General features: G+C 36.6%; 5 protein-coding genes across 5 annotated transcripts in view; all 5 read right to left on the bottom strand.

Annotated features, from left to right (window-relative positions):
- Positions 1 to 11,884: 11,884 nt before the first annotated feature.
- LOC128239134 (uncharacterized) lies at positions 11,885 to 24,232 on the bottom strand. Its single transcript, XM_052955626.1, has 8 exons — positions 24,138 to 24,232; positions 23,587 to 23,761; positions 22,081 to 22,254; positions 21,546 to 21,655; positions 17,919 to 18,020; positions 16,107 to 16,208; positions 15,007 to 15,204; positions 11,885 to 13,982 (listed from the first exon to the last, which is right to left on the bottom strand). The coding sequence occupies exons 3-8, from the start codon at positions 22,211 to 22,213 to the stop codon at positions 13,665 to 13,667; spliced, it is 963 nt and encodes a 320-aa protein (XP_052811586.1). The 5' UTR covers positions 22,214 to 22,254; positions 23,587 to 23,761; positions 24,138 to 24,232; the 3' UTR covers positions 11,885 to 13,664.
- A 48-nt stretch (positions 24,233 to 24,280) lies between these two features.
- On the bottom strand, positions 24,281 to 55,551 carry LOC128237904 (neurogenic locus notch homolog protein 1-like). The gene is made up of 33 exons (XM_052953482.1): positions 55,444 to 55,551; positions 55,213 to 55,326; positions 54,600 to 54,714; positions 53,919 to 54,032; positions 53,604 to 53,714; positions 52,051 to 52,164; positions 51,827 to 51,940; positions 50,899 to 51,012; positions 50,122 to 50,229; positions 49,380 to 49,493; positions 49,160 to 49,273; positions 47,989 to 48,102; positions 47,636 to 47,746; positions 47,036 to 47,149; positions 46,058 to 46,171; positions 45,191 to 45,304; positions 44,773 to 44,883; positions 43,286 to 43,399; positions 42,773 to 42,886; positions 39,193 to 39,306; positions 38,631 to 38,744; positions 36,566 to 36,697; positions 35,575 to 35,745; positions 35,167 to 35,280; positions 33,524 to 33,637; positions 31,039 to 31,152; positions 30,282 to 30,395; positions 28,847 to 28,978; positions 28,061 to 28,232; positions 27,229 to 27,342; positions 25,479 to 25,650; positions 24,748 to 24,897; positions 24,281 to 24,312 (listed from the first exon to the last, which is right to left on the bottom strand). Exons 2-29 carry the CDS (start codon positions 55,240 to 55,242, stop codon positions 28,120 to 28,122), a joined length of 3,186 nt encoding a protein of 1,061 aa, XP_052809442.1. The 5' UTR covers positions 55,243 to 55,326; positions 55,444 to 55,551; the 3' UTR covers positions 24,281 to 24,312; positions 24,748 to 24,897; positions 25,479 to 25,650; positions 27,229 to 27,342; positions 28,061 to 28,119.
- A 2,725-nt stretch (positions 55,552 to 58,276) lies between these two features.
- On the bottom strand, positions 58,277 to 88,023 carry LOC128237903 (fibropellin-1-like). Its single transcript, XM_052953481.1, has 16 exons — positions 87,826 to 88,023; positions 85,464 to 85,592; positions 84,487 to 84,642; positions 84,018 to 84,194; positions 82,636 to 82,803; positions 81,817 to 81,987; positions 80,441 to 80,611; positions 79,339 to 79,509; positions 67,271 to 67,399; positions 66,525 to 66,638; positions 63,282 to 63,395; positions 61,403 to 61,516; positions 59,888 to 60,001; positions 59,218 to 59,332; positions 58,482 to 58,595; positions 58,277 to 58,298 (listed from the first exon to the last, which is right to left on the bottom strand). Coding segments are annotated over exons 1-15 (1,938 nt in total). The 5' UTR covers positions 87,920 to 88,023; the 3' UTR covers positions 58,277 to 58,298; positions 58,482 to 58,594.
- Positions 88,024 to 100,042: 12,019 nt separating this feature from the next.
- Positions 100,043 to 117,398, bottom strand: LOC128237902 (complement component receptor 1-like protein). The gene is made up of 13 exons (XM_052953480.1): positions 117,376 to 117,398; positions 116,855 to 116,985; positions 116,071 to 116,241; positions 115,258 to 115,371; positions 113,748 to 113,918; positions 113,012 to 113,161; positions 112,414 to 112,587; positions 111,864 to 112,037; positions 110,360 to 110,533; positions 109,825 to 109,934; positions 104,386 to 104,487; positions 103,285 to 103,482; positions 100,043 to 102,263 (listed from the first exon to the last, which is right to left on the bottom strand). The coding sequence occupies exons 1-13, from the start codon at positions 117,396 to 117,398 to the stop codon at positions 102,018 to 102,020; spliced, it is 1,938 nt and encodes a 645-aa protein (XP_052809440.1). The 3' UTR covers positions 100,043 to 102,017.
- An 886-nt stretch (positions 117,399 to 118,284) lies between these two features.
- Positions 118,285 to 119,455, bottom strand: part of LOC128237901 (neurogenic locus notch homolog protein 1-like) — a 171,427-nt gene continuing 170,256 nt past the window's right edge. Inside the window, exons 60-61 of the mRNA XM_052953479.1 lie at positions 118,583 to 118,696; positions 118,285 to 118,415 (exon numbers count right to left, since the gene is read on the bottom strand). Coding sequence (XP_052809439.1) covers positions 118,285 to 118,415; positions 118,583 to 118,696 — 245 coding nt within the window. The remainder of the gene's footprint in view (positions 118,416 to 118,582; positions 118,697 to 119,455) is intronic.

Raw genomic sequence — 119,455 nt, 5'->3', positions numbered from 1 at the left:
TGTTTAAACTAATTTTAATAAATATGGATTCAGGTGTGCTACGTACTTTAAAACACGTACGTTTGAAAATTACATTGCTATCAAAACAATAATAAACGTATCTGTGAGGTAGTTTAGAAACGTTAATTGCAATCCGGACTATGCAATGAATTATTTTCTTTCATGCCTTTCGATCAAATATGGATTTTTATCAGTGAAATAACAGTAGTGAAAATATCAATTTGATATTTTCACTGCAAAATAAGGAGCGAAAATATCAACTTTCAGAACTACTTTTAAAATCCTTTGTAGTCACTTCCCTTTTATCAAACAGAACACTTCAATTTGAACCAAAAAATGTTGGCAAATGAAATATTTAACACTTAAAGAAATGTTACATAAGTTTAGATAAAGATATATTTGGAAAAAAAATGGTTATCCCGTTTTTCGTGACAATATGTTTTCCTATATGACACTCGTGAAATAAAACAAGATCTTACACTGAAATAAAAAAATATCCTCTATGTATTTGTGTTAATGGTTATGCCATTAATTATAACATGTTTGGTAACATTAAGATAAAAGATCAAACTGGATTGAACTTATTTGTATATAATGAAACAGGTAATCATTTTTTCCCAATTGCATCGTTTACAGGTTGTGAACTAATGACTGACCTATTCGAAACTAAGAACTGACATCTATAACAACAGAAGCTAATCATATATAAATCATCAATTTTGATATTTTTTTTAGTTTTGTGTGTCTTGAAAGGTAATGAACTTTTTTTAGTCCCAATTATTCAAGTCATGTTTCAAGTCAAGTTTCCTTTATTTCACTCATTCCAATCAAAACATGGATAAATGAGGTAATATCATATGATAAATGGTCCAAAGACGAACGAGTGAAATGCATACATGTATAGATTTGATTTCTTTTCTTACAACAGTATGGCAATGTATTTTATACATATCAAATTGCCAGTGTATTTAATTTGGGTAAATTCTTGTCGCATACATAAAATTATAGATAGATGATAAAAAGCGTAACAGTGTCACTTATTTATTTCATTCACCATGGATTCTGTTACGAATAAAGTGTAAACAAATGATAAGCCGTTTTAGGAACTTATTTATATCCTTTTATTATAAATCGTTCTACGTTGTGACAGAGTTGAGCCGGTGTCAGTGTTATACGAATGTGAAGCCTTTTATTACCAATCAATTTACGTTGTGACGCAGTTGAGCCGATGTGTGTTATATGAATGTGAAGCCTTTTATTACCAATCATTCTACGTTGTGACGGAGTTGAGCCGGTGTGAGTGTTATACGAATGTGAAGCCTTTTATTACCAATCATTCTACGTTGTGACGGAGTTGAGCCGGTGTGAGTGTTATACGAATGTGAAGCCTTTCATTACCAATCACTTTACGTTGTGACGCTCCTTTGGAACGTTCCAATGAGAGGTAATCAATACAGACGATGTCCATTGGAGCTGTTGACGTTATGGGAGACATCTTTGCAACAGATGCGCGGGACTTCCGGCGAATGCAACGACCACAGTTTCTGACAAAGTCCGCAACAAAGCTGCCCGATCCAGGCCAGTAGAACCTCACTTTGAAGAGACTCGTGGTTCTATCTCGTCCCTGATGTCGTAGGTCATCATGTAGGGCTTTAAATACTTCACCCCTAAGTGCTACAGGCAACAGCAGCTGCATCCGATCTTCTCCATTCACCGTCGTCTTCCGATACAGTACACCTTAAAGCATCGTAATATTCTACCACTCCTTAACATAGGCTGACATCTGCCGGTCCATCGGCTTAGCAGGTTTGGTTCCGTGTGCAATATGGTCTGCAATGTTAGAAATGGTTAATCTTTGCGCTGTGCCTTATGCCAATCGTGGGAAGATAAACTGTATGAGTCAAGGATATCATTTGGTATATCCAAGTGCTGGCTTGGTGGCGACGACTCCGGATCACGTACAGTTTCTGATAGACTGATTGCCTGAATAACTTCGGTTGGCTAAGACCATCTCCATCTGTGTGATTCTTTCCCTTCCTATAGGTGATGCTGATGTTATAGTTGGATAGGGCAGCAAGCCATCTGTTACCAGTAGCGTCCAACTTGGCGGTAGTGTTCACGTAGGTAAGCGGATTATTATCCGTCACAATCTCGAATTTCCCGCCATATAAGTAGTCATGAAACTTTTCAGTAACAGACCACTTCAAGGCAAGAAACTCAAGCTTGTTAACGGGATAACTGTGCTCACTATGCTTCAATCTTCGACTCGCAAACGCTATCGGGCGCTCCTTGTCGCCTTGCCGAGCCCAACAAAGGACGCATCTGTATGTAACGTGAAGGGCTTTGTATAATCGGCATATCCCAGCACTGGTGGGTATGTTAGCTGTTCCTTTAGGCCATCAAAGGCCTTCTTTTTTGACTCCTCCCACTTGAAAGGTAATTTATTGACTTTCTTCGAAGGAGTAGTGCCCTTCTTGCGCTTGGTTGGCTGTCCTATGAGGAGGTCATTCAACGGTCTAGCTATGGTTGAAAATCCCCTGATAAAGCGTATGTAATAACCTGCAAATCCCAAGAATTGCCTGACTTTTTTGGTGAACTTTGGAGTAGTCCAGTTCTTGACTGCCTCCGTATTCTTTCGATCGGCCATTAACCCCTCTGCCGACACAACGTGGCCAAGGTAGGTAGTTTCTTCTTGGAAGAACTCGCAGTTGCTGGGCTTAATTTTCAGGTTGTATTCAGCGAGACGTTGAAACACAGCATCGAGGCGATCGAGGTGACAATCGATGTCTTGGCTGAAGATGATGATATCATCGAGGTAGATAAGGCAGTCTTTCAATTTGATATCTCCCATGCAGCGTTCCATTAAGCGTTGAAACGTTGCAGGGGCGTTGCAAAGGCCGATGGGCATGCGATTACACTCATAAAACCCGAGACCCCACACTTGAAAGGCTGTCTTCTCCTTGTCATCCTCTTCTAATTCCACTTGCCAATATCCTGACTTAAAGTCTAGTTTTGAAAAGTACTTCGCTCCCGCTAGCATGTGTAAAGTGTCTTCGTCGCGTGGAAGAGCATAAGCATCATTCTTGGTGCAGAGTTCAGTTTTCGAAAATCAATACAAAAGCGTATTGTGCCGTCCTTTTTCCGAACAATAACCACATTTGATGAACACGGACTATTGGACTCTCTTATGGGATCGATGTCAAGCATATTCTGTAAATGTTGCTTCACTTCTTGAAACAGGGCTGGAGAAATTCTTCGTAATGGTTCCTTAAATGGCTCAGGGTTAGTCAACTCTGCCCGGTGCTTGACCGCTGAAGTGTTTCCAAGGTCCAACGACGTTTTAGGAAATATGACCTCCCATTTGTCAAACAACTTGGCGACCGTCGTCTGCTGGTCAGGTGTCAAAGACGATGTGTTCAAGTTGACTTCATACTTGATCTTAATTTCACTCTCTGTCTTATTGTCTTTGTTTTCTCTTTCAGATGCGGTTTGCTGATGGACAGTTGCTGATGGATCTTTAGAGTAAGTATTACTTTTTTAGGTTCATTTCTTTCAGGGCTACTCTTCTCGAATAAGGGTGCCGATCTCAAAACACTCACTTCCTGTAGCTGGCAAATTGGTGTCATAGCCTTCACCACCTTTGTTGTAAGGTTACACACTCTTACCGGAACTCTTGTCGTTTTCCCCGGGTTATTAAGAGAAACCACTCTTGGACCAATGCTAGGGTTATCAGGGCCAGCATTCTCAACATCCTCAGCTGAATCAACACCGTTAGACTTTCTAGCTTTACCTGTTATAGTTTTCATCACCATTGGTTGCAGTGAAGTATCCTTCGTAGCCTTAAGCATTCCAATCATTACTTGTCATATTAAAACCCACTTTCCAATCCTTTGGAATATTTTCAACCGTCTCACACCTGCACCATCTTGCACACTCTCGAATTATGTTCATGCCGACTATTGAAGGTATATTGCGGTTGTAATTCGTACCTTTTACAATCAAAAACGGTATAGTCAATGTTGCATTTTAGTGTCAGGCAACCTAATATTGGCTTCTATATAGCCACTATATGGAGTCCATTTGCACCTGAAACAATGAGTTCAAAGTCATCTAAACTCTTTAAATCAGGCTTTTCTTCCATTGACATGTAAAACTCCCCAGACAGCGTGCTTATCATAGATCCGGTTTCTATTAAGACTTTCTCACACTTCCCTTCAATCTCAATAAAATGTTCATTCGCTGGTCCAACTAACCGTTCATGTAACTTATTCTTTATCACTGTATGGCTATCTACCTCTTTGCTTCCATCATGCCCCCCGATGAAAGCTTCTGTCAGTTTGAATGTTCCTCTTTATTTTCAGTTCTCTTTTGATTTTCTCCCGTTGGCTCTTCTTTCCGATCTTTATTCTGTCTTCCTCTGTTTCCCCTATTAGCTCCTCTTAAGGGTCTTCTATAGTTACCGTTGTAACTGTTTCCCTGAGAGTACTGATTCTGTCATTTTATCCTTCCTAGTTCACTTTACAGCGACTTTATTATTCTTTGCATTAATTCCTGCATCACACTATCTTCTTTCTGTTGATAGACAGTAACTTCAGCCTCTTTTGATCCATCTTTCTTTCTTTCGCACCTTGCCTTCCTTCGTAATGACTCAATGGTACCCGTACTTTCATATGCCACTCTCGTAGTCAATTTTAACCTTTCTGATCTCATGCCTCTCCAAAACCTTTCTTTAAATTTTCTATCCCTCTTTCGTTCGTCTATCTCACCCTTTTCAACGGCCTGTTGAAAAAGCGTTTCAATTCTCACACCCCATGTTGAACATGGTCGCCTTCCTTCTGCTTTGCAGAATAAAAATCTTGCACTACCCTGTCTGCTGTTTTCACATCCCTATAAATTTCACTAAGTTTCATCATTATCTCATTTGCGGTGGCCGATGGCTTCAAGGTAAGTAGGACTTGTCTTGTCTCTTGTTTTTTTGTAAACTGCTCAGGTTTAGTATCTCATGATGCATTTCAACACTCTTTTCTCCCTTTACTTTATAACCACCTCTTTCACTTCTTTTGCTCTCACTTCTTTCTCTAAGTATTGGCTCCTTCTCTTTTAGCAACTTCAGTCTCCTGTTCAATTTCTGTTCATGGGCTCTTTTCATTTCCAAGTCTCTTTCATTACGTTCGTTTTCATTCCGTGTATCATTTAAGTCTTTCTCCTGTTGTTCAAAGATTCTTATTCTTTCTAACAACTCATTTTCTGCTCTTTCCTTCATTTCAAGATCATGTTTTAATCTTTTTCTACTTTCTTCATCTACAATGGGATTGTCCCTGATTCCATAACTATCAACAGGTCTATTTGCTATTACATTTTCCTTCTACTCATGATCACTATCTCTTAACTCTCTCAATGTGTGTTCTAATTTCTCAATATGATCGTCCAAGAAATCTTAATGACTATCCTTCACATGTTCCTTCACTCTAGTCTGTGAACAAGAAGTATGTTCCAAATCAAGCATCTCTCTAGAAGTCTGTTCATGCAAATATTCATCGATCGTATTCAAATCTGACATTTCACTGTATATATAGATATCATGATCATAATTCACATATCCCTCTTCACCTCTATCACTTTTCTCATAATCAATCAATCTTCTTTCAATCTCAAGCTCTGCACGTTCTCTGTCTCTTTTCTCCTTTTCACTTAACTGAGCATCTCTCACTGCACCCCTCCATACCCTTCTGAATTCACGGTCACTTAACGCTTCCGCCATATTTCACTATGTTCACGGCTCTTTCTATGTCTAATTTCACTAGCACAGTTCTCAAACAAATGCTATATAAACACTAAATCAATCTAATCACACTTGCACTTTCACAAAAAATCAATGCACCAAGCTATAACAAACAAAATGCAAAATATACTTTGTAAAAACAAATGAAATAAACACAATCAATAAATGCATACAATGCACAAAAATTCAATCAAGAATTATATATACACAATTAACAACAATCTTTCACGTGTTAATCATCTCTGTACAATTGTCATAGAATGTATACGTAACGATCTATGGGATATACTACTCGTATACTTCTACTCTAAATGTTACTATATATCCATATGATAACTGCTATATCAAATACCCCTACTACTAATACAGTTCTGAGATACCAACTTACTTTAAATGAACACTTTTTTTTATTTCAAACTACCTACAGGGTAAATTCCATATCAAACGGCTACTCGTGATATATCCTATACATATAATATTCATTCCTAAAAATAGAAAAGCTATTGTTAAACGCACATTCCAAAATAACCTCAATTTTATCAGTCTGTATAATTTTATCAATCTATGTTTTTTTTGAAAATATGGATAGTACAAGTATGAAATGCATCAAAAACACAAATTAAGTTTGATCACTTAGTTATTCACTCATTGTTAATAAACTTTAGATTCATTTTCATTCATTCTTTAAAGGTATTTGTTTAAGTATGCTTTAAAGAACATAAACACACTTTTTTAAGTAAACCATTGTTCAAAAAGAGGACATGGACACGGTTTATACATAAAGAAAACGTTTGTGTATTTTAGACAAATGCATTGATCTATTGATAAAAAACAGAGTAGAAACTACTAGTATATCTAAGATAAGATATCTAACTAGTAAGAATGATATTTTAACACTAATCACGCCGCGTGTAAAGTCTGAATAGTTAAATGTACAGGTATTTCGAATAATATTTATTTCTTCTTATGTTTTTGATAACTCGATTGATAAATTAAGCCTTTATCAATATTCATTATATATGTGGTATATCAAGCGATATATTTGCCATCGTTGTTGGCGTGATAAGGTGTACTCAGATTAGTATGTGAAATATAAATTATTATATAGTTTGACGTACAATGGAGGTATCCGGTAAAAAAATCCTGGCAGATGCCTCAGTCGTGGACGCGACCTACTGCCAACCCTGCTCCAATGATGGGGGAAACTGTTCCAGCCGAGGCATATTGTACTATCTGCAAGGAGTTCATGTGCTCTACCTGCACAAATGTCCACAAGAAACAAAACATATCGAAGTTTCATGCACTCTTGGATAGGAGTAGTATGCCTAGAGCTGTGAAGAATAAGCCAGATGTATCACACAACACAGAGCCTTGCGACATCCATCCTGAAGAGTTTACTAAATACTTTTGTTCATTCCACCAGGCACTCAACTGCGGACATTGTCTAGTTAAAGATCATAGAACATGTCATGTTGACATCATCACTGAAATATCAATATGCTTTCAAGATTGCCAGGGGTATGGAGACATAAAGAAAAACGTAAAACGTTTTCCTCCTTTGGATAATTGTTCACAATTTGAAGATGTTCTCACTTGTTATAGTCACAGGGATCTTTTTGGTCGTCTTAGATGTCCTTTGAATGACGATTTTCCATGAAACTACTGGGTGTTATGAAAGCGGAAGAAAAACATTGTCTTGTGCGAACTGCAAGGTCCGATCTTTTTAGTTTTTTTTAACATGATTTACCTCTTTTTTATTATAAAAATGCATTTAGGTAATTACTTAACTAGTGCATGTACAACAAAAATGCGCATATTGATCATGCAAATTGTCACAGTAGACTAAGATTTCAATTGATAACTATTTCAATTCATAAATGTAGAAAAAATGCAAGATAACATATTATGGATAGAGAAAACTGATCACATGAAGAAACAATATAGGATGCACTTATTTCACAATTACTTTTCTATAAAAATGTCTCTATAAACTTAGAACTCAAATCATAACAAAGATAAACCGTAGCATTTTATTTCACAATAAGATATTTTGCTTCTGTTGTCTGATACATTGCTAAACAAGCTTTCATGAGCACTGACAAGTTGGCAGGATAAGTTATAGTGTAACCAGCTTAAATCCGTCAACCGCCTTAAACAAATGCCCTAATATCTTGTCCACAACAAACGTGCCTTTTTTCAAACAAATTTCACAAAACTGTATCTGATCGTCTTTAGTTTTCTATCAATAAAGTGTTGCCAGGAAGAGTACTGGTTCCTTTGACAACCAGAAGATAAACTTTGTCTTGATCGAAACCGCAAGGCCCCTAATATTGAAGGAATATTATGAACGAGTAATTTTATTACAAAAATGCGTACGAAAAACGATTATGGGATGTAACAAAGAACACATTTAATGTTGAAAATGATATACTTGTTTAATACATTTCTTTATCTCTCCATTGAGGCTGTTTTGATCTGCCTGTATTAGGTTACATGCAAGCCTTGTATTTCAGACATCCCTGTATCTCACTTTCATAATCTTGTTAATTGCTTTATGAGCTCCCATGAGCGCTTACAATCGCGCATGATAATCTTTAGTGTGACCGACCTTTATACGTCATCAGCGGTAGGCAATAACACATTCTCCCTAACCACATGTTCATTTTCCAAATTTCACAAGCTATATCGTGACCGGTTTTAATCCGTCACCCGCTTCAAACGAACGCAACAATATCCTGTCCAAAACCGACTTGCCCTTTTCAGCCAAATTTCACAAAAATGTGTTGGATCGTATTTGGTTTCTTATAAGTAAAATTTTGCCATGAAAAACACTGGTTTCCCTGCTAGCCAGAAGAAAACCATCCTCTTGTCCGAAACATAAAACCCCTTACCTGAGTTTAATGAGATAGGATTTACAGTAATGTTTAGTGTATTTCTTTGTTTATCAATTGTGGCCGTTTTGAATTTTACAACTTTGGTACTGGACATAAAACATATATTGACCGTAAAACATTAAGCCTCTACATTTAAATTGTAACTTATATGAAGATATACTCACCTGTTATTTATTCGGTACTTTTTATCTCAAACATATCGCTACTCTGTCTGTTGGTACACAAGAAGAGGAAGAAGCAATAATAGAAGATCCTGGTGTGTTCAACTATAGTAAGTTTTAATGGATTCTATTCTCAAATGTATTCTCATATTATACAACAATTTAAGATTACATGCAAGCCTTGTATTTCAGACAATCATATATCTCACTTTTGTAATCTTGTTAACTGCAATATGAGCTCGCATAAGCGCCTACAATCGCGCATGATAATCTATAGTGCGACCGGCCTTTATCCGTCATCAGCCATAGACAATCACATGTCCCAAACCACTGGTTCATTTTTAGCCCACAAGCTATATTGTGATCATCTTTAATCCATCACCCGCCTCAAACAAAGGCATTACTATCCTGTCCAAAATTACCTTGCCTATTTCAGCCAATTTTCACAAAACTGTGACTGATCGTCTTTGGTTTCCTGTAAATAAAGTTTTGCCATGAAGAACAGTAGTTTCGCTGATAACCAGAAAAGAACCATCGTTATGCACAAACCGCAAGACCCTTAATTTTGAGTTTAATGAAACATAATTTTCTAGTAATTTTCTTACAAAAAGCGTATGATTGGGAAGTAAAAAAACTCACATTTAATGAAGAAATATCTCTATTTAGTATATTTCTTTGTTTATCCATTGCGGCAGTTTTGAACGTTACAATTATGGCCTTAAAATAAATTGACCGTAAGATGTTTAAACTCTACATTAACATTGTAACTCGTATATGAAGATATACTCAACTGTAATTTATTTGATACTTTTCATCTTATACTTATTGTTCCATTGCCTCCTTCTCTTGACCTACCAATGGTGGAGGATTCTGGAAAAATATGAATGAGCCTTCTGTGTCGATAAATAGTGTTTTCTATTATGAAATATATGCTCTTATTATACAAGAAAAATACATGCAAACCTGGTATTTTGGAGATTTAAATATTTTATTTTTGTTTTCTTGTAAATTGAAGTTAAACAAATGGTCATGTCAAAAACCACAAGAACACAAACTTGGAGTGTAGTAAAATCTTATTTACTCTTAAATCCAAAACAAGATTAATAAGCCTGCTGTTTTGAAATATGGTGAGATTTATTGGTTTCTTTTTTCCTATAATTAAACAATTTACGATTATATGCTGAGCTTAAGTGGTTTCAATTTTCCTACTATTAAACAATTGAAGGTCATACGCAAGCCTCGCAATTTAGAATTTTATACGTTTTGCTTTTGTTGTCTTGTAGAATGAAGTATCAAAAATTATCCTGTCCAAAACCACCACAACCTGACCTCTGAGTGTATTCAAACCACTAAACGATTACATGTATTCATGATAAAAGTAATATCTTTATTTCCAAAAATTTTGCATACTATATTTGATTCATTTCATCTTTAACTTTAAGTTCCTCTGCCTGCTAACGTAATGGTTTACAGGTATTTCATGGTGTGTTTTGGTTTTCATTTGACATAGGTAATTCTCTGATTGATATTTTTGTTCTCTGAGACCTCGCAACGGGAAAAGGATACTGGGAAAATTTATTTAACTGTTGTGTTAAAATATGGTGTGGTTTCTATTTGTGCTTTCTAATCTCAAATATATGCTCATATTAGAACATTTAAAAATTTCATGCATGTCTTGTTTTTAGACATTTTATTAAATATCAAAGATCTTGCTTTTGTAATTTTGTAAATTGCTATATGAGCTCTCATAAGCGCTTACAATCGCGCATGATAATCTTTAGTGTGGCCGACCTTTATCCTTCAACAGTCGTATACAATAGCATATTCTCCCAAACCACAGGTTATTTTTCCGCCAAATTTTTCAAGCTGTATTGTGATCGGCTTTAATCCGTCAACCGCCTTAAACAAATGCATTAATATCCTGTCAAAAACCACCGTGCAGAACTTGTCTTGGGAAATCCTACCAAGGTGATATTAAAAAGGTTTAGAAAGTTCTCCTTTATTACTGGGGAGAAGGAATGGACGAAAGAACTTGTGCTCGAGATATATGATGACGACATTTTCTAAATAATCACTACAGACGATTGTACACTCACTATAATGAAAAGCTAATGATAATTGAAAGCATCTTATTAATCAAAGTCAAAACTCTCTATTTCGAAGTCATTTAAACATCGGAAACTTCTTAAACTTCGAGATAACGAATATTCGATATAACCGAACTACAAAACATATCATACAACACCCATGTCATTCGAAAAAAGTTTAACATTACCAGAACATCGAGATAACAGAGTTCGGCATAGCAAGTTTCGAAGGAAGCCGAGGCCATCCTAAAACATGTTTGTTTGAAATGGCTTGACCAGATAAGTTCGTAGATCAGATATTTTGTTTAATATAGAGGTAATGAATGGACACTTCACGCGAATCAACTCGCTGCATGCTGACAAAGAAATTGGTTCAGGAAATGTTTGGCGAGTATGTAAGGCAGCTTTAAAACATATTCAAATGATTGAACTATTTACTTGATTTGACTAAAACACCGCAAGCCAGTACTTACCTTCGTTCAAGGTGCATAACTCGACATTTTTGAAGACTAATGTAGAGGCTTTGCTAATCTTGTGTGTTTGTACTAACACTATGTATACCGTATTGCAAGTGACTAAATTAAGACGCTATTGAGCTATGGGCATGGTAAAGGTTTTCGCACGACGTTTCGAGATGTCATGAAAATTATCAACCCTTCCTACAAATAGCGCCATAAAAACCTTTTTGAGAAACAGACCTGATAAATTGGTGTACCTTATTATTCGTACTTTGCATCGTTAAAGTTGCTGTGGTTTCTTTAACGAAAAAAAAATAACGAAACATTTTGAGTGAAATGGTCTGATGCTCATTTAGATTAAATGGGAAAAACAAAGCCAAACAAATTCATCAGCTATGTATTTTGTCCGTTTACCTGCTGTATACAAACGAAGCCCCATACTTCCTATCCATACACCTACATAATTCAAAATTGTAACATAGTAGTAAAGCAGACGACTGGAAACATGTATATTGACTGTAGTATGGTTTAAAGAGTAAACAAGTACATACTAACAAAAAGCAATAGGAAACAAGAGATGTTTGTCAAACATTATGCCCCCCCCCCCGAGCGCCATGTTGTCAGGATTATATGGACAATTGAATGAACTTTTCTTGGACCGAAATGACAGCTGATTTTGTCACTGATATTGGATGCCATTAAGGCATTTTTAAGATTATGACCAATCAAAGTGTGAGGATAAAGTGTGTTATGACCATGACGTTTAACTCTATTACCTCAAAATCATCAGCAAGTCACCAAAACCCTAAATGTCAAGTTTGAGGCCCATAAGCTCTTTTCATTCAATGTCGCTGTGACCTTGACCTTTGACCCCTTAAATCTCGGACGCAACCCCAAGTCAAGTTTGAGGGCCATGGGTGCAGGCATTGTCGAGTTATCACTCAAACAACATTTTCGCATTCACATCACTGTGACCTTGACCCGATTACTCCTTAAATCAATAAGGGCCATATACTGGTCAGGCGCAATTTCCAAGTCAAGTTTGATGATCATAGAATCAGGCATTATTAAGATATCTCTGGGAGAAGATTTGTTACATTTTTGTGTTAAAGGTCACCTTGACCTTGGCCCAATGACCCTTAAAGTCATAAGGGGTCATCCACTGGTCAGGTCCAACCTTCATACCAAGTTTGAGGACCATAGTTCCAGGAATTGTCGAGTTTGCTTTCAAGGTCAATGTTACCTTTACCTTTGAACCCTAAAAACAATAGGGGTCATCTACTGGTCAGGCCCAACCTCCAACTCAAGTTTGAGGGCCATGGGTGCAGGCAATGTTGAGTAATCACTCGGACCTCTTATCATTCAAGGTCACTGTGACCTTGACCTTTGACCCAATGACCCCGTAAATCAATAAGGGTCATCTACTGGTCAGGTCCAACCTCCAAGTCAAGTTTGAGGGCCATGGGTGCATGCATTGTCACTTTATCACTCAGAAACCTTTTACCATTCAAGGTCACTGCGATCTTTGACCCGATGACCCCCATATAATTTATCTACAGGTCAGGCCTAACTTCCAATTTAAGTTTGATGACCATAGGTCTAGGCAGTGTTGAGTTATCACTCGGACAAGCTTTAACATTCTTTTACTTTCAAAGGTCACTGTGACCTTGACGTTTGACCCATGGTCATGTACTGGTCAGGCCCAACCTTCATATCAAGTTATATAAGAGGACCATAGGTACAGGAATTGTTGAGTTTCATTTCAATGTCAATGTGACCTTGACCTTTGACCCAAACATCAAAAGGTTCATCTACTGGTCCGGCCAAACCTCCAAGTCAAGTTTGAGGACCATGAGTGCAGGCATTGTTGAGTAATCACTCGGACCTTTTATCATTCAATGTCACAATGACCTTGACCTTTGACCTCTTAAATCATTAGGGGTCATCTACTGGTCAGGCCCAACCTTCATGTCAATTTTGATGACAATACGTCCAGTAATTGTTAAGTTATCACACGGACAAGCTTGGGCTACCGACCAACCGACCGACCGACCGATTTAATTTAAGTTATATAATTGCAATGTTCAAGAAAGTTAACAAAAAATGCTGAAAAATGTTGCAGTTACTGTTTCTTCACACAAATACTAAAATAAGCGACGGACTAATGAGTTACAAAAATCTACGACAAAAATATGAGTCACCAATATTTTGTAAATAAGCAGGTAATCGTCAGCATTCTGAATAAATAACACAACGTTACGACAACAGGCAAAGCCTTCATGTTAAAATTTGTCCTTGAATATTGGCATAGTGCTTTTTGCTCGTTTAACCGAAGGAAGCGGCAGATCTGTTTCCTTAAAGAGCGACTCTGTGAGATTTGCCGGCGGTTCGCGCATAGGGAACAAGTAGCGATCATCTCCCTCCTTGACTTCCTTTATTTCCGAATCGTCGAGATTGAGTTTGCGCCTCTCCCTCGGATTATCCCCAGAACCAGGCGTAGATTGGATTTCAATTAGTTTGTCAAAGTCATCCGAACGCGTGACCTCCAACGAGTGACTTCCACCGGTGACGTATCCATTGTCGTTCATCTGTTCACCGTCCTAGAACAACAAATACAGCAAAGAATGGTAAATGAAAGATTGACTTACGCTCACGTTGATATGCTATTCAAGACCAAACAGTAATTAAACAACGGCTTTCAACAACACTCATTCGCAATAGTAACTGCTTGGCCGGTTATCTTTGAATAGGTTCTTGAACGAACATTTGTTAAAACCCTACACTAACAATATGTTCTATTTCGACAAACAATATCAAAGATGCATGTGTTTTTATGCATTAAGAAAAAGGACAATTCGATGTTAACAAATTCGCAAGATCAAGGCTTAAATGTACCAATAACAATATGTGAAATGTACATATCGATGCTATTAATGAGGTTTATGAAGCATGTACCGCAAACACCTATATTATCGCAAGAATGGACGTAAGGGAGATTATAAGAATCTTCCATGGCCGAGAGTGTAAGACCCTGCGCGAGGGTTGGGGTGAACCTATCTTACAGGAGCGGCTATGATAGATGTTTTTTCTCCCACCTCAGTTTGACAAAAGTAAGATAAAAATGTATGGATATGTGATAATTTGTGGTTGTCATGGATATGCGCGCAGTGATTAAGATTATGTTAATAGTCAAATCGGTCTTTAAATTGTTCTAAGGAGAGTGAAGCATTATTTCTTGAAAGGTGCGTGAAAACTGTTTTATGGTGACATTTGAAGAGAGAAATTATTAATTAGCATTGTAAATATTGCCACAAGACAAGGTTTCTATGATGCTACAGACGACAGTCTTCAGCAAGGGAGGTGATTACAATGTAATGACCATTAAAAAGGGGTTCCATACCGGTATGTGTTTTATCTTTGCCCCTTGGCAAGAAAAGCATTTCTAGCATTGTTAAATTATGGGATCTACTTATCTGAGGTGGGAGAAAAGAATTTCTAGCATGGTTAAATTTTGAATCTACTTATCTGAGGTGGGAGAAATGAACATTCTTAACACACTTGGTCAAGTCTTAAAGATTTGCACGAAGGAGAGAAAAAAACTCTCATAGGAAGTTTATCACTCACCATGTACGGCGTCGCCGCCCTCCCCTCATCCTCAGGCCGCTGGTACTTGCTGCCTTTTGAGAAAAGGTTCCCGAGCACCGAGTTGCTCATCTTCATGGTGGACCTGTACACCACGTTCGACTCTTCCGATTTAGTTGGCGGTGGGTGTTGATCATCGGTCTCTGGCACCACCTTAGAGAACTTCTGCTTCCGGGTGTTCTGTGTTACAGTCAAAGGGCAAACACTTTATATGGGGCTAGATACTTTGTGTGTTTCGGATTTCAAAGAACTAGATTGTATTTGGTGACAAAATTTGATAACATGAAATATAAGCATAATTTCGAATATAACTATAGTGTCTATATATTCAAACCAGGCCGATTTTTTGAGTGACAGAAACTTCATTTGATAAAATATCAGCATTATTTAGAATATAAATATTTAAATGGAATATCGGCATAATTTCGAATATAGATATAGTGTCTTTATTCAAACCAGGACGAAATTTTGAGTGACAGAAACTTGATTAGATGATATATCAACATAATTTCGAATGTAACTATTATCTCTATATTCAAACCAAGACGAATTTTTGAGTGACAGAAACTTAATAAGATAAAATATCAACATAATTTCGAATGTAACTATTATCTCTATATTCAAACCAAGACGAATTCTTGTGTGACAGAAACTTAATAAGATAAAATATCAGCATAATTTCGAATGTAAATATGGAGTCTATACTCAAACCAGGACGAATTTTTGAGTGACAGAAACTTCATTAAATGAAATATCAGCATAATTTCAAATATAAATATTCAGATGAAATATCAGCATAATTTCGAATATAAATATAGTGTCAATATTCAAAACAGGACGAATTTTTGAGTGACAGAAACTTGATTAGATAAAATATCAGCATACTTTCGAATATAATTATTATCTCTATATTCAAACCAGGACGAATAAGATTGGTGCACTTACTATAATTTTGATTTCGAACTTGAACTGTGCTGCAAGCAGATATATTTACCAACATTCTTGTTTAAAAGTGAATATCCGAATTATTTGGTTAGCACGAAAAGTGTATCATACTGTTAAGGAAGGAAATGACAACTAACCGCTGGCATCGAACTTTCCATGGGTGGAGCTCCACTCTCACCATCCTGTCCAAATATATCCGAGTACTTTTGCTTTAATCCCGAGTCTGTCGGCGTCTTTCCCTGGTGTAAAGGAAACATGAAAGGTTGATGCAGAATTTGCAATATTTTTAACAGGGGGAAATCCTCCCATCAGTAAATACAGCGTGTACAGTGCAAGCGGGGAACCATATCGGTCACGTGACCTATCGTGAACGAATTTTGGAGGGCAGGTGACATTTATTCTGAAGTGCATACTCATTGTTACATACCTTATTTCTTCTATTTGACACATGACAGTGAATCAAAGCATGGTTATACCATCTCAGACCATTGGCTCCTTTCATTTTTTAAAGATTTTGAAGCGGAATGATTTGTTATTTCAAAATCTCAAACCTTTCAGACTGAAAATGCTTGATCAAAATTTTGGTTTACAATTTCACCACATTGTTTGTACACCTACACCGGTGTTTGTCACTTTAGTGATTACACAGTGATTACGTTCAACTAATTTCATTTTTCTTCTAAGATATGTAACTTGTTTTCGTGTTTTTAAGAACACATGTGAAGCTTTCTCCCCAAATATGGTGTTTGTGGTGGTGAAGCACTAGAAATCAGTGTTGTTTCGTATTGGTCATTTGTCTATTGAATATAAAGGGAATTTATATAGTAGTCTGTGACCTGGATTGAATTGAACATAAGGTTTCTACGATAAGGTGAAAAATGAGGTTTATAAATGACCATTTTCTGTATATAGAAACAGCATAGCATAAGGCAATCACCGTTTAGAAAATACTCGTTTTTTGGCTTAAAGGGGCACCCTTTAGGTGCAAATGATATATATTATAGTGTTATGTTTAATAAATTTTAATGCATTATTTTGTTTTACTAATTTGGCTTTACTGATCAAATAATAAACAGCTTTGTGTATCGATAAAAAAGTAATTATGAGCAATGTTTCAGCGCGTGCAACGGGGTAATTTGTGGCCGTATTAACTAATGTATTTTTTTCTTATAAACACTTATATCTTTCATATTATGTGTCAGTAAATAACAACAATAACCTCTGTTTTGTTTTGATCACTAATGATCAACCTTTAGTATGGCCCTGTAAAGCTGACAGTCGCTCACGTAAGCAACTGTTTGTATTGTATCCCTACGATATCGTAGTGCTAACAGGGCAAGCGACAGAAACTTGATTTGATGAAATATCAGCATAATTTCGAATATAAATATAGTGTCTATATTCAAACCAGGACGAATTCTTGAGTGACAGAAAGTTGATTAGATGAAATATCAGCATAATTTCGAATGAAACTATAGTTTCTAATTTCAAACCAGGACGTATTTTTGAGTGACAGAAACTTGATTAGATGAAATATCAACATAATTTCGAATGTAACTATAGTGTCTATATTCAAACCAGGACGAATTTTTGAATGACAAAAATTTGATTAGATGAAATATCAGCATAATTTCAAATATAAATATTAAGATGAAATATCAGTATAATTTCGAATATAAATATAGTGTCAATATTCAAAACAGGACGAATTTTTGAGTGACAGAAACTTGATTAGATAAAATATCAGCATAATTTCGAATATAACTATTATCTCTATATTCAAACCAGGACGAATAAAATTGGTGCACTTACTATAATTTTGAGTTCGAACTTAAACTGTGCTGCAAGCTGATATGTTTACCAACATTCTTGTTTAAAAGTGAATATCCGAATTATTTTGTTAACGCGAAAATTGTATCATACTGTTAAGGAAGGAAATGACAACTAACCGCTGGCATCGAACTTTCCATGGGTGGAGCTCCACTCTTCCTATCCTTTCCAAATATATCCGAGTACTTTTGCTTTAATCCCGAGTCTGTCGGCGTCTTTCCCTGGTGTAAAGAAAACATGAAAGGTTGATGCAGAATTTGCAATACTTTTAACAGGGGGAAATCCTCCCATCAGTAAATACAGCGTATACAGTGCAAGCGGGGAACCATATCGGTCACGTGACCTATCGTGAGCGAACTTTGGAGGGCAGGTGACATTTATTCTGAAGTGCATACTCATTGTTACATACCTTATTTCTTTTATTTGACACATGACAGTGAATCAAAGCATGGTTATACCATCTCAGACCATTGGCTCCTTTCATTTTTTAAAGATTTTGAAGCGGAATGATTTGTTTTTTCAAAATCTGAAACCTTTCAGACTGACCATGCTTGATCTACTTGATCAATTTTTTGTTAACATTTTAACCGCATTGTTTGTATACCTACACCGGTGTTGGTCACTTTAGTAATTACACAGTGGTTACGTTCAACTAATTTAATTTTTCTCAAAAGATATGTAACTTGTTTTCGTGTTTTTAAGAACACATGTGGAGCTTTCTCCCCAAATATGGTGTTTGTGGTGGTGAAACACTAGGAATCAGTTTGGTTCCGTATTGGTCAATCGTCTATTGAATATAAAGGGAATTTATATAGTAGTCTGTGACCTGGACTGAATTCAACATTAGGTTTCTACGATAAGGAGAAAAATGAGGTTTATAAATGACCATTCTTTGTATATAGAAACAGCATAGCATTAAGGCAATTACCGTTTAGAAAATACTCGAATTTTGGGCTTAAAGGGGCACAATGTGGGTTCATGCAAAAATTATATATATTTTTTTATATATATTTAATGCATTATTATGTTTCACTCATTTGGCTTAGCTGATCAAATAAGAAACAATTTAAGCAATATTTTAGCGCGTTGAACGGGGTAATTTGTGGCCACATAGCTATTAATTAACGTTTTATCATATAAAGACTTAATTCCCCGCGATATCGTAGTACTAACAGGGCTAGCGGGGAATAAAATCGGTCACGTGATCAATTGTGAGGGAAAATTATACTTATCTGAACACTAGGCGTCAACGATGTAGGGATGGATGAACTTAAATTATCAAAACAAAAACATATCCATATGATATGCTTACAGATAAAATTTGTTTAAACTTTATTGATTCTTTCTTCATTTATTTTCAATTAATAGCTACGTGGCCACAAATTCCCCAGTTTAAAAAGCACCAATATATCGCATATTTGATAATCAAAGACAAAAACAGCATATAATTTGTGTACAGATAAATGTATGCGATATTTTGGAGCTATTTTAACTGGGGAATGTGTGGCCACGTAGCTATTAATTAAAAAATATTTAAATAATGTTTTGCATCGACCTATAATACGTCCCTTAACCGGCCATACAGGAGCGGTAGGACGGTACCACACCAAGCATTAATACGTTGGTAATGATAATGTAAACTAGATTCATTTATGACCCAGTTAATAAAAACAGCCTGCCAGCTGGAGTTGTATTCAATAAGCTACTTAGATTGAACTTAAATATAAGATTATAAACTAAGTGTTTTGATTGGCCTGTACTTTGAGCTGACCAATAGGCTGAATTGAATCAATGAGGCATGTCTAAAGATAAGGATAAGATCAATATTGAATACTGGCCCAGGCTTTGGCCTTAAATATATCTAAGTATGACCATCATGTTCATATATAAACAGCATAGCCCTTGGCCATTAACCGGTTGTAAAATTCGCTCACGATAGGTCACGTGACCGATGTGGTTCCCCGCTTGCACTGTACACGCTGTATTAAATGATGGGAGGATTTCCCCTTGTTAAAAATATTGCAAATTCTGCATCAACCTTTCATGTTTTCTTTACACCAGGGAAAGACGCCGACAGACTCGGGATTAAAGCAAAAGTACTCGGATATATTTGGAAAGGATATGGAGAGTGGAGCTCCACCCTTGGAAAGTTTGATGCCAGCGGTTAGTTGTCATTTCCTTCCTTAACAGTATGATACAATTTTCGCGCTACCAAATAATTCGGATATTCACTTTTAAACAAGAATGTTGGTAAACATATCTGCTTGCAGCACAGTTAAAGTTCGAACTCAAAATTATAGTAAGTGCACCAATTTCATTCGTCCTGGTTTGAATATAGAGATAATAATTGTATTCGAAATTAGGCTGATATTTTATCTAATCAAGTTTCTGTCACTCAAAAATTCGTCCTGTTTTGAATATTGACACTATATTTATATTCGAAATTATACTGATATTTCATGTTAATATTTATATTTGAAATTATGCTGATATTTCATCTAATCAAGTTTCTGTCACTCAAGAATTCGTCCTGGTTTGAATATAGACACTATATTTATATTCGAAATTATGCTGATATTTCATCTAAATAATCAAGTTTCTGTCACTCAAAAAGTCGCCCTGGTTTGAATATAGACACTATATTTATATTCGAAATTATGCTGATATTTTCTCTAAATAATCAAGTTTCTGTCACTCAAGAATTCGTCCTGGTTTGAATATAGACACTATATTTATATTCGAAATTATGCTGATATATCATCTAATCAAGTTTCTGTCACTCAAACATTCGCCCTGGTTTGAATATAGACACTATATTTATATTCGAAATTATGCTGATATTTTATGTAAATAATCAAGTTTCTGTCACTCAAGAATTCGGCCTGGTTTGAATATAGACACTATATTTATATTCGAAATTATGCTGATATATCATCTAATGAAGTTTCTGTCACTCAAAAATTCGTCCTGGTTTGAATTTAGACACTATGGTTACATTCGAAATTATGCTGATATTTCATCTAATCAAGTTTCTGTCACTCAAAATAGGGCATGTCTACAGATAAGGATAAGATCAATATAGAATACTGGCCAAGGCCTTGGCCTTTTGACTAACCAGTGCTCGACAGAAGCGGTATTAGAGGCACATACCGAGTACAGAGTCAAGGGTGAATTTACAGAGGCAATATATCTAAGTATGTCCATCGTGACATTGTGCATATATAAACACCATGAACCTAGGCCAATAGCCGGTTGTATTGTTACCTGTTATGAACTTACCGGTACTCGACAGTAGCGGTATTAGAGGCACATTTCGAGTAAAGAGTATACGATGAACAAAGGCAACATATCTAAGTTTGACCATTATGTGCATATATAAACAACATGGCCCTTGGACGTTTACTGGTTGAATGGTTACCGATTATGGACTTACCGGTACTCGACAGTAGCGATATTAGAGGCACATACCGAGGACAGAGTCTACGATGAACATAAAATATATATTAAGTATGGCCATCATGTGAATATGTGAAGAGCATGGCACTTGGTCAATAACTGGTTGTATGGTTACCGGTTATGGACTTACCGGTACTCGACAGTAGCGGTATAGAGGCACATACCGAGTAGTGGAGTCTACGATGAGCATACGTAGTCAATATCTGTATGACCATCATGACATTGTGCATATATGAACAGCATGACCCTAGGTCATTAACCGGTTGTATGGTTACCGGTAATGGACTTACCGGTGATCGACAGTAGCGGTAGTAGAGGCATATACCTACTACAAAGATATCTACTATGATCAGTAGAATTAAGACAGCACCAAACGCCAGAATTATATCCGGAAACATCGCTGGAATGAAATAAAAATTATAGGTTAATCATGTCTTATAGGTAAAAGGGTATTAGAGAAATTCCCTGTCCGAGACTCCGGCCCATTTTTGCAAAGGCAATATATACATGTTAAAATAGTTTACATATATATGGAATACCTTTACAATGCATGCCAGGTAAATGACTTAGATAAATAACCATACATGATGGCAGTATTAAGTATCAGACGGTACTTCGCTGCTTTTGAAAATATCGGTGTTGTCGTGGGTTCCAGGACAAAATTAGTCTGTATCACGAGTAAAAGTGTATGGTATGTTGGTTTGTACCATGCAAACAAATGCAGGCACTATCTTGCAAACTGTATAATACTATTATGAGAAAAAAATATGTATAAAGACAAGGTTTCTAAATTTAAGTCAAAGTGCCAAACATTATATTTAATACCAAACACGCAGGTTGGCTGTATTCCACCCCAGACGCCTGTAGACTCGCACGAGATAATGGGGTCACCGACGAGGGCGTAGTTTGTGTTACAAGCAAATGATGCGAGCGAACCCTCGTGTCGACCCCAGGACATGTCCACTTTGCCGTTCTCGATACTGCCAATGAGGGGACATTCTGGGGGTTAGAGCATTTTATTAAAAATAGGAGCATATCGGGCCATCGACCAGCGTATAATTTGTGTGACAACCGACAACACGTGTTCTCTTTTCCGACATTGCCAATAAAGGGACATTGTTGGGAGTAGAGCTTGTTATAAACAATAGGAGCATATCGCGCCATCAACCAGCGTATAATTTGTGTGACAACCGACAACACGTGTACTCTTTCCCGACATTGCCAATAAAGGGACATTGTTGGGCTTGTTATAAACAATTGGATCATATTATATCAACCGGCGTATAATTTGTGTGACAACCGAAAGTTGTGGCGACCCCGACACATGTACTCTTTCCCGTTCTCGATATTGCCAATAAAAAGGGACATTCCTGGGAGGACAGCATGTTATTAACAATAGGAGCTTATTGCGTCAGCGACCGTTGTTGTGTGAAAACTGGCAGTTTTAAGAGGCCCTTGAGGCGACCTCAATACATGGACACATTGCAAATAAATATATATATTGGGGTTTAGAGGATGTAATTAACAATAGGAGCATATTGTGCCATAAACCAGCATATTGTTCGAATGACAACTGAAAGAGTCATGGCGACCCAAACACATGTAGTCTTTCGCGTACTCGATATTGACAATAAAGGAACGTTTTGGGGAGGAGAGCATGTTATTAACAATAGGAGCATATTGCGCCATCAACCGCGTATTGCCTGTGTGAAAATCAAAAGTAGCACCTGACGCATTGCGGCGACCAATATACATGTTTACTTTCCCGTTCTCGAAATTGCCAAACAAGGGACATTTTGGGGAGTAAAGCATGTTATTAACAATAGGAGCATATTGCGCCAGCGACCGTTGCTTGTGTGACAAACGAAGGTAGCAACTGTCGCCTTGAGGCGACTCTAATACATGTACATTTTTCCGTTCTCGATATTGCCAACGATTGGGTATTCAGAAGTTATTCAAATATAGGGTCTTTTGACAATGAGTAAGTTTGGATAATACACATATTTGGCAAGAATATCCGTGTCGCGACTTAAAGACACGCCCGCTTTTCCGTCGTTGTTGGTACCAAGTATTCGTTCAAAAGATACACTTGTTAAAAGCTGTCGGTTCAATCGAGGTTAAGTAGAACTTATCGGATTTTAAAACATAATGGAATTAAATAAACCGGAGTATCTTAAAATATTCAAATGATAAGGCGCGTGTGCACTGTGTCGCTCAACATGTATGACGCTTCACAAATTCTCTCCAATTAAGAACCGTCTACGAATGTGTGTATATTAACAAATAACTATAAAAGCAAACAAGTAAATCCAACCTTAAATCAAAACGTACTTATAAGACACGATGGTGCCGTGCCGCTCCACGTGGACGAGGCCTCGCAGATCCTTTCCGCCTGGCCGACCAACTCGTACCCGTCAACGCACGTGTAATATATAGTGTGACCCACGGCCAGCCCCTCCGTAGTGTTTACGCGTCCGTTTGCGGGGAAACACAGGCGCTTCGCATCCTTTTATGGGTTAAAGTAAAAGAAGCCTTGACTTTAATATTGATTTGATGTATGAGCTGTTGTCTGCAGTATTAACATTGTACAAAAACAGTCCAAAACAATTCTCGAATTTTACCCATATAACATGCAATTTATTTCATTAAAAAAACTTTCTTAAAGTTTCACCAATCATTGTTTAACGCAAATGTGATTTGGATTATGATGATATTCAAATTAAGTTAAATTCAATACAACATAACTGAAATACGGGAGTTGGAAATATTCAAATTATTCCAATAAGCAGATTCTTCTTAACTTTTCAAATAGATTTAAACGCCGATTCTAAAAAGCGGTATAATCTAGTCAAAAGCACAGTGTATCTTTGAAAACCACAAACCGAACACGCAGATTGGCGCGGCGCCACTCCACGCGCCGTTCGACTGGCACGTGCGCACTTTGGAGCCGACGAGACCGTACCCGACAAAGCACGAGTACGTGGCTACCTGTCCAACAGAGGTTACCGACGGATTCATAACCTCTCCCGTTGGTTGGGTTGGTCAGGGTACCACAATCTGAAAAGAGGGGAGGAGTTTGATGGTACAAGGGTACCACAATCTAAAAGGAGGGGAGGAGTTTTATGGTACAAGAATACCACACTATTAAGTGAGGTATTTAGGTGGGGGGGGGGGGAGTGGTACATTATTTTTTTTTTTAATTTTAAATTGAAAAAAGTTCCTTGGCTAATGTATAAATGGTAAAGACCGTGCTCTTTGTAAAATTGATAAAATTACAAAAAGGTGGTATAATATTCTTCTTTTTTTAAATTAAGTATAAACATAACATCTATTAAATGAATGATTATCTGGACGAAGCATTTACTAATTCCGCATACCTCCTAATTGCATATAGAACTGTTTTTTCATTCTTTAACATTTATTGTTTCTAATGAAGATAAAAAACCCATTCCTTTTCTCCATCACACGTAAACCACCATTAAAGCACCCTACCTAAGAGACATCCATCTATATCCGGGTCATAGAATTCACCGGAAACTGCGCACAGGCACCGGAGGGAGCCGAGGCCGTCGTTACGACATGTGGCGTCTGCGGTGACGCACTGTGCCGTCACGCGACAGATCTCGTCGTAGATAACACCCACTAGTGAAAATATAAAATATTTCTATTAAAGTTGCACTCTCACAGATTGACCGATTCGACAACTTTGTCATTGTTTTTGTCTCAGAATCGGCTGATTTTGGCATCAGTGTTTTCAAATCATTCATTTAGTATAACAAGCATTAGAACAGATCTTAATTGTTTCGAAAAAAAAATTAATTTTTCTTAAAGCATCCGTAACGCATTAAGCCATAAATTATCAATATTCGAGCGTAAATAATATTAAAAATAATGTTATCCGATATTTTGTCAGCCGTCTTTTATCACCAGTTTTCAGACAATTTGTACCGAAATATGGGTCATGTCAAGAAAAAATATTAAAATCGTTGTCACAACGGTCACTATTTGAGACTGTAGCTTTGACAGTGTCGAGAAACACATTCTTTTATTCAAACAACCATCCTGATATACGCCAGAATATAAATGTCGACAAGAATTACAATTACTTAAATTATTCGCAAAATACACCAAGTCCAAGTCTACGACAATACATCGATTTCGACAAACAGAAGAGCTAAATTGGGAAAATCTTATATTAACATGAAACGGTTTGGGAGACTTACCCACAAAGCAAACACCGTGGTCTGACCACGTCCCGTCCGTCTGACAAACGCTGGTCGCAGAGCCACTTAACGTATACCCTTGAGTACATGAATACGTCGCCGTTGCACCTACTTAGCGTTACGTCGGGATAGCTGACGTCGCCGTTTGCGATGGACACCGGCACTCCACAATCTGTGAAATGGCGTTGAAATTATCAATGAAACGGTCCTCATGGTGCATAGACGTTGCTACACGCGTGCGAACCAATTCATGATTAGTTTAAAGATATACTCTTATTCCCCAAAAAGATGTACCACAACTCATTGAATTGTTATAATTCACCGAAACAGATGAAAACATATCACAAAACAATGGTTCTTATAAAGGATATCGTGTAAAATTTGAAAGAGAGGTGCAGAAAACTCGGTATTTCTTCCTTTTGAGACGAAAGTAGATTACAGTAAATCTTTTAGCACTCACCAACCATTTACTATTAGTGCGTTTTCAGCTATTAAATGCACAGTTACAATCTTATAATCAATAATCAATATTTTCCATAAATGCATTATTTAGTCAGAAGTTAAAGTTTTATCACTTTAATTGTTTGTCATATTTGTTTATGTAATTAATTTTAAATACGAGTGTCACTTTAAAGAATCGAGCTCATATTCGACTAGTTTTCTATGAGATAAGGCACTCTTCTGGTGGTACCACCAAAAAGCAAGCATCGCAAGTTAACAAAGAAAACTTTCATTGTTCAGATCATTAAGTTCCCAAAAAGTTTTTTTCTTAAAGACAACACAATTTACAATTATCTACTAACAGGTTCCCGCCAAACCAACCCATGAACGTGCACGTTTATCCCTTTTCAACAGCTCATTAACACGTCCACAATGCCATTATAAAAGTTTTTGAACGCCGGGTAACTGGTACCCGTTCAATACACCATCACACGGGCCGACTATGAATTGACCTTGATAACATACTGTGACCTCTACAAGTTAAGCACGTGTACCATTTCAAAATGCCATTGCATACTGTTTCTGTATTAACCCTTAATATTCAGGGTCCTTTCAAACCCACTCCGATACGTGACACGTGTACGTTATCCAGTTAAGTATGCCATCACACGTGCCGACACTAACTGATCTTGAATACAAATGACTGCCCGTTAAAAAAGTCATAACACGCCCCACCATTATGAATACCCTTTAAATTATGGGTCCATTCAGACCCATTTCGATACGTTTCATTTGCACGCTTAGCCATTCAAAGGCGTCATAACACGTGCCGCAACTGGCCTTACATGGTAAACACAAGGTGCAGCCAAATCATTGAGCCCTGTCAAGCACTTGCACGTGTATCATTTCAAAATTAACTTAAACATGCCGTCATTTGACTGACCTTGAAAACACAGGTTCCATCTAGCATACTCAAGCACCTGCACGTGTACCCGTTCAACATGTCATGTCATATGTCGCCCGTTTACTGACATTGTGTATACAGTGTACAGCCAAACCCTCGAGCTAACTCAGGCACTTGCACTTGTCATTACAAGTGCCGCCATTTTACAAACATTGAATACACTGGAACCCGACAAACCCACACAACCACGTGTCACGTGGACGACTACCTGTTCAACATATCACTACACATGTCGCTGATCTATTGTCTTTGAATACAAAGGATCCGCCGAACATACTTAAGTACTTGCCATGATCACGGTTACCCTTTTCAACATGTTATTACACGTTCAACTATCATTATTACCTGGACCACACAGGGTGCCTCCGAACCCACTCAAGCACGTGCACGTGTAACCGTTCAACATGTCATTACATGTGCCGCCATTTTTGCAAGGATTCGAGGCACACTCGTCCACCTCTGGAAAAAGAAGAAGAAAAAAGATATATATTTAAATCCATACATTGATGGATGATAAATTGTGATACATTATACTATTAAAAGCAACCCTTAAAATAAGGCAAGAATATTAAATGTAAAACGAAGTGAAATTTGAGTGCAGTGTAATAAATCGAATCGTTGGGTTAGTTCTTGTTTAAATGTGTGATAAGTTGTGCTGCGAAATTCAAAACTGAAAAAGCACACTGTGCCAATGTTGGGAGACATTGAATCTCATAAAGATAACTTCACTAGTTCTTTACAATTTTAAATGAAACAAACAAAGCGCAGTCAGCGCCGCTTACAGAGCCCCCCCCCCCCCCGCCTTCGGTCTTTTAACAGAGTTTGATTGATGAGTTTAGTTTCTTAAACACTTCGACAAACAATTTCACAATACGGCCGCCTGACGGAGCACTGTCAAAACATTATTCTGGAAACAGATTTGTCGAAGTGTTTGATGAAACTAATGACCTTATCAAACTTCGGTAATAAAATAAAGGCGGGCCTCTTTAAGCGACATGGACTGCCCTTTGTTTTATTTAAAATGGTGTAGTGAAAGAAAAGTTATCTTTGATTTAAGTCTTTATTTTTAGCGAAATGTTGCTTTCCGACGTAGCATTTATGACGTTATTTATCACGTGGTATACACACACACTATATCGAGGAAAAGCTCTTTTAAACGTTGTTTAGGTAACACTACCTTCACAAACGGTCGCCGTGCTGCTCCACGAACCATCGCTCTGGCACGTGACAGAGGCGTCACCGTTCAGCGCGTATCCCGTATTGCACGAGAAAACTGCGATCTTCGTAACCGTCGTGCCAGTCGGTCTGGTCAACAGCGCCGTTATTCGGGGATGACAGTGTCCCGCAGTCTGAAAAGTATTTTAGTAAATGATAAAAAAGTATCAAAAGCAACCTTGATACTTGTGAAAAGCACGATGCTGGTGTTCGCGGCGCCTGCATTTTTGTCAACGCATATCAATTATCCGTGCTAATTTTTAACAAATAAAAAGCTGACTTGGACGGTTTATTATGTTCTCGGTAGTTCCCGGCCAGGCTGACACAATTAATACTTCTATATTTCATTTGATCTATTTTCACGCTCAAACTGGATGCCATCAATATATTAAAATACCCATTCATTTATCCTACCTACGGGGATATACGTGACAGGTCTAGTCTTGTAGGTCCCTGACTGACCTTCCGTGTGCACAATGGTTGCGCAGAATTAAGCACAATCGTCTGTACACGTGACGGGTGTAGTCTCTTAGTTCCCTACCTTGCCGGTATATTGCCTGTGCGCTATGCTGCTTGCCCTTTATCTTACCTATGAGGCTGCACGTGACGGTTCCAGTCTTTTAATACCCGGACTGACAGTGCCGCTACACATCCCGTACACATTAAGGGCGTATTTAGGGCGCATTTTGAGCGCATACTTGGGCACTGGAATCTTTGTTATCTAAAGTACACGCGTATTCCATTTTACCTATGGGGCTGCACGTGGCGGGTCCAGTCTTGTAGTGTCCAGACTGACAGACACATTCGATACCGCTACATTCCCCTAATACAATATTCGCACAGACGCCCGAATCTCCCGAGCATGTGTCGCCAAGCTGACCTTAAACGAAAAATCATATATAAGACATCTGAGTCAATACACAACTTATCGTGTACTTGTATGTCTAACGGACACATTAAAATCTATAAGTGGTTTGCAATTTACTGCTTTACACGTCAATCTATTCAAGAGCTGTCGTAGGACAGCGCACTCGATTTCACGTCGCGTTTTCTTAGAAATAATGTAATAATAATGAAATATGTGCCTGTCAAAAAAGTATAAATAAAATAGTCAATCAAGGGCCATAAATAGAATTTAAGGTTACTATATAGTTATCAAACCTTAGAGCGTGATAGGCATGAACAGCTGTATGGAGTTTGAAGTCCATTAAATTAGCGGTATTTGAGATCGGAGTTAATACCCCAATTTGCCCTGAAATTTTAACCCACTTTCTGAGTCGATTAAGGGCCATAATGCGTATTTGGGATAACACTGAATGATGTAACCGAATTGTTTAATGGCCGTCAGAATTTGTGTGAAATATGAAGTCAATTTAATGAAGGGTATATAAGGTATTTGCGAAAATCCAAACTTGCCCTTAACTTTTACCGGACGCCGGGGCGAGTAGTTTAGACCTTATTTTTTGAATTTTCCAGCTAAAAATGGCTCACTGACACTCGTTCGTTATCATTATTTTGTCTATGTAATAATCGAGTTTACCAACATAGGTAAGTGCGCACGTATCTATGAATGCAAATGTTTCTAAATGTGACATTCAGAGCGAAATTGATCTGGTGGAGGACAAACGTTACACGTTAATTTTTGGAATAACAATTTCCCTCAATATTAGACAGTGGTATCTATTTTGGACCACTTTTAAAAAACATCACTGATTTTATAATACACAAGTATACACTATGTACGTAATTAATTTGCAAAAATCGTTATTAACAAACGTACGACTGTATATCGAAAGATGAGTTTCAGTTTGATGTCCAGCGATTGTCACACTTAATTCAAAGGTTCGCTTGGAAAATCAAATGAACATTTTCCTAATCCGACTTATGACGCTTTTTGTTTTAAAAAATACTCGATAGCAACATAATAATCTAAAAATCGATCGTACGATACGTGTGTTGATAAGGTAGCCCGAATAAACGTAACATTGTTTTCTATTACCAATCCGATGACATGGGTAAGCCTATCATTTTTCCTCCACAGCCTCCATAAAACCCAACCATATATTTTCCGTTTAAGGGAAACCGTTTACGTATACCCCGTTCACATGGAACCCACCTGTCTGGCAGTATGCCCCTGTAGAACCATTTTCAAGCAAAAAATCCTAACTAATTCCAGCTCTTACTAGTTCTACATGTGTCGCCGGTATGTCCGTCCGTACACAAACACTCGAAGCTGTTCACCCTGTCCGTACAGGAACCCCCATTCAGGCAAGGATTCGAAGAACACTCGTTAATATCTGGAAAAGAAGATCGGTGAAACTATGAAATTTATGATTTGTAAACGTTGGGAATTTCATTTGGTACCCACCTGTTTTGCAGTAAGTCCCTGTATAACCATCTAGACAGATGGCAATTAACCTGGTCAACACACAATGCCCCGTTCACGCGGTACCCAACTGTTTGGCAGTAAGTCCCTGTATAACCATCTAGACAGATACACACGTAGCCATTAATCTGGTCCACACAGTGCCTCGTGTCAAGTGGTACCCACCTGTTTGGCAGTGTGTCCCTGTATAACCATCTAGACATATACACACGTAGCCATTAATCTGGTACACACACAATGTCCCGTTCACTTGATACCCACCTGTTTGACAGTAAGTCCCTGTATAACCATCTAGACATATACACACGTAGCCATTAACCTGGTTCACACACAATGCCCCGTTCACTTGGTACCCACCTGTTTGGCAGTAAGTCCCTGTATAACCATCTACACATATACACACGTAGCCATTAACCTGGTTCACACACAATGCCCCGTTCACTTGATACCCACCTGTTTGACAGTAAGTCCAGTCCCTGTATAACCATCCAGGCAGATACACACGTAGCCATTAACCTGGTTCACACACAATGCCCCGTTCACTTGGTACCCACCTGTTTGGCAGTAAGTCCCTGTATAACCATCCAGGCAGATACACACGTAGCCATTTATCTCGTCCACACACGAAGCCTCGTTCAGACACGAGTTAGTCACACAATCGTCAATGTCTGAAAAAATGAGACCCTTGACAACGTGTTGACAAAGTGAACCAGTGTCGAGTGACATAAATTCAATCTTACCGTAACTTTGAGCAAAGTAATATTAAATGTATGTAACCATTACGACTTCATGCAGGTTTTAACGCGAGGCCCATTGCTCCAAGCGTTCATTGAATATCTAGGTCATCGGTCATTTAAGCTAACTCACACATATGTGCAGGGTTTCAACATAAAATGATGTTTGAATGATGAAAAACCATTCTTGCTATTACCCAATGTTTCCTCAAACTTCGGAGATTTTCGGTATTGCAATGTCACGTGGTGACTAATCACATGACAAATCACATGACTGTGTTCGCCCATTAAATGCTTATAATACCCGCTAGTAAAATATACATGTGACATACTAGACATATGATTAGCCGTGAATAGTACACTTACAGGGACTTATGAATGGCACTGTGGGACACGTATGATTTGCCCTACTTGACACAGTGAGTCATAAATGGCACTGTATTGAACACTTACATAGACTCATAAACGGCACTGTATGGCAAACTTATCTGGACCTATGAATGGCACTGTATTGCACAGTTTAGGGACTAATGAAAAGCGCTGTACGATAAGCTTATAGGGACATATGACCTTCGCTTCAATGGCACAGTGACTTATGAATTTCCCTGCATGGCCTACCTAAATGGCACTGTATGACATATTCACAGGGACTTATGAATGGCACTGTATGGTACACTAACAGGGATTTATGACGTGCCCTGCATGGTACACCTAAAATGAGTTATGACACACTTACGTTGACTATCAAATGGCCCTGTACGTCACACTTACAGGGACTTATGAATGGCACTGTATGGCACACGTACAGGGACTTATGACTTTCCATGCATGATACACTAACAGGGACTTTATAGATGACGCTCTATGGCATACTTACAAGGACTTACAGGGACTTGAGAATGGCACTGTGTGGCACACGTGCAGGGACTTATAAATGCTACTGTATGATACTTACAATGACTTGTAAATGGCATTGTATGATACACCTATAGGGACTAATGAATGGTACTGTATGACACACGTACTGGGAATTGTGAATGGCACTGTATGCCACACCTTAAGGGACTAATGAATGGTACTGTATGACACACGTACTGGAAATTGTGAATGGCACTGTATGACACACCTAAAGGGACTAATGAATGGTACTGTATGACACACGTACTGGGAATTGTGAATGGCACTGTATGAAACACCTAAAGGGACTAATGAATGGTACTGTATGACACACCTACTGGGAATTGTGAATGGCACTGTATGACACACCTAAAGGGACTAATGAATGGTACTGTATGACACACGTACTGGGAATTGTGAATGGCACTGTATGACACACCTAAAGGGACTAATGAATGGTACTGTATGACACACGTACTGGGAATCGAGAATGGCACTGTATGACACAGCTAAAGGGACTAATTAATGGTACTGTATGACACACGTACTTGAAATTGAGAATGGCACTGTATGACACAGCTAAAGGTACTAATGAATGGTACTGTATGACACACGTACTGGGAATTGAGAATGACACTGTATGACACACCTACTGGGACTTATGAATGGTTATGTCTGGCACACGTACTGGGAATTTGGAATGACACTGTATGACACACTTACAGGGACTTATAAATGGTACTGTTTGGCACACTATCAGGGACTTGAGGATGTCACTGTATGGCACACGTACAGGGACTTGTGAGTGACAAGGTATCACACACTTACAGGGACTTACGAATGATTCTGTCTGGCACACGAACAGGGGGACTTGAGAATGGCACTGTATGACACCCATACAGGGACTTGTGAGTGGCACTGTATGACACACTTACATCAACTAATGAATTGCACTGTATGGAGCACTAACAAGGGCTTATGACTTGCCCTGCATGGTTCGATTACAGAGACTTATGAAAGGCACTGTAAAGCAAACTTGAATCGACGAATGACCTGCCATGCATGGTACACTTATATGGACTTTATAGATGGCGCTCTATGGCACACTTACAAAGACTTAGAAATTATATATTAGAAATGATAATGTTAGTCACACTTACATATACTTATAATTGACACTGTATGGCAAACCTATAGGGACATATGAGTGACACTGTATGGAACACTTACAGGGAATTAGAAAAATCGCCCTAAAATGGCACACCTACAGGGACGTATGAATGGCAAATTATGACACACTTACAGGGGCCTAGGAATGAACCTATAAGGAACACTAACACGGACATAAGTCAGGCACTGTATGACACACTTAAAGGGACTTTTGGATGACACTGTATTGCACACTTACTTTGTTCACAGAATGTCCCATCATAGCCGTCCACACACTGGCAGGTGTATGAGTTCACTTCATCGACACACGTGGCTCCATTCTTACATAGATTGGATAGACATTCGTTGATATCTGTAACAAGGAAGGTATTTTTTCTAACCCGACCCTGGCCAATTCAATGCCATGGACTGGTTTTACAAATTACAGTCGGATAAAAAACCAAGCCTACGTGAACTGATTAGATTTCAGTTTTAATCATTGAATTATAAATTGCAGACGAAAATGATTTTTGAAGCTGGCTCCTGATCAATACGTCTATAAAGTGTCAGTCACATCATAACAGCCACCTTAAAACATGTGCATATTAAGTACACACCTTAAAAGGCCACCGATGTGCTTATAATGTACGTATTCTGCCTTATCATGATATAATTGTTAACATAGAAGTTTGCGATAAATAAGACTAACAAACAATATAAACTTCCTTCTTTGGGGTAAATGTACAGCTGTCAAGAAATCATCCTTTATATTATATTATGTCTGAATGAAAAGTAGTGAGGAAGTGAAAGGAGTTCTTTGATTGGTTAAGACTAATAAGGAAGTGAAAGGAGTTGTTTGATTGGTTAAGGATAATAATTGTTTGATAAAACATCCTCTGACCTACATCTGGGTGTAACAAAAATAAAATCATTTTTCTGACTACAACTTCTACCTCTACTACAACTGTTTCTAATAATAAATTCGCTGTCAGAGTGGCCATTACAAGATGGTGTGGCCAGGTTTGAAGTACGATGACTATTGGCTTACTTCCCTCCCTTACAAGATGTTGTGGCTAGGTTTGAAGTACGATGACTATTGGTTTACTTCCCTTCCCTTACAAGAATTTGTGGCGAGGTTTGAAGTACGATGACTATTGGTTTACTTCCCTTCCTTTACAAGAATTTGTGGCGAGGTTTGAAGTACGATGACTATTGGTTTACTTCCCTTCCCTTACAAGAATTTGTGGCGAAGTTTGAAGTACGATGACTATTGGTTTACTTCCCTTCCTTTACAAGAATTTGTGGCGAGGTTTGAAGTACGATGACTATTGGTTTACTTCCCTTCCTATACAAGAAGTTGTTGATAGATTTGAAATACCATGAGTACTGTTTCACTGGCTCGTATTCCTCTTTTGGGAGTCAAAATTCTGAATGCACAAATGTAATACATTCGGAGCTCCTCAGTCAATTTTATCGAAAACAACCTCGGATATATGCTGGTACATCACTAGAAATAGTCCGTAAAATTTGAATTATATCATTAATTACATGTAGTGTTTTAGCTTGTATTTATTGATCTAAGTTTAAATAGATTGCACGTGACGTAGATAATTGAAAACATAAGTAAGATTCCCAAGAGTAAACTCATTAAGTTTAACTGCTTAAATAAATTACCACGCGATCTACTTGCAGCGGACTGACACATACCGATTTCTGAGTATGCAAACCGTCCATATACACCCGATGATGCGTTCGATAAAAATGACTGTGGAGCTCCGAATAAAAATCATGAACAATTCAGTTTTGATGTATAGAAAATATCCGTGTTATTTGAAATTTGTGAATGCCAAACACAAACCAAATGTGTTCAACAAATATGTATATAAAAAGCTAAGATCCAACCATTTTCACAGTTGTCTCCATCAAAGCCATCAGCACACGCGCAGGTGTATCCGCCTACAATGTCTGTGCACACGCCACCGTTAATACATGGAGAAGGCAGGCAGTCGTCAATATCTGGAAATATGATTTGACATCACTGGAGTTTGGTGTAGCTTTAATAACTCATGTTCTACTGGTACTTGCACAAGCATGGCCTAAAACACGTGAAGCCAATTGTATAGCAATGGATAAGGCTTTACCAGCTGTTATTTTTTTGTTTCTTGGTTGGATTATATTATGCAGAAATTAAATGAATAAAAAGATGGATGAAAGAAAAGGGTATTACATTTTGGTACATTCAAGTACTAGCAGTGGAAATTGTCATAATATAAGCGAATTGGAACTCATACAACATGTCTTTGTCACTACCTTCACAAACGGGCGTGGTGCCGCTCCACGTGATATTGCTCTGGCACGTGACAGAGGCGACACCGATCCGCGCATATCCCGTATTGCACGAGAAAAGTGCGATCTTTGTGTACGTTGTGCCACCGGTCTGATCAACAGCGCCGTTATCTGGGGATGACAGTGGCCCGCAGTCTGAAAAGTAATTTATTTTTCGATATTTTAAGTAAACGGTTGGAATTTACAACTATAACCTTGATGCAAATGAAAAGTGCGATGGTTGTGTACGTGATGCTTTCATTTTTGGTCAACAGTAATGTTCCTGGAAATCAAGTTTCCGTGCTGATTCTTAACATAAAGGATACTGCATGAGACATTCATTGGTATGTAACACCGACCTGGCAGTCGCATTCCGCTTCAGTTCTGTGCGGTATATAAACGACACTAGTGGCTGCAATACAATACCCATGCATGGCTCCAAACCTCTAGGGGTGCACGTGGCAGGCCAAGTCTTGAAATACCCTGACTGACACTAACATTCGTGGTTATAATGCCTGCCGTATTTCAAATATCCGTATATTCTTTTTTATTTACGGGACTTCACGTGACGGGACCAATATACTATACGGACCCAGACACATTCTGTGCCTCTACATTCCCAGTATTCAATGTTTGCGCAGAATTGAGCACCGGTATGTATATATTATAAGTACCCGTGTATTCAATATCACCTACGGGGTTATACGTGGCGGGTCCAGTCTTGTAGTAGTCGGACTAACACACTCATTCTGTGCCGCTACATCTCCTGTGCAAAATATTTGCGCTTATTATGCATGCACTGTTTTAATTACCCGTGTATTCCATCTTACCTACGGGGCTGCACGTGTCGGGTCCAGTCTTGTACTACCCGGACTGAGAGACACATTCCGTGCCGCTAAATATACTTACACATTATTGGCACAGAGTAGAGCACTGGTGCCTGTACCATCTAAAGTACCCGTGCACTCTATCTTACCTACGGGGCTGCACGTGATTGGTCCAGTCTTATAGTACCCGGACTGACACACACATTCTGTGCCGCTACATTCTCCGAACACAATATTCGCACAGATGCCCGAATTTGCAGAGCATGTGTCGCCAAGCAGACCTTAAATAAAAATATACATAATAAGAAAGGTGAATAATTACGCCACTTGAACCTGAACTTTTTGTCCAACTACGCGGAAACATTTACATCCAGGTCCATTTTATAAGAGGTTTGCAGTAATCTAGTTTAGTTTAGACATATTTAATTCAGCATCATTATCAAACACTGCAACATTACATGTCGTATTATTATATACATGATATATTGAAACGGATTAAAACAAAAGCTTAGCTTTTAATGTTGTTTTTCTGTGGATAGTTTTACTTACAATAATAAGCGGTAGAATGAACACTTTTGATTATGTATGTTTGAATGAAAAATTCATATGTTAACAAGAATATGTTACGAAAAAAAGACAAATGCAAGGCATCATAAAAAAAGACGTAGATTGGTTGAGTAAGTGTGAAAAGATATACAGATTATTAAGGGAGATAAACAAGAGAAAAAGAGAGGGAGAACAAGATTAGGTATACAACAATAGGATTAGGAAAATAAGATTATAAGTATCTTCCATGGCTCACAATTCTTCCAGCGTCGTTTTGATTATTTTGCAATTATTTTTTGTTGTAGTCAATGCAATTACCTAACTAATATCAGTCTATAGAAAACTCAGGTGAAATACAAGGTTGTCATTTACAAGAGAACAGAGTTGACATTGTTTTCGGTGGATATAAGGCTACAAGCCATTTGTCAGCCTAAGCACGTATGCTATTGATGTCTCTTTGAAGTATTTCATTTGCCCTTCAGTGTTCTTACACAATGGTATAAATACTTGCTTTATTTGCAAATACATGTAGTCTGATATTACTCCAGATGAAATCAACAATCTCGTTTACTGAAACCAAAAATAGTTAGAGACATAAAATAGGTCTCTGTGGAACTCAAGCCTCAAGAAAGACTCAACTTGATTTAGAAACGAAGATAACAGAACTTTGCCTGGTGATTGATGAGATAATTAGGAAACCATAACAGTTAGTTGCCGCAATCACCAGATCCTTGTAACTTGACTAGCAGACTTTTATGCCAAACTTTGTCAAAGGCTTTCCTGATATCAACTAACGACCTGACTTCAAGACCGCATCTAAAGCCTTATAAAATGTTTTAAAGAGGAAAGTAAGCTGATTGACAGTGGAATCGGCTGGAGGAAAACTGGAGGAAAACTGGACTGAAAGGATGTACAATGTTTTCATGACAAAGATGTGCTTGTGATAAACCCGTCAAAACAGCTTTCCTATTGTTTTAAGTAAGGAAAATAGCCGATAGAGCATAGAACGTGACGTGACAACAGCATAGACAAAAGCATCTTTCTCTGCCATGGGAAATACCAGTAGAGAGTGGCATATTCAATTGAGAGTCATTTCTATTAAGGATAACATGCGATTAGGTAACTTTATTTGGTGATGGCCATGAACACGTATAAAGTATGTGAATTACCTGAAGGGTATTTGAGTTATAAACTGGACGTCAACGCCTAAGGCAACAAAAACACTGACGCCGGAGCAAGTAGAAAAGCCCCCCTTATTCTTCAACAAGTCGAGCTAAAAATGACTCTCTTACGCACGTTATTTATAGCAGCTGTGTCCATTTTATTATCGATGTTTCCAGAATGCACACGTAGCTATGAATTTAATGGTTTCTTATTGTGACATTGTCTCCTGTGGAGTTAAAACGCGACACAGCTTTGTCTCATAGGCAGACAGCAGTAGCTGTCTTGAACCACCTTTGAAAATGATCACTGATTAAGTAATAAGCTTTGTTTCAAAATACTGACTTCTGAAAACACAGCCTTAAATTCGATAGTACGATATGTGTGGTTATAAGATGGCCCCAGTTAAAGCCATGATTGTATTATTTCAATCCGATAACATTGATAAGCTTCACTTTTCCTCCTCAGACTGTTCACGAAAACAACGACACTTATTCAAGCTCTTACTTGTTCTACAAGTTGCCCCCGTGTGTCCGTTCGTACACGAACATTCGAAGCCGTTCACTTTGTCCGTACAGGAACCCTCATTCTGGCAAGGATTCGGGGAACAATCGTTGATATCTGATAAAGGAGATGGTGAAACATGTATTATATGTACAAATTAGGAAATTGTGATATTTATTTTGTAGTGAAGTTGTCTTAACACATTTTCTATGACCAGTAGAAATTTTATTTTGACAAGGGTTAAGGGTTATAGGACATATTTTATGTCGTTCGGCTCATTAGAAATATATCCATGATTTCCTTCGCAAACGACTTTTAAATAAAATTATTAAAATAAGCATTGCAGTCGAAACTAGTTATGTCGAACTTTGTATCTCGATATGCTGGGTATGTCGATTGTTTTAGACATTATTTCGGTTAAGTTTAATACGGTTTGTAGTGTGGTTATATCGAAGGCTCGATATCTCGAAGTATTTATCGAGGTCATAAGAACTTCGACATAGCGTGTTTTGACTGTTCTTCGAAGTACTGCATAGTATTCATTCGCTTGTCACGTCGAACCCACCTGTTTGACAGTAAGTCCCTGTATAACCATCCAGGCATATACAGACGTAGCCATTAACCTGGTCCACACACAATGCGCCATTCTGACATGAGTTAGCCGCACACTCGTCAATGTCTAAAAAGAAAAATGTGTTGTATCCCAATTCCCTTCCGATACGCCAAAGACGAACATTTAACAATGCGTTGACAATATGAGCTACTGTGACGTTAAGTAAATCTAACATTAATTTTGAGGAAAGTGATACTTAAAGTATGCCACCATTATGACGTCATTGTGTTTTCTATTATTTTTGTTGACTTAACAATATCATTTTTGCATATCATTCACTGTATGACACATTTACAGGGACCTGTAAATTAATTTGTATGACACACGTACAGGGACTTGTGAATGGCACTGCATGACACATGTATAGGGAATTATGAATGGCACTGCATGACAAACTTACAGGGACTTGTGAATGGCACTGAGTGACACACGTACAGGGACTTGTGAATGACACTATATGATGCACTTACAGAGACTTGTAAATGGCACTGTATTGCGCACTAACAGTAAGTTGTGAATGACACTGTATGATGCACTTACAGGGACCTGTGAATGGCACTATTTTGCGCACTTACAGGGACTTGTGAATGACACTGAGTGACACACGTACAGGGACTTGTGAATGGCACTGTATTGCGCACTTACAGGGAGTTGTGAATGACACTGTATGGTGCACTTACAGGGACTTGTGAATGGCAATGTATTGCGCACTTACAGGGACCTGTGAATGGCACTATATTGCGCACTTACAGGGACCTGTGAATGACACTGAGTGACACACGTACAGGGAGTTGTGAATGACACTGTATGTTGCACTTACAGGGACTTGTGAATGGCAATGTATTGCGCACTTACAGGGACCTGTGAATGGCACTATACTGCGCACTTACAGGGACCTGTTAATAGCACTGTACATGCACACTTACAGGGAAATGTGAATGACACTGGGTGCCACATGTACAGGGACTTGTGAATGGCACTGTATTGCGCACTTACAGGGAAATGTGAATGACACTGTATGATGCACTTACAGGGACCTATTAATGACACTGAGTGACACACGTACAGGGACTTGTGAATGGCACTGTATTGCGCACTTACAGGGAGTTGTGAATGACACTGTATTGCGCATTTACAGGAACCTGTGAATGGCAATGTATTGCGCACTAACAGTAAGTTGTGAATGGCACTATATTGCGCACTTACAGGGACCTGTTAATAGCACTGTACTGTACACTTACAGGGAAATGTGAATGACACTGTATGGTACACTTACAGGGACTTGTGAATGGCACTGTATGACACACTTACAGGGACTTGTGAATGGCACTGTATTGCGCACTTACAGGGAGTTGTGAATGGCACTGTATGACACACTTACAGGGACTTGTGAATGGCACTGTATGGTACACTTACAGGTATTTATGAATGGCACTGTATAGGCACACTTACAGGGACTTATGAATGGCACTGTATGGTACTCTTAAAAGGACTTATGAATATTACTTATAACGCCCTTTCAGGGACTTATGAATGGCACTGTATGACACACGTACAAGGGCTTGTGAATGCCACTGTATGACGCACTTACAGGGACTTATGAATGACACTGTATGGCACACTTACAGGGACTTGTGAACGACACTGTATGACACACTTACAGGGAGTTGTGAATGGCACTGTATGATGCACTTACAGGGACTTGTGAATGGCACTGTATGGTACACTTACAGGTTCTTATGAATGGCACTGTATGGCACACTTACAGGGACTTATGAAAGGCACTGTATGGTACACTTAAAGGGACTTATGAATATTACTTATGACGCACTTACAGGGACTTATGAATGGCACTGTATGACACACGTACAAGGGCTTGTGAACGCCACTGTATGACACACTTACAGGGACTAGTGAATGGTACTTTATGACACACTTACAGGGAGTTGTGAATGGCACTGTATGATGCACTTAAGGTACTTATGAATGGCACTGTATGGCACACTTTCAGGGACTTATGAATGGCACTGTATGGTACACTTAAAGGGACTTAATATTACTTATGACGCACTTAAAGGGACTTTAGAATGGCACTGTATGACACACTTACAAGGGCTTGTGAATGCCACTGTATGACGCACTTACAAGGACTTGTGAACGACACTGTATGACACACTTACAGGGAGTTGTGAATGACTCTGTATGACACACTTGCAGGGGCGTATGAATGACTCTGTATGAAACACTTACAGTGACTTATGAATGACTCTGTAAGACACACTTACAGGGGCTTATGAATGACACTGTATGACACACTTACAAGGGCTTATGAATGACACTGTATGACACACTTACAAGCGCTTGTGAATGGCTCTGTATGACGCACTTACATGGGCTTGAGAATGACTCTGTATGACACTCTTACAGGGACTTGAGAATGACTCTGTATGACACACTTACAGGGACTTGAGAATGACTCTGTATGACACACTTACAGGGACTTGAGAAGGACTCTGTACGACACACTTACAGGGGTTAGCGAATGACACTGTATGCCACACTAATAGGGTATGATGTATGGTACTTTATGACACACTTACAGGGAGATATGAATGGTACTGTATGACACATTTATACGGACTTGTGAATGACACTGTATGACACATTTATAGGGACTTGTGAATGGCACTGTATGACACATTTATAGGGACTTGTGAATGGCACTGTATGACACATTTATAGGGACTTGTGAATGACACTGTATGACACATTTATAGGGACTTGTGAATGGCACTGTATGACACATTTATAGGGACTTGTGAATGGCACTGTATGACACATTTATAGGGACTTGTGAATGGCACTGTATGACGCACTTACAGGGACTTGTGAATGGCACTGTATGACGCACTTACAGGGACTTGTAAATGGCACTGTATGACACACTTACAGTGACTTGTAAATGCCCTTGTATGACACACTTACATGGACTTGTGAATGCCTTTGTATAGCACACTTACCCGCGCTTATAAATGACACTGCATAGCACACTGATAGGGACTTGTGACTGAAACTGTATGACACACATACAGGGATTATAAATGATACTTTATGATACAGTGACAGGGACTTTTGAATGACTCTGTATGACACACTTACAGTGATTTGTGAATGACACTGTATGACACACGTACAGATACTTATGAATGGAACTGTATGACACACTTACAGGGAGATATGAATGGCACTGTATGACACATATACAAGGACTTGTGAATGACACTGTATGACACACGTACAGGGACTAGTGAATGGTACTTTATGACACATTTACAGGGAGTTGTGAATGGCACTGTATGACACACTTGCAGTGACTTGAGAATGACACTGTATGACACACTTACAGTGACTTGAAAATGACACGAACAGGGACTGATGAATGAAACTGAACGACCCACGTACAGGGACTAAGGAATAGTACTTTATGACACACTCGTAGGGGCTCATCAATAGTACTGGATGACATACTTACTTTGTTCACAGTATGTCCCGTCATAACCGTCCATACACTGGCAGGTGTATGAATTCACTTGATCCACACACGTGGCTCCATTTTTACAAACATTGGGCAGACATTCGTTGATATCTGAAAAATGAAAGCCATGTTACAAACCCGGAAAAAGTTGGAAAATCCTAGTCCATCGACTTGCTTCATATGGAGTTTACAGAACAAAAGGGGCAAAGACTTCGACCCCTGATTTGACAGCAGAGTTTTGTCTAATTTTATCATAGGATGTCAGAGGGAAATTATATTTGGCACTGGTCAAAACATTTATTAAGAAATTAAACAGGAAAAACATAAAAGCCACTTGAAACATGTTACAACTAGTACACACATTTCCTGTTTTGCAGTCAGACTTCAGATAAAAATACAAATATAATTTTTAAGCATCGCAAACATCCATTTAATTTGTGTGTTTTTCTGAATGACGTACAAAAACACAACGCCTTCAATATATTCTGGTAGAAAACGATAATATCCTACTAGTTTCGCAAGTGTCTCCTTCAAAACCATCAGCACACGTGCAGTAGTATCCGTTCACAATGTCTGTGCATGTGCCACCGTGTTTGCATGGAGGAGGGAGGCAGTCGTTGATATCTTAAAATATGACGTCACATTCGTAGTGTCACCCGTAGCTATGCTCAATCAAAATAATGTTATTATGCATTGATGAGTCCATGAATTGACGCTAAATAAAACCACTACAGTTTGTATTAGTAGAGAAAAGATTAGGGTATTACATTTTGGTCAAATCAAATTACTGGTGGATGAAAGATAAGGATATTACATTTCGGTCAAATCAAAGTACTGGTGGATAAAGGATAAGGATATTAAATGTCGGTCAAATCAAAGTACTGGTGAATGAAAGATAAGGGTATTGCAATTCGGACAAATCAAATTACTGGTGGATGAAGGATAAGGGTATTGCAGTTTGGACAAATCAAAGTACTGGTGGATGAAGGATAAGGATATTACATTTTGGTCAAATCAAAGTACTGGTGGATGAAGGAAATGGATATTACATTTTGGTCAAATCAAAGTACTGGATCATGAAAGATAAGGAAAATATATTACATTTTGGTCAATTCCAAGTACTAATGGATAAAAGATGAGTATATTATATTTTGGTAAAATAAAAAATACTGGTGAATAAGGGTATTGCAGTTTGGACAAATCGAAAGTTAAGGGTATTGCAGTTTGGACAAATCAAAGTACTGATGGATGTAAGATAAGGATATTTCATTTCGGTCAAATCAAAGTACTGATAGATGAAGGATAAGGATATTACATTTCGGTCAAATCAAAGTACTGGTGGATGATAAGGATAAGGATATTATAGTTTGGAATAATCAAAGTACAGTTGATAAAAAATAAGGATATCATATTTTGGTCAAATCAAAGTACTGATAGATGAAAGATAAGGATATTTTCTTGTGGTCAAATCAAAATACTGATGGATGAAAGATAAGGATATTATATTTTGGTCAAATCAAAGTACTGGTGGATGAAGGATAAGGGTATTGCAGTTTGGACAAATCAAAGTACTGGTGGATGAAGGATAAGGGTATTACATTTTGGTCAAATCAAAGTACTGGTGGATAAAGGATAAGGGATATTACAGTTTGGACAAATCAAAGTACTGGTGAATGAAATATAAGGGTATTGCAGTTTGGACAAATCAAAGTACTTGCAGTGCTTGATTATAAGGGTGTACCAATGAAAAAAAACATGATCAAGTGAATTAATTACAAATCTAATTAAAATACAATCAAATCAAAATACACTTCGTATTTAAAAATGAGTGTTTGAAATTGAAATAGATCAAGTACTTACAATTATGGACGGGTTGTGCCAGATAGATTGGAAACGTTGTCAAATGAAAGAACTGGCGGTGTTTGAGGATTATGAGTGCAATAAAATATCAAAATCATGTGAAATCAAAGCATGACTTTAGCTACAAAATAGCTTACCGACATTGCACGTTTTTCCAGTGTAACCAGCTGTACAGGCGCACGAAAAATCGAAGACCAGGTCGGTGCAAGCACCGTTCTCACATGGATTAGGGCTGCAGTCATTAATATCTGGAAAAGAAATCACGGTGGATTTCATTTAGATTAAGATTTCATTAAATGTCATATCTTTTATATATCAAATGTTTTATTTAGCGATATATTTATATAAGAGTGGTAACTTAAATTTGGAGCTGGGTATATAAGTGAAATATAAACGATTTTGTTTTCTAAACTAATAAATCAAAGTTATTCAAATCAACTTAAAATAATCCGATCAGTTTTGAACGTAATCACAATGAAATATAAGTTGTATACTGTTACATTATATGATTTCATTAACGGGTGATTTCGACATCGAAGAAGCGTTTGTACTCACTTGTTTCACAATTAGTTCCTGTGTAACCCGAGATACACGTGCATGTGTATGTGTTGATACCGTCTGCGCATGCGCCACCATTCTGGCACGGGTTTGGAGAGCATTCATTGTCGTCTTGAAAAGAAACAGGCAAAATTAAGGCAATTACACAGGTTGTCCGGCCAGCGCAGCTGTAAGCGCACTCTTTTATCACTTACGGCGACTAAAGCTCGATTCCTGGCTTTGGCGCATGTGAGTTTGGTTGTTGGTCACAGAGTCGGACAAGAGGGTTTTCTCCAGGTTCTCCAGTTTCCCCCATAACACAAGACCACACTCTCGCGCAACATCGTGCCAACGAGAGTGACTCAGTATAAGTCAAAATAGCTTTCTTCACAATCGTTGTAAAATATGTAAAGTTTAAACTTAAATAAATTAAATACTAGATTGGCGTTTGTTCATATGACATTATTAATATAATAGGAATTGGTTCTGACAATTGTTTATTGACTTATGTAAACTTAATCGTCAAACTTAATTTAATAAAAGAAATTATTAAAAGCATATACCAAAGTAAATTTTAGCTTTAAATCATAATTCGGTCCCATTTAAAAAAAATGCTGTATTGTAAGTTTGCAAAATAATATAAATGTATAATCGATTTGTTAATTTCGATTTTCATGAACCCCAAAATGGTCAAAACGATTTAGGAATAATAAATGTTTTAATGTCGATTTGGATTCCCGTTTATTTATAATGTTAAGAAAGGAACAGTTGAAAAAAATGGCACCTTATCATAAAAAACTAACAAAAAGTAGCGATAAATTTGCATCTTCCGTAATCTGATACCTAACAGATACTGTCAAACACTAGAAATACAACAGAGGTTACCACTTTGACAGAACGTTCCAGAAAATCCATCTTCACACTCGCACGTAAACGCGTTGACACCATCCACACACGTGCCGCTGTTCTGACAAGGATTTGTGGCACACTCGTCAATATCTGAAGTTGTGATATAATAAGGTTAAACACAAATATTTACACTTCAACGTCCGTTCCTTATATGTACTGCCTTCGGGTAATTGCGATTATCATCCGATGAACGCAATATATTCAGATATGTTCGGATCGTGAGTCATCACATAACAATGTACATTAAACATTATTTATCTTGTTATTGTTTGTATTGTGTCAGCAAGCGCCGAAAAAACTAAATCAACATGTTAAAAAGTGTTGAGGTATAAAACGTTTAATTTATTGTTGTCACTAGTGTTTCAATTTTACGTTTAAAAGTGATTTGAAGTGATGGATGTTTTCCCGCGTTATTGTGACGTCATTTGAAAAACTGTTCCCGGATAACGTTTCGTCGTTTTATTTTAGATGAACAGAACGGGTGAGAAAGAATTAATGTTATGATTTTTTTTTTAAATATTTTACATTCGTGCATGAACTGTGCTAGCGGTTCTTGGAAAACTTGTAAAGTCAGCCGAGTGTTCGTACTGCATAAACGCACAAAAAAGAAGAATCAATACTTACATTTACATTTTCCCTTTTTATTTGTTTCGAAAAAATAAGAACCTTTAATGAAATTATGTATTTTTTGACAATTTTTGAATGGACCGTAATTAATCGGTGTAAATAGAAGTTCTTAATATTATTGAGAATATGGACGCACTAGTGCTAGTTTAAGTACATGTGGAGTTCTGAGGACAACACACACTTTAAATAGCCCAATTGCGTTCATACCCTGATAATAACATCAATCCCGCAATTCATTCCTTAAATATAAGTGATAACTGTAATTTCGAATGTGTACAAAATTGAAATGGGTTCAATGCATTCTAGTATTAACAGGGAATATCTTACTAGTTTCACAGTTTACTCCTTCATAACCATCAGCACACGTGCACTGGTATCCGTTCACGATGTCTGTGCACGTGCCGCCGTGTTTACACGGAGGAGGCAGGCAGCCGTCAATATCTGAAAATATGACGTCACATTCGTAGTACCACCCTTAGCTGTGATCAATAAAATAGTGTTGTTATGTATGATTGATATTTATATGAAAACCCACAGAAACAAGCACAGTAGTCTTACTTGTACAACCGTGGGGAAATAAAAGAGCTGGTGAACGACAGAAAAGGGTATACCATTGATCAAATCAAAGTACTGGCAGTTTTTAATGATATAATAAGGGTGTACAAACAAGACCTTTTGTCAAAGGGTGTTGGTTTCAAAACCAATCAAAACGCTATAAAATCAAAGTACTACCTGCAACGAAGGATGAGTGTTTGAAAATAAAATAAACCATTACCAAAGTACTGATAGGTACGGATGATGTGTTGTGGCAAAATAGATTGGAAACCAGGTAGAATCAAAGTACTGGCGGTGCTAGGTGATATGGTGTACATATTAAATAGAAACATGATAAAATCCATGTACTACTTTAGCTACTAAATAGCTTACCGACATTGCAGGTTTTGCCAGTGTAACCAGCTGTACAAGCGCACGTGAAATCAAAGACCAGGTCCGTGCAAGCACCGTTCTCACATGGATTAGGGCTGCAGTCATTAATATCTACAAAATCACAATCGTGTATTTCATTCACATTTCGATTGCAACGTGTATTTTAATTTCATTTCGAATGCAACTATGAATAAACCATTTTGTTTTCTGTGAAGATATATCTAAAGTTTTCAAAACACTAATAAAAAAGACATTGTTTTAGGTAGAATCATAGTGAAATGAAATAGAGAGTTATTTGCATATTGCAACATGTGATGATTGCATTTAGGGCTAATTTCGACATATAGGCTCACCTGTTTCACAGTTAGTTCCTGTGTAACCCGAGATACACGTGCATGTATATGTGTTGATCCCGTTTGCGCATGCGCCACCATTTACGCACGGATTTGGAGAGCAGTTATTATCGTCTTAAGAAGAACAGGGAAATTAATATAAATACAAGCTGCGTATAATTAACATACAGACATAATATGGCTCATTAAATATGACAGCAATATGATTTGAAGGAAGCATACCGAATATTTTCTTTTATTTAATGCACACTTTAAATCTTAATTGTGATTTAATTTAAACAAATATGTTAAAATAAAATAACAAAAAGGCTTTTTAAATGAAGCTCGGTAAACGTTTTTAACCGTTGTTTTTTGTATCCTTGCAAAATATGTTCTTTTATAATTCCGTGGTTCTTTGCGTTTTGGCGCCGCACTGAAGTGCGCGCCTATAATGGAATGGGAATTTATTTTAGTTAGTGGTAGGAGCGTTTTTTAAGTTGATTGACAGTTGGGCTTTACTGGTATTTTATTGTGATTAAAAATGCAAATGGGTGGCGTTTGCATGGGTATAAAAACTGCTATTTATGGTTGTACAATGCTGGAACGTTCACCATATGTATGTTGGTCGGACAAGATAAAGACGTACTTGTTTCACAGAAATCCCCACTGTATCCGCTAGCGCACGTGCACGTGTAACTGCCGGGTTTATCAACACACGCAGCGCCTGTTCAAACACCCGTGCGATACACAATCGTCGTCGTCTGAAAGATTGATGTACGTCCACCAGATTTGAACACCATTTGGTATTTTAGTCGCAAAGTATATATACTCTTGTCGAACGCTTCGATTATTTAAGATGTGCATTAATGCCTTAAATGTGTATATGTTAATAACCGTGTATTGGATTATATTTAATAAATCCCTGCATATACGAAATTGGAAAGGGAAGAATTATTTTATGCATTGCATCCAACCTAATATAAGCCAAAATGCCAAAGCTATGGTAGCCTTTATATGTTATTGATGATGTTGGATTTCTGTTTATTGATAAAGTTAAGAAAGAGACACGAGCAACAAAATGGTGCTTCATCCAAGGAACTTTTTAAACATGAGTAACGACAAGTTTGGCATCTTCCGTGAACTGATACTTATTACGGAAACTGTCATACATTAGATATACAGCAGATATTACCAATTTGACAGAACGTCCCAGAATATCCATCCACACACTCGCACGTAAACGCGTCGACACCGTCCACACACGTGCCGCTGTTCTGACACGGATTGTTGGCACAATCATCAATATCTAAAGTTGTGCAATAATACGTTACGCAGAGATATAAGGAATTTTGAATGGAATACACAAACAAAATGTGTGCAATTCATTTTAGTATAAACAGGTAATATCATACCATTTTCACAGTTAACTCCTTCATAGCCATCAGCACACGTGCAAAAGTATCCGTTCACAATGTCTGAGCACGTGCCACCGTGCTTACATGGGGGAGGTAGACAGTCGTTGATATCTGAAAATATGACGTCACATTCGTAGTGTCACCAAGAGCTGTATTCAATCAAATAGTGCAATTGTGGTTGATTGTTACTTGTAAAAACGTGATCAAATAAAAGACTGGTGAATGAACGGTAATGGTATTAAATTTCGATCAAATAAAAGTATTTGCAGTGCTTGATGATAACAGGGTGATGAATCACGTGACTTAAAGGGGTTCTTACAAGGGCCAACACGGGTCACAACCGATGTAAACAAACAACATGTTTGTCTTCAGTTACGTTATTTTCTAAATTACTTTTTTGACAGAAAATATATGAAAATAACGTCGCTGAATAGTTTGTTTACATCGGTAGGGCCTCGTGTTGACCCACATGAAACCCCTTTAAGGCACGTGATTCCTATTGTCAAGTGAATAAGGTTTGGTTTTCAAATCAAAAGAAAACACCCCGTATTGAAGGATGAGTGTTTTCAAATTTAATAAATCGTAATTAAGTACTTACAGATACGTATGATGTGTTGTAGCAAATATATTGGAAATCAGGTAGAATCAATGTACAGGCAGTGCTTGATGAGAAGGCGTTCATTTAATATAGAAAATGGTGAACCTATGCACATCTTTAAATTCAAAATAGCTTACCGACATTGCAAGATTTTTCCAGTATAACCAGCTGTACAGGCGCACGTGAAATCGAAGACTAGGTCGCTGCAAGCACCGTTCTCACATGGATTAGGGCTGCAGTCATTAATATCTGGAAAATCACAATGTTATTGATTTCATTTACATTTTGATTGCAACAATCGCTTTTTTTTCAATCAAACGTTATATAGGCAAAACTACGAATAAAAACAGTATACTCTCCTGCGCACAGGGTACAGAATGTAGAAAAATCAGCTTTCTATATGCTTATCAAATATTGCTTTCCCTTCGCCAATTTCTGACCACTGTGCACATGAGTGAGAATGTTAGCTAGCGGAGCGGAGCTGGTTATACGAGTGAATAAATTGTTTGTTCCCACGTTCATAATTTAATATCAATTCTTTGTTATTTTATGTTCTAATCAGTCGTGCTGAACTTTTATAAATATATTCATCATTTAATCCCAGTGCTTTGTTATTCTACAGTTTTCTTCATAGTATAGTACATTCTTGCATTTAATCCAAGTGCTTTGTTATTCTACAGTTTTCTTCATAGTATAGTACATTCTTGCATTTTTAATTATATGAACTGTAATGAATTGCAAATAAAAATCAGCTCTATATCTGTGCTATAATATGAAATTTAAGAACAACTTTTTCAAAGCTAGAAATAAAGTTTAGGTAGAATCACAGTGAAATTGATTGACAATAGTTAACGTAATACAATATATAATGATAACATTTTGGCGAAATTTCGACATTGAAGCACTGATTGTACTCACCTGTTTCACAGTTAGTTCCTGTGTAACCCGGGATACACGTGCATGTGTACGTGTTGATCCCGTCTGCGCATGCGCCACCATTCTGACACGGGTTTGTTGAACAGTCATTGTCGTCTGGAAAAGGAAAAGGCAAAATAACTTAATACTAGCTGCATATATTTGAAATATACACCACAATATGAATATTTGATTTGATAACAATATGTTTTAGGTAAAAAAAACTGCTATTTTAATTGATTGCTATACACTGTAAATTCCAATTGTGATATAATTTATAAAGTCGTAAAAAATAGATAACAATGAGATGCTCTTCGAAAAGTAGTTTGATTTACTTTCAAAACCGTGGTTGTTTTGTTTAGTTATTCTTTTATGGCGATTCGTCAATGCTAAATTAGTTGACCGCACTTATGTTGGTTGGACAAAATGTTATAATTACAGCCGTACTTGTTTCACAGAAATCCCCGCTGTATCCGCTAACACACGTGCATGTGTAACCACCGGGTTCATCGACACACGCCGGCGCCGTTCAAACACCCGTGCGATACACAATCGTCGTCGTCTGAAAGCAATTAGCAATTTGTAAATAGAATGATTCAATGTTTTAAGATGTAAACACAATGTCTAAAATGTGTATACTTAAATATCAGTGTAATGGATGTTTTTTATGTATATATATATTTTCCTACAGGTACGAAAATGGAAGAAGTATATTATTTCCTGCAGTTATCCAACCAGATGGAGGCCAAAATGTCCAAAACGATGTAAGAATAAATGTTTTAATGTTGACGTTGGATTTCTGTTTATTGGTACAAAAGAAACAAAATGGCGCCTCATCTATTTAACAATAGGTAGCGACATATTTGGCAGCTCCCGTAATCTAATACCCATGACAGAAACTGTCAAACACTAGATATACAACAGTGGTTACCAATTTGACAGAACGTTCCAGAATATCCATCTACACACTCGCACGTAAACGCGTCGACACCGTCCACACACGTGCCGCTGTTCTGACACGTATTTGTGGCACACTCGTCAATATCTGAAGTTGTGTAAAATTTTAGTTACAAAACGATTTAAGAGATGTTTCTTTGTTTCGTAATGGCAAACACACACTGAAATGCTTTCAATGCATTCTAAAATAAGCGGTACCATTTTCACAGTTGTCCCCATCAAATCCATCATTGCACGTGCAAAAGTGTCCATCAACAAGGTCTGTGCACGTGCCGCCGTTTTTACATGGAGGAGGCAGGCATTCGTTAATATCTGAAAATATGATCAATATCCGTGGTATAAGCCTTAGTTATAATCAACAAAATCAGTATACTCATGTATGAGTACTTGCAAAAAGAGGTCGGAAAGGTATAGCAGCCAATCGTTTAAACGTATAAACGTGGATAAGTCCATCGTCGAATACCCCCGATATACACTGCTCTATGCTTCGCTGTGTACCGTGTGTACCGTGGGCAATTTGGCTAGAAAAATCTCATAATCAAGAATAATTTCATTGGTTCCGTAAAGTACCAGGCCCCAATTTCTCGAAACTTCTTAAGCTTAACAGGCTTAAGTCGCTTATTTCAATTAGCCGACGTATATACTGAAAATGGATTTTGATGAATGAAAAATGGCTTACTGTCATTATCATATAGAATATTCCTTCATAATTTCTAAAAACTCTTTCAGAAGTAAATAATACGCATTTTATAGAACAACAAAAATAGTGAGATTAACTTAATCCTGTTATAAGAGACTAATGAAGTTTCGAGAAATTGGGACCAGATGCATAACGGTTAAAAAATATTCTGGCGATTGCCGGAATTTAACCGGGTCCGCCTGCTCAGTACAATAATATTTAATGGTAGTCAAGACCAGACGGCCACGGAGGCTTCTGACACTGTACATTTATTGAACAATATTTGAGTGTAACAGGCGAATGCATTGGTAGAAGAGTTGTCTCTCCTGACTCATGCATATTCATTAAAACGAGATTTTGTCAGTCAATTGTCCTACGGGGTATGTATGAAGTGTAACGGAAGAAAGTATCATGGTTGCCGACGATGGGATGAGTCTTGACCAGTTTAAATGTGTGGTGATCCCCTGGTTTGGTTAACGTATCCGAAAACCGACTGTATAAAATGTTGCATGAATGATTACATTTGGTTTTATCAGAGAACTGGCAGTGTTTTATTATGATGGGGTACAAATGCAGACATTGTCAAGTGAATCAAGATTTAACATCATGAAATCAAAGAACTTAAGGTACTGTAAGATGGGGGTTTTCAAATCAAAATCAAAAGTACAGTCTTAATTGAAAGATGAATGAAAACAAGTCATTATCATGGTTCATTCAGTAAGGAGGGGGGGGGGGGGGTTGCGCGAAATAGTTTTAAAGCAGGGAAACAATCAAGTACTGGCGGTGTTTGAGGGTGATGTACGCGAAAAAAATAAATGATAAAAATATTATTCTTGCGGTGCTGGATGGTGAAAAGGGCAAATTAAATGTAAACATGGTGAATTCAGAGAAGCGACGGTGCTGGAGGATAAGGTGTACAAAACAATAGACACATGGTAAATCAAATAACATCTCTACTACTGAAAAGTTTACCGACACTGTACTTACTGTGCTGAGGATGCTGTATGATAATGTGTATATATAAAATAGAAAGATGATACAGATGCACTTCTTTAGGTACTAAATAGCTTACCGACATTGCACGTTTTGCCAGTGTAACCAGCTGTACAGGCGCACGAGAAATCGAAGACCAGGTCGGTGCACGCACCGTTCTCACATGGATTAGGGGTGCAGTCATTAATATCTACAAAATCACAATCGTGCATTTCATTCACCTTTCGATTGCGATAATATTTTGTTCTTAATAAAATGTTTCACAGTCAGTTAAAAACTAGAACATTACTTAAATATTAAACAGTTTAATAAAGAAGCGCATAAACAAAAATAGAACACAAATAATTTGTATACTGCAACATTTTATTTTAACATTTAACATTTTTGTACTCACTTGTTTCACAGTTAGTTCCTGTGTAACCCGGGATACATGAGCAGGTGTATGTGTTGATCCCGTCTGCGCATGCGCCACCATTCTGGCACGGGTTAATTAAGCAGTCATTATCATCTGAAAGTGAACAGTCAAAATGATTTAAAAACTAGTTTCATTCAAACATCATGATGACATATTTAATACGAAAACGATATATTTTGACCGACGAAATTGCATTTATATGTTTGGTAATTGTACACTTTAAATCTCAACTGTAAACGTTCATTCTTTGTTCGTTTTACTTTTAAAACCTTCGTTGTTTTGTATCTCTGCAAAACGTTTGGAGCTTAATAAATACTTTTAAAGTGACACTCTTATTTAAAATCAATGCATACACATGTATAGCAAAACTAAATTTGACTGAACAACTTACTTATAATGCATTTATTGAAAATAATAGTTACTGATAACAAGATTGTAAACGTTTATTTTATATTACATCCTAATTAAACTCGGCATCCTTCATAAGAACCATTGTTTTCGACATTTATTCATCCTTTTTTGGAATATTAAAACGATATTATTAAATGTGGTCAATCTTATCTTGGAGTAAGAGTGCATCTCACAGCGGTTTATCAATGCTTGATAATCTCATTTTATTCATGGTGATTAAACAATATATATAAAATCATTCAGCAGTACTTGTTTCACAGAAATCCCCGCTGAATCCGCTAGAACACGTGCACGAGTAACCGTTTGTTTCATCGACACACGCCGCGCCGTTCACACACCCGTGCGATACTACAATCGTCGTCATCTGAAACATTGATGTACGCAGATCAAATTGAAAACTATTCGATAATTTATCGCATTGTATTTATAATATTATCGAATAATTCAATGATTTAAGATGAAAACCTAATTAATACCTTACATTTGAAAATATCTGTGTAATGGATTTTTTCAAATATTTTCCTAGCGATACGAAATTAGAAAGTGTATATTTTCCTGCATTACATCCAACCTGATGAAGGCCAAAACGGCCATAACGATAACAGAATAAATGTGTGAATGATGATTTGGATTTCTGTTTATTGATAAAGTTAAGAAAGAATAAAGAGAAACAAAATGGTCCCTCGTCCGATGATTATGATATATTTTTATTTTGTGATAACGTTAAGAAAGGAACAAGAGAAACAAAATGGCGCCTCATTCCGAAATCTATCTAACAATAGTAAGCCAATAGTTTGCATCTTTCGTGAACTGATACCTATGACAAAAAAAATTTAAGTGCTAGATATACAACAGTGGTTACCAATTTGACAGAACGTCCCAGAAAATCCATCCATACACTCGCACGTAAACGCGTCAACACCGTCCACACACGTGCCGCTGTTCTGACACGTATTTGTGGCACACTCGTCAATATCTGAAGTTGTGAAATAATATAGTAATAAAAATATATAAGGGATAACTTTTATTTCTGAATGACATTCACAAACAAAAAATGTTCAATGCATTCTAGAATAAACAGGGAATATCTTACTAGTTTCACAGTCTACTCCTTCATAACCATCAGCACACGTGCACTGGTATCCGTCAACAGCGTCTGTGCACGTGCCACCGTGTTGACATGGAGGAGGCAGGCATTCGTCAATATCTAAAAATATGACCATTCATTCGTAGAGTTAATCGTAGCTATGATCAATAAAAATAGTGTAATTATGTTTGATTAATACTTGTCATAACGTGGTCAAATAAAAGAAATGGTAGGTAAAATATAAGGATATTACATTCTGGTCAAATCAAAGTACTGGTGGATGAAAGATAAGGGTATTACTTTTTGGTCAAATCAAAGTACCGGTGAATGAAAGATAAGGGTATTACATTCCGGTCAAATCAAAGTACTGATGGATGAAAGATAAGGGTGTTATATTTTGGTCAAATCAAAGTACCGATGGATGAAATATAAGGGTATTATATTTTGGTCAAATCTAAGTACTGGTTGATGAAAGATAAGGGTATTACATTTTGGTCAAATCAAAGTGCTGGTGGATGAATGATACGGGTATTACATTTTGGACAAATCAAAGTACTGGTGGATGAATGATACTGTTATTACATTTTGGTTAAATGAAAGTACCGGTGGATTAAAAATAAGGGTATTACATTTTGGTCAAATCAAAGAACTGGTGGTTGAAAGATAAGGGTATTACATTTTGATCAAATCAAAGTACTGTTGAGTGAAAAATAAGGGTATTACATTTTGGTCAAATCAAGGTGCTAATGGATGAAAGATAAGGGTATTACATTTTGGTCAAATCAAAGTACTGGTGGATGAAAGATAAGGGTATTACATTTTTGTCAAATCAAAGTACTGGTGGATGAAAGATAAGGGTATTACATTTTTGTCAAATCAAAGTACTTATGGATGGAAGATAAGGGTATTACATTTCTGTCAAATCAAAGTACTGGTGGATGGAAGATAAGGGTATTACATTTTGGTCAAATCAAAGTACTGGTTGATAAAAGATAATGGAATTATATTTTGGTCAAATCAAAGAACTGATGGATGAAAGATAATGGTATTATATTTTGGTCAAATCAAAGTACTGGCACTGCTTGATGATAATGATGTACAAATAAAAGACATAACAAGTTCAGCAACTGTGCATGGTGGGATGGTGGAGGGGTTCAAATCAAATGTAAATACTATCAACTCATTTAATACTGTCTGTATTTAAGAATGCGTGTTTTCAAATTAAACAAATTATTATCAATAACGTACATTTACGGATGATGGTTTTGGCAAATAGATTGAAAAATTGGTCAAATAAAATGAGAATGATTTGAGCGAAACAAAAATTACAAAAAACTTGGTAAAATAAAAGTACTGACAATGCTGGATGAAAGATGTGTACTAATGAAATGGAAACATGATACATTTCAAGCACTACTTAGTATTTGTAATCGCCTTCGGAAACATTGATGTACGTCTATCATATTTAAACGTTCCGCTGTACGCGGAGGTGCGTTCGTAGAATAGATTGTAGTTTGAGAATATATGTATATAAAGACCAGTCGACCCCTTCGGGGTTGAGGATGCTTTTTTTCTGAAGAGATATGTTGTGTCTTTGGCATCGCACGTTAGAAATGGTGGCAGCGGTGGGATGAAGACAACTGCCGGGCCGGAGGTGACTTACCCACGAGTTTGCTAGGGCAAGACTCAGGACGAGTTTTTTTGGAAGGGAAAGTAATGTAACGTTCTGCTGTAGTCGGAATTGCTTTCGTAGTACGTTGGTTTGCTTGGTTATTTGCAAATTGGCATAACCAAATCTCCGTGTGGATGAAAATATGTGTATATAAAGATCAGTAGATCCCTCCAGGGTTGAGCATGCTTTTTCTTTGAAGGGATCTGTTGGCCTTGTTGGCCTCGCACGTTACAATATCAAGTGAATAGATTATGCAATCAAAACACTGACAGTACTAAAATATGCGATTTTTTTTTTAAATCAAATATAAAATGTACCATCAAATCGACTTAATTTCTGTATTAAAGGATGAGTATTTACAAATGAAACACATCATTATCGAAGTACGTTCGACAATGACGAATGATTTTCACAAAAAAGTCTGGAAACATGTGAACAATAACGTACTGCCTACTGTTGGTGTTTAAGGGAGATGTGTGCTAAAATTTAAAAAAAAAAATGTGTAGAAACATTACATTAGCGGTGCGGTATGGTGCGTTTAAAATGTTTATATTGTAAATCAAAGTACTGACGGTGCTGGAGATTTAGGTGTACCAACCCAATGAAAATATGAAGAAAAGCTATATTTTATGAACAAAATAGCTTACCGACATTGCACGTTTTGCCAGTGTAACCAGCTGTACAGGCGCACGTGAAATCGGAGACCAGGTCACTGCAAATACCGTTTTCACATGGATTAGGGCTGCAGTCATTAATATCTGGAAAAACCAATTGTGGATTTTCTTTCACATTTCGATTGCAACTGTCGTATAGTTTTTTCATTCAAACATTGTTTAGGCAATACAACGAACTAGAACGTTATGTTTGTTTGCGGAATGGAGCCAGTAATATGCGTAAATATGTACTTAACTATTTTCTTTTCTCAAATTATATATAAAAAGTATTCAAATGACAATTTTAAATAGAATCACAGTGAAATAGATGGCAAAGTGATTTACATACTGCAACATAATAATATTAGAAATGTTATAATGTTATTTCGACTATTGAAACACATTGCGACGTTTGTACACACCTGTTTCACAGTTAGTTCCTGTGTATCCCGGAATGCACGTGCACGTGTACATGTTGATCCCGTCTGCGCATGCGCCACTATTGAGACATGGGTTTGTGGAGCAGTCATTGTCGTCTGGAAACAGAATTGATTTCTATAAATGTTATCGTCAAATGTGTTTAATTAACATTTCAAACACGTTGTTGTTTTGTAAATATGCTAAACACAATATAGATTCACCAATCTGTTTTTTTTCAATGCCAAAAACGTTTACCACTTGTATATTGGTTGGTCCAAATATATAAAGTTTAGCCGTACTTGTTTCACAGAAATCTCCGCTGTATCCGCTAACACATTTGCACGAGTAACCGCCGGGTTCATCGACACACGCCGCGCCGTTCAAACACCCGTGCGATACACAATCGTCGTTGTCTGAAACATTGATGTACATCTACCAGATTTGAACACTATTTGGTATTTTAGTCTCATTAAATATATAATCTATTATGTAATTAATTGAGATTTGAACCAAAGTATGCCTATATTTATATATGTTTAATTTCAGTATATTTTATTGTTTTTTTTATATATTTTCCTACAGGTACATTTTTAATAAAGAGCCGGTTTTATTCCTGCATTGTATCAAACCTGATTAAGGCCACAATGGCCAAAACGATGCTTTAATCAACGTTTTAATGTTGACGTTTGATTTCTGTTTATTGATAATGTTAAGAAAGGAACACAAGAAACAAAATGGCGCATATCCCAGACTATTATTAGCAATAGGTAACGATAACTTTGGCATCTTTCATAAACTCATACCTATATCAAAGCACTGAAAGAGCTGATGAATGGTGTCACCGAGAGTACATCATTTCAGATTGTGTTGCAATTTAAAGATTTCATGTGTATTTAAGCATTGACAGGCGCGGACTATCTTGACCGCTTTACCGTGTAACGATTGTCCTTAAGGAATTGATTAGCCTACTATGAAGTTGTTCGTGAGGGGCCCCGTTCAAAAACTGGGGATCAATAGATATAAGACATCAATTACCAATTTGACAGAACGTTCCAGAATATCCATCGACACACTCGCACGTGTAATCGTCGACACCTGTCAACACATGTGGCGCCGTTCTGACACTGATTGGTGACACAGTCGTCAATATCTGAAGTTAAGCAACAATTATGAAACAAGAAGATATAGTGAATTACTGTTTGTTTCGGTTATACAGGGAATATTGTGTTAGTAAGTTGTATCTCTTCAGGTTGATTGCGTTAAGTCCATACGCACGAGACCGAAGGTCGAGTTGGATAAATATTTACGCAAGCAAGGAGAATTGATGCAATCCAATAGATCAATTGATTAACACAGTTTCTCTTGTAATTGATACCTTTGAGCTATTTTAATAGAAAAACAGAATACTCTTAACAAAACATTTAAATTTGACAAAAATGTCCCTTTTATTTCGCGTAGTATTACGGAAGTAGATTTCCGCATGCGAACTTGGCTTCTGTATGAAACGGAACCAGAAAAGACAGTGTTAACTATCTAAACATGTTTTTATAGTAGGGAAATTAAGGTATGATATGAATTCACAGAGGGGGTAACACATGTTTTGTTTCGGGAGTGACTTTGGATTCATTGCGCTTAGGCTTTGCTGTAGAAAAGCACCAACTCAAAGACTACCTACAAAGAAAAGTTAAAATAAGTATTGCTTTACTCGTTCCACAGTCCGCCCCTTCGAATCCCGTGAGGCATTGGCAGGTAAACATATTGACACCATCTAAACACGCGCCGCCATTTTTGCAGGTGACACCCGCACACTCGTTGATATCTGAATTTATATTACAAGTGCAATTATCATTAATCAACAGTTATTATAATAACAACAATACTTTCATTGGAAACAATGTAAGCACCTCGAAACGGTACACTTTTGAAAAAGAAAGTCCAAATCTAATAATTTGATTTCTAAAGTTTTATTTTTAAATTTCCAGTAATATAAATGGCAATATTGCTTCTGTTTTCTATCCCATTCTCTTTCTTTCCGAAATTTGCAAGGTTTATGTGTTTAAGTGACACTCTTCTTCAAAATCAATACATACACATGTATAACAAACATAAACTTTACGTGATACACCTTTCACTACGTACTAAAAAACGCATCTATGGAAAATATTAATTATTGATAACACGATTATATATTTAACTATTTATCTAATAGCTGAAAACACAAAAATATTAAATGATTGATGAATGCTTAAAGATTTACTGTGATCTTCTATCGTGTCATACGGTCGAATAACCATGTTTTCTGCACCTTTCTTTCCAATTAAACTCAGTTTCCTTTATAGGAACCATTGTTTTCGACATTTATCCATCCGTTTTGGTGTAATAAAACAATTATATCTTGTTTGTGAGTAAGACTGTATCTTTATGTCCTTCTACCGTTCAGGTGTGTAAAGGTCTACTTCATTTCTTTGCTGATATGGTGACTATATGTTTTTTTGAAGATACAGCTTTGATTTCGGAACCAGTGAAACTTGTTATTCCTTTTCATATCGGCGTGTGCAGGCAAAATTGTACATGTTTTGGGCGAGACCTGATCACCGTGAACCACTTTAAATGAAAATCCAAGGAACATGCAGACCTTTACATCGCTACCTTCCATAAAATGATACGAAGTAAATGCGTATGCCTATGCGTTTTAAAGAATTCAATATTTTGATAGGAAACTTTCCACATTAGCCTACTATAGAGAATGAAGTAATTTGATAGGAAACTTTATATCATAAGCCTACAATAGAGAATGAAGTAATTTGTTTTGTCCTTTAAACTATTTATTACTACTGACAAAAATTCATATTGTTGAAGCGAAATATTTAGAAAAGTAAGATTTGTTTGCCTTATAAGACGATAGTAGATTGCTGTAAATCTTTTAGCACTCACCAATTATTTAAAAAAACATGCGATTTCAGCTTTTAAATACACGGTTACAATCTTGTTATCAATAATACCTATTTTCCATAACTGCACTATTTAGGAAGCAGTTAAAGGTTTATCACCCAAAACTCATGTTTGTAATGCATGTATATGTATATATTTTGAATAAGAGTGTCACTTTAAAAGTCCAGCTTCAAGCTTAACTCTCAGGCCGTATTTTATAAAACAAATAATATTACTTTCTTTTATAACGAGAACTAACATATCTTAAAGGTCAATTGCTTGATCTTACTTGTTTCGCACGTGCTTCCGGTGTACCCAGCCAAACAATTACACGTGAAAAAGTTGACGCCGTCCACACATGCGCCGCCATTCTGACATGTGACCGACGCACACTCGTCGATGTCTGAATATTGAATGATGAATGTTATGGTTTCATAGCTAAAACAATTAACTGACATAATGATATTATAAGTGTACTTTTTAAATTTATTCAGTAGTTTATTTTCTTAAATTACATTTTTAAATTCAAAATTAAAACATCGTTAGTAAAATTGATTTATCTCGTAGTATGTACGGGCTACCTTCTCGAAAGTCGTAGAAGAAAAAGGGAAGTAACAAGGTAAACGCTGACGTCATCGGATAGGTTCTAGAGTAACAGACTTGTTACAGAAGTATAGACTGGTATGGTAAAAAGGACTGTGCGCCGCGATAACGCTGGTTATATTAAGCTGTAACCAGACATACTGCGACACAATGGATATCTGTCATTAAGGTATCAGGGTGAGGAATCAAAAACGTTATTTAAACATTAACGTCACTCAATTGTTTGTTTACATCGCTTGTGACCCGTGGCGACCTACGTGAGAACCCCTTTAAGTCACATGATTCCCCACTGTGGTTTCCAATATAGATTTATGTATATTTTGGATTTCTAATGATTCCATATCATTTGAAAGGGTTTTAAGAGTAGAGAAATTATGTGTTAAACATATTTAAGAAATATAACACACCACTGTGGGCAATGATGCATTATAAGGACCGGACAGTCAGCCAAAGAAGGTGTATAAGGACAGAGGCGTAAGTATATGGACCGAAGTCGTGTGCTATATTCTTTATATTATACCGAACATACCGAACATTTCATATAATTATTCAATATTTTGAAACCGCTACTAATGTTTTCATTGAACAACCAATTAATGTTCAATTGCGACAATTGTTTGCCGTTGTGAAAATCGCAAGTCGTACTCTCCATTTTTATGACGTCAGCGGTCCATATTATTTTTGGCGGGGTCCGGACCCCGCCAAAAATATGATATGGACCGCTGACGTCATGAAACTGGATACTTGATTAAAATACACCGGTATATGGACCGATCGACTTTCTATGTACATTTATGTTAGGTATAATATGTATAAACATATATACTAAATATGAACCAAATAGTGCAAAAAGGTAGATACAGAAATAGGAATATTCACGCCCGTTTTCAGTTGAAATAATGACAAAAAAATCCCTACAAAAACTTAATCTATTTAGTATGTATTAAAGCTACAATGTCACAGATTGAACGTTTTGAAACCTTTTTTTATTTTTTGTCTTGGAAAGAGCCGATTTTTGCGAAAATACATGGAAACCAGTTATATAAGACTGCTGACAAAAATAGATACATTCTAGTTCAAAAATGTATGTTATATGCATTTTCCTTAAACCGTTAGTTACGGTTTAAGCCATAAAACATTAATTTTCGAACGGAAATATGAAAATCTGCAATCTAATCTTTTGTCAGCAGTCTTTTATCATTGGTTTGCAGATATTTACGCAAAAAGTTGCTCTTACCAAGACAAAAACAACAACAAAACACTTGTAAAAATGGTATCTCTGTGGGAGTGCAGCTTCAAACTTGTCATTCAATAATTAACAATCAATACCCGTTAAATGATACCAACTTTTATACCAGGCCGAATTTAACATAATCACTAATGGAACGAGATAATGAAATGCTTAATTGTACATCGAATACATTAACAGTATACTATTAGACAGATTGGCATTCCATTTCGTTCCCAAAGCTCTACTATTTTAGAAATCACAATAAAATGAACAAAAGCCATATGATTAAAAAGCAAGAGTGTCGAACAGTTAGTTCATGTACACAAATACATACTGTTTTCACACTTTAGTCCATTATAGCCCGCAACACACGAGCACGTGTACTCGTTGATCCCATCTGTACACGTGCCAAAGTTCTCGCAAGGTGTCAACGCGCACTCGTTTATATCTGTAAATAAATCTCTGCTTAACTGGATATGTAACGATCTGTAAATAAATCTCTGCTTAACTGGATATGTAACGATCTGTAAATAAATCTCTGCTTAACTGGATATGTAACGATCTGTAAATAAATCTCTGCTTAACTGGATATGTAACGATCTGTAAATAAATCTCTGTTTGAATGGATATGTAACGATCTGTAAATAAACCATATGTTTGAATGGATATGTAAAGATCTGTAAATAAACCACTGTTTGACTGGATATGTAAAGATCGGTAAATAAACCATCTGTTTGAATGGATATGTAAAGATCGGTAAATAAACCATCTGTTTGAATGGATATGTAAAGATCTGTAAATAAACCACTCTTTGACTGGATATGTAAAGATTGGTAAATAAACTTCTGTTTGACTGGATATGTAAAGATTTGTTAATAAACCTCTGTTTGACTGGATATGTAAAAGTCGGTAAATAAACCTCTATTTGGCTGGGTATGTAAAGATCGGTAGATAAACCTCTGTTTGGCTGGGTATGTAAAGATCGGTAAATAAACCTCTGTTTGGCTGGATATGTTAAAATCGGTAAATAAACCCCTGTTTGGCTGGATATGAAAAGATCGGTAAAGAGATCTCTGTTTGACTGGATATGTAAAGATTGGTAAATAAACCTCTGTTTGACTGGATATGTAAAGATTTGTTAATAAACCTCTGTTTGACTGGATATGTAAAGATCTGTTAATAATTCTCTGTTTGACTGGATATGTAAAGATATGTAAATAATTCTCTGTTTAATTGGATATGTAAAGATCTGTAAAGAGATCTCTGTTTACTTGGATATGTAGAGATCTCTAAAAAATCTCCGTTTGACTGGATATGTTAAGATCTGTGAATAATTATCTGTTTGACTGGATATATTAAGACCTGTAAATAATTTTCTGTTTGACTGGATATGTATAAGACCTGTAAATAATTTTCTGTTTGACTGGATATGTAAAGATCCTGTAAATAATTTTCTGTTTGACTGGATATGTAAAGATCTGTAAATAATAATATGTTTGACAGGATTCTTTACAGATTGCAATTTAATATTGGTTCAATGTTGATAGAGTTTTCTAATCTACATTGTTTTTGGTTAAATATATGAAGACCAATACGAATGTTTATCTGTAATGCAAGGCTGCCAGCCCAAAATACATACAGAATAGTGTTGTAAATACATAATAATAACATGTTTGTCCATGATAATAACAAATAATATCACTAAGAAAATTACAAGTACAAAGTTCAAGAGTAAACTATATGATATTATTGAAGCGTTTAAAATATTATCATGAGATTATCATTTTACATGGCATTAACACTACTTGATCAAATTCGTTTAATAATTTCGGTTTTCGTTTAATCGGTTTTTATGAATCTTCGGTTTTCGTTTAATCGGTTTTTATGAATCTTCGGTTTTCGTTGAATCGGTTTTTATGAATCTTCGGTTTTCGTTTAATAATAGATACATATGAACGTTCGGTTTTCGTTGAATAGGTACTTAAGAATATTCGGTTTTCGTTGAATAGGTACATATGAATCTTCGGTTGCTGTTGAATAGAAACGTCTGAATCTTCGGTTTCTTATCTGCAAACCAGTGATATAAGATATAAGGGAATTATGCATTTTCGGTTTTCGTTTAAGATACTTAAGAATATTCGGTGTTCGTTAAGGTACATGAACGAATGAATGAATAAAGGGATGAATGAATAAAGGGATGAGTGAATGAGTGAGTGAGTGAGTGAGTGAGTGAGTGAGTGAGTGAGTGAGTGAGTGAGTGAGTGAGTGAGTGAGTGAGTGAGTGAGTGAGTGAGTGAGTGAGTGAGTGAGTGAGTGAGTGAGTAAATATATAAATAAACAATTGAATAAATCAAATAATGAATGAATGAACGAACGAACGAACAAACGAACGATCGAACGAATAAATGAATGAACGAACGAACAAATTAATGAACGAATGAATAAGTGCAAACATAATTAATAAATGCACAAATAAATGCACGAACGATCGAATAAATGCACGAACGATCAAATAAATGGACAATCGAACGAATAATGCACGAATAAATGCACAAACGAGCGAATAAGTGCTCGAATAACTGCATGAACGATCTCATAAATGCACGAACGATCAAGTTAATGCACGAACGAACGAGTTAATGCACGAACGATCAAATAAATGCACGATCGAACGAATAAATGCACGAATAAATGCACGAACGAGCGAATAAATGCACGAACGAAGAAATAAATGCTCGAATAACTGCATGAACGAGCGCATAAATGCACGAACGATCGAATAAATGCACGAACTAACGAATTAATGCACGAACGACCGAATAAATGCACGAACTAACTAATAAATGCACGAATAAATGCTTGAAGGAAGGAATAAAAACACGAACCACGGAATAAATGAACGAACGTCGAATAAATTCACGAAAGAACAAAAATGTTCATAAATGCACGACCGAAGGAATAAATGCACGAATAAATGCACGATCGAACGAATAAATGCACGAATAAATGCAAGACCGAAGGAATAAATGCACGAATAAATGCACGACCGAACGAATAAATGCACGAATAAATGCAAGACCGAATGAATAAATGCACGAATAAATGCACGACCGAAGGAATAAATGCACGAATAAATGCACGATCGAACGAATAAATGCACGAATAAATGCAAGACCGAAGGAATATATGCTCGAATAACTGCATGGACGAGCGCATAAATGCAAGAACGATCGAATAAATGCACGAACTAACGAGTTAATGCACGAACAACCGAATAAATGCACGAACTAACGAATAAATGCACGAATAAATGTTCGAACGAAGGAATAAAAAACACGAACAACAGAATAAATGAACGAACGTCGAATAAACTCACGAAAGAACGAATAAATGTACATAAATGCACGAACGATCGAATAAATGCACCAAAGAACGCATAAATGCACGACCAATCGAATACTTGCACGAAAGAACGAATAAACGCAGAAATGAGCGAACGAATAAATAAATAAATCAATAAGTGAATAAGTAAATGAATAAATGAATGAATTAATTTATAAACAAATTATAGAAGTACTAGTTTGACACGTGGTTCCCTGGAAGCCAGCTTCGCACGTGCACGTGAACCCGTCGATAAGGTCGTTACACGTGCCTCCATTTATACAAGGATTCGAAGCACACTCGTCGGTGTCTATAACAGAATAACAACCATCCAGGTTTGACATGGCCATGTTATTATAATATAAATGTAAATATACTTTTTTTTCTTGTTTTTCGAAAAATAATGATAAAAATGTTCTAGGAAAAAAAAAGCAGCTTTAAATTGGTAATTAGAGTTGATGGCAATAAAAAAGTATCTCTAGTGTTTTATTCAGTTTTAATAGGATTTGAAAAGCTATTAGTCCAAATAAACTTAACAATTCTAAGCTAAGTTAAAGCTGCACTCTCACAGATTTAATGTTTTTTGTTTTGTTTTTTGTCTTAATTTATGTGAAAAATGCATGGACACCAGTTATGTAATACTGCTGATAAAATAGATCGCAGATTTTTATATTTCAGTTCAAAAATTGATGTTTAATGCATTTTTAAACCGTTAGTAACGCTTTAAGCTATAAATATAAGATATATTAATTTTCGAATGAAAACATGAACATCTGCGATCTGATCTTTTGTCAGCAGTCTTTTATCACTGGTTTGCAGATATTTACGCAAAACTCGGCTCATTTTAATATAAAATATAAAAAAATTGTCAAAAAGGTAAATCTGTGAGAGTGCAGCTTTAAAATATTTCAGGCTTAGCTTAGAAATAACTGGCTCACATACCTTGACAAGCAAAAGAACTGACGGCATTATGTCCAGTCAAACAACTACAGATGCCCAGCGCGCTACATTCGGCGTTGATGAGATTGTCACACAAGTTGGTGACAGTGTTACACAAATCACCGATTTGACCTGTATAAATAGAACAATGCGATTTAGGTTTGATTCCATGTCTCACCACTAAAGCAATACTAATCGTCTTCCTGGTGGGTTAAATGGATGTCCCGTGTGACAGTGCTTTACCTTACATACACGTTAAAGAACCAGGGTAGCTCTAACCAGGGTTACATTCTGTCTGTGCACTATGCTTAAAATAATGACTAACAATCTTATATCGGAGCACTCGCCGGATTGACAAGGCCCGATTGAGAGTATAAATAAGTTTACACACCACCAGTTTAAGTTTCATAGTCTGTTCGTCGGTTCATCCAGCTGTCACAAAACATTTTGTCACACGTATCTCCGGCAGTAAATTAACAAAAGTCGTAAAACCAGCATGTCTAGTTTTGCATCTTAAGTTCTATTTGTCTGTTGGCTGTTTATATATTTGTCAAATAATCATATTTGTATTTCACTTCATCTGGTTACATCCCGAATTGTTTTGGTTATGTTTCCAAACCTTTCAAGATTTAGTTGGTAATATTCCCAGAAATATATTTAACTCTGTCAATAAATGTGAGCTGGTTAAGCTCTACGATTATGTTAAAGAATCAGTATGTATTCGTAATGCTATTCCTAATAATTATTATTATTATTAATTTAGTTCATCCTCTGATACTGCTGCCTTTACGTCAACATATTTGTGTCTTTAACCATAGCACTAACCATGTACAAGCATTTGATATCAAAAACCTAAGTGTATGTGTTTAGACGATGTTCTGATGTATATGACTTATAAATGTCTTTTCTGTTCTTTTCTGTGGGTTTTTTTAAATCATAATATGCGAAAGTCCACACTTGTATTTAAAATAATTATTGTCAAATTGTAAAATTGCAAGAGACATACATGTAATACTGAAATAACATTCTAGTAGGTTTAAACAACCAGGAATATGCAATCTATGTCGTTTTATCAATCAACACTTATTAGAGTCAAACGTCATGGTCATAACTCATATTCGCCATTAAAATGTTGTCGTATTTACTTATTCCCTTCTAAGAGGACACATTTTATCTGCAAATATCTGTTATCATCTAAACACGATTGAACACTATGTCTACTATCCTCACACTTTGAATGGTCATAATCTTTAAACTGCCTTAAAGTCATCCAATGGCAATGACCAATCAGCTGTCATTAAAGTCCATGCGTATTTCGATTGTTCAAATAATCCTGACAACATGGCGCTCAGGGAGTGGTGGGGATTAATGTTTGACAAACATCTCTTGTTATAAAATGTTTATATTTTTATTGGAAATATTACCAAACATTTGCGAATATTGCATGTTTTAGAAATGTTTAGAACAATTTTAGTCATACTATAGATTATTCTGGGAATATTACGAACATGCTGAAAAACCTGCTGTTAATTTCAATACTATGCAATAAAGATTTTGGTAATATTCCCAGAATAATTCATGTCCTACAGCAGCCCACGTGGAGCTTTTTCTTTTTGGATTATTTTATTTAAATTCATCTTTTGATATGCCCAAAAAAGTTTTGGTAATGTTACCAAATATTTCAAGATAATATAATTGTATTCAGGATGAATTTGAGAACGATAACGGAAAATGTTCGTAATTCATTTTGGGAATATTACCAAATATTTGTGACTATTCCTAGTTTAAGAATGATATAGAAAATCTCTCGGCATAATATGGATTAGTTTGGGAATGTTCTCAAAAATGTTGAAAAGCCCCAGTTTTCAAAGCTATACTATGAACTGTTTGGTCCTACAGAAACTATTTGTGGAGTTTTCAAAGGCTTTTTATTGAATTAGTCTGTTTCAGTTCATTTGGTAATATTCTCAAATAATTTTGGTAATGTTACCAAATTGGTAATATTCCCAGAAAACCTGGACATTTTATTCAGAATCCTAGCAGAAAATGTTCATCATTTATTTTGGGAATATTACCAAAATATTTGTGACTTCATAGTTGAAGAATATTTTTGAAAATCTCTCGGCATAATATCGATAGTTTTGGGAATGTTCCCAAAATGTTAAAACCCCCACTATAACTTTAAATACTATACTTTGAAATGTTTGGTAATATTCCCGAAAGGTTTTGGTAATGTTACCAGAAATTTCAAGATTAACTTTGGTAATATTCCCAGAAAACCTGGACATTATTTCCAAGACGAATTTTAAAATGTTAGCCGAAAATGTTCATAATTCAGAAATATTACCAAATATTTGTGACAACCCCTAGTTTTTATTAATTTTTAGAAAACCTCTCAACATACTATGGATACTTTTGGGAATATTACCAGAAAAGTTGAAAAGCACACCATAACTCTTCAATACTATATTACAAAGTGTTTGGATATATTTTCAAAATGTTTTGGTAATGTTACCAACTTTTCAAGATCAAATTGGAAATATTCCCAGAATACCTGAACATTATACTCAGAATTCTAGCAGAAAATGTTCATCACTTATTTTGGGAACATTACCAAATATTTGTGACTTTTCATAGTTGAATAATATTTTAGAAAATCTCTCGGCATAGTATCGATTATTTTGAGAATGTTCCCACAAATGTTAAAACCCCCACCACAACTTTCAATACTATACTACAAAGAGTTTGGAATTATTTTCAAAATGTTTTGGTAATGTTACCAAATTTTCAAGATCAAATTGGTAATATTCCCAGAAAACCTGGACATTATATTCAGAATCCTAGCAGAAAATGTTCATCATTTGTTTTGGGAATATTACCAAATATTTGTGACTTTTCATAGTTGAAGAATATTTTAAAAAATCTCTCGGCATAGTATCGATTATTTTGGGAATGTTCCCACAAATGTTAAAATCCCCACCACAACTTTCAATACTATTCTACAAAGTGTTTGGAAATATTTTCAAAATGTTTTGGTAATGTTACCAAATTTTCAAGATCAAATTGGTAATATTCCCAGAAAACCTGGATATTATATTCAGAATCCTAGCAGAAAATGTTCATCAATTTTTTGGGGAATATTAACAAATATTTGTGACTTTTCATAGTTGAAGAATATTTTAAAGAATCTCTCGGCATAGTATCGATTATTTTGGGAATGTTCCCACAAATGTTGAAACCCCCACCACAACTTACAATACTATACTACAAAGTGTTTGGAAATATTTCAAAATGTTTTGGTAATGTTACCAAATTTTCAAGATCAAATTGGTAATCTTCCCAGAAAACCTGGACATTAAATTCAGAATCCTAGCAGAAAATGTTCATCATTTTTTTGGGGGAATATAACCAAATATTTGTGACTTTTCATAGTTGAAGAATATTTTAGAGAATCTCTGGGCATAGTATCGATTATTTTGGGAATGTTCCCACAAATGTTAAAACCCCCACCACAACTTACAATACTATACTACAAAGTGTTTGGAAATAATTTCAAAATGTTTTGGTAATGTTACCAAATTTTCAAGATCAAATTGGTAATATTCCCAAAAAACCTGGCATACTATGGATACTTTTGGGAATATTACCAGAAATGTTGAAAACCACACTATAACTCTTCAATACTATACTATGAAGTGTTTGGTAATATTCCCAAAGATATTTCTAATCCTACAGAAATGCTTTGAGGACATTACAAAGGGTTTCTGTTGAATAAAAATGTTACCATGCTGAAAAGGGAAAGTTGCGTTTTCCCTTTTCATTTCGCGGTTTGTTAGTTCATAAAAGTGTCACCAGTGGCAATACTACTATTCATACATTTCATGATAACATAACAATAAAAGTATTGTCACTCAAAGTAAGAGATATAAGAGACCATAGTTACAACACAATATTATTACAGCAAACGGATGATGCACCTATATTGTGATAACAATAAATATAATTTCACAATAAGAAACTAGAAACGAATGCTAATCGTGGTATAAAAATATATTAAAAAGGGGAATTAGAATACTGAAAATTAACGCGCACTTTCATGTTTAATTTAGAAAGGTCTCTATTATCACCGCGGTCAGACCAGAAATAAAATGATTAGCATTAATTTATAATATACATAAATAACACTATATTTAAAGCCAAAATACATTACTCACATAAATAAAACATCCCATTATTAAGAGTTGTGTTGCAGGTTTTGGCATAAATCTTTTGACAATATATTAATTGATGATATAAAAGACAGCATATCTTTATCAGACATGTTTGAAATAGTAGACTAATGATTTTCGCCTTTTCTTAAAATGGCATTGTTATTGTATCGTATAATCTAAAATATAACAACAGGTGAGTTTCTGATTCAACATTATCACAAAAAGGGCAAAGACGATCGTTCAATGCAAGGTTTTTTCATATCACCCTGTTTCAACTCGAATGTGACCTTCTTCACGTCTAGATTTACTTAAGGCTGACATGTGTCTTTGAGGGATTATCAGTTTACAGTACTGTTTAACAGATTAACTCGTTTTAAGATATTTGCAATAGTTTCTTAGCTTATTTCTGCCTCTTTCACGCATACCTTCACATCTATTATTTGAATAATACCAATCACTTACACACCTTGACATCATTTTATCACCTATCAGTCTAACAACAGTGGATTTACGTACACTATTATTGACACAGCATCAATAGGAGTGTATTTTCCGACGCTCAAAAGAAACGCGTGGCTCTGTTCTGAACGGCGTTGATGCATGGAAACAATTGTTCTCCCCAAAAAGACGCACCGTAACTAATAATACGCAATACCATTGAGTCATATAACTCGGTGAAAACGTCATAAGGCATACCACCGAAAAAGAATACTAAGGGTGCGGCTAGCATTCTGATCAACAAATGTGGCAGTCCTATTGTACATGTAATCAAGATATATGTTTTTATTATCAGAATTCATAATGATAATTTAGGCTGTGAGGTAGATTTGATAGGGCACTGTAGTTTATTTATTAAAGTATTGACTTTTCCTCGAGGAAATTACAAGTATCGAGTTATGTACTGATTTGGGAAATCATTCGATAAGCAAGCGGTGTACAGTGAAAATCGTTTCATTGTGAACTGAACGCGTGTTTTATTTATATTTTTGTAACTATTATTCTAAAAAATGACATAGAAATAGATTATTTTTTCTGTTATTCACACATATTCATTCTTCAGTATGGTACTATTTGTGTTACCAACATACAAATGGGAGCTTATGTGTGTAGAGGGCTGTGAGTGGCTTTGATTAAAGACATTTCTAGATATAGAAGCATGCATCACTGTGTATAAGGCATACAGCCTATCACCATGGTATGGCTAATCAGGGAATCAGTGTCTGTGTGAATGTTATTGAATTGTCAGCATACACAAAATAAAACACCCCGCTTGTTGGCACAACCTACATTGTGTTCCTTTGTTGATTTTATTTAAGGTTAAGATAATAAGTATATTATGATTGGCATAAAGTGACATGAAATAAAAACATAATCGTTGATAACAATGCCAAGATAAGTACACTTATATAAAGATTTCGTGCCGCGTATCAAATTGTGACCAGTACGCTGTACAGATTGGGTACGAACGTGAACTATGGTACGCTTAGTACAATAAATGGTCATATCATTATAGTAATATTACACCAATTAGCTAAGCAAGTATTTGTAAGTCATTTTTGAACCTAACTGCACCATGTCATCTGCATATAAAAATACAAATTTTCTTATCTTCAACAGAAATGCAAACATCTATTGTTTAGCACTTTACTTGGTCATCTGAAATTAGATTTTATAACAACGGGTTAAGGATGCAAGCTTTAAGTGGCGGACCCGTGGTCTAGTGATAACACATTTGACTGTCAATCCAGGGTCGTAGGTTCGATTCGCCGCCGCAACACTAATAAAAAAGTAATCGTTTTCCGCGAGGGACGTTAAATGGAGGTCCCGTGTGACAGTGCTATACACTGGTTTAGACAAAGCATGATTGGTCTCATTGATTGGATTATCATTGTTGCTTTGGGTTTACAGGATTGCTCGATAACATCCGTTCGTCCGTCCGTCAGTTTGTCCGTCGTAATCCGTATCCCGTCAATAACTTCATGGTGCATGGACCGATTTTCAAATAACTATGCACAAGTGTTGGAAATGACCGCTTTAAGACAGTTTGTGTCGTGCAAGACCAATGTCCAAATCCTAAAGGTCAAGAGCATAGTGCACTTTGAACTCTGTAAATGTTTACTAAAAACTATAGTGCACCACATTTTGCCTAAATGGTTATAATTATAGGGAACTACTTTTTATGCGCAGTCACCTACAGTCGCTAATGTGTTAATCCGATCTTAACATTGTTCAGTTTAATTTCGTCCCGTCCAGACGTCCAGTATTTGATTATAGAAGGGCGATCCATTCCTCCCATCCGTATTATTATTATTATTATTATTATGTTTATGTGTGTTCATTTGCAACTTACATGTATCATTATGTAATCTCGTCAAAGGGTTTATGTAGGACTTGAAATATTTCTGGAAATATAACCAAACCCTTCATAGTATAGTACTGAAGGTTATGGTGGTGTTTTCTACATGTTTGGGATTATTCCCCAAATCATCAATATCATGCGAAGAGATGTCCAGGTTCTCTTGGAATATTACCAACTGAATCTTGAAATGTTGGTAACATTACCAAAACATTATGGAAATATTTCCAGATGAATTGAAACAAAAACATAATCATTATGCCGAGAGAAAAAAAGCTAGGATTGGTCACACATATTTGGTAACATTCCCAGAGTAAATTATGAACATTTTCCGCTAACATTCTGAAATTCATCTTGGATATTATGTCCAGGTTTTATGGAATTATTTTCAATTTAATATTTTAAAAGTTGGAAACATTACCAAATCATTTTTGGGAAATATTACCAAACACTACATACTGCAGTAATGGAAGTTATATTAGAATTTGCTACATTTATGGGAATATTCCCAGTAGTATCGATATTATGTATGCTTAGAAATTTTCTAAAAAAATCTAAAACTAGGAATAGTCACAAACATTTGGTAATATTCCCAAAATAAATTATGAACATTTTCTTCTAGTATTATCAGATTCATCTTGGATAAAATGTCCAGGTTTTCTGGTAATATTACCAATTCGATCTTGAAATATTTGGCTACCAAGACGTTTTGGGAATATTGCAAGATGAACTGAAACAGAATAATCCAACATAAAGACTTTCTCAACAAAGGGTTTCTGTAGGACTGGTATTATTTCTGGGAATATTACCAAACAGTTCAAAGTAAGGTATTGAAAACTTTAGCGGGGCTTTTCAACATTTGTGAGATTATTCCCAAAATAAATCATATTCTGCTGAGATTTTTCTAAAATATTCTTCATCTTGGAGTAGTCACAAACATTTGGTAATATTCCCAAAATAATTGATGAACATTTTCTGTTAGCATTCTGAAATTCATCTGGAATATAAGGTCCAGATTTTCTGGGAATAATACCAATCTGATCTTGAAATATTTGGTAACATAACCAAAACATTTTGAGAAATTCACCAATATTACCAAACTCTTCATAGTTCATTTTTGAAAGCTATAGTGGGAATTTCACATTTTTGGGAATGTTTCCAAAATTTTCGATATTATGCAGAGAGATTTTCTAAAGTATTCTAAAACTAGAAATAGTCACAAATATTTGGTAATATTCCCAAAATAAATTATGAACATTTTCTGCTATCATTCTAAAATTCATCTTGCCTTGAATGTCCAGGTTTTCTGGTAATTTAACCAACTTGATCTTGAAATAGTTGGTAACATTACCAAACCAATATATTGTGAATATTACCAAACTCTTCATAGTATGGTATTTAAAGTAATTATGGGGATTTCAACATTTTTGGGAATATTTTAAAAATTATCGTGATTAAGCCGGAAGATTTTCTAAAATGTTCTAAAACTAAGAATAGTCACAAATATTTGGTTATATTTCCCAAAAATATGATGAACATTTTCTGCTAGCATTCTGAAAATCATCAGGAATATAATGTCCAGGTTTTCTGGGAATATTACCAATTGGATCTTGAAACATTACCATAACTTTTTGGGAATATTACCAGATGAATTAAAACAAATTAATCCAACAGAAAGTCTTTGAAAAGTCCACAAAGATTTTCTGTACGACATGAAATATTTCTGGGAATATTACCAAACAGTCCATAGTTTAGTATTTAAAGTTATAGCAGGGATTGTCAATATTATTGGGAACATTCCCCAAAGAATCCATATTATGCGGAGATATGTCCAGGTTTTCTGGGAATAATACCAACTGAATCTTGAAATGTTGGTTACATTATCAAAACGTTATTGGAATATTTGCTGATGAGTTGAAACAAAAATATATTTATTTGTTTAATTAAGTTGTCTAAAGTGTCCTTTATTTATAATTCAAACCATTTTTGTCGCAAGGTTTGTGTACTATATAATGCATCATTTTAAGTATACTTTAATATCAGTTGGTATTTTGTTCCAGAATTATTAACTATAATAATCTATATATATAATATATAATATTTATAATTAACTTTTGACATGGTGGTATAGTAAAAAAAGACAATGTAGTACATACCAACTGGATCTTGAAATGTTGTTTACATTACCAAAACATTTTTGGGAATATTGCTAAATCAATTGTGACAATAACATAATTATATACACATTTCAGAAACTCTGGTTAACATTTCTGTTTATGACTCTTTATACTTTAGAAGATATATGTGCCACAATATGGCATGCTTTGAAAGCTATGCTATAACTACGTATACGGTCATAACTTTGTACTTAATGGCCACATCAAAACATAAACCGAAAGCTGCATTACTACAATTGCTGGTTAACATCTTCGTGTGGAATTTTGACTCTGGCTCGTATTCTTTTGGATATACGCGCAAAACAAGATATGTGACAGATGAACAGACACACAGACCCGAGTTGCGATCCCTGACATGCAGGTAAACATTCCTATAAAGCATTACAACTCTGGCTCCTTAACTGCTGGAGATATGTGTGACACAATATTTGGTGACATATGATCGGACGGACGGACAAGTGCAAACTATATGCCCCAACCTCTCGGAGTGGAGGCTCGGCATTACAACATTTTAGCAGTATACGAAATTAGAATAAAATTAGACAATAAATGTTTTGAACATTTTTTTCAGCAACATGCATGATAAACAATCATTCTATGCTGTAAAACCTTCAGTATACATTTTCAAAATTTGTAACTATATAACCATTAAAAGAACAATGATGAAAGACATAATAAGCAAACCAGAGTCGTAAATCTTCACAGGAATGTTTACCATGATGTGTTAGTTTGCGCCTTGGGTTATATTCGTCCGACTGTCTATTTCACGCCTATTCCCAAAAAAAGACAGAAGTGTTAACCAGATTTCGTAGTTATGCACCTTATGACTTATGTTTTGATATGCCAAGTAAGTACAAATATATGGCCCTAGACCTATAGTTATAACATAGCTTACAGAGCATGCCATATTGGGGCACACATATCTCCTATAGTATATGAGTCAGAAACAGAAACGTTAATCATCATGTGTGAAACTTGTTTAATGGCCCGTCGTACTAGCGTGGGGGCATATGTGTCTTATGGACTCATATCTTGTTATAATTCGGTTGAGCTTAGCACAATGCAGTTACAGTAAAGATAATACTATAAACTGCATGCATGTGAATATGAGCTTCAATGTCTAAAATACCACCAGTTTTAAGAACTGAAAAGGGAGATGCACAGTAAGTTTGGATGGCCAATGTCTTTTGAATAACACCATCAAACAGACTTAATTGAATACAATAATTTAACCTCTCAACACTAAAGGACATACACGATTTATAAGCGATATGTTCTCGATCACTTCATTACTTTTACTTAAACAAACATAAATTCCCGTTTGTTGCATATTCTGGATCAAAAAATGAATACCAACTGATTTTGAAGTATACTTACAATTATGCATTATATAAAATACAACCCTTGATAAAAGATTGGTTTAAAATTTTAAATAAAGGAGGTTCAAATAAGCTAAGTAAACAAAATAATTATATTTTTGTTTCAATTCATCTGGAAATCTTCCCATAATGTTTTGGTAATTTTACCAACATTTCAAGATTCAGTTGGTAATATTCAAAGAAAACCTGGACGTGTCTTGGCATACTATTGATTATTTTGGAAATGTTACCAGAAATGTTGAAAAACCCTGCTAAAGTTTCCAATACAATACCTGCAACTGTTTGGTAACATTCCTAGAAATAACAAGTCCTAGAGAAACCCTCTGTGGATATTTCAAAGGCTTTCAGTTGGATAATTTTGTTTCAATTCCTCTGGTAACATTCCCAAAAAGTGTTGGTAATGTTACCAAATATTTCAAGATCAAATTGGTAATATTCCCAGAAAACCCGCACATTATATCCAAGATGAATCTAAGAATGCTAGCAGAAAATGCATCATTTATTTTGGGAATATTACAAAATATTTGTGACTATTCCTAGTTTTAGAAATATTAGAAAATCTCTCCGCATACATACTATCGATAATTTTGAGAATGTTCGCATAAATGATGAAAATCCTACTATAACTTTCATTACTACCATATGTAGTGTTTGGTATTATTCCCAAAATGATTTGGTTATGTTACCAACTATTTCAAGATTAAATTGGAAATATTTTTAGAAAACCTGGACATTATATTTCAGATGAATTTCATAATGTAAGCAGAAAATGTTAATAATTACTCTGGGAATGATACCAAATATTTGTGACCATTCATAGCTATTTCCTCGGCATAATATTGATGAATATATTTTTGTTTCAATTCATCTGGAAATATTCCAATAATGTTTTCGTGATGTTACCAACATTTCAAGATTAAGTTGGTAATATTCCAAGAGAACCTGGACATCTCTTCGCATGATATTGATGATTTGGGGAATATTACTAAAAATGTAGAAAACACCATTATTCCTTTTAACACTTTAATATGAAGGGTTTGGTAATATTCCCAGAAATATTTCAAGTCTTACAGAAACCCTTTGACGAGATTACAAAGGGTTTCTGTTCAATTAAAATGATACCATGTTGAAAAGGGAAAGCTGCGTTTTCCCTTTTTATCTTGCGGTTTGTTTACATACGTATTGGAAAATGATATACAGATGCTTTCATCATGTAACTGGCGTTCGATGTAAAAAATGAGGAATTATTCAAAGTGACTTTTGTGGTAATCGTTTATTATAGGATAAAATCATGTTAACTTTATTATCTTGCTGTCTTACGTAATCAAACTGTAAGTTTGCTCTGAGCACTCAAACAAAGTCACAGTTATACAATTTCACAACCCCAAAACTTGATTTTTTAGTTTTAAAGGATATGAAATATAACTGGTTGTTTTAAAACAGCCAAAACAAATGGTAAAGCTCAGTGTTATTGGAAACAGAAAAAGTTACAAAATTAAAAATGCACTATTACTCCCATATATGATTTAACACATTTAGAACAATTGTTTTAATTAACCAAAATCGATGAACATATGTCAAAACCAGTGGTGCTTACGAAGGATACCGAGTTTAATTGAAAAGAAATGTGCAGAAAACAAAGTATTGCTACCTTATGAGACGATAGTAGATCGCAGTAAATCTCTTAGCACTCACCAATCATTTAATATATTTTGCGTTTTCAGATATTAAATACACGATTATAATCTTGTTATCAATACTAAATATTTTCCATAAATGCATTAATTAGTAAGTAGTTAAAGGTTTATCACTCACATTTAAATTTGTTATACATATGTTTGTATTTATTTAGAATAAGAGTGTCACTTAAAGCCTACCAACACAGTTTATGAGTACGAGCCTAATATTCTTCTATAAAACACATGTACATGTATAACCATTTAAATACCTTCAACACATGATGGCGCTGTTCCGGACCAGGCTGAACCCGTTTCACACGTGCGCATGGCATTGCCGACCAGTTTAAACGTGGCTGAACATGTATACGTCGCAACCTCGTTGAGGACTGTGGCCGCGTAAGTAACGTCACCGTTCGTTGGCTTTGTTAGTGCTCCACAATCTGTTTTTAAGGAACAAAATACAATGTACGCATTGAATACCCTGTTTAAGATGTGTTTTGATTACGTCTGTGTGATTTTCGCTCATCTGGTATGCGACAAAACACATTATATAACATGTTCGGAATATACCGTAAGTGCACACAAAATCCAAAGCATTTAGGTATTCGAAAATGATAAACAGATGTTTTCATCATGTAACTGGCGTTCGATGTAAACAAATGAGGTATTAATCAAAGTGACTTTTGTGGTAATCGTTTATTATAGGATAAAATCATGTTAACTTTATTATCTTGCTGTCTTACGTAATCAAACTGTAAGTTTGCTCTGAGCACTCAAACAAAGTCACAGTTATACAATTTCACAACGCCAAAACTTGATTTTTTAGTTTTAAAGGATATGAATAATAACTGGTTGTTTTAAAACAGCCAAAACAAATGGTAAAGCTCAGTGTTTTTGAAAACAGAAAAATTTACAAAATTAAAGATGCTCTATTACTCCCAAATATGATTTAAAACATTTAGAACAATTGTTTTAATTAACCAACAACGATGAACATATGTCAAAACCAATGGTGCTTACGAAGGATACCGAGTTTAATTGGAAAGAAATGAGCAGAAAACAAAGAATTGCTACCTTATGAGACGATAGTAGATCGCAGTAAATCTTTTAGCACTCACAAATCATTTAATATTTTTTGCGTTTTCAGATATTATATACACGGTTATAATATTGTTATCAGTAATAATTATTTTCCATAAATGCATTATTTAGTAAGAAGTTAAAGGTTTATCACTCACATTAAATTTGTTATACATATGTTTGTATTGATTTAGTATAACAGTGTCACTTAAAGCCTGCCAACATAGTGTATGAGCACGAGCCTTAATATTCTTCTGTAAAGCACATGAACATGTATAACCATTTAAATACCTTCAACACATGTTGGCGCTGTTCCGGACCAAGTTGGACCCGTTTCACACGTGCGCAAGGCATTACCGACCAATTTAAAGGTGGCTGAACATGTATACGTCGCAACCTCGTTGAGGATTGTGTTCGTGTAAGTAACGTCACCGTTCGTCGGGTTCGTTAGTGCTCCACAATCTGTTTTCAAGGAACAAAATACAAAGTACACATTGAATACCCTGTTTAAAATGTGTTTTGATTACGTCTGTGTGATTTTTGTTCATCTGGTATGCGACAAAACACATTAAATAACATGTTCGGAATATACCGTAAGTGCAAACAAAAAACAAAGCATTTAAGTATTCGAAAATGATATACAGATGTTTTCGTCATGTAACTGGTGTTCGATGTAAACAAATGAGGAATTATTCAAAGGGACTTTTGTGGTAATCGTTTATTATAGGATAAAATCATGTTAACTTTATTATCTTGCTGTTTTACATAATCAAACAGTAAGTTTGCTCTGAACACTCAAAGTTATAGTGTTACAATTTCACAACGCCAAAGCTTGATTTATTTAGTTTTAAAGGATACGAAATATAACTGCTTGTTTTTAAACAGCCAAACAAATGGTTAAGCTCAGTGTTTTTGGAAACAGAAAAAGTTACAAAATTAAAGATGCTGTATTACTCCCATATATGATTTAACACATTTAAAACAATTGTTTTAATTAACCAAAATCGATGGACATATGTCAAAACCAATGGTGCTTACGAAGGATACCGAGTTTAATTGGAAAGAAATGTGCAGAAAACAAAGTATTGCTACCTTATGAGACGATAGTAGATCGCAGTAAATCTTTTTAGCACTCACCAATGATTAAATATTTCAGCGTTCTCAGATATTAAATACACAGTTATAATACTGTTATCAGTAATTAATATTTTCTATAAATGCATTATTTAGTAAGTAGTTGAAGGTTAATCACTCAAAATATATATTTGTTATATATGTGTATGTACTGATTTTGAATAAGAGTGTCACTTTAACCACCGCCGAGTATTTCTATTTCAAACCAGTCTTTGACATTTGAAACGGCTTGTCACACTGCGTTCGTTTTCCAGATTAAGTCTAAGTTCTTTACTGGTTTCTTTGCCTTGGACCAATTTTTTTAGACACCGAACACTTAATATTCAAAACAGTCTGTTAGTCCTGAGAATTTGATTATTTTCAACAAACGGGATCCCAAGACATGTCCATGCCTATTATATATTCTACTGATGTGTTTAGACACACAGCAGGACGGTTGAATTTAGTACAGCCATCAGTGTATTAAGGTGTCATAGAAAAGATTTAAGTTAATTTAAATAAGTATTACAATGCACAGTGCCGCTTTGACTGACCTTCAACACATAAAGGGTCCGTTCCATCCCATAACCCGCTGCCTTGACACGTTCTTACGGCGTTACCGACAAGCTGGTAATCAGCGTCACACGAATACGAGGCTGTCTGGCCCTCGTACGTTAACGGGTTGATCACGGCTCCGTTTACTGGAGCGGTTAATACACCGCAGTCTGTATAGAAAGTGACAGGTGAAATATATATATGTAAGACGTAGATCCCTGGCCAGCCAAAGAACGGGGGCGAATCCTACTAACATGGACAAAAATGCATGCCATCCATATAAACAGGGTCCGCTGGATGTCAGGGCAGCAGCCACCATGATATTTTCTCATAAATGTGTTACCTTATATTATATAACAATAAGTTATTTACTTTTGTTACTGAAAATCAAGTTTAAATGAACAAGGCCCGTATTTTTTTTTAAAAATGTTGTGTGTTATTTTATTTTCGTGTTAGTGTTGTTGTTTTTCCTTTCATATTGGCAGGTTGCCAAGGGAAGTTGACAAATAAATTGACGGTGTGATTTGTGTATAGGGTCTTACCTCTGCAAACGGGGTACCCGCACAGATTCACATTTTTATCATTAATTTGTTTTCTTAAGTGGAAAATAAAGAAGGAAGCGCATGCGCTTTTGCTAGTAAAGAGACATTTTGTGCTCAACACTACGAAGGTTAGCTTTTATTTTTGGTCTTTGCAACATTTAAGTCCGCAGACCGAGCGCATTTTGATACTGGTTGACCAACAGTAAAGACTCCAAACAGAAATACATGATTTTATCCTAAAATATTCATATAACTTGAAATATGATATCGTATTACCAATGAAGCACGTAGGTTCATTCCCATCCCAGCCAGCTTCTATGCACGTGCGAGTGTTGGTCCCCACAAGGATGAACCCGGCACTGCAGGTGTAAGTGGCCACAGAATTCAGAACAGTGTCAAGGTGGGTCACTCCGAGATTACCCGTGCTTACAAGGGCTCCACAATCTGAGAAATAAACCTTTTTTCAGATATGATTGCGTCGCCTTAATGTCAGGTAAAACAGTAAGAATACAGACAATAAAAGAACAAGACACCCTGTCGTTGGACGTCGATATTAACAAGGTTCAGTTAAAACGTGTTAAGAATGAGTTTGAAATTGAAAGCTGCACTCTCACAGATATACCGTTTTTGCAACTTTTTTTATTTTTTTGTCTTGTAAAGAGCAAATTTTTGCGTAAATATCTGCAAACCAATGATAAAAGATTGCTGACAAAAGATCAAAACGCAGATTTTTATATTACCGTTCGAAAATTAATATTTTATGGCTTAAACCGTTACTAACGTTTTAAAAAAATGCATAAAACATCACTTTATGACCTAAAATATGAAAATCTGCGATCCGATTTTTGATAGCAGTCTTATATAACTGGTTTTCATTCATTTTCGCAAACAATGGCTCGTTCCAAGACAAAAAAATAAAATAAAAATGTCAAAAAGTTCAATATGTTGGAGTGCAGCTTTAAGACTCAAAAGCTATTTTACAATATTTTTTATATCATTTATCAGTTAACTTAAAATTAAGAGGTGTGTAACATAATTGTAACAATAAAACAATTTTAATTTATATAAATTTACTTTGAATATATATGCCAAAAGCTACAGAAACATGCTCAGTAGCAAAAAGTTTAAACATAAACCCGGTTTAGTGGCAATGGGCAAACGCCAAAGACATAGAACACAAAATCACAAACAAGAAACAAAGAAACAGTACAAAACTCTACAGATAAATGTACTACAACCTTTGTATAAAAAAGGTCTTCAACATGGCTAAGATTGTAAGATGTAAACCAAAAACTACCAATCACAGTCTCTGGAAAACTGGAAATTATGACAACATTGAAGTCAAAGTGTTTATTCTTGGGTGTCGATGTCATGCTCAAGATATTAACGAATATGGTTTATTGGAGCGATCGGGTCACTCGGGCGATTGTGTTCACCTCTTTCCCTAGTGCGACTCGAAGCAGGTTCGATCCCTGGGCTGAGTCGCCTCATCGCTAACAGTAATAACAGCTTTCCGGGAAGGACGTTGAACGTTGGTCCAGGTTTCATCACCAACATTTTTATTATACGGATATTTTAAAAGCAAATTGTGTTCATTACCACAGGGATTCTACGATGTTCCAACATTTTGAAAATATCCCACGCGAAACAATAAATACCTGTGATACACGTGGGTTCTGTGCCGTCCCAGCCCGTGCCGGAAACACAGTTTCTTGTGCTATCCCCAACAAGCTTGAAGCCCGTGTTACACGTGTAGGTTGCGGAATTACCAACCGACGTAGTTCCGGTGTCCGCATTTACAGTTCCGCCCGTCGGTGCTGTCAAAACTGGACATTCTGTGATAAATGAATAGTTTTGGTGTAATTGGCCGCTTGTACAAAAAGAAACAAACAAAAAAGGCAAGAAAAAAACGGTACCGCCATATCAACTGTTGCAGTTTAAAAATTTGATCCTTTTAAAGATAAAAAAAATCATCGATCGATCGGCAAATAATTTCTTATTTAATTCAGGAAACCCCTTCACGGCTGGTCAAATCCCCTCAAAATGCCCTCGCACCTCGGGGACATCCTATGTAAGACCCGTTCCCCGCTATTAACTCAAATCACCAAACGAGATGAAAAAGCTTACGGCACGTGGCTATTATTGTTTCCCAACCAATTCCATCCACACAGTTGATGGTGTCTGTACCGACAAGTTCGAACCCGGCGTTACACGTGTACGTAACGGCCATCAGAGATGTAGTGTCTGCAGAACCATCCGCAAGCGTAGGAACAGTGCCGCAGTCTGTCAATGAGACGAGAGCAACATAGTAATGTAATTACTAGAAAGGGGCTTCGGACGTCAGTAACGTGGCTGCAGACCCTTCCGCAAGCGTTGGAACGTAATGCAGTGTGTGAATAAGGTAACAACACCACCATAGTAGTGCAATTACTTGAAAGATGCGGTGTACGTCAGAGACGTGGTGACTTCAGAACCATCCGTCAGCGTAAGAGCCATGCCGAAGTTTGTTCATAAGACAGAAATGACATAGTAATGTGACTACTTTAAAGGGGTTACGGACGTCAGGGACGTGGCTTCAGAACAATCCGTCAGCGTAGGAGCCGTGCCGCAATCTGTGAATAAGGTTACAGCAACGACATAGTAATGTAATTATTTGAAAGAGTTTACGGCCATCAGTGACGTAGTGGCTGCAGAACCTTCCATGCCACAGTCTGTAAATAAGGTAACAACGACATAGTAATGTAATTATTTGAAAGAGTTTACGGCCATCAGTGACGTAGTGGCTGCAGAACCTTCCATGCCACAGTCTGTAAATAAGGTAACAGCAACATAGTAATGTAATTACTTGAAAGGAGTTATTGACGTCATGGACGTGATGGCTGCAAAACCTTCCACCAGCGTAGAAGCGTGCTGCAGTCTGTTAATAAGCTTACAAGAAATGTGTAGTCTCATAAGTTGAGGTAGATTGTTTTATGTATTTCTGTAGTGCGCATACATAGTATAAATTATATCATATATTTAACATACGCTATGTATAGATATATTTCTATAAATCATTAACAGATGGATTAACTTGAAATTGAAACCCTCCTGGAGAACATTACCATATGTGCATGCAAGGTTGTCAGTAGCAGCAACATATCCCACGTTACAGATACAGACGAGACTCCCTCCCGCTACATCACAGGCGGTGTTGGCGTGGGCGTCACATTCCGTTCCACCGTCGGTACATACTGAAAAGTTAAAAGTTTAACATTCAGTTTTAGAATAAAAGTTTGACATTTTGTAAAAGGAATATATGTTTGCCATGTACATAAGAAGTATCGCGGCCCTATCCTAGTTCACACTCATTTCTGTCTAGTGAATTATAGGGCTTGATTATATATATATAATATGTATTTAGTTGAGAGGAAAAGAATATGTATCTATAAGCAAAAATATTTGGTAATTCTTCATCAAAACACTACTAACAAGAAAGGTAAAATGAAATGAAGATTTGCAGTTTTCCCACTTCGAGTCCGAAGGCAGACACGAGACTGTTCTTAATCATGGCTCTAGAAGTTAGGGGCTGTTTCTGGTAGTTTACACTAAGAGATCCCTGAATAACTTACAATTATTTTCAAACTAATAATATATAGGATTATGAAATACTCTTTAAAAGATGTTCGTGAAGTTGGTAGTCTGGCAGCATGGCAGCTCGGCAGCGTGAAATTGACAGTCTGGCAGCCTGGCAGCGTGAAGTTAGCAGCCCAGCAGCTGAGAGCGTAAAGTTAGCAGCCCAGCAGCTTGGCGGCCTGGCAGCGTGAAATTGATAGTCTGGCAGCCTGGCTGCGTGAATTTAGCAGTTTTGCAGCCTGGCAGCCTCGCAGCTTGAAGTTAGCAGTCTGGCAGCGAGACAGCTTGAAGATAGCAGACCAGCAGCTTGACAGCGTGAAGTTAGCAGCTCAGACGTCTGTAAGATTAAAAGCGTGAAGTTAGCAGCTCAGCAGTCTGGCAGATTAAAGTCCGCAGTTTAGCGGTCTGATGTCAACAGCCGAGCAGCCTGGCAGATTAGCAGCGTATAAACTTCCTTCAAAATACTTATTCCACGGTTAGTGAGTTTTAAGCAAAGATAAGATGTGAAATGTTTCAGAACACTTAGTTTTTAACGTTATCTTGCTAGAATTTAATTCGATTTTTTATCGCTCTTCCTAAACAAAATTGCGCGAAGTTTTCTGTCATTATATTTTGAAAAAAGTGCATCTTCAAATTCAAAACACTTTATTTTGCCATTAAATCGGTAAATTAGTTTCACCTTACATTACCACGTATCGGAGCGTTATATAATTAATGTTATCTTTTCTTTCAACACGGAAAAATCAGAAATTCATGTTTTCAAAGTCGAAAACAACATAAAAAATGAAATATTCCTTCACAATAGTTCGTTGGCAAAACACGCCTTTAAATGACGCAAAATACTAAAATGTATACTTTTAAAACATTTACACTATTCTTTATATGTGATCTTAAAAATATCACTTAACTCGACTATTCGATTTCAGTCTGCTCGGCTTTTGAATTCACGCTGCCAGGTTGCTAGACAGCTGACTTTAATCTGCCAGACCGCTGGGCTGCTAACTTCACGCTTTTAATCTGCCAGGCTGCAGATTTCAGTCTGCTGACAAATATAGCTCGTTCCAGCAGCGCGAAGCGTATTATGATATTTTTACACAGGTTGGATACAAGGCGTTTAGCATATATAACGTTCGGATAATTCCACGTTTAATGACTTTTAAGCAAAGATAATATGTGAAATGTTTCAGAACACCAATTTTGTTTACGTAATCTTACTAGCATTAAATTTTATGTCTATCGCTTCTTATCTTTGCTTCAAACTCACTAAACGTGGAAAATCTATTAAAAAGGAAGTTTTTACGCTGCTAATCCGCCAGTCTGGTCGGCTGTTGACTTCACGCTGCCAAGCTTCTAGAATGCTGACTTTAATCTGCCAGGCTGCTGGGCTGTTAACTTCACGCTGTCAGACTGCAGGGCTACTAACTTCACGCTTCCAGGCTGCTGGGCTGCTAACTTCACGTTGCCACGTTGCCAGGCTGCCATGCTGCCACGCTGCCAGACTGCTAACATTACGCTGCCACGTTGTTATGCTGCTGACTTCATGCAGCCAGGCTGCTGGCCTGCTAACTTCTAGCTGCTAATCTGTAAGGCTCCTGGGCTGCCAACTTCACACTGCCACGCTGCTATGCTGCCATGCTGCTAATTTATGCTGCCAGACTGCAAACTTCACGGACATCTATAAAAGCTTCAAGCTTTCTATTCAATTGGTGTAATTCGATGTCAACTGTCTGTTAACTTAAAACAAATATTTATCAACCAACGCATTGGTAAAATGTATATTAGGTATACACTTTTTTGACACCAATTAACCTTAATATATTTTTGAGTTTTTTAATCTGATAAAAAACTTACCAGTAGATCCGACTTCTGCATTAACTCCAAATTTCCCAAGATGAATCAACAACACACACAACGTGGCAAGTACACTTTTCCCGTGCACAAACATGTCAACCCGACCCGTGTACAGAAAAACGCTGAGGGAATTTTGATGAAAGGCAGAAAATGGTTTTCTGTCCAGAATATTCACGAGATTGCCATGTTCTTCATTCAAAATTTAAAGTCCAAGTGTGATTATTAAAGATTTGTTTAGATACTTGATCTATACATTAGGTTGAATGAGTTTATTTAATGACACATAGTAGGCGATGAATTGGGGAAAAAAGAATAATTAACTAGATATGAATACCTTATATTGTTCTTGGTTCTAAAGTCATTGAAACAAATAACACGTTATCGGATTACTATAGTTGACGATCAGTCAAAATCAGATATCCGCAGGATCTTTTGTCTTTCGCAGATGGGAGTCATTGTAGGATTGTTACGAGTGTTTAAACTAATTTTAATAAATATGGATTCAGGTGTGCTACGTACTTTAAAACACGTACGTTTGAAAATTACATTGCTATCAAAACAATAATAAACGTATCTGTGAGGTAGTTTAGAAACCTTAATTGCAATCCGGACTATGCAATGAATTATTTTCTTTCATGCCTTTCGATCAAATATGGATTTTTATCAGTGAAATAACAGTAGTGAAAATATCAATTTGATATTTTCACTGCAAAATAAGGAGCGAAAATATCAACTTTCAGAACTACTTTTAAAATCCTTTGTAGTCACTTCCCTTTTATCAAACAGAACACTTCACTTTGAACCAAAAAATGTTGGCAAATGAAATATTTAACACTTAAAGAAATGTTACATAAGTTTAGATAAAGATATATTTGGAAAAAAATGGTTATCCCGTTTTTCGTGACAATATGTTTTCCTATATGACACTCGTGAAATAAAACAAGATCTTACACCGAAATATAAAATATCCTCTATGTATTTTTGTATAATTCGTTATGCCATTAATTATAACATGTATGATAACATTAAGATAAAAGATTAAAATGGATTGAACAAATTTGTATATAATGAAACAGGTAATCATTTTTTCCCAATTGCATCGTTTACAGGTTGTGAACTAATGACTGACCTATTCGAAACTAAGAACTGACATCTATAACAACAGAAGCTAATCATATATAAATCATCAATTTTGATATTTTTTTTAGTTTTGTGTGTCTTGAAAGGTAATGAACTTTTTTTAGTCCCAATTATTCAAGTCATGTTTCAAGTCAAGTTTCCTTTATTTCACTCATTCCAATCAAAACATGGATAAATGAGGTAATATCATATGATAAATGTTCCAAAGACGAACGAGTGAAATGCATACATGTATAATTTGATTTCTTTTCTTACAACAGTATGGCAATGTATTTTATACATATCAAATTGCCAGTGTATTTAATTTGGGTAAATTCTTGTCGCATACATAAAATTATAGATAGATGATAAAGAGAGTAACAGTGTCACTTATTTATTTCATTCACCATGGATTCTGTTATGAATAAAGTGTAAACAAATGATAAGCCGTTTTAGGAACTTATTTATATCCTTTTATTATAAATCGTTCTACGTTGTGACAGAGTTGAGCCGGTGTGAGTGTTATACGAATGTGAAGCCTTTTATTACCAATCAATTTACGTTGTGACGCAGTTGAGCCGATGTGTGTTATATGAATGTGAAGCCTTTTATTACCAATCATTCTACGTTGTGACGGAGTTGAGCCGGTGTGAGTGTTAAATGAATGTGAAGTCTTTTATTACCAATCATTCTACGTTGTGACGGAATTGAGCCGGTGTGAGTGTTATATTAATGTGAAGCCTTTCATTACCAATCACTTTACGTTGTGACGCTCCTTTGGAACGTTCCAGTGAGAGGTAATCAATACAGACGATGTCCATTGGAGCTGTTGACGTTATGGGAGACATCTCTGCAACAGATGCGCGGGACTTCCGGCGAATGCAACGACCACAGTTTCTGACAAAGTCCGCAACAAAGCTGCCCGATCCAGGCCAGTAGACTCACTTTGAAGAGACTCGTGGTTCTATCTCGTCCCTGATGTCGTAGGTCATCATGTAGGGCTTTAAATACTTCACCCCTAAGTGCTACAGGCAACAGCAGCTGCATCCGATCTTCTCCATTCACCGTCGTCTTCCGATACAGTACACCTTAAAGCATCGTAATATTCTACCACTCCTTAACATAGGCTGACATCTGCCGGTCCATCGGCTTAGCAGGTTTGGTTCCGTGTGCAATATGGTCTGCAATGTTAGAAATGGTTAATCTTTGCGCTGTGCCTTATGCCAATCGTTGGAAGATAAACTGTATGAGTCAAGGATATCATTTGGTATATCCAAGTGCTGGCTTGGTGGCGACGACTCCGGATCACGTACAGTTTCTGATAGACTGATTGCCTGAATAACTTCGGTTGGCTAAGACCATCTCCATCTATGTGATTCTTTCCCTTCTTATAGGTGATGCTGATGTTATAGTTGGATAGGGCAGCAAGCCATCTGTTACCAGTAGCGTCCAACTTGGCGGTAGTGTTCACGTAGGTAAGCGGATTATTATCCGTCACAATCTCGAATTTCCCGCCATATAAGTAGTCATGAAACTTTTCAGTAACAGACCACTTCAAGGCAAGAAACTCAAGCTTGTTAACGGGATAACTGTGCTCACTATGCTTCAATCTTCGACTCGCAAACGCTATCGGGCGCTCCTTGTCGCCTTGCCGAGCCCAACAAAGGACGCATCTGTATGTAACGTGAAGGGCTTTGTATAATCGGCATATCCCAGCACTGGTGGGTATGTTAGCTGTTCCTTTAGGCCATCAAAGGCCTTCTTTCGTGACTCCTCCCACTTGAAAGGTAATTTATTGACTTTCTTCGAAGGAGTAGTGCCCTTCTTGCGCTTGGTTGGCTGTCCTATGAGGAGGTCATTCAACGGTCTAGCTATGGTTGAAAATCCCCTGATAAAGCGTATGTAATAACCTGCAAATCCCAAGAATTGCCTGACCTTTTTGGTGAACTTTGGAGTAGTCCAGTTCTTGACCGCCTCCGTATTCTTTCGATCGGCCATTAACCCCTCTGCCGACACAACGTGGCCAAGGTAGGTAGTTTCTTCTAGGAAGAACTCGCAGTTGCTGGGCTTAATTTTCAGGTTGTATTCAGCGAGACGTTGAAACACAGCATCGAGGCGATCGAGGTGACTATCGATGTCTTGGCTGAAGATGATGATATCATCGAGGTAGATAAGGCAGTCTTTCAATTTGATATCTCCCATGCAGCGTTCCATTAAGCGTTGAAACGTTGCAGGGGCGTTGCAAAGGCCGATGGGCATGCGATTACACTCATAAAACCCGAGACCCCACACTTGAAAGGCTGTCTTCTCCTTGTCATCCTCTTCTAATTCCACTTGCCAATATCCTGACTTAAAGTCTAGTTTTGAAAAGTACTTCGCTCCCGCTAGCATGTGTAAAGTGTCTTCGACGCGTGGAAGAGCATAAGCATCATTCTTGGTGCAGAGTTCAGTTTTCGAAAATCAATACAAAAGCGTATTGTGCCGTCCTTTTTCCGAACAATAACCACATTTGATGAACACGGACTATTGGACTCTCTTATGGCATCGATGTCAAGCATATTCTGTAAATGTTGCTTCACTTCTTGAAACAGGGCTGGAGAAATTCTTCGTAATGGTTCCTTAAATGGCTCAGGGTTAGTCAACTCTGCCCGGTGCTTGACCGCTGAAGTGTTTCCAAGGTCCAACGACGTTTTAGGAAATATGACCTCCCATTTGTCAAACAACTTGGCGACCGTCGTCTGCTGGTCAGGTGTCAAAGACGATGTGTTCAAGTTGACTCCATACTTGATCTTAATTTCACTCTCTGTCTTATTGTCTTTGTTTTCTCTTTCAGATGCGGTTTGCTGATGACAGTTGCTGATGGATCTTTAGAGTAAGTATTACTTTTTTAGGTTCATTTCTTTCAGGGTTACTCTTCTCAAATAAGGGTGCCGATCTCAAAACACTCACTTCCTGTAGCTGGCAAATTGGTGTCATAGCCTTCACCACCTTTGTTGTAAGGTTACACACTCTTACCGGAACTCTTGTCGTTTTCCCCGGGTTATTAAGAGAAACCACTCTTGGACCAATGCTAGGGTTATCAGGGCCAGCATTCTCAACATCCTCAGCTGAATCAACACCGTTAGACTTTCTAACTTTACCTGTTATAGTTTTCATCACCATTGGTTGCAGTGAAGTATCCTTCGTAGCCTTAAGCATTCCAAGCATTACTTGTCATATTAAAACCCACTTTCCAATCCTTTGGAATATTTTCAACTGTCTCACACCTGCACCATCTTGCACACTCTCGAATTATGTTCATGCCGACTATTGAAGGTATATTGCGGTTGTAATTCGTACCTTTTACAATCAAAAACGGTATAGTCAATGGTTGCATTTTAGTGTCAGGCAACCTAATATTGGCTTCTATATAGCCACTATATGGAGTCCATTTGCACCTGAAACAATGAGTTCAAAGTCATCTAAACTCTTTAAATCAGGATTTTCTTCCATTGACATGTAAAACTCCCCAGACAGCGTGCTTATCATAGATCCGGTTTCTATTAAGACTTTCTCACACTTCCCTTCAATCTCAATAAAATGTTCATTCGCTGATCCAACTAACCGTTCATGTAACTTATTCTTTATCACTGTAGGGCTATCTACCTCTTGTTCTCTTGCTTCCATCGTGCCCCCCGATGAAAGCTTCTGTCCGTTTGAATGCTCTTCTTTATTCTCAGTTCTCTTTTGATTTTCTCCCGTTGGCTCTTCTTTCCGATCTTTATTCTGTCTTCCTCTGTTTCCCCTATTAGCTCCTCTTAAGGGTCTTCTATAGTTACCGTTGTAACTGTTTCCCTGAGAGTACTGATTCTGTCATTTTATCCTTCCTAGTTCACTTTACAGCGACTTCATTCTTTGCATTAATTCCTGCATCACACTATCTTCTTTCTGTTGATAGACAGTAACTTCAGCCTCTTTTGATCCATCTTTCTTTCTTTCGCACCTTGCCTTCCTTCGCAATGACTCAATGGTACCCGTACTTTCATATGCCACTCTCGTAGTCAATTTTAACCTTTCTGATCTCATGCCTCTCCAAAACCTTTCTTTAAATTTTCTGTCCCTCTTCGTTCGTCTATCTCACCCTTTTCAACGGCCTGTTGAAAAAGCGTTTCAATTCTCACACCCCATGTTGAACATGGTCGCCTTCCTTCTGCTTTGCAGAATAAAAATCTTGCACTACCCTGTCTGCTGTTTTCACATCCCTATAAATTTCACTAAGTTTCATCATTATCTCATTTGCGGTGGCCGATGGCTTCAAGGTAAGTAGGACTTGTCTTGTCTCTTGTTTATTTGTAAACTGCTCAGGTTTAGTATCTCATGATGCATTTCAACACTCTTTTCTTCCTTTACTTTATAACCACCTCTTTCACTTCTTTTACTCTCACTTCTTTCTCTAAGTATTGGCTCCTTCTCTTTTAGCAACTTCAGTCTCCTGTTCAATTTCTGTTCATGGGCTCTTTTCCTTTCCAAGTCTCTTTCATTACGTTCGTTTTCATTCCGTGTATCATTTAAGTCTTTCTCTTGTTGTTCAAAGATTCTTATTCTTTCTAACAACTCCTTTTCTGCTCTTTCCTTCATTTCAAGATCATGTTTTAACCTTTTTATGCTTTCCATCATCAGTGTTTTTTTTCTACTTTCTTCATCTACAATGGGATTGTCCCTGATTCCATAACTATCAACAGGTCTATTTGCTATTACATTTTCCTTCTACTCATGATCACTATCTCTTAACTCTCTCAATGTGTGTTTTAATTTCTCAATATGATCGTCCAAGAAATCTTAATGACTATCCTTCACATGTTCCTTCACTCTAGTCTGTGAACAAGAAGTATGTTCCAAATCAAGCATCTCTCTAGAAGTCTGTTCATGTAAATATTCATCGATCGTATTCAAATCTGACATTTCACTGTATATATAAATATCATGATCATAATTCACATATCCCTCTTCACCTCTATCACTTTTCTCATAATCAATCAATCTTTTTTCAATCTCAAGCTCTGCACGTTCTCTGTCTCTTTTCTCCTTTTTACTTAACTGAGCATCTCTCACTGCACCCCTCCATACCCTGCTGAATTCACGGTCACTTAACGCTTCCGCCACAGTTCTCAAACAAATGCTGTATAAACACTAAATCCATTTAATCACACTTGCACTTTCACAAAAAATCAACGCACCAAGCTATAACAAACAAAATGCAAAATATACTTTGTAAAAACAAATGAAATAAACACAATCAATAAATGCATACAATGCACAACAATTCAATCAAGAATTATATATACACAATTAACAACAATCTTTCACGTGTTAATCAACTCTGTACAATTGTCATAGAATGTATACGTAACAATCTATGGGATATACTACTCGTATACTTCTACTCTAAATGTTACTATATATCCATATGATAACTTCTATATCAAATACCCCTACTACTAATACAGTTCTGAGATACAACTTACTTTAAATGAACACTTTTTTTATTTCAAACTACCTACAGGGTAAATTCCATATCAAACGGCTACTCGTGATATATCTTATACATATAATATTCATTCCTAAAAATAGAAAAGTTATTGTTAAACGCACATTCCAAAATAACCTCAATTTTATCAGTCTGTATAATTTTATCAATCTATGTTTTTTTTTGAAAATATGGATAGTACAAGTATGAAATGCATCACAAACACAAATTAAGTTTGATCACTTAGTTATTCACTCATTGTTAATAAACTTTAGATTCATTTTCATTCATTCTTTAAAGGTATTTGTTTAAGTATGCTTTAAAGAACATAAACACACTTTTTTAAGTAAACCATTGTTCAAAAAGAGGACATGGACATGGTTTATACATAAAGAAAACGTTTGTGTATTTTAGACAAATGCATTGATCTATTGATAAAAACAGAGTAGAAACTACTAGTATATCTAAGATAAGATATCTAACTAGTAAGAATAATATTTTAACACTAATCACGCCGCGTGTAAAGTCTGAATAGTTAAATGTACATGTATTTCGAATAATATTTTTTTCTTCTTATTTTTTTGATAACTCGATTGATGAATTAAGCCTTTTTCAAGATTTATTATATATGTGGTATATCAAGCGATTTGCTATCGTTGTTGGCGTGATAAGGTGTATTCAGATTAGTATGTAAAATAGCAATTCTTATATAGTTTGACGTACAATGGAGGTGTCCGGTAAAAAAATCCTGGCAGATGCCTCAGTCGTGGACGCGACCTACTGCCAACCCTGCTCCAATGATGGGGGAAACTGTTCCAGCCGAGGCATATTGTACTATCTGCAAGGAGTTCATGTGCTCTACCTGCACAAATGTCCACAAGAAACAAAACATATCGAAGTTTCATGCACTCTTGGATAGGAGTAGTATGTCCTAGAGCTGTGAAGAATAAGCCAGATGTATCACACAACACAGAGCCTTGCGACATCCATCCTGAAGAGTTTACTAAATACTTTTGTTCATCCCACCAGGCACTCAACTGCGGACATTGTCTAGTTAAAGATCATAGAACATGTCATGTTGACATCATCACTGAAATATCAATATGCTTTCAAGATTGCCAGGGGTATGGAGACATAAAGAAAAACGTAAAACGTTTTCCTCCTTTGGATAATTGTTCACAATTTGAAGATGTTCTCACTTGTTATAGTCACAGGGATCTTTTTGGTCGTCTTAGATGTCCTTTGAATGACGATTTTCCATGAAACTACTGGGTGTTATGAAAGCGGAAGATAAACATTGTCTTGTGCGAACTGCAAGGTCCGATCTTTTTAGTTTTTTTTAACATGATTTACCTCTTTTTTATTATAAAAATGCATTTAGGTAATTACTTAACTAGTGCATGTACAACAAAAATGCGCATATTGATCATGCAAATTGTCACAGTAGACTAAGATTTCAATTGATAACTATTTCAATTCATAAATGTAGAAAAAATGCAAGATAACATATTATGGATAGAGAAAACTGATCACATGACGAAACAATATAGGATGCACTTATTTCACAATTACTTTTCTATAAAAATGTCTCTATAAACTTAGAACTCAAATCATAACAAAGATAAACCGTAGCATTTTATTTTACAATAAGATATTTTGCTTCTGTTGTCTGATACATTGCTAAACAAGCTTTCATGAGCACTGACAAGTTGGCAGGATAAGTTATAGTGTAACCAGCTTAAATCCGTCAACCGCCTTAAACAAATGCCCTAATATCTTGTCCACAACAAACGTGCCTTTTTTCAAACAAATTTCACAAAACTGTATCTGATCGTCTTTAGTTTTCTATCAATAAAGTGTTGCCAGGAAGAGTACTGGTTCCTCTGACAACCAGAAGATAAACTTTGTCTTGATCGAAACCGCAAGGCCCCTAATATTGAAGGAATATTATAAACGAGTAATTTTATTACAAAAATGCGTACGAAAAACGATTATGGGATGTAACAAAGAACACATTTAATGTTGAAAATGATATACTTGTTTAATACATTTCTTTATCTCTCCATTGAGGCTGTTTTGATCTGCCTGTATTAGGTTACATGCAAGCCTTGTATTTCAGACATCCCTGTATCTCACTTTCATAATCTTGTTAATTGCTTTATGAGCTCCCATGAGCGCTTACAATCGCGCATGATAATCTTTAGTGTGACCGACCTTTATACGTCATCAGCGGTAGGCAATAACACATTCTCCCTAACCACATGTTCATTTTCCAAATTTCACAAGCTATATCGTGACCGGTTTTAATCCGTCACCCGCTTCAAACGAACGCAACAATATCCTGTCCAAAACCGACTTGCCCTTTTCAGCCAAATTTCACAAAAATGTGTTGGATCGTATTTGGTTTCTTATAAGTAAAATTTTGCCATGAAAAACACTGGTTTCCCTGCTAGCCAGAAGAAAACCATCCTCTTGTCCGAAACATAAAACCCCTTACCTGAGTTTAATGAGATAGGATTTACAGTAATGTTTAGTGTATTTCTTTGTTTATCCATTGTGGCCGTTTTGAATTTTACAACTTTGGTACTGGACATAAAACATATATTGACCGTAAAACACTAAGCCTCTACATTTAAATTGTAACTCATATGAAGATATACTCACCTGTTATTTATTCGGTACTTTTTATCTCAAACATATCGCTACTCTGTCTGTTGGTACACAAGAAGAGGAAGAAGCAATAATAGAAGATCCTGGTGTGTTCAACTATAGTAAGTTTTAATGGATTCTATTCTCAAATGTATTCTCATATTATAAAACAATTTAAGATTAAATGCAAGCCTTGTATTTCAGACAATCATATATCTCACTTTTGTAATCTTGTTAACTGCAATATGAACTCGCATAAGCGCCTACAATCGCGCATGATTAATCTATAGTGCGACCGGCCTTTATCCGTCATCAGCCATAGACAATCACATGTCCCAAACCACTGGTTCATTTTTAGCCCACAAGCTATATTGTGATCATCTTTAATCCATCACCCGCCTCAAACAAAGGCATTACTATCCTGTCCAAAACTACCTTGCCTATTTCAGCCAATTTACACAAAACTGTGACTGATCGTCCTTGGTTTCCTGTAAATAAAGTTTTGCCATGAAGAACAGTAGTTTCCCTGATAACCAGAAAAGAACCATCGTTATGCACAAACCGCAAGACCCTTAATTTTGAGTTTAATGAAACATAATTTTCTAGTAATTTTCTTACAAAAAGCGTATGATTGGGAAGTAAAAAAACTCACATTTAATGAAGAAATATCTCTATTTAGTATATTTCTTTGTTTATCCATTGCGGCAGTTTTGAACGTTACAATTATGGCCTTAAAATAAATTGACCGTAAGATGTTTAAACTCTACATTAACATTGTAACTCGTATATGAAGATATACTCAACTGTAATTTTTTTGATACTTTTCATCTTATACTTATTGTTCCATTGCCTCCTTCTCTTGACCTACCAATGGTAGAGGATTCTGGAAAAATATGAATGAGCCTTCTGTGTCGATAAATAGTGTTTTCTATTATGAAATATATGCTCTTATTATACAAGAAAAATACATGCAAACCTGGTATTTTGGAGATTTAGATATTTTATTTTTGTTTTCTTGTAAATTGAAGTAAAACAAATGGTCATGTCAAAAACCACAAGAACACAAACTTGGAGTGTAGTAAAATCTTATTTACTCTTAAATCCAAAACAAGATTAATAAGCCTGCTGTTTTGAAATATGGTGAGATTTAGTGGTTTCTTTTTTCCTATAATTAAACAATTTACGATTATATGCTGAGCTTAAGTGGTTTCAATTTTCCTACTATTAAACAATTGAAGGTCACACGCAAGCCTCGCAATTTAGAATTTTATACGTTTTGCTTTTGTTGTCTTGTAGAATGAAGTATCAAAAATTATCCTGTCCAAAACCACTACAACCTGACCTCTGAGTGTATTCAAACCACTAAACGATTACATGTATTTATGATAAAAGTAATATCTTTATTTCGAGAATTTTAGCATACTATATTTGATTCATTTCATCTTTAACTTTAAGTTCCTCTGCCGGCTAACGTAATGGTTTACAGGTATTTCATGGTGTGTTTTGGTTTTCATTTGACATAGGTAATTCTCTGATTGATATTTTTGTTCTCTGAGAGCTCGCAACGGGAAAAGGATACTGGGAGAATTTATTAAACTGTTGGGTTAAAATATGGTGTGGTTTCTATTTGTGCTTTCTAATCTCAAATATATGCTCATATTAGAACATTTAAAAATTTCATGCATGTCTTGTTTTTAGACATTTTATTAAATATCAAAGATCTTACTTTTGTAATTTTGTAAATTGCTATATGAGCTCTCATAAACGCTTACAATCGCGCATGATAATCTTTAGTGTGGCCGACCTTTATCCTTCAACAGTCGTATACAATAGCATATTCTCCCAAACCACAAGTTATTTTTCCGCCACATTTTTCTAGCTGTATTGTGATCGGCTTTAATCCGTCAACCGCCTTAAACAAATGCATTAATATCCTGTCAAAAACCACCGTGCAGAACTTGTCTTGGGAAATCCTACCAAGGTGATATTAAAAAGGTTTAGAAAGTTCTCCTTTATTACTGCGGAGAAGGAATGGACGAAAGAACTTGTGCTTCGAGATATATGATGACGACATTTTCTAAATAATCACTACAGACGATTGTTACACTCACTATAATGAAAAGCTAATAATAATTGAAAGCATCTTATTAATCAAAGTCAAAACTCGCTATTTCGAAGTCTTTTAAACATCGGAAACTTCTTAAACTTCGAGATAACGAAAATTCGATATAACCGAACTACAAAACATATCTTACAACACCCATGTCATTCGAAAAACGTTTAACATTACCAGAACATCGAGATAACAGAGTTCGGCATAGCGAGTTTCGAAGGAAGCCGAGGCCATCCTAAAACATGTTTGTTTGAAATGGCTTGACCAAATAAGTTCGTAGATCAGATATTTTGTTTAATAAAGAGGTAATGAATGGACACTTCACGCGAATCAACTCGCTGCATGCTGACAAAGAAATTGGTTCAGGAAATGTTTGGCGAGTATGTAAGGCAGCTTTAAAACATATTCAAATGATTGAATTATTTACTTGATTTGACTAAAACACCGCAAGCCAGTACTCACCTTCGTTCAAGGTGCATAACTCGACATTTTTGAAGACTAATGTAGAGGCTTTGCTAATCTTGTGTGTATTTGTACTAACACTATATACCATATTGCAAGTGACTAAATTAAGACGCTAATGAGCTATGGGCATGGTAAAGGTTTTCGCACGACGTTTCGAGATGTCATGAAAATTATCAGTCCTTCCTACAAATAGCGCCATAAAAACCTTTTTGAGAAACAGACCTGATAAATTGGTGTACCTTATTATTCGTACTTTGCATCGTTAAAGTTGCTGTGGTTTCTTTAACGAAAAAAAAATAACGAAACATTTTGAGTGAAATGGTCTGATGCTCATTTAGATCAAATGGGAAAAACAAAGCCAAACAAATTCATCAGCTATGTATTTTGTCCGTTTACCTGCTGTATACAAACGAAGCCCCATCCTTCCTATCCATACACCTACATAATTCAAAATTGTAACATAGTAGTAAAGCAGACGACTGGAAACATGTATATTGACTGTATTATGGTTTAAAGAGTAAACAAGTAAATAAAAAGCAATAGGAAACAAGAGATGTTTGTCAAACATTATGCCCCCCCGAGCGCCATGTTGTCAGGATTATATGGACAATTGAATGAACTTTTCTTGGACCGAAATGACAGCTGATTTTGTCACTGACATTGGATGCCATTAAGGCATTTTTAAGATTATGACTAATCAAAGTGTGAGGATAAAGTGTGTTATGACCATGACGTTTAACTCTATTACCTCAAAATCTGGAGTCTTCAGCAAGTCACCAAAACCCTAAATGTCAAGTTTGAGGCCCATAAGCTCTTTTCATTCAATGTCGCTGTGACCTTGACCTTTGACCCCTTAAATCTCGGACGCAACCCCAAGTCAAGTTTGAGGGCCATGGGTGCAGGCATTGTCGAGTTATCACTCAAACAACATTTTCGCATTCACATCACTGTGACCTTGACCCGATTACTCCTTAAATCAATAAGGGCCATATACTGGTCAGGCGCAATTTCCATGTCAAGTTTGATGATCATAGAATCAGGCATTATTAAGATATCTCTGGGAGAAGATTTGTTACATTTTTGTGTTAAAGGTCACCTTGACCTTGGCCCGATGACCCTTAAAGTCATAAGGGGTCATCCACTGGTCAAGTCTAACCTTCATACCAAGTTTGAGGACCATAGTTCCAGGAATTGTCGAGTTTGCTTTCAAGGTCAATGTTACCTTTACCTTTGAACCCTAAAAACAATAGGGGTCATCTACTGGTCAGGCCCAACCTCCAACTCAAGTTTGAGGGCCATGGGTGCAGGCAATGTTGAGTAATCACTCGGACCTCTTATCATTCAAGGTCACTGTGACCTTGACCTTTGACCCAATGACCCCGTAAATCAATAAGGGTCATCTACTGGTCAGGTCCAACCTCCAAGTCAAGTTTGAGGGCCATGGGTGCATGCATTGTCACTTTGTCACTCAGAAACCTTTTACCATTCAAGGTGGTCACTGCGATCTTTGGCCCGATGACCCCCATAGAATTTATCTACAGGTCAGGCCTAACTTCCAATTTAAGTTTAATGACCATAGGTCTAGGCAGTGTTGAGTTATCACTCGGACAAGCTTTAACATTCTTTTACTTTCAAAGGTCACTGTGACCTTGACGTTTGACCCATGGTCATGTACTGGTCAGGCCCAACCTTCATATCAAGTTATATAAGAGGACCATAGGTACAGGAATTGTTGAGTTTGCTTTCAATGTCAATGTGACCTTGACCTTTGACCCAAACATCAAAAGGTTCATCTACTGGTCCGGCCCAACCTCCAAGTCAAGTTTGAGGACCATGGGTGCAGGCATTGTTGAGTAATCACTCGGACAACCTTTTATCATTCAATGTCACAATGACCTTGACCTTTGACCTCTTAAATCATTAGCGGTCATCTACTGGTCAGGCCCAACCTTCATGTCAATTTTGATGACAATACGTCCAGTAATTGTTAAGTTATCACTCGGACAAGCTTGGGCTACCGACCAACCGACCGACCGACCGATTTAATTTAAGTTATATAATTGCAATGTTCAAGAAAGTTAACAAAAAATGCTGAAAAATGTTGCAGTTACTGTTTCTTCACACAAATACTAAAATAAGCGATGGACTAATGAGTTACAAAAATCTACGACAAAAATATGAGTCACCAATATTTTGTAAATAAGCAGGTAATCGTCAACATTCTGAATAAATAACACAACGTTACGACAACAGGCAAAGCCTTCATGTTAAAATTTGTCCTTGAATATTGGCATAGTGCTTTTTGCTCGTTTAACCGAAGGAAGCGGCAGATCTGTTTCCTTAAAGAGCGACTCTGTGAGATTTGCCGGCGGTTCCGCGCATAGGGAACAAGTAGCGATCATCTCCCTCCTTGACTTCCTTTATTTCCGAATCGTCGAGATTGAGTTTGCGCCTCTCCCTCGGATTATCCCCAGAACCAGGCGTAGATTGGATTTCAATTAGTTTGTCAAAGTCATCCGAACGCGTGACCTCCAACGAGTGACTTCCACCGGTGACGTATCCATTGTCGTTCATCTGTTCACCGTCCTAGATCACCAAATACAGCAAAGAATGGTAAATGAAAGATTGACTTACGCTCACGTTGATATGCTATTCAAGACCAAACAGTAATTAACAACGGCTTTCAACAACACTCATTCGCAATAGTAACTGCTTGGCCGGTTATCTTTGAATAGGTTCTTAAACGAACATTTGTTAAAAGCCTACACTAACAATATGTTCTATTTCGACAAACAATATCAAAGATGCATGTGTTTTTATGCATTAAGAAAAAGGACAATTCGATGTTAACAAATTCGCAAGACCAAGGCTTAAATGTACCAATAACAATATGTGAAATGTACATATCGATGCTATTAATGAGGTTTATGACGCACGTACCGCAAACACCTATATTATCGCAAGAATGGACGTAAGGGAGATTATAAGAATCTTCCATGGCCGAGAGTGTAAGACCCTGCGCGAGGGTTGGGGTGAACCTATCTTACAGGAGCGGTTATGATAGATGATTTTTCTCCAACCTCAGTTTGACAAAAGTAAGATAAAAATGTATGGATATGTGATAATTTGTGGTTGTCATGGATATGCGCGCAGTGATTAAGATTATGTTAATAGTCAAATCGGTCTTTAAATTGTTCTAAGGAGAGTGAAGCATTATTTCTTGAAAGATGCGTGAAAACTGTTTTATGGTGACATTTGAAGAGAGAAATTATTAATTAGCATTGTAAATATTGCCACAAGACAAGGTTTCTATGATGCTACAGACGACAGTCTTCAGCAAGGGAGGTGATTACAATGTAATGACCATTAAAAAGGGGTTCCATACCGGTATGGGTTTTATCTTTGCCCCTTGGCAAGAAAAGCATTTCTAGCATTGTTAAATTATGGGATCTACTTATCTGAGGTGGGAGAAAAAAAATTCTAGCATGATTAAATTTTGAATCTACTTATCTGAGGTGGGAGAAATGAACATTCTTAACACACTTGGTCAAGTCTTAAGATTTGCACGAATGAGAGAAAAAACTCTCATAGAAAGTTTATCACTCACCATGTACGGCGTCGCCGCCCTCCCCTCATCCTCAGGCCGCTGGTACTTGCTGCCTTTTGAGAAAAGGTTCCCGAGCACCGAGTTGCTCATCTTCATGGTGGACCTGTACACCACGTTCGACTCTTCCGATTTAGTTGGCGGTGGGTGTTGATCATCGGTCTCTGGCACCACCTTAGAGAACTTCTGCTTCCGGGTGTTCTGTGTTACAGTCAAAGGGCAAACACTTTATATGGGGCTAGATACTTTGTGTATTTCGGATTTCAAAGAACTAGATTTTATTTGGTGACAAAAAGTTGATAAGATGAAATATAAGCATAATTTCGAATATAACTATAGTGTCTATATATTCAAACCAGGCCGATTTTTTGAGTGACAGAAACTTCATTTGATAAAATATCAGCATTATTTAGAATATAAATATTTAAATGGAATATCAGCATAATTTCGAATATAGATATAGTGTCTTTATTCAAACCAGGACGAATTTTTGAGTGACAGAAACTTGATTAGATGAAATATCAACATAATTTCGAATGTAACTATTATCTCTATATTCAAACCAGGACGAATTTTTGAGTGACAGAAACTTGATTAGATGAAATATCAGCATAATTTCGAATGTAACTATAGTGTCTATATTCAAACCAGGACGAATTTTTGAGTGACAGAAACTTCATTTGATAAAATATCAGCATAATTTCGAATGTAAATATGGAGTCTATACTCAAACCAGGACGAATTTTTGAGTGACAGAAACTTCATTAAATGAAATATCAGCATAATTTCAAATATAAATATTCAGATGAAATATCAGCATAATTTCGAATATAAATATAGTGTCAATATTCAAAACAGGACGAATTTTTGAGTGACAGAAACTTGATTAGATAAAATATCAGCATACTTTCGAATATAATTATTATCTCTATATTCAAACCAGGACGAATAAAATTGGTGCACTTACTATAATTTTGATTTCGAACTTGAACTGTGCTTCAAGCAGATATATTTACCAACATTCTTGTTTAAAAGTGAATATCCGAATTATTTGGTTAGCACGAAAAGTGTATCATACTGTTAAGGAAGGAAATGACAACTAACCGCTGGCATCGAACTTTCCATGGGTGGAGCTCCACTCTCCCCATCCTGTCCAAATATATCCGAGTACTTTTGCTTTAATCCCGAGTCTGTCGGCGTCTTTCCCTGGTGTAAAGGAAACATGAAAGGTTGATGCAGAATTTGCAATATTTTTAACAGGGGGAAATCCTCCCATCAGTAAATACAGCGTGTACAGTGCAAGCGGGGAACCATATCGGTCACGTGACCTATCGTGAACGAATTTTGGAGGGCAGGTGACATTTATTCTGAAGTGCATACTCATTGTTACATACCTTATTTCTTCTATTTGACACATGACAGTGAATCAAAGCATGGTTATGCCATCTCAGACCATTGGCTCCTTTCAATTTTTAAATATTTGGAAGCGGAATGATTCGTTATTTCAAAATCTCAAACCTTTCAGACTGAACATGCTTGATCAAAATTTTGGTTTACAATTTCACCACATTGTTTGTACACCTACACCGGTGTTTGTCACTTTAGTGATTACACAGTGGATTACGTTCAACTAATTTCATTTTTCTTATAAGATATGTAACTTGTTTTCGTGTTTTTAAGAACACATGTGAAGCTTTCTCCCCAAATATGGTGTTTGTGGTGGTGAAGCACTAGAAATCAGTGTTGTTTCGTATTGGTTATTGGTCTATTGAATATAAAGGGAATTTATTTAGTAGTCTGTGACCTGGACTTGAATTGAACATAAGGTTTCTACGATAAGGTAGAAAAATGAGGTTTATAAATGACCATATTTCTGTATATAGAAACAACATAGCATAAGGCAATCACCGTTTAGAAAATACTCGTTTTTTGGCTTAAAGGGGCACCCTTTAGGTGCAAATGATATATATTATATTATTATTTTTTTATAAATTTTAATGCATTATTTTGTTTTACTAATTTGGCTTTACTGATCAAATAAGAAACAGCTTTGTGTATCGATAAAAAAGTAATTATGAGCAATGTTTCAGCGCGTGCAACGGGGTAATTTGTGGCCGTATTAACTAATGTATTTTTTTCTTATAAACACTTATATCTTTTATATTATGTGTCAGTAAATAACAACAATAACCTCTGTTTTGTTTTGATCACTAATGATCAACCTTTAGTATGGCCCTGTAAAGCTGACAGTCGCTCACGTAAGCAACTGTTTGTATTGTATCCCTACAATATCTTAGTGCGAACAGGGCAAGCGACAGAAACTTGATTTGATGAAATATCAGCATAATTTCGAATATAAATATAGTGTCTATATTCAAACCAGGACGAATTCTTGAGTGACAGAAACTTGATTAGATGAAATATCAGCATAATTTCGAATGAAACTATAGTTTCTATATTCAAACCAGGACGAATTTTCGAGTGACAGAAACTTGATTAGATGAAATATCAGCATAATTTCGAATGTAACTATAGTGTCTATATTCAAACCAGGACGAATTTTTGAGTGACAAAAATTTGATTAGATGAAATATCAGCATAATTTCAAATATAAATATTAAGATGAAATATCAGTATAATTTCGAATATAAATATAGTGTCAATATTCAAAACAGGACGAATTTTTGAGTGACAGAAACTTGATTAGATAAAATATCAGCATAATTTCGAATATAACTATTATCTCTATATTCAAACCAGGACGAATAAAATTGGTGCACTTACTATAACTTTGAGTTCGAACTTAAACTGTGCTGCAAGCTGATATGTTTACCAACATTCTTGTTTAAAAGTGAATATCCGAATTATTTTGTTAACGCGAAAATTGTATCATACTGTTAAGGAAGGAAATGACAACTAACCGCTGGCATCGAACTTTCCATGGGTGGAGCTCCACTCTTCCCTATCCTTTCCAAATATATCCGAGTACTTTTGCTTTAATCCCGAGTCTGTCGGCGTCTTTCCCTGGTGTAAAGAAAACATGAAAGGTTGATGCAGAATTTGCAATACTTTTAACAGGGGGAAATCCTCCCATCAGTAAATACAGCGTATACAGTGCAAGCGGGGAACCATATCGGTCACGTGACCTATCGTGAGCGAACTTTGGAGGGCAGGTGACATTTATTCTGAAGTGCATACTCATTGTTACATACCTTATTTCTTTTATTTGACACATGACAGTGAATCAAAGCATGGTTATACCATCTCAGACCATTGGCTCCTTTCATTTTTTAAAGATTTTGAAGCGGAATGATTTGTTATTTCAAAATCTGAAACCTTTCAGACTGACCATGCTTGATCTACTTGATCAATTTTTTGTTAACATTTTAACCGCATTGTTTGTATACCTACACCGGTGTTGGTCACTTTAGTAATTACACAGTGGTTACGTTCAACTAATTTAATTTTTCTCAAAAGATATGTAACTTGTTTTCGTGTTTTTAAGAACACATGTGGAGCTTTCTCCCCAAATATGGTGTTTGTGGTGGTGAAACACTAGGAATCAGTTTGGTTCCGTATTGGTCAATCGTCTATTGAATATAAAGGGAATTTATATAGTAGTCTGTGACCTGGACTGAATTGAACATTAGGTTTCTACGATAAGGAGAAAAATGAGGTTTATAAATGACCATTCTTTGTATATAGAAACAGCATAGCATTAAGGCAATTACCGTTTAGAAAATACTCGAATTTTGGGCTTAAAGAAGCACAATGTGGGTTCATGCAAAAATTATATATATATATTTTATATATATATTTAATGCATTATTATGTTTCACTCATTTGGCTTAGCTGATCAAATAAGAAACAATATAAGCAATATTTTAGCGCGTTGAACGGGGTAATTTGTGGCCACATAGCTATTAATTAACGTTTTATCATATAAAGACTTAATTCCCCGCGATATCGTAGTGCTAACAGGGCTAGCGGGGAATAAAATCGGTCAAGTGATCAATTGTGAGGGAAAATTATACTTATCTGAACACTAGGCGTCAACGATGTAGGGATGGATGAACTTAAATTATCAAAACAAAAACATATCCATATGATATGCTTACAGATAAAATTTGTTTAAACGTTATTGATTCTTTCTTCATTTATTTTCAATTAATAGCTACGTGGCCACACATTCCCCAGTTTAAAAAGCTCCAAAATATCGCATATTTGATAATCAAAGACAAAAACAGCATATAATTTGTGTACAGATAAATGTATGCGATATTTTGGAGCTTTTTAAACTGGGGAATGTGTGGCCACGTAGCTATTAATTAAAAAATATTTAAATAATGTTTTGCATCGACCTATAATACGTCCCTTAACCGGCCATACAGGAGCGGTAGGACGGTACCACACCAAGCATTAATACGTTAGTAATGATAATGTAAACTAGATTCATTTATGACCCAGTTAATAAAAACAGCCTGCCAGCTGGGGCTGTATTAAATAAGCTACTTAGATTGAACTTAAATATTAGATTATAAACTAAGTGTTTTGATTGGCCTGTACTTTGAGCTGACTAATAGGCTGAATTGAATCCATGAGGCATGTCTAAAGATAAGGATAAGATCAATATTGAATACTGGCCCAGGCTTTGGCCTTAAATATATCTAAGTATGACCATCATGTTCATATATAAACAGCATAGCCCTTGGCCATTAACCGGTTGTAAAATTCGCTCACGATAGGTCACGTGACCGATGTGGTTCCCCGCTTGCACTGTACACGCTGTATTAAATGATGGGAGGATTTCCCCTTGTTAAAAATATTGCAAATTCTGCATCAACCTTTCATGTTTTCTTTACACCAGGGAAAGACGCCGACAGACTCGGGATTAAAGCAAAAGTACTCGGATATATTTGGAAAGGATATGGAGAGTGGAGCTCCACCCTTGGAAAGTTTGATGCCAGCGGTTAGTTGTCATTTCCTTCCTTAACAGTATGATACAATTTTCGCGCTACCAAATAATTCGGATATTCACTTTTAAACAAGAATGTTGGTAAACATATCTGCTTGCAGCACAGTTAAAGTTCGAACTCAAAATTATAGTCAGTGCACCAATTTCATTCGTCCTGGTTTGAATATAGAGATAATAATTGTATTCGAAATTATGCTGATATTTTATCTAATCAAGTTTCTGTCACTCAAAAATTCGTCCTGTTTTGAATATTGACACTATATTTATATTCGAAATTATACTGATATTTCATCTTAATATTTATATTTGAAATTATGCTGATATTTCATCTAATCAAGTTTCTGTCACTCAAGAATTCGTCCTGGTTTGAATATAGACACTATATTTATATTCGAAATTATGCTGATATTTTATCTAAATAATCAAGTTTCTGTCACTCAAGAATTCGGCCTGGTTTGAATATAGACACTATAGTTACATTCGAAATTATGCTGATATTTTATCTTATTAAGTTTCTGTCACTCAAGAATTCGTCCTGGTTTGAATATAGACACTATAGTTATATTCGAAATTATGCTGTTATTTCATCTAATCAAGTTTCTGTCACTCAAAAATTCGTCCTGGTTTGAATATAGACACTATATTTATATTCGAAATTATGCTGATATTTTATCTAAATTATCAAGTTTCTGTCACTCAAGAATTCTTCCTGGTTTGAATATAGACACTATATTTATATTCAAAATTATGCTGATATTTCATCTAATCAAGTTTTTGTCAAGAATTCGTCCTGGTTTGAATTTAGACACTATGGTTACATTCGAAATTATGCTGATATTTCATCTAATCAAGTTTCTGTCACTCAAAATAGGGCATGTCTACAGATAAGGATAAGATCAATATAGAATACTGGCCAAGGCCTTGGCCTTTTGACTAACCAGTGCTCGACAGAAGCGGTATTAGAGGCACATACCGAGTACAGAGTCAAGGGTGAATTTACAGAGGAAATATATCTAAGTATGTCCATCGTGACATTGTGCATATATAAACACCATGAACCTAGGCCAATAACCGGTTGTATTGTTACCTGTTATGAACTTACCGGTACTCGACAGTAGCGGTATTAGAGGCACATTTCGAGTAAAGAGTATACGATGAACAAAGGCAACATATCTAAGTTTGACCATTATGTGCATATATAAACAACATGGCCCTTGGACGTTTACTGGTTGAATGGTTACCGATTATGGACTTACCGGTACTCGACAGTAGCGGTATTAGAGGCACATACCGAGGACAGAGTCTACGATGAACATAAAATATATATTAAGTATGGCCATCATGTGAATATGTGAAGAGCATGGCACTTGGTCAATAACTGGTTGTATGGTTACCGGTTATGGACTTACCGGTACTCGACAGTAGCGGTATAGAGGCACATACCGAGTATGGAGTCTACGATGAGCATACGTAGTCAATATCTGTATGACCATCATGACATTGTGCATATATGAACAGCATGACCCTAGGTCATTAACCGGTTGTATGGTTACCGGTAATGGACTTACCGGTGATCGACAGTAGCGGTAGTAGAGGCATATACCTACTACAAAGATATCTACTATGATCAGTAGAATTAAGACAGCACCAAACGCCAGAATTATATCCGGAAACATCGCTGGAATGAAATAAAAATTATAGGTTAATCATGTCTTATAGGTAAAAGGGTATTAGAGAAATTCCCTGTCCGAGACTCCGGCCCATTTTTGCAAAGGCAATATATACATGTTAAAATAGTTTACATATATATGGAATACCTTTACAATGCATGCCAGGTAAATGACTTAGATAAATAACCATACATGATGGCAGTATTAAGTATCAGACGGTACTTCGCTGCTTTTGAAAATATCGGTGTTGTCGTGGGTTCCAGGACAAAATTAGTCTGTATCACGAGTAAAAGTGTATGGTATGTTGGTTTGTACCATGCAAACAAATGCAAGCACTATCTTGCAAACTGTATAATACTATTATGAGAAAAAAATATGAATAAAGACAAGGTTTCTAAATTTAAGTCAAAGTGCCAAACATTATATTTAATACCAAACACGCAGGTTGGCTGTATTCCACCCCAGACGCCTGTAGACTCGCACGAGATAATGGGGTCACCGACGAGGGCGTAGTTTGTGTTACAAGCAAATGATGCGAGCGAACCCTCGTGTCGACCCCAGGACATGTCCACTTTGCCGTTCTCGATACTGCCAATGAGGGGACATTCTGGGGGTTAGAGCATTTTATTAAAAATAGGAGCATATCGCGCCATCGACCAGCGTATAATTTGTGTGACAACCGACAACACGTGTTCTCTTTTCCGACATTGCCAATAAAGGGACATTGTTGGGAGTAGAGCTTGTTATAAACAATAGGAGCATATCGCGCCATCAACCAGCGTATAATTTGTGTGACAACCGACAACACGTGTACTCTTTCCCGACATTGCCAATAAAGGGACATTGTTGGGCTTGTTATAAACAATTGGATCATATTATATCAACCGGCGTATAATTTGTGTGACAACCGAAAGTTGTGGCGACCCCGACACATGTACTCTTTCCCGTTCTCGATATTGCCAATAAAAAGGGACATTCCTGGGAGGACAGCATGTTATTAACAATAGGAGCTTATTGCGTCAGCGACCGTTGTTGTGTGAAAACTGGCAGTTTTAAGAGGCCCTTGAGGCGACCTCAATACATGGACACATTGCAAATAAATATATATATTGGGGTTTAGAGGATGTAATTAACAATAGGAGCATATTGTGCCATAAACCAGCATATTGTTCGAATGACAACTGAAAGAGTCATGGCGACCCAAACACATGTAGTCTTTCGCGTACTCGATATTGACAATAAAGGAACGTTTTGGGGAGGAGAGCATGTTATTAACAATAGGAGCATATTGCGCCATCAACCGCGTATTGCCTGTGTGAAAATCAAAAGTAGCACCTGACGCATTGCGGCGACCAATATACATGTTTACTTTCCCGTTCTCAAATTGCCAAACAAGGGACATTTTGGGGAGTAAAGCATGTTATTAACAATAGGAGCATATTGCGCCAGCGACCGTTGCTTGTGTGACAAACGAAGGTAGCAACTGTCGCCTTGAGGCGACTCTAATACATGTACATTTTTCCGTTCTCGATATTGCCAACGATTGGGTATTCAGAAGTTATTCAAATATAGGGTCTTTTGACAATGAGTAGTTTGGATAATACACATATTTGGCAAGAATATCCGTGTCGCGACTTAAAGACACGCCCGCTTTTCCGTCGTTGTTGGTACCAAGTATTCGTTCAAAAGATACACTTGTTAAAAGCTGTCGGTTCAATCGAGGTTAAGTAGAACTTATCGGATTTTAAAACATAATGGAATTAAATAAACCGGAGTATCTTAAAATATTCAAATAATAAGGCGCGTGTGCACTGTGTCGCTCAACATGTATGACGCTTCACAAATTCTCTCCAATTAAGAACCGTCTACGAATGTGTGTATATTAACAAATAACTATAAAAGCAAACAAGTAAATCCAACCTTAAATCAAAACGTACTTATAAGACACGATGGTGCCGTGCCGCTCCACGTGGACGAGGCCTCGCAGATCCTTTCCGCCTGGCCGACCAACTCGTACCCGTCAACGCACGTGTAATATATAGTGTGACCCACGGCCAGCCCCTCCGTAGTGTTTACGCGTCCGTTTGCGGGGAACACAGGCGCTTCGCATCCTTTTATGGGTTAAAGTAAAAGAAGCCTTGACTTTAATATTGATTTGATGTATGAGCTGTTGTCTGCAGTATTAACATTGTACAAAAACAGTCCAAAACAATTCTCGAATTTTACCCATATTACATGCAATTTATTTCATTAAAAAAACTTTCTTAAAGTTTTACCAATCATTGTTTAACGCAAATGTGATTTGGATTATGATGATATTCAAATTAAGTTATATTCAATACAACATAACTGAAATACGGGAGTTGGAAATATTCAAATTATTCCAATAAGCAGATTCTTCTTAACTTTTCAAATAGATTTAAACGCCGATTCTAAAAAGCGGTATAATCTAGTCAAAAGCACAGTGTATCTTTGAAAGCCACAAACCGAACACGCAGATTGGCGCGGCGCCACTCCACGCGCCGTTCGACTGGCACGTGCGCACTTTGGAGCCGACGAGACCGTACCCGACAAAGCACGAGTACGTGGCTACCTGTCCAACAGAGGTTACCGACGGATTCATAACCTCCCCGTTGGTTGGGTTGGTCAGGGTACCACAATCTGAAAAGAGGGGAGGAGTTTGATGGTACAAGGGTACCACAATCTAAAAGGAGGGGAGGAGTTTTATGGTACAAGGACTATTGTGAGGTATTGAGGTGGGGGGGAGGGGAGTGGTACATTATTTTTTTTTTTTAATTTTAAATTGAAAAAAGTTCCTTATCTAATGTACAAATGGTTAAGACCGTGCTCTTTGTAAAATTGATAAATTTACGAAAAAGTGGTCTAATATTCTTTTTTTTGAAATTAGGTATAAACATAACATCTATTAAATGAATGATTTCTGGACGAAGCTTTACTAATTCCGCATACCTCCTAATTGCTTATAAAACTGTTTGTTCATTCTTTAACATTTATTGTTTCTAATGAAGATAAAAAACCCATTCCTTTTCTCCATCACACGTAAACCACCATTAAAGCACCCTACCTAAGAGACATCCATCTATATCCGGGTCATAGAATTCACCGGAAACTGCGCACAGGCACCGGAGGGAGCCGAGGCCGTCGTTCCGACATGTGGCGTCTGCGGTGACGCACTGTGCCGTCACGCGACAGATCTCGTCGTAGATAACACCCACTAGTGAAAATATAAAATATTTCTATTAAAGTTGCACTCTCACAGATTGACCGATTCGACAACTTTGTCATTGTTTTTGTCTCAGAATCGGCTGATTTTGGCATCAGTGTTTTCAAATCATTCATTTAGTATAACAAGCATTAGAACAGATCTTAATTGTTTGGAAAACTACCGAAATTTAATTTTTCTTAAAGCGTCGGTAACGCATTAAGCCATAAACTATGAATATTCGAGCGTAAATAATATTAAAAAATAAATGCTATCCGATATTTTGTCAGCCGTTTTTTATCACCAGTTTTCAGACAATTTGTCCGAAATATGGGTCATGTCAAGAAAATATATTAAAACCGTTGTCACAACGGTCACTATTTGAGACTGTAGCTTTGACAGTGTCGAGAAACACATTCTTTTATTTAAACAACCATCCTGATATACGCCTGAATATGAATGTCGAAAAGAACTACAATTACTTAAATTATTCGCAAATACACCAAGTCCAAGTCTACGACAATACATCGATTTCGACAAACAGAAGAGCTAAATTGGGAAAATCTTATATTAACATGAAACGGTTTGTGAGACTTACCCACAAAGCAAACACCGTGGTCTGACCACGTCCCGTCCGTCTGACAAACGCTGGTCGCAGAGCCACTTAACGTATACCCTTGAGTACATGAATACGTCGCCGTTGCACCTACTAGCGTTACGTCGGGATAGCTGACGTCGCCGTTTGCGATGGACACCGGCACTCCACAATCTGTGAAATGGCGTTGAAATTATCAATGAAACGGTCCTCATGGTTGCGATACGCATGCGAACCAATTCATGATTAGTTTAAAGATATACTCTTAGTCCCCAAAAAGATGTACCGCAACTCATTGAATTGTTTTAATTCACCGAAACAGATGAAAACATATCACAAACAATGGTTCTTATAAAGGATATCGTGTTAAATTTGAAAGAGAGGTGCAGAAAACTCGGTATTTCTTCCTTTTGAGACGAAAATAGATTACAGTTAATCTTTTAGCACTCACCAACCATTTACTATTAGTGCGTTTTCAGCTATTAAATGCACAGTTACAATCTTGTAATCAATAATCAATATTTTCCATAAGTGCATTATACGAGTGTCACTTTAAAGAATCGAGCTCATATTCGACTAGTTTTCTATAAGATAAGGCACTCTTCTGGTGGTACCACCAAAAAGCAAGCATCGCAAGTTAACAAAGAAAACTTTCATTGTTCAGATCAAGTTCCCAAAAACTTTTTTTTCTTAAAGACAACACAATTTACAATTATCTACTAACAGGTTCCCGCCAAACCAACCCATGAACGTGCACGTGTATCCCTTTTCAACAGCTCATTAACACGTCCACATGTCATTATAAAAGTTTTTGAACGCCGGGTAACTGGTACCCGTTCAATACACCATCACACGGGCCGACATTAATTGACCTTGATAACATACTGTGACCTCTACAAGTTAAGCACGTGTGCCATTTAAAAATGCCATTGCATACTGTTACTGTATTAACCCTTAATATTCAGGGTCCTTTCAAATCCACTCCGATACGTGACACGTGTTCGTTATCCAGTTAAGTATGCCATCACACGTGCCGCAACTGGCCTTACATGGTATACACAAGGTGCAGCTAAACCATTGAGCCCTGTCAAGCACTTGCATGTGTATCAATTCAAAATGAACTTAAACGTGCAGTCATTTGACTGACCTTCAAAACACAGGGTCCATCTAGCATACTCAAGCACCTGCACGTCTACCCGTTCAACATGTCATGTCATATGTCGCCCGTTTACTGACATTGTGTATGCAGTGTACAGCCAAACCCTCGAGCTGACTCAGGCACTTGCACTTGTCATTACAAGTGCCGCCATTTTACAAACATTGAATACACTGGAACCCGACAAACCCACACAACCACGTGTCACGTAGACGACTACCTGTTCAACATATCACTACACATGTCGCCGATCTATTGTCTTTGAATACAAAGGATCCGCCGAACATACTTAAGTACTTGCCATGATGACGGTTACCCTTTTCAACATGTTATTACACGTTCATCTATCATTATTACCTGGACCACACAGGGTGCCTCCGAACCCACCCAAGCACGTGCACGTGTAACCGTTCAACATGTCATTACACGTGCCGCCATTTTTGCAAGGATTCGAGGCACACTCGTCCACCTCTGGAAAAAGAAGAAGAAAAAAGATATATATTTAAATCCATACATTGATGATGATAAATTGTGATACATTATACTATTAAAAGCAACCCTTAAAATAAGGCAAGAATATTAAATGTAAAACGAAGTGAAATTTGAGTGCAGTGTAATAAATCGAATCGTTGGGTTAGTTCTTGTTTAAATGTGTGATAAGCTGTGCTGCGAAATTCAAAACTGAAAAACACACTGTGCCAATGTTGGGAGACATTGAATCTCATAAAGATAACTTCATTAGTTCTTTACAATTTTAAATGAAACAAAGCGCAGTCAACGCCGCTTACAGAGCCCCGCCTTCGGTCTTTTAACAGAGTTTGATTGTGAGTATAGTTTCTTAAAACACTTCGACAAACCATTTCACAATACGGCCTTCTGACGGAGCAGTGTCAAAACATTATTCTGGAAACAGATTCGTCAAAGTGTTTGATGAAACTAATAACCTTATCAAACTTCGGTAATTAAATAAAGGCGGGCCTCTTTAAGCGACATAGACTGCCCTTTGTTTTATTTAAAATGGTGTAGTGAAAGAAAAGTTATCTTTGATTTAAGTCTTTATTTTTAGCGAAATGTTGCTTTCCGACGTAGCATTTATGACGTTATTTATCACGTGGTATACACACACTATATTGAAGAAAAGCTCTTTTAAACGTTGTTTAGGTACACTACCTTCACAAACGGTCGCCGTGCTGCTCCACGAACCATCGCTCTGGCACGTGACAGAGGCGTCACCGTTCAGCGCGTATCCCGTATTGCACGAGAAAACTGCGATCTTCGTAACCGTCGTGCCGTCGGTCTGGTCAACAGCGCCGTTATTCGGGGATGCCAGTGTCCCGCAGTCTGAAAAGTATTTTAGTAAATGATAAAAAAGTATCAAAAGCAACCTTGATACTTGTGAAAAGCACGATGCTGGTGTTCGCGGCGCCTGCATTTTTGTCAACGCATATCAATTAACCGTGCTAATTTTTAACAAATAAAAAGCTGACTTGGACGGTTTATTATGTTCTCGGTAGTTCCCGGCCAGGCTGACACAATTAATACTTCTTTATTTCATTTGATCTATTTTCACGCTCAAACTAGATGCCATCAATATATTAAAATACCCATTCATTTAGCTTACCTCCGGGGATAAACGTTACAGGTCTAGTCTTGTCGGTCCCTGACTGACCTTCCGTGTACACAATGGTTGCGCAGAATTAAGCACAATCGTCTGTACACGTTAAGGGTGTGGTCTCTTAGTTCCCTACCTTGCCGGTATATGCCTGTGCGCTATGCTGCTTGCCCTTTATCTTACCTATGAGGCTGCACGTGACGGTTCCAGTCTTGTAATACCCGGACTGACAGTGCCGCTACACATCCCGTACACATTAAGGGCGCATTTAGGGCGCATTTTGAGCGCATGTTTGGGCACTGGAATCTGTGTTATCTAAAGTACACGTGTGTTCCATTTTACCTATGGGGCTGCACGTGGCGGGTCCAGTCTTGTAGTGTCCAGACTGACAGACACATTCGATACCGCTACATTCCCCTAATACAATATTCCCACAGACGCCCGAATCTCCCGAGCATGTGTCGCCAAGCGACCTTAAACGAAAAATCATATATAAGACATCTGAGTCAATACACAACTTATCGTGTACTTGTATGTCTATCGGACACATTAAAATCTATAAGTGGTTTGCAATTTACGGCTTTACACGTCAATCTATTCAAGAGCTGTCGTAGGACAGCGCACTCGATTTCACGTCGCGTTTTCTTAGAAATAAATGTAATAATAATGAAATGTGTGCCTGTCAAAAAAGTATAAATAAAATAGTCAATCAAGGGCCATAAATAGAATTTAAGGTTACTATATAGTTATCAAACATTAGAGCGTGATAGGCATGAACAGCTGTATGGAGTTTGAAGTCCATTAAATTAGCGGTATTTGAGATCGGAGTTAATACCCCAATTTGCCCTGAAATTTTAACTCACTTTCTGAGTCGATTAAGGGCCATAATGCGTATTTGGGATAACACTGAATGATGTAACCGAATTGTTTAATGGCCGTCAGAATTTGTGTGAAATATGAAGTCAATTTAATGAAGGGTATATATGGTATTTGCGAAAATCCAAACTTGCCTTTAACTTTTACCGGACGCCGGGTCGAGTAGTTTAGCCCTCCTTATTTTTTGAATATTCCAGCTAAAAATGACTCACTGACACTCGTTCGTTATCATTATTGTGTCTATGTAATAATCGAGTTTACCAACATATGTAAGTGCGCACGTATCTATGAATGCAAATGTTTCTAAATGTGACATTCAGAGCGAAATTGATCTGGTGGAGGACAAACGTTACATGTTAATTTTTGGAATAACAATTTCCCTCATTATTAGACAGTGGTATCTTTTTTGAACCACTTTTAAAAAACATCACTGATTTTATAATACACAAGTATACACTATGTACGTAATTAATTTGCAAAAATCGTTATTAACAAATGTACGACTGTATATCGAAAGATGAGTTTCAGTTTGATGTCAAGCGATTGTCACACTTAATTCAAAGGTTCGCTTGGAAAATCAAATAAACATTTTCTTAATCTGACTTATGACGCTTTTTGTTTTAAAAGATACTTTGGAATTTCGATAGCAACATAATAATCTATAATTCGATCGTACGATACGTGTGTTGATAAGGTAGCCCGAATAAACGTAACATTGTTTTCTATTACCAATCCGATGACTTAGGTAAGCCTATCATTTTTCCTCCACAGCCTCCATAAAAGCCAACCATATATTTTCCGTTTAAGGGAAACCGTTCACGTATACCCCGTTCATATGGAACCCACCTGTCTGGCAGTATGCCCCTGTAGAACCATTTTCAAGCAAAAATTCTTAACTAATTCCAGCTCTTACTAGTTCTACATGTGTCCCCTGTATGTCCGTCCGTACACAAACACTCGAAGCTGTTCACCCTGTCCGTACAGGAACCCCCATTCAGGCAAGGATTCGAAGAACACTCGTTAATATCTGGAAAAGAAGTTCGGTGAAACTATGAGATATATGATTTGTAAACGTTGGGAATTTCATTTGGTACCCAACAGTCTGGCAGTAAGTCCCTGTATAACCATCTAGACATATACACACGTAGCCATTAATCTGGTCCACACACAATGCCCCGTTCACTTGGTACCCACCTGTTTGGCAGTAAGTCCCTGTATAACCATCCAGGCAGATACACACGTAGCCATTTACCTCGTCCACACACGAAGCCTCGTTCAGACACGAGTTAGTCACACAATCGTCAATGTCTGAAAAAAATGAGACCCTTGACAACGTGTTGACAAAGTGAACCAGTGTCGAGTGACATAAAGGCAATCTTACCGTAACTTTGAGCAAAGTAATATCAAATGTATGTAACCATTACGACTTCATGCAGGTTTTAACACGAGGCTCATTGCTCCAAGCGTTCATTGAATATCTATGTCATCGGTCATTTAAGCTAACTCACACACATGTGTAGGGTTTCAACATAAAATGATGTTTGAATGACGAAAAACCATTCTTGCTATTACCCAATGTTTCATCAAACTTCGGAGATTTTCGGTATTGCATGTCACGTGGTGACTAATCACATGACAAATCACATGACTGTGTTCGCCCATTAAATGCTAATAATACCCGCTAGTAAAATATACATGTGACATATAGACATATGATTAGCCGTGAATAGTACACTTACAGGGACTTATGAATGGCACTGTGGGACACGCTTATAGTAACGTATGATTTGCCCTACTTGACACAGTGAGTCATAAATGGCACTGTATTGAACACTTACATAGACTCATAAACGGCACTGTATGGCAAACTTATCTGGACCTATGAATGGCACTGTATTGCACAGTTTAGGGACTAATGAAAAGCGCTGTACGATAAGCTTATAGGGACATATGACCTCGCTTAAATGGCACAGTGACTTATGAATTTCCCTGCATGGCCTACCTAAATGGCACTGTATGACATATTCACAGGGACTTATGAATGGCACTGTATGGTACACTAACAGG

Source organism: Mya arenaria, chromosome 6 (assembly GCF_026914265.1).
Source record: "Mya arenaria isolate MELC-2E11 chromosome 6, ASM2691426v1".
NCBI classification, from domain to species: domain Eukaryota; kingdom Metazoa; phylum Mollusca; class Bivalvia; order Myida; family Myidae; genus Mya; species Mya arenaria.
This window is presented reverse-complemented; position numbering and strand designations above follow the sequence as displayed.

What these genes read in the sequence shown, in the direction of transcription:
- LOC128237902 (XM_052953480.1), bottom strand. Translation starts at nt 117,398, where the DNA reads ATGGCCCTTAATCGACTCAGAAA. An exon ending in CGCGCCAATCTGCGTGTTCG is followed by an intron (nt 112,038 to 112,413) that starts GTTTGTGGCTTT and finishes AACCCATAAAAG; the next exon opens with GATGCGAAGCGCCTGTGTTC. An exon ending in ACAGCCAACCTGCGTGTTTG is followed by an intron (nt 109,935 to 110,359) that starts GTATTAAATATA and finishes ATTTCATTCCAG; the next exon opens with CGATGTTTCCGGATATAATT.
- LOC128237903 (XM_052953481.1), bottom strand. Translation starts at nt 87,919, where the DNA reads ATGTTTGTGCACGGGAAAAGTGTACTTGCCACGTTGTGTGTGTTGTTG. An exon ending in TGGACTAAAGTGTGAAAACA is followed by an intron (nt 61,517 to 63,281) that starts GTATGTATTTGT and finishes TTCAATATTCAG; the next exon opens with ACATCGACGAGTGTGCGTCG. An exon ending in AGGGGCGGACTGTGGAACGA is followed by an intron (nt 59,333 to 59,887) that starts GTAAAGCAATAC and finishes GCTTAACTTCAG; the next exon opens with ATATTGACGACTGTGTCACC.
- LOC128239134 (XM_052955626.1), bottom strand. Translation starts at nt 22,213, where the DNA reads ATGTCCTGGGGTCGACACGAGGGTTCGCTCGCATCATTTGCTTGTAAC. An exon ending in ACAGCCAACCTGCGTGTTTG is followed by an intron (nt 21,656 to 22,080) that starts GTATTAAATATA and finishes ATTTCATTCCAG; the next exon opens with CGATGTTTCCGGATATAATT. An exon ending in GGGCGGCGACGCCGTACATG is followed by an intron (nt 13,983 to 15,006) that starts GTGAGTGATAAA and finishes TTGTTGTTCTAG; the next exon opens with GACGGTGAACAGATGAACGA.
- LOC128237904 (XM_052953482.1), bottom strand. Translation starts at nt 55,242, where the DNA reads ATGGATTTTCTGGGACGTTCTGTCAAATTG. An exon ending in TGGCAAAACCTGCAATGTCG is followed by an intron (nt 47,150 to 47,635) that starts GTAAGCTATTTA and finishes TCATATTTTCAG; the next exon opens with ATATTGACGGCTGCCTGCCT. An exon ending in TGGAAAAACGTGCAATGTCG is followed by an intron (nt 43,400 to 44,772) that starts GTAAGCTATTTT and finishes TCATATTTTAAG; the next exon opens with ATATCAACGACTGCCTCCCT.